Raw genomic sequence first — 144,179 nt, 5'->3', positions numbered from 1 at the left:
AAATACTCTATGATTGTGTTACTATGAACTAAATAAATTGTGTAATCTCATGAAGTTAATAACTTGGACATGGGTCACCAGAAAATAGAAGGAGTTTCGAGAGTGAAATGTTGACTGTTAACTTGTGCAGAATTGGTAAAAAAAAAAGAGGATGTGTTAATTTCTGGAAATGAATAGAAAAGATGAAAGTCCAACATAATGTTTGTAACTAGCAGTACTATTTTGTGGGTAAGAGTGGTTAAAAAGGAAAGTCTAAGATCATGTGTATTACTAAAAGGAAAGCTAAAAATTGTAACATGGAAATTTGTAGAACTGTATAGCATAGTAAAACCTTATGTGAAATATGAATATGGGTAAAACTGCATATGTAAGACTTGTTCTTTGAAGGTGAAAAAATGTATGTTAATACTGCAAGATGTTAATATCATACAAAAAACCTCATTATGCTAAGTGAAAGAAACCAGACACAAAGTACTACATATTGCATGATTCCATTTATATAAAATATAAATTAAATCAATTTATAAAGATGAAATTGGATTAGTGGTTATGCTGGGGAAGGACTGCTAAGGGGTGTAGAGTTTTCCTTTTTGAGGTAATGAAATAATTCTAAAATCTTTTGTGGTGATGAATGCACAAATTGTGATTATACTAAAAGCCATTTATTATACACTTTGGATAGATCGGATTTTATGTGAATATATATCAATAAAACTGCTTAATAAAAAAAATACCTCATAACTGACCTTTGTTCTTTATACCCCTATCCCAAATCCTTGTGACTGGTTCTGGTTTGTTACCCCACCCAGGTCTGTCTTTTTCAGTCACTTAATGTTTATTAAGGAAGGAACCTGTGTTCAGCTCCACTCCAATTATTCATTAGCACCCTGATGTTATACAGTATTAGAATTACTGCACATCAGAGAGGCAGTTTTAGGCCATGAAGCCACTGTGCTCCATTGTTTGTACAACCAATAAAACCCTTTCTTTCTTTGAAACCCTGGTGTGTCAGGGATTGACTTTAAAGACTCATGGAAAGTTCTGAGGGCAGGGAGAGGGAAAAACAGGTGTAATACAGGGATATTTTTGGGACTTGGGAATTGTTCTGAATGACATTGCAATGACAGATACAGCCATTATATATCTTTCCATCACCTACAGAATGGAGTGGGGGAAAATGTAATTTATAATGTAAACTTTAATCCTACTTAGCGGCAGTGCTCCAAAATGTGTTCATCAATTGCAATGAATGTACCACACTAATGAGGAATGTTGTTAAAGTAGGAAAATGTGAGAGGTGGGGGAGAAGGGCATATGGGAATCCCCTATGTTTCTATGTAACATTTATACAATCTAAGTATGTTTTAAAAAAATAAAAATAAAAAAATAAAGATGCATGGGGAGAAAAGAACCTGATTCTGCTTGGTATCAGTAACTGCCATCTCATTAACACATGAAGATTACGAAGGAGGATTATATTATGCAGAGAAGGGGACTGAGGCCCAGAGAGATTGGGTTACTTGTCTGAGCTCACATAGCTAAAGTATAAGACCTGGGGTTGGAATGAAGATCTGACTGATCATGGCTTTTCTTCTACACAGTACTTAAAAAAGCAAACTCTCAAGGACATGAGGAAAGTAAAGGAGAATTTTGGTAGTAGATTACTTATGAAATGTTTTTCTTTAAAAACTTTTGCCTGGAAGTGCCAGCACAGGACACAATTTGGGTTGCTTCTAGAAGCCATGCTGCCCGATTTGCAATTCAGAGACCCCCAAATCAACATCTTTTTTGCCTTGCAGCTCAGTTTGTTATTACTTAGTCGACAGTCCCTCACTGATGGGGACATGGGATGTAGGAGACAGAGTTGGAGAAGGAACAGGCACTGGAAGTGAAATTGTAAAGGCAAAGATAAACTGTACCCATCACAAGAATTTGTTAGAAGTTGGTTTAAAAATTAATATCCATTAGAGAATTAATTGGGTACCAAGAAAATAAGGTTAATTGATGCCTCACTCTCTCCTGACCCTTAACTGATAAATATTTTAATATTGCTTGAGTGTTTATATTGTTGGTCTCCAGTCATAGACCAAACTATATACATTCCAAGAAGCATGTTAATAAGAGTTGCTAGGGTTGTTTAAAGAAGCCCGTACTTCCTTAAGAAATTTGAATCCATGCTAAAAATTTCCCTCTCCCAGTAAAGGCAATTAATCGCTAGGGAGATAGACAAACCTAGTTCTGAACTCCAAACCAGTTTCTCTGTGATTTCTCTAATAGAATCTATTTTTATTTCTTTAACTGTTTCTGACTATACATATGATTTTTATATTCAACTTCTCAACAAGAAAATATTTTCATTTTTTAATGTAATTACCTTTTTTTATGACGTGAAAAGAGTAAAATACTTAAGAGCATTGTAGACAGATGATTATCATATGCTGCATGTAAGATTTTGTTCAACTGGGAATGTTAAAAATGAAAAGATTAAAAATAAAACAGGGGAACAATATAACCAATAATACTCAGAACATCAACAGAATTTGTCATATTCTTGAAACTTATTTAGAATTCATTGAACTAGAAAATGAGAAAAAAGGTAAAGTAACCCAGAAAGAAATCAAATAAAGTAGACAATTAAACTATCCATAAATGTGGCAAAGTTTGATATAAGCATAAAGAATATTGCCTGCTAATGCTCTATTTTCTGGAAAATTAAGTATAGCTTAAGAAAACTGTATGTCAATATATGCAGCACACCAGGAACCTTTTTACAGCACTTCATGTGTAAACTAACCTTTCATATTTGATAAATATTAGCATATAAGAAGGAATCTTAAATGTCCTAATTTACCTAAGTAATCACATAATAGTTTTAACTATGAATGTGTTTACATGTAACTCATTCAACTAAGTGCATAAACTTTTAAAATATTTTTAGTGTTCATTGATAGAGTCTATATGCAAAATAAAATATTGAAGGCAGATAAGGGGATAAGAGTGTGGTTCAATTATATGATTAATTTACTATAAAAATGGTCTTTTAGGTAGTATTCCACAGTCCTATGCATACACACTTATTTTAGAACTAATCGCATTATTTTGTGATTATTTCTTTAAAAGTTTGTTTTGTATAGGAGGATTAATATGAGAAAGAACATTTGTTGCAGAGAGATAACTGAGTTCTTGGACCAGGAGAAGGGATGTATTGAAAAGACGACCCCAAAGTGTATAAAAGATACAGAATTGTGGGTAAAAACAGATTGCTGTGTGTGTAGTGATAAAAATGAGAAGATATAGAAATTGTGGAAAGGATACTCTTTTAAATTCCTAAGCCAGATTCTACAGGAAGACTTTTGTTTATCTGACTTGGGAAAGTTTGAGACAGCATGGTGTATAATATTGTTTCTTAATGGAGAGAATTGATATTCTCCCAGTTACCTGTTAAATATATTTCTTTGAAACTGAATAAGAGAAGTCTTATGTGTCTATTTAGGTTTCCTCTCAACTCAAACTCCATACAGAGTAAATATAGGAGATGCCCTGCTTCTTAATAATCATTGGTTCACCTCAATTTCACTTTTCTCTACCCACTGCAAATCTGAATGCATTCATTTCTCAGGATTTAAGGATTTAAATGAGTTTAATAAAAGGAATGAAAGAAGAGATTAGAAGAAATTCTCCAAAGTTGCCATAAAAGGTACAAAATTTGTAATATAAAATTTTTCATTCTTCAAAATTCCTTCCATTACATAACATATTGTAACTACCATACACAAGTTATTATTTTTTAGTTCTATCTCTCTCTTTTCCTCTCTAGTCACTTTATTTCTTTTGGCACCATAAATACTAGTTATATAGTAGTTACATGGAAAAATACCTTGTTTTATTGCCCTTCACTATATTGCACTTCACAGATACTGCTTTTTTTTTTTTTTTTTACAAATTAAAGATTTGTGCCAATCTTGCATTGAGCAAGTCTATGAGTGCCATTTTTCCAATAGCATGTGCTTATTTTGTGTTTCTGCATCACATTTTGGTAATTCTCACAATATTTCAAAATTTTAATTATTATTATATCTGTTATGGTGATCTGCAATCTGTGACCTTTGATATTACTATTGTAATAGTTTTGAGTGCCACAATTGTGCCCATATAAGACAGTGAACTTAATTGATAGATATTGTGTGTGTCCTGAATGCTTCATTCATCATAGGTTCCCCCACTTCTCCATCTTGTTGGGACTCCCTATTTCCTGAGACACAAAAATATTGGCATCAGGCCAATTAATAACCCTACAATGGCTTCTAAATGGTCAATTGAAAGGAAGAATCACATCTCTCACTTTAAATCAAAGGTTAGAAATGATAAAGATTAGTGAAGAAGGCATGTTGAAGGCTGAGATAAGTGAAAAGCCGGGCCTCTTGTGCCAAACAGACAAGTTATGAATGCAAAAGGAAACTAAGTGCTATTACATTGAACATATGAATGATAAGAAAGTAAAACTGCCTTATTGCTGATGTGGAGAAAGTTTTAGTGGTCTGGCTAAAAGATCAAACCAACTACAGCATTCCCTTAAGCCAAAACCTAATCCAGACCAAGGCCCTAACTCTTTAATTCTATGAGAGAGAGAAGGAAGCTGACAAAGAAAAGTCTGAAGCTAGCAGTGGTTCATGAGGTTTAAGGAAAGAAGCTGTCTCCACAAGATAAAAGTGCAAGGTGAAGCAGCAAGTGCTGACGGAAGTTATCCAAAAGATCTAGCTAAAATTATTGATGAAGGTAGGTGCACTAGACAATAGATTTTCAATGCAAATGAAACAGCGTTAGATTGGAACATGTCATCTAAGAGTTTCATAGCTTGAGAGGAGATTGCCATCAGCAATGTGTGATACTTTAACCAATCAGTCGAATGCCTTAGAAGGGGAAGAAATGGACATGTCCCTGTGAAATCCAGTGCTCCAAACTAGAGGTTGTCAGCTGCTGTGTCACCACACAATGGTACGCAGAGGAGGACTGAGAGAGAGGAGGAGAGTTGAGCCAAGAAAGCATTACACGTATCCTCTCCCCCTGGGTCTGTTATCTCAGAGGTGCATAACTGAACTTCATTGACAGGGAGGAGCTCCATGTTGAACAGTAGAGTTCATGTGAGTCGCAACCTCACTCTGGCATGGACACTGCCAAAACGGACTGCAATTTAAGGATTTGCACAAAGATGCTAATGACCTTATTACTTTAATTTTCATACAATTAAATAAAATTAGTCCATTTCCTTGAACAGTGCTTGTTTCAGAAAGAATTTTAGGGAGTTTAATAAAAAATAAACTGGGGTTTCGAGTTCAAGACAAGAGGGTAAATAAGCATATTTACCTTCCTTTCATCTAAATAGATAGGCCCTTATATTAACAGAAATATTTAGCAAAAGGGAAAAATCATATAATTTCAACCAAAGTTGGAAAATAATCAGTACATTTTTAAAGACAGATCGCATCATCATTTGATGAGTAAACGAATATATATATTTTTTTTAATTTTAAAGATGCTTTAGATTATATAATGTTATATAATAAATATAGGGGATTCCCACATGCCCCACCCCTTTCTGCATCCTACACTTTCCCACATTAACATCTTTCATTAGAAGCGTAGTACATTTGCTACAATTGATGAACACGTTTTGAAGCATTGCTACTAACCATGGACTATAGTTTACTTTATAGTTCACACTCAGCCCCACACAATTTAATAGGTTATGTCAAAATTTATAATGACCTGTATCCATCACTGCAATGCCATGCAGGACAATTCCAGTGTCCTGAAAATGCCCCCATATTACACCTAATCCTCCCTCTCCCTCTCCTCAGAACCTCTGGTGGCCACTGTCTTTTATCAATGATAAAAGGTCTTCCATTGCTAGAATTATAATACATCTAAATTAGAATAATGATAAATCTACTTTAGTTCATTGTTCATTCCTCAGTCTTGAGGATTTGAGGATGGTGATGCCCCTCTGTTTCTAATTGAGAGGGGGCTTAGATCCCTTTGGGCAGATGATTGGAACTATCTTGCTTGCAGTTGCACTCTCTGTTCCTTAAAGATTGGAGGGGTGAAAGTCAATATCAGTTCTTCATAGGAGGGAAACACAGAATGTTCTGTTTTTCCAGTAAGAAATCATCCTTAAATTGGCATTCAGAGTGAGTAGGTTTCCCAGTTCATTTCCCTATCTGTTCCCCCATCTATGAACCTCAGTGTGAAGAACGCACTTGGAAATTGGGGGAAAACTATAAAATTACAAAGAAGAAAACCATATTAATAAATTAATAATGTCCTTTAGTAATAACAGAACTTTATTCACAAGTGGAGGCTCATGACGAATAAAAATAGAATCATGCCTAGGCATGTTTTGGTAAGATTTTTAGATAATAAAAATGAAGAGCGATCTAATAGATTCCAGAAAGGAAAATTTGGAACCAGGTTCTTCATCAGCATCATTGTGTGCTATAAAAACCATACAGTAAATATTGCTCTAAGTTCTGAGAAAAAATTATTTTCAAGCTAGAAATTTATATCATAAAAGTTAAGAAAGCATTTTTATACATAAAATATGAGTCTTTCAGATATTTGTTAAAAATCTACTCCAACATTTTCAGATATAAAATACATCATAGATGTTCTGAAACATTCATTAAAATACTCCAGCAATGTCATATCAGAATATCCCAGAGAAGTCATGCCAACCCTGAAAATTATAGTACTAACATCTCTATCTCCCTGTCTATACTTATATATAATCTATCTACATTATTTGTCTACAGAAACCATATATATGTATACAGAGATATTAGTACCATTGTTTGACTTTAATGGGTATTTCATTTATAATTTAATATGTAAAGTCAAGTTTTACTTTAATATGTATTTTTGGTTGGGATATCACAATAATATTATGTGAATGTGGTAAAATTCAAAGACTACAGGGTAGTTGATTAACTTATGATGAATGTCCCAATTACTACTGCTACAAAACTAATTACTGCAAAACATAGGAGCCTAAAGCAAGCATTTTATATGATGCTGGGTATATTAATTAGAATTTGTTTAAAGTCCCTTTCTATTATTAAATTACCTCTTTTTTTTTCCCTCTAGGACAAGTTTTTCTTTATCTTTCTCTGTCATGGCTAATGACTTTCCCCACATATCAAATGATTCTAATAATATCACCAAGTTATAAGTGAAGGGCTGGGAAGGACAGTGTGAGTTGGTTTCTCAGCTCTTGGAAAAATAGTTCTATATCCCAATCGGTGTCTCTCTTGAGTAGAAAGGCTGAATGATAAACAAGAACAGATCTTATGTAATAATAGTATTCAGTTTACAGTAAGTGGTCCAGGACATATTGAAATGTCTTCAAATGCCTGAAAAGTAGGGCCTTATTTTGAGGCATTAACAGCTACACTAGAATTGTTTCTATAGAAAATTCTCCTTTTTTGTTGTTGCTGTTGTTTTGTTCCTTTAGATAAGATGCATACATATTTTGACTGATAATATACCTCGGGTTGGCTCTACTCTGGGGAGGAGGGTTAGGACATCCAAGGAACACAATTATACCATAAATGGAACTTCAAGTAATCTTCCTTTTCCTAGCCATACTTTTCAATGCCACTCTTGGTTGTCCCTGCTGATGTCAGGCCAAATGACTGTGATTATGACATGCAGAAATATTGACTCTGTCTGCTACTGTAGACCCCTGTTGATGTTTTCTTGGTGTTACTTCTGCTCTGTTTCCTCTACAATAGGGCACCTGTTTGTCTTTTGCCTTTGAAGTTTGTAGAAATATCTTGCTGTTAATGATTCCTAAACCCATTATTTTGGCTATTAAAGAGTCATCCATGTCCTAATCCTTCCATACACTTTGAACCACAGCTAATTATATTAGTTATAAAGGTTACTCTAAGGGAAAATTTATATATATATATATATATATATATATATATATATTTATTTATTTATTTCAAAGTCACTTAAAAGACAAACTATTATTGTTTGATCATAAAGGTTCATATGTTAATTTAATGGCAGACTATCAACAGTATTACAGAAGCTCCTATAAACTTACTTTCTCTAATAATATACAGTCATATCTTGAAAAAATAAACACACATCCTATAGCAAGTTGCATTCTTGAACAGGTTTGGGCTCTGGGCTGGACCCAAGGGGAAGAAAAAAAAATAGCCGTCACTTCTGTAGACTTTCCTTTAGCCCCAAAGATGTCTGAAGATTTGAATCTCATTAAATCTTCCTTGAAGAGCAACTCAAGTACTTTATAAGAGTATATTTATTCTAGAGCCAGAATAAATGAAATCTGTTAGAAGTTAAGGTACATCAGAATAAGCATATTTTCCTCAAGGTTGTTTATCTAGTACAGAACAAACATATTCATGAGATACCATCGCTCTAGATAATGAAGCTGTACATGTCCCTATGAAGTGGCTACACGGCCAGCAATGTGAAAGCAGAAGGAACCCCAAGGCTGATGATGGCTACTCTCAGTTGAGACAGTCTGCAAATGTTCAGAGTGACCAAAGTTATAGGGAACTTGGGACATCAGCATCTATGCCTTTTAGTCACAAGTCTTCCATTCTACCATGTCTGTTGTTGCCTTTTAAAATTCTAAGTAAACTAGGTGTTGAATGAAAGCTATTGTATTCCATGAGATTAATTTTCAATCTGAACCTGAGACAATTGGATTGACTGAGTGGAGGATATATTTCACGAAGTAAGTTTTTTGTTTTTGTTTTTGTTTTTTTTTCCCACACAATTTAAGTCTCAGTTAGATACCTAGGATAAAACAAGCATGCATTCAAGGAATAATATGCAAAAACTCTGTCATTTTAAGTATCAAATTTTATTTTGCAAATATTAAGTATCAAATTATTTTGCAAATATTTTGCAAATAATATGCAAAAACTCTGTCATTTTAAGTATCAAATTTTTCTTTCCAGAGTTCAATAAATCATTTTGAAAAGGGCAAAATATAAGTTAAATTTACCTCCAGGAAAGAACCCAAGGTGATAGCAAGAGGTCTAAAAATCTCTAAGCAGTTTTGCTTATGGAAGTTAGTGTACTAGGTACACTTGGTGAAAGATCATTTTTTATACATTTAGTTTGCAAACTGCACCTACTGCTGTGCTTTTGCAAAGTCATCAAAAGTCTTCTGTTTACTAGGCTAGATATCATGATGTCAAAAAAAATGTGATAACTTTCAAAGAGAAAAAGTCATCAGATTAATTGGCAAAAGGGTTAATCATAAAATTGTGTGCTTTAATGAAATTGCATAATCTAAGCACTTAAATTTTTTGTATTAATCTATCCAGCTTAAAGATATTAAGTATTTTTAAATTGTCATAACATCTAAATATCAATCAAATAATGCTTATGGGCACAGATCTAAGTACAAGAGATTAAAACATGAGTTTGATATTTAAATTACTTATTTTGCATGGAAAAGACATTTAAAATTAGGACTAATTAACCACTAATTTCATCCATAATAGATATAAGAAAATTCAGCTAAAGGAATTGCAACTCCATATTAAGTTGAACGACTAAATCAAAAACAAAAACAGAAGAATCTGTAATAGGAATTTGAGTTTTTAAAAAATAAAATTCAAAATACTTGATGAATATTTGGAAATAGAATTTTTAGAGTTAGGTGGCAAACATCAGGAATTACTCTGAGTTACTCTAATTACTTTAAAAGCTATAAGTTATGCATTTAGGAACAGATGCTGTATTGAGTTATATGCTCTTGTGCATATTATAAGGATACATAATAAGATTTTCATTTTCCAGTTGATTAGGTCTGGCAGGGGCCACATGACAAAACATTTTACATTGTTAAGTTCATTCATATAAAAGAAAAACAGTTCAAAGAAATGGAAATGGAAGTACTTAATTTGTAAGGAAGAAGATTAGTTTATTTTATATATTATAATATTACAAGAAACAGCTTTTGTAATGACACAATAATTTTTTTTCCCCAATGATTTAGGAACCCCAGGAAACATATCTTAATGCCAGTAAACACCTCTAAGTTTAACCAGCATTTGAAAATCATCCTCAGATTACAAAAAAAAAAAAAAACAACACAAAGACAAAAAAAAAACAAAACCTTACTATTTCTTCTATGCTTACTTCATATAATGAATATTAGAGAGGTTTTAGAAATTCTGTATATTTCTTGGTTGTATTAGTGGAAGCCAGTCTTTGGTTGTAGCAGTGAAGTGTGAAAGTAGGCTCCTATCAGATCTTGAGAACTAATTATTAATTTTAATGAGTTTAGGAGATAGTTAATGGCACATTTATAATTTGAAATCAGCCAAAGTGGAATTTACTTGTACTAAAAACACTGAAAAATTAAGTGGTGGCTCTTCTTTGCAGGCCAGGGATGACTACACAAGAGGCAGGCACAGAGTCCGACTCATTAGTATCCAGGGGGATGATGGGGGCCTGCAGTAATAGACCAGACTGAGATACTTAACCATCAAAAGCCAGGAGGCTGAGGTTACCACAGTAAGTGGCTTGTGGGAAGCGAAACCATGGGAACTGGCCCCAGGAGAATTTTTAGGTATAGTTACTGGAACTTGTTATCCCTAAAAACAAAATACATGGGCAACAAACAGGGTATTGCTTAACATTTATATCCAGAAGAAGGCAAAAAGAGAGAGTAAGAAGCAGCCAAGGGTAGTCATTCCATTAAAAGTCAGGAATTTCTTGCTCACTTCCCAAATCTGAGCCAATTTTTAGATTTGAAACTCATTGACTAAGAAGATAGCCAAGTACTCAGGAAAAAGGACCATGTAACAACAAACTAGCTATATAAAATACTGATACCAGCAGTAAAATAAACAAACAAAAACCATAGATCTATTCCTTAAAGAGACCAAGCTGTCCAATTTCTCACTTGGTGACAAATTTACTATAATGAACCCCTTCCATCCTGGAATGCCCAGTGGTTTGTCCTCATAGGGACTGATATATATTCTGGGTATAGGTTTTCTTTCCTGCCTTCAGAGCTTTAGACAGCACTATTTTCAGGGGATTATGAATACCTGATCCATCCATAGGTATGGACATAGCATCTGAATGGACTCCACATTTTCTAGTGAAGCAGGTTTGGGAGTGAGCCCATGGCTATAGGATCTATGGGCAATACCATCCTGAAGTAGCTAGCCTCATAATGTCCCAGAATGACCTACTCAAGGCACAGCTGAGGCACCAGCTTGGACTCCGAAAGGACAAAGTGCCATTTTTAAAGATGCTTTATATGGTGATCTGCTCCCAAGAAGAATGATATATAGGCTCAAGAACCAAAAGCAGTAGCAACCTCACTTAGCTCACTTCCAATGACCTATTGGGGAAATATATGGGAAAATTCTAATCCCAACAACTTTTGGCTCTGCAGGGTTAAAGTCCCTCATCGCCAAAGAGGACAAACAATTTCCAGGGCACACAGCATCAGTCATATTGAAATGCACACTATAGATGCTTTGGATTTCTCATGATCAAAGACCCATCATTTGCCCTGAGTATTAGAAGGTGGTAGGGCTAATTTTACACAGTGGGTGCAGAAATGAATATATGTCAGGCCCAGATGATCCATTTAGATACCTTCTGGTACTTTCTTGACCCATTGTATCTGGAAAGGGCAGGTGCAGAAACTCTGGCATGAGAAGGGTATGATTGCTCAGATACCTCAGGAATCATGGTTTGGATCACATTACCAAGAAAGCCACAAGTCTTGACAAGGTGATAGCTGAGGGTGAGGGCATTTGGAATAGACAGTGGAAAAGGAAAAGGATGGCCCCAGTTGTACCCTAAGAACAACTACAGCACCAGGATTTGTAGCTCTTCCACTAAATGCTCTCTTCTGTTTCTCCTCAAGAAGACAGGCTCATGGGAAACAATGGAGAAATTATTCCTCAAATCCACAAGGAAAAGTAGATTTGTAAACTTAAGGGTGAAATATAGTGGTCATAAAAATGTGCCACTCAAATTCTATTGTGGGGAGCATAAATGACAAATTGCTCCAGCTTTCTTCCTTCTGGATCTACAAAGTGTTTTCATGTCAAAGCAGCATTTCCTTTGGGCTGCGCCCAGTTAGTGATAGAACCTAGTAGGGGCACTAGTGCTGTCCTCTTCCTGTGAAATGTGGTACTCCTCTTACAGACGATTTACATGATTACAGATCATTTTCAGGATCTTTTATCAGTTTGGGGCAATCGCTATTAAATTTCTTTTATATGTAAGCTGTTAGAGATAAACCTACTATTGTAGAAATGATTCAATTGTATGCCTTGCATATCCAGGAATCATTGTGAATTCAATATTTTCCCACCAAGAAAGAAAAAAAGATAAATACAGTATGTTTATAATTACATGAGCTATATTAACGAGTATTTTCCTGTTGGAAAAAATACATCAATTTTAACTAGGCATCAATAAGACCTGAACCTCTCCCTTAACACTTATAATTTTCTATATCCGATGAATGAAAGAACTTTCTATAATTAGCCTAAGTATCAGTGCATTTCACATCCTGTTTCTCCTCCAAGTCTCTATACTGCTAGTGCTGACAATAAAGGAAATGTTAATACAGTACAACCCCTGGGCCTTTGTTAATACAATATAACCCCTGTGACTTTGTGCCACAGTATGGGTGGATAGTAGAAATATTTGGGAAATAATTCCTGTAAGAGAATAGCTAAAAATAAGTTTATCTGAGCATGGAAATGACTGTTAGAACTTAAATAAATTCACTATAAACAAACTAACTCTATGCCCAATTTAAAATCCCCTTAGCTATTTGCCCTAAATTCTCTAGTAAAAACAGGAGAGTGACTGAGGAAAAGTTGGGAGGAAAGACATAGAATTCATAACTAATTTAGGTTAAAATAAGCAAATTTTACCAAACAATAACAATAAGATATAAACTTGTCTGCATTTTGCTAAAACCCCCTCCCAGGTTTTGGAAAGTACCTAGACAAACTAGTGACCCTGAAGTTTAAGCCTCTTTAATTCCACATCAAATTACTGGTTTGCCTCCACCAAATTTATAAATCTACTTTTAGAGTCCATAAAGCTGCCCTTGACTTCAGCCTATCATTACTTCTTTCATCCAGACTGCCAAAAATTATCTCAAATCTCTCTCAATCATTTTATATATTATCTGTTCTTCTCCACCCTTACCGTACAACACTATTCCAAGACCTTCTCTTGGTTGGACTATTATAAGGTTGCCATACTCTGGCTGATTGAACATATCCACTAGAATTATCTAGTATGAAGATAAAACAACTCACATCACTCCCACACAGCATCATCAAGGAGAATAAAGCCCTAACTCCCCTGCATGGACTGCAAAGGTCACCTCTATTTGTCTCTACTCACTTCTCTAAATTTATCTCCAGATACTTTACCAAACATGGCATGGTAGAGATTTATTTTTATTTTTCCTTCTACTATAATGTCTTTCGATCTCTTCTTCCTCTGACAAATGCCCAGGCATCCATCAAGAGCTAGATCCTATGTCATCATCTCTTTTGTAAAGACCAAGCACTTCACTTTTCCCAAGTAACAGAGTTACTTTGTACTTCCACAGTAGTCACATGATGTATCTTTTATTATAGGACTTGCCAGGTCATTTTATAATATTTTTCTTTTGGATGTGAACTCTCTGAAGTTAGAGTCTCTGCCTTGTGCTCTTTTATATAGCAAGTAGCTAGTATATCCTTCACCAGATATTTATATATATGTCACTTTGAATGTCATTTAATTTTTCCTAAATTTAAATCATCTTGTCAATCAGATTTTTGTGGAAAAGCCTCTGAAAAAGAAAATGTTGTATCTCCATAGTTTTAGACCAATGGCCATTTCTGCCTGTCTGTTTCATCACAAAAATAAACAAGTGCACAAATGACAATCATGAAAACTAGAAGTAATGTGAGTTGGACCCTCAAAAGGATAAATAATGTGTACTAAATGAACATTGCTGTTAAGTATAGATCAAGATGTGTTATGACATAACAATGTATTATTGTATAACTTATTATTGTATGGCAAATTTTTAAAAATAATAATAATTGTTATCTTTGCTACCCAAAAATAATACAGTCCTATTAGTTAAATGAGACCTAGGCAAAATGTATTGCATATTTTCAACATTGTCTGTCCAGTGATAGCATATAAGTGTTTTTGGTTGTTTGGTGGTATTTGTAATGATATCAATACAAAAAGAAATACCTATTATCTATTATGAATAATGCTATCATAAATAATAAAATATGAGCATAGGCAATAGACTTTAATGAGAGTTGGCAAATAGCGAATAAGCACAGTCAGAAAAAAGAATGACACATTTAAGAGATAAAAAAGAATAGAATAATTCAGTACTCCACTGATGATTGGATGTGGGACAATGAAGGCATATGTACAAATGTAAAGGCCACTATCAATGACAGTACTTTGGTCAAACATTACTATTTTCAGCAGAGCAGAATTTGGAACAAAACACTAATAACTTCTCAAAAAGAAGACCAAAAAATACAATGAATAATAGTATTCTCTGCTTGGAGTAGTAGTGCAGTAAGCAACTTCACCTCCTGTCCTCTTCTTTGCTCTAAGAATTCTCTTGTGTTTCACAGTCCTCATATGTTCTGTGGCTCTAGACATATCAGCATTAATTCTGTGACTGCGATATTTCTTCCTCCCTTCCTCCCTCCCTTCATGCCTTTTTCTTTCTTTCCCTCTCTCTGTCCATCTCTCTCTCTTTTTCTAGCTCTCTCTTATTTTGTATTAATTACTATTTATTTGCTTTGTTAAGATGAATTGACAAGTTTTTAAAATTTTATACCCAGTATGGTACAATCAAATCTCTACCACCCTACATGTACTTAGCACACAGATCAGCCAACCAGCGAGTAACTTAGTGACACCAAAGTGCCTAAGAGTCTTTTACATGATAACAGATGAAGATCACATTTTGAGACATGTTCACTAACCTCAATGAACTTTTTTTTTCATTTTTTCTTTATTTTCTTTTAAATGTTACATTAAAAAAAAATGAGGTCCCCAAATAGCCCCTACCTCACCCACACCACCCCTCCCCCATCAACAAATTCTTCCATCATTGTGGCACATCCACTGCACTCGGCAAATACATTCTGGATCACTGCTGCAGCACATGGACAGTGGCCCACATTGTAGTCCACACTCTCCCCCAGCCCACCCAGTGGGCCATGGCAGAACACACAATGTCCAGCATCTGGCCCTGAAGCACTACCTAGGACAACTCAAAATCCTGAAAATGCCCCCACATCATATCTCTTCTTCCCTCTCCCGACCATCAGCAGCCACCGTGGCCAACCTCTCCACATCACTACTACACTTTCTTCCCTTACTAATTACAATATTTAAATCTAAGAAGAGTGTATTTATGAAAGCACAGTCACATGCCTGCAACATGTGGGAACACTATACTATAACAGGAAATAAAAGGAAAAAAAGAAACAGAATCATACTGTATGTCCATTTAAGCAAGAAAGCCAACCAAAGAAATAATTAAAATATTAATAATCAGGTTCTACCAGTTGTTAGTAGTCTATAATAAGGAAAATGTAACATCATTCACATTTATTGAATTTGCTGTATTCTCGAAGTAGAGTTAAGTGCTGGTAGATGTAGAACACACACTTACATTCTACTTAAGGAGAAAAGAGATATTGCATGAGTCTAAATGCTAAGTGTTCTGTGATTTTCCTAAAGCTGTCTTTTTAATATATAACTAGATAGATAACAAAAAGAAGCATGTGAAACATTTCTGGTTCATAAAATCACAAATTTGAGAAATGTATTATACCTTTTATTTTTCTATCTTTAATTGTTAGTGCCTTTCTTTGGTTATGCTCATTTTACATAGAAAACCCTGCTTTACTCTTTTTTATTTTTTAACCTTTATTCACACCTATCTTATGAACATTTATTTGGTGTCTGTTAACAATGACTCTCTGTAGAACTTATTGTTTTTCTGTCACATTTGAAACCATGTAACACCACATTTTTCTCTAAGTAGATGGTAAGTCTGTGTTCTATATCTACCAGCACTTATCACAATCTCAGAATACAGAAAATACAATAAAATGAGAATTATGTAATGTTTTCCTCATTAGAGATTACTGAAAAAAAAAAGCCATAGTAAAATTTGATAATTTGTTGTTCCTTTGTTTGACTTTCTTGCTTAGTTTGCTTTTAATCAGAAAGTAATTAGGGTACTATTCTTAAATCCCTCACTCAGTACCACATACTACAGCCAATAAATATATATGCATGTCTGTACTCAGAAGCCCTCATGACTATGCATTATTATAGGTCAGATTACAATACTATTTCAGTTAACTATAATATGAGTTGCTAGCCATGAAAGAAAATAAAACAGTGCTAATTGGTTAATGCAGCTTCCATAACCAACCCTTCATTTACCCTACCAATGAAGCTGTAAGAAAAGCAGATAATTGTTTTTCGACCCTCCCTCCAAGCTAGTGCTGGCAATGTGACACTTGTATTCATAATATATAAGGAACACTTACAATCCAATAATAATACAAAAGTTCAATAAAAACAGACCAAAGGTTTGAACAAACATTACATTAAAGAAAATATATGAATGGCCAATAAAAAGTTGTGGAAATGCCCAATTTAGCCATCAGAGAAATACAAATTAAAATCAGAAAGTGATATTGATGTTCCCATGTATTGGTGAGGTTACAGAGGAACTGATGGGCTGTAAAATTGGAAAATAGTTTGGAAGTTTTTATATTATTTAACATACACATCACATGAACCAGCAATTCTACTCAGGTATTGGTCCAAAAGAAATAAAATCTGAGTCCACAAAAAGACTTGTATACAAATATTCAAGCCTCTTTATTTATGAGAACCCCAAACAAGAAACAATTCAAATGCCCATTAGCAGGCAAATGGATAAATAAATATTAGTAGAGTCATGTAATTAAAATTAAAGTTAAAAAATAATGGCCTACAAATGCATGCAACAACATGGATGAATTTAAAAGCGTTATGTTGAGGAAATGGAGCCAGGCATAAAGGAGTACCTACAATGTGATTCCATCTATGTAAAATTCTAAAATATGCAGAACTAATCTATAGTGAGTGAGAGAATGCAGAAGAGTAGTTACTCAGGGCCAGGTGGAGGTGTTTTTGACAGAGGCAAATCTAACTTTTTGCACTGACAGCAGTACTCTGTATCTTGATTTTGTTGATGGTTACAAAATTGCATTTATTGGTTGAAATAAATCAAAGTATACATTTAAATAGGTGCATGCTATTGTAGGTAAATTGTGTGGCCTAGAAAAGTTGATTTCAAAGTTTAATAATAAAACATTATTGGTCAGATTTTATGCTACATGTCACTGATACATGAATAAAATGTTAGGTTTCAGATTGTTCTTCTACAATGGAGTTTTTGTGCATATATAGATTTTTTATAATTTCTAGAGAAACACCTAAACTCCCTATAGCTAAATGGTGCCATGAAATGGTTGTATGTTTTAATTTTTATTACTTCTACTACCAAAATTTAGCCAGAGATTTTGAGGAGAAGTAGAAATTAGTTTAGCTACAGATTTTTCATATTTTAAACTGTGTTGATAAGACCATTAAAGCCCACTATGAACTTCAAGGATATTCATGCTCTCAGAAATTTTTAACCATCTTCAGGAGGTGAATACAAATGCAGTAGTAATGTGATAATAATTGTGATAGAGGAATTATGCACCCTTCCACAGCTGGCAGAAGAGTAAAATGCTTTACACTGATGCAGCTACAGTAATTGGTTTGTTCTGCTCCAAGTTCAATTTAAAATGGCAATTATTTTTTGAATGTGTGAGTTAAGTCTTTCAAGATATATTACAGTAAAAAGGAAAGAGTTTTAGAATTGAAATGTAGACTCATACAACTAGTTATGGTGAAGAAAATTAGTGCCCATGAGATAACATTTAAACTTTATGTTTTGACTTCAATCAAGAATGAATTTGAATTTTTAGAATGTATTATAAGAGTATATGAATATATAAGACTAGCCATTTAAAAATGATTTTTAAACTTACAGTTAAACTCTAATTTAAGCTGGTAAATGTGGTCTCATTCAATATGAACATCTATACTACCCTCTGAATATAAAAATATCCATCTGAGACTGTTCCTAGAGTTCACCAAAGTAGACTGATAAATGGTATGGCTTGAAGTGATTCTCCATCTCTCTTCTGTTAATCCTTTGCAATACTGGCTTCTGGTTGAAATTAACTCAAGGATTTCAATAATACCTACAGCTCTGGAGCATGGGCTAACCTGGCTGAGTTGAGACCAAGCAACCAAATGCCATCAAAAATCACTTTAAATTCCCATAGTTAATTTTGGATAGCTTATTATTTGAAATATAAAAGTTTCCTTGTTTTATTTTCTCGCTTCACCTGTTTTCCTTTTACAACAGAATGGGTTAGCAGTTTGTGTGTTTTTTTGTTCTCATCTGTTTGCTTGCCTTCTCCAGGAGGCACCAGGAACTGAAACTGGGACCTCCCACATGGGGAGCAGGTGCCCAATGGCCTGAGCCACATCTGGTCCCAGCAGTCTGCGGTGTCTGATGGCTTGTGGCATCTGCTCATTTAGGCATCTGTTCATTGTGGCAGGTGCAATGTCTAGCTCATTGCAGCAGGTGTAGTATCTAGCCTGTCTTCTTTAGGAGGCATCAGGACCTGAACCCAGGACCTCCTGTGTAGTAGGCAAGCATGCAACTGGTTGAGCCACATCTACTTCCTGGTTAACAGTTTTAAAATACAGAATAGGTGAATATCTTTTTGTTAAAATTGTGTAACAGAGAAGATACATGTACTAGCCACAACATTGTTCTTCCCTAAAAACACCAGCTGCTCTGATTCATATGTATATTTTTTATAGCCACCTACTCAAAAATTATCACTCATTAATTGAAGAATTTACAGCTAGCTCACTGATTCTTTCTCCACCACTACTCCTGTCAAAGGTTGACCTGTCCAAATCCCCAGTCTCAGTTTTTTTACTTCTGCACCTCCATCTCATCTCATCTCCCATTTTAGAGGTCAAGTCATTGGTTACATCATTACAAATAACTATGCCATTTCAAACTGTGCTTCAAATATCTAATTCTGATTGTCACCTTCTGTCTTTCTATGTCACTCACTCTGGTAACACTAATTGAACTTTGTCCATTTCTACTAGAACCTGTAATCTATAACTTAAACATATTTCCAGGTCTTTGTTTACATTATGTCCTTGCTCTTTTATTTATCTGGCTTATAATCTATGGTTATATTATGCTCACTTCTTTGCATGTCTTCTTAAATATATTTTAAAAAACAGTATATTAAACAGTATTTTAAAAGTATATTATTTCTAGTTCTTCTATAGAGAGTCAGTCACCAGTGAGATGTTGATTCATTTATGTTCCAGTTTTCTAGTCCACAACAGAATTACTGTTAACAATTTTTTTATTGTTAACAAGCAGATTCCAAGAAGAAACCTGAATCTTTGACGCCTGAACATGAATTGAGGAATGTAAGCCATAAACAAATATTTCCAGAAATTTAATACTTATAAGTTCATAAGGTAAACTGAAAATTAGAAGCCTTGCCTCCTGAAATAATACTTTCTTAAAATTAACAATATTCTAAAGTGAATAGTCACATATAATTCTAAAGTCTAATCTTTAACTCATTTTTTCTTATTGATACATAATAATAAAACAAAAATCTATCTAAAATGTACAGTGATATTCACTGTAATTGCATATTTGTGCATTAAATCTTTCTTAGAACACTCATTATTCCAATAATTTAAAAAAAAAACTCATCACCTCTCACTTTCTCTATGCCTGCTGTACATAGCTGCCAGCCTTTCTCCTTCTTTCTAGTATATTTGTATGTATATTTTGTAAAAACAGTCTTATACATGCAATATCACCTATATTCTTATTTTACATGAGGTTTTACTATCTTATAAAGTCCCATGTTATAGCTGTATTTTTTTTAAGATTTATTTTATTTATTTCCCTCCCCTTTCCCCCCTTGTCTGTTCTCTGTGTCCATTCACTGTGTGTTCTTCTCTATCTGTTTGCATTCTTGTCCCATGTTATAGTTTTTAACTTTCTTTCTTTGGACTTTCCCTTTCAACCATTGTCATACCCATACAATAATACTGCTACTTACAAAAACCATGATATGCATTTCTGTTCATTTCCAAAGATTTACAACATTTTTACCAATTCTGCAAATTAACCCTTAGCTTTCTGTTCTCTATTGTCCTATTTTCTGGTGATCTATATTCTGATTATTAACTCCATGAGTTTATACAATATATTGAGCTTATAAAAATATAATTTTTGATATAAAATATGTTATTTCAAAATATGAAACGTTTTATATTTTTAATGTAGAGCAATGGACAAAGTTTTCGTGACTTAAAAACTTCTCTCAGCCAACTTCATTTATTGTATCTATTTTCTCACCCCAGATTTTAGACTTAAAACAGTGGAACCTGGTTTCTGTTCCTGAAAGTTGATGAAATTACATGATGAACTAATTCTTAGGAACTATTTTACCTATTGCAGATCTGTGAATGATACGTCAATCAAAATCTCCAACCCAGACTCCTTCCCTGAGGTGAAAAACTGTAGTTTCCACTACTAAGTGCATATTTCCACTAACCATTCAACAGATTCCTCAGACTCAATGTATCACAAACCCATATTGTCTTCTTTCTTGAATCTGCCCATCCGCTTACATTATTTATCTTATTTGAGCAAACAACAACAAAAAAAATCAGCTGTTCACCTTTAGTTTTCTTCATACATTTAATTAAATTTATTAAATCAGATACCTGCATAAACAATGAAGTCTACCCCAGACCTCTTTGTGACTGCATCTATTCCACTGTCCAGTCTTTATTTTTTATTTTTTTATTTTTGTCTTTATTTTTTTAATATTACATTAAAAAATATGAGATCCCTATACACCCCCACCCCCCTCACCCCACTCCTCCCCCCATAACAACAATCTCCTCCATCATCATGAAACATTCTTTTACCTAAATGAGCTTCTAAAATGCATTGGATCATAAGTAATTAAAAATTAAAAAAAAAAATCTCAATGGCCCCCTATCATTCTCATCCTACTATACAAAACTATTCAATATATGGTCCCTGACTACTATTCTAGCCTTATCTTCTTTGACATTTCTTTCTAAAAACCAGCTGTCCCTTTCTATAACATAAGGTTATAAGGTTTTTCCTGTAGCCTTTATCAAAAGTTTTAGATATTGTCTAATATAGTTTTTCTAAATTAAATGTTCCCTTTTTCTTGTTGTCTTTGATTTCTCCATTCTCACATAACTCCTTTTTTAAGGGTCCTCCCCTTTGACTCCAGAAAATGGGATCATTGACCTGGAATGGGTGCATTAGAGGCCCCATTGTGGTCTTCCTTTGGCAATATCTCTCTCCATGTGGCAAGAATCTACTGGCACCAAAGAAAATTGACAATCCAGAGACTGTGCCACCCTCTTCCTTACCGTGCTTCAGGTTCCTTGATATCATGTATTCCCTGCATAAACTGCCTGATTCTACTTTCACTCCTTGCGTGGCCCACTTCCCTATATCTGCTGTCTCCAGTGTGGACCATACAAGCAATGTGCTCTCTCCTCAGGTCCAAAAGATGACCACAGGAGGGTGAGGATTTGATTTTATGGCTTGGAATGTTCTCGTCTAATGGCATATGGCCCATCAGGCTTTGGAGTGGGGTAAAACGGGAGGCCTTCATCTTAAATCTTGCTCTGGGGCCACGAATACTATGGGCCTACCTATATAAGGCTTATTGTAGTACTTAGTATTCCTTATTATAATATTGGTCTTTCCTTCCTGTATATCCTACCACTTCAATCCAGAATGTGAACTTCTCAGAAGCAGGGATTGTCTCTTTGATCCCTATGCCCCTAGGCTTAGTCCAGTATAGGAAATTTTAAGAGCTCAATAAATACTTTCTGTATAAATTAATGCCTGAATAAATAAGCAAAAACATTAAATAAACGTGTACAATCTTCAGGGAACTTTGATCTTGTCTGTGTTAGCAAATAAAGAAGGAATTAATTGAGGTAGGCAGAGAACAGAGTAGTCAAGGAACTGAAGTGGCACTAAAACTTAAGAGAAGGCTTAATAGAAGAGGTGCAAAATTAAGAGGGCAACCTAAGTAATTTATTGCAATGGGAGCACTTGACACTGGAAATGTTGCCACCACCTGATGCTAAAACTACACTTACCTGTGTCTGCTCCTATGATTTCCTTCTCTCCTGCTACAATATATTTTTTGTCTTTTTACCAGTATTCTCCATTCCACCCCTTTTGCTAACTAAGGCAATTCTGTGTTACTTTTTGTCATACCTCCGATGAATCTCCAAGTGTCTTCTAACAATAAGAACAAAGTCCAGCCATCTCCTTTACCGTCTCTAGACTAGTGAGATTGCAAATTTATAGATAAACCTCAATCTAACTACTGAAATAATTTAACTCTGATCTGGCTCCAGATCTCTCCCTCTCAAATCCCACGGACACCTCAAATTGAATTTGCCACTTTCCACTTCCAAGCTTGTTCAACTACTCTTCTTTTCCCTGTTCTGTGAATATTAACATTAACTATCCTGTTATCTAGGCTAAAATTTTGAGACTTATTCTTAATTTATCACTCTCAGTTTTCTCCTATCTACTTAATCGTGAAGTCCTCTTGATTGTACTTCCTTTCTCTAGAACCCATCTGCTTCTATCTATCTCCTTGCCATTAACTTAATCTAGGGTCACCAGTCTATCACACATGCACTACCACAAGTATATCTTCTCTTTTCTTCCTCTGCCTAGCATCTAATTCATTTCCTACCATAACACATTCTCCACAGTGCTTCCTACATTTTCTTTCTACAAAACCACACATTGAATCACATTATACTACTGTTCAGAAATTCTCCAATGGCTCTATTTATTCTTATAGTCTAAACCCTAACATACCTGTCAAAGCTCATGATAGCCTCTGCTTGTCTCATTTTTTTTCCACAATTTTTCTAATTGCCATGCATTTGGATTTTTTTAGATATAAAATCAAGGTATATCCTAGAAACATTGACTTTTCTATCTTTCATGCCCTAATCATCTTAAACTTTCACCTGGAATTCTGTAGACTGTCATCAGATCTTTCTACTTTTCATCATTCACATAGGTCGATCTCCACAAAACAGTCAGAATAAGCTTTTTCAAAAGCAAATAAGATGTCATTCCTCAATTAATACCTTATAATAAATTTATGTCACAATTAGAATAAAATGGCATACCAAAATCTAAAAGATATATCATGATTTGGCTGGCCCCTGTCAAACTCTCTAACCTTGTATTCTGTCATCCTTCTCCTTATACACCATCTTTCTGTTCTCAAAATACTCCAAGCTCTCTTCCACCTTAGGACTTTGCTCTTAATAACTTTCTAATATGAACACTCTGCATCCCAGTCTTCTCATGGTTGTTTCTATCCTATCACTCAGTTCTCCCAGCTGCCATTTCCTCAGATAGGTCTTTCATAGGGAGAAACCAAAAGTCAGGTTATGAATCTATTTTTAAATGACTTGGTTTGAAGCATTCTAATATTCACAGCTTTATATCCTACAGATTTTTTTTCCTTCAATGTCCATTCTTGAAACTGTTTGTCAATAAAATAGGGCCTACCATATGGGGTAACACTATATAGGAGGAACTGTGTTAGGCAGCAGAAATACAAAATAAGAAAGGAGCAGCCTTTATTTCAAAGATGCAGAGTTCACCACAATCACGATTACTATGTGTTACAACAGAAAGGAGACTCATATACTATGGGGGCATAGTAGGGGCAGGTACTTCACCCTTAAAAAATCAAAGGTGGGAAAAGTACTATATGAGTTGAGTTTGACAGACAAGGTTTAACCTGGAGAAAATACAGACAAACCATGTTCCAGACCATAGCATTGGCCAGTGTAAGAGTGAACAATCAAGAGAGAGCATCAGTCTTAGTCCTCCCAGAAGTTCCCTTTAGAAAATGTGTTGTTTACTTCTTTCTCTCCATCTATACAATTATTGCTCCATTAAAGCAGATACCTATCTTGTTCACACTTTTATGCTCAGCACTTAGAAAAACTTCAGGAAAATACTAAATATCCAATAAATATTGCTCCTGAATAATAACAGCAAGCACATTTATAGCATTCACTATGTTGCAAACACTGTTCAAAGTCCTTTATTCATCTTATCTAATTTAGTCATTATATGCCAATGAGGCCAATAATATGAAGCCCATTTTTCAAGTGGGGAAGCTGAAGTAAAAAGGGATCAAGAAATGCTCAAGTTCACAGTCAATAGGTGGCAGAGTTGGAATTCAAACTCTACCTGTCTGGATTTAGAGATTGCACTCTCGAAAATTACTCTCCTCCTACTCACTTAAATACATAGAATTATATAGCCCTACTTCTCTACAGCACAATACATTGTCCAAGTTTTTCACATTCATGTTTTCATAACTATGTTATATTATGTTATGTTTCATGTTATATTATGCTGTTAGGTTGTGTTTTATGTTTGATATTACATATTATATTATTTATATCATATATTGCATCATATCATATCATAATGTCTGATTGTGGATAAAACTGACTATATTAAATGGACTTATCTCACTAATTTTTTATTTCAATTCCCAAATATCCCATATTTTATTGAGAAGCTGTTTCTTGGTTAAGAGGCCTGACCCATTTGTTTAAGCTGGTGTGGTTGGAAGCCAGGGACCACAGATTGAATCTGGTGGGGGACCTGTCTTCCCAATACCATTATCTGTTTCTTTCTGTATGTGAGTTATTTGCCTTTCTTCAGCCTAATAACCTAATATCTAATTCACTTTGCTCCCTTTGCTTGACAATCCCAACTCCCATTAAATCAGCAGTAGTGGCTCAGCTGTAAATATCCAATTCCCTTTCTTTGGTCAAATCCTGGCTAAGAGAGAAAGCAAGTAAGTGGTAAATAACTGTAAGAGACACAATGCCTAGGACTTGCAAATAAGTGTCCTTGCTTTGCTGGTAGTCAGGCACATGATGTATTGATCCTATACTTCTCTTGGGAGTTGCCATTTCTTTCCATATCTCTCAAAAGCAGTTGTATTCTGGGGAAGAGGGAAAGCCCATCTTCTATCCCAGTTTGGTGATGCCAATCTTAGAGAACTGTTTTCAATAGTAAACTACCTCTTAGTATAGCATCTAGTTTAAACCTACCTCCCTGTTGACCTGATTTTGTCCTTTGTTGGGGATGGGGGTGTTTGTTTTAAGTTATCTCCACAAATTCTTTGATACTGCTTCATTAAAGAGGTAGAGTGTAATTCCACTTCCCTTGAGTATAGGCTGGGCTTAGTGGCTTGCTTCTAAGAAACTGAGTAAGGAGAAAGTGGCTGTGATTTTGGAGACTATGTCATAAAAGGCACTGCAACTTCCTCCCTGTCTTCTTGCTGGGGGATCATGTGCTCTAGGGGAAGCCAGCTGTCATGTGGTGAGGACCCTCATGCTGTCCCTTGGACAGATACGCATGGTGAGAAGCAGAGGCATCCTACCAACAGTCACAAAGAAAGCTTGAAAGCAGATCCTCCAGCCTCAGAGGACTGCAGCCTTAAAATCCTGTTCTAAAACCACCACATGAAGCTGCCCCCAAATTCTTAACTCACAGAAACCATGAAGTAATGCTTGCTGTTTTAAGATACTATGCTTTGTGGTAATTTGTTACGCAAAAATAGATGACTAATACAGGTATAAGAACAAAATTCTTCACTTGGAAAGCCAATACCTAGAAGCCAGCATCTCTAAACCTGTGCTCTCAAGAACAATATACCTATTTAATCAGAATATGAGAAAGTGGTGCCCTCCATGAACCACACTATAAAGACAACGCATGTCTCCTGCTGGAATTTGGAGGAAGAAGGTCATTTCTCATTAAGACTGATTGCCTTAGAAGCACAGAAACATGGTTTCCTTGTAAGAGAAAAGTACAAATGGTCACTAAGATATTAAGAACCTTCTTATTCAAACGATATCCTAACAGTGTTCCCCAAGAAAAAGCCAAGAAAGATAATTCATTTAGGGCTTCAATTGTGAGGTTCCTGCCAAACATCCAGAAGTAAACCGACTACTGGACTCTAGCTTGCCCTGAAAATGATTTTATGAGTCAGGACTCAAAGACATCATCTACTGGAAGTTTATCTCTTGCCTTATGGAATTAATTTTGAAACACTGATTTATGGAGGCACAAGTATCTCTAGTGTTGGTGACCTCCAGAAAAGAACTGCAGTAAGCAGTAAGAAAGTCAATGCAGAAGAGTAAAATGGGTTTGGCAGCTGCTATCTTATGTAGGTAACACTCCCAAGGATTATTAGAAAAATACGCTCTGATTAGGGGGCCATGTGCAGACATCCCCCAAGACAGGAAAGGGGAAAATGGCATCCTGATGCTATTCAGTCCCTCAGGTTTTTTTTTTTTTTTTTTTTCTTAAAGCTGTGTTGAGATTTTATTTACTTATTTATTTTTCTTTTTTTTTTTGATTTTGTAAAAATATTACATTAAAAAAAATACGAGGTCCCATTCGACCCCACCACCCCCACCACACCCCTCCCCCCCCCCAGCAACACTCACTCCCATCATCATGACACATCCATTGCATTTGGTAAGTACATCTCTGGGTATCTCTGCACCTCATGGTCATTGGTCCACATCATGGCCCACACTCTCCCCCATTCCATCCAGTGAGCCCTGGGAGGATTTACAATGTCCAGTGATTGCCCCTGAAGCACCATCCAGGGCAACTCCCTCAGGTTTTAAATCCATTCATTCCCCACTTTTCCAAGAGGAACAAAGTTTTCACTTGCAGCAATAAAGATCAAGGAAGGTACTTCTGCTCACTGGGATTGAAGTGGCTACTAGTTGAAGTCAGATTCCACAGGATGCTCAAGCCAGTGTATGAGGAATGAAAAAGTTCATTACCAAAGAATCAAGCTCTCTAAGTGCCTAATAGGTTCTGAGCAAGATTCTTATGCAAATTACAGTGCAACTTAACTTTTTCCAAGATTATGTAAAGTGAAATTTGGAGTTTAATTGAAGTCAGAGTAGGGATACATTGAACAAACAAAAATACTTTTCTATTCATCAAATTGTGAGACTCAAAGCATCCCCAAAACACTGGAGATTCAGCTTTTTCCTGAGACAACAACCATCAGAAAAGGTTTCTACTCTTTGAACTACTCACATTTTGTAGTAGAAAAAGGAACAGTTTCTCAGACATCCTTCCTCTCTTCAGTCTGAAATGTATTCACAAAAAGGTTCTTATCATAGTTAAAAGAAAAACACTTTTCTTACTCAGCCAAGTGGTCTGTTACTCTCACCCTGCAATCTGATCTCTTAGTGAGAGGGTTCAGGGCACCAAATTCAACCAGAAATTCCCAGGACACCAGTGGCTACTTCACTGGTCTTTCTTATGAGATGTATATGTCTTTTTCTAAGGGGAGTCACTCTCCTGAGATTATTGTGCCAGTCAGCAGTCACAGGAATATGGATTGGGGAAGAGGGAAAAAGCCAAGTGGTAAGAAAAGAATGAGGTTTTCAGGTACAACCCAGAGCTAGGGAGTGGTCCAGTTTTACGAATTCCCTGCTACTAACTCCAAACATGCACATCCAAAACTAGAGGGGAAGGAAAGGGCTCCTAGGGCTGGGGAAACTAAAGATAGTGACATAGAACAACAGACTCTTCCACAGTCATATCTCACTCCCTAACACTGGAAGATGTTTAATTAAAAAGTTGATGTTCAAAATTGTACAGCAAACATATCTAAAAATAAGTCTGCAGTCATTTTAAAAATAGTCACTCCTTAGATAAGGAGTGACAGATATCAAATACCAACAATTGAGATACCTTTGATATGTATCTGAAAAATGGTCTGGCAGAGAAAAGGGAAAAGGGAAGGAAGAAGGGAGGAAGGGAGAGAAGCAGAAAATTCAGAGTGCAATGAGGAAGGTAAGAAAACTAGGAAGAACGTGATTAAAAGCCCATGCTTATCCATCCCAGCAGCCAAACAAGGCAGGTACACAAAGGAAAAAAAATTCTGAAAGTCAACTTCAAACTCAAAATGTAAGGAATGGCAATCCAAGACAATAAATATCCCACGGCTCACTGGATTGTAGAACAGTGACTGCTGAGACTGGGTACTCAAATGGCTCAATGCTCTTCAGAGACCATTCTACCCAGCATACTATCATAGCATACTATGACTTGGTATAGACCTGCTCTGGAGCAGAGAAAATCACCTGGATATTTCGGAGTATAAGAGGACTCTGCATGCAACCAGATTGCAAGCAAAGAGGAAAGGGAGAAAAGAATAGCTGATTACTGAGGGCTTCCCTTTTAGAGAGTTTTTAAATTTTTGCATAAATGCACTATGTAAAGAAATGGGAAGATGAATTATAATACTAAGGATATAAGACATGTCTCCCTGAGGAAGGAGGATAAGCACACCTTGAAACAATGTCAGAAGGTAACATTACTAGAACTGCACAAACCGTGCTCTGTCCCTAAGGACAAACATCCCAAGGTCAAAGGGAAAGCAGCTCTCCTTTTGTTCACTATTACCTTCAACAGTTTTAAAGACCCCCAAACTCAAACAGACTCTTGCAGGATGAACCATAAGTGGGATACAGGGAGGCAAGAAAGAGGGTGAAGAACAAGAATAATGCTGAACCCACCAAACCTCTTTCTCCCTTCCCAAATTTCCCAGCTACAGCTCACTAATGTTAGCATTTGCAAATGTCTGAGTCAAGAAACAATGATTTAATCCTTTTTATCACAAATGTTCATCTGAAAATACATACTGTAGAAAAGAATCTTTCAAAATACAGCATATATGATTTTTCAAAATGATACAGCCTACTTACATTAATTCAATTATCATTATATTCAAAGTTCAGTAAGGTAAATGTCATGGGAATTAATAAATTATAGACAGAGTCTTGATAGAGAAATAACACTGTAGTTCAATTACTTACACACAAACCAGGAAAATGCCATTATATCATGCAAAAACATATTGGAGAATGATCACTTTTAAGTATAGAACTAGAGGTTTGGTCAGTAAGGTTCCTTACATTTATTCTACTAGAGTGATGTTTGTATTATTATTCCAATTGATTAATTCTCTTTTTCAAAGTGACACTAGATTTGTAATGTTTCTCACTTTAAACAGAGATTTGCCCATTTCACATCCAGATTAACAATACAAATGGACTAAATAAACTGACCTATGCCTGCCTTATTACTGCCAAAGTTATTTCATATTTATTATATGGAAGGGGACTGTTAAAAGTGTACTTACTACAATTTATGTTTATGTTTTATTTCCACTTCTCCATGCTTAAACCTGCCCCTTCAGAATGTGATTTTAACTAACTTAATTTATAATGCAGTATTGGCAAAGGGACAAGGGAGTGAGACCATAGCATGTTTACAGAAGCAGTGGTGTCTTAGTTTGCCAAAGGCTTCCAATGCAGAAATAACATAAATGGTAGGCTTTTGTATTGGAAATTTTATTAGTGGAAAATCTTACAGTTCTGAGTTAGGAAATGGTCAAGGCAAGACATCATCAGAGATATTTTCTTACCAAACGTCAGTGGCTAGTAGATGCTGGCCTCTTGCCCTATGGAGAGACACAATGGCGGATCTGCAGGTCTCTCTCTACTCTCTCCTCTGATTCACCTGTGGATGATCAAGCATCTTTCTCCCGGCCTTGTCAACTTGAACCCCTCGGGACTCCTCTGTCTTTCTGCAGCTGTAGGTAAACCTGGAGTCCTCTCTCACATGCCCGGTTCAAAATGGTGGAGCTCCTTTTCTCAGTGTGTTCTCAGCTTATATAAGACCCAACAAGAAGGCAGAGACCCAGCCTGGGTCATGCCTCACTAACATAGTCCAATCAAAAGCCCTAAAGTGATCTAACTGAAAGTGATTTAAATCAAAGGAGCCCTTAAATGAATCTAATGCAATCAAAGGAATGGATTAGTTCAATGACATACTCTTTTCTGGGATTCACAAAATTCGAACCTTCACAAATGGCAAATATCCTGGCTTAATAAAATTGCAGGACTCCTAGAAAGAGAACATTCTAAAAATATATTGGTCTTTTGCACCAGTTACAGTTTAATTAAGATTTAAAGCAGGGCAGTTGGGAGGCTGAGGGAGGAGGTAAAATAGTAATAGTTTATATTTAATTACTTAGTTTTATTTTCATTATTTTTCTCCTGACAAAAATATATTAGCTGTTATTATCTCCAGGTTACAGATGAAGAAATTGAGTAAGCGATATCTTAAACTATGCACTAATCTGAGTACAAAATATTTTAAGTGTGATATTTCACACCTACATGCCCACACATACTTTCCACAAAACTTGACTCAGTTTTTCAAACACGTCGTTATCTGATTTTAATTTTCTTTCTGAGTCTTTATGTCTATGCAATATTCTGTATAACAGTGAAACACATGAAATCTATCTGTGTACAACCTTGCAGAATTCTTTGTCTTAATAAAAATGTAGCCAAATTCCGGGTGAATTTGCAGTGTTCTAATTTTCATAGCTTTATCTTCTACAGCTTTTTCCCTTCAATGTTCATCCTTGAACTTGTTTGTCAATAAAATAAGTCCCATTGTATGGGGGGACACCATATAGAAGGAACATGCTGGACAGTGGAAATACAAAATTCCCTCATTATTTCTATGTGAGTATTACCTTTCCTACATCTCAAAATTGTTGTTGTATACCACCAAAAGGCAATACAATTTGTATCAAAGCAGGACAAAATTTTCCACTTAAGATAGCTCCTCTCAAAACATATTAATTTATCTTGTTAAAGTACATAAATTTTGAGGCAGGAAAAATACTTAATGATTATCATCCTTGCTTAATTTTGGAAAAATTGTGGTTTAAACACCAGTACCATCATCATCACACACAAGCTTGTGAGAAATGCAGAATATTGAATTCCATCCTAATCAAAACAAATCAGATCTGCATTTTAACTAGATTCCCTGAAGTGATTTATATGTACAATAAAGTTTGATAAACTCTGATACAGAATACAGTGATTTACCCAGCAGTCAGCATCAGTAAGTACTCAATGGAGATGGAAATGAGAACAAGATTAGGAGCAAGAGAGAAAGGTGTGAAACTGATTTTGCTTTTCTTATATCTTTTACCAAGTGTTCCCCAATTCGCATATGCACTGACAATATATTAAATAGTATTATTTAAAAATGTTTAGTAATTGCTTTATCTGTTGATTTAGAATGTGTCCCAAATCAATGCACTCCTATGATATCAGTTCTATGTATGTTATTATAGTATCAGTTCACAAAATGAATTCCTTGAATTATGATTTTCTCATACAAAAAAAATGTTTTTGAAGGAAGAAAAAGGACTGGGCTATAAGTTTGAAGAAATCTGTAAATTATACCTTTTTACATATTCACAAACCACATCACCATATCAAAGACTGAAAATTTCAATAATAAAGGCATGCCTAATATTGTTTATTTCCCTGTGTCTGTAGTGATTTGAAACTGTATGTATCCTAGAAAAATATATTCTTAAAGTTAATTCATTCCTGTGGATGTGAATCCATTGTAAGCAAGACTCTTTGATGAGGTTACTTCAGTTAAGGTATGGCCCACCTCAATCAGAATGAGTCTTACTTAATCCTATTACTAGAGCCCTTTAGAACAGAATGAAATTCAGACAAACAAAGCCATAGAGGGAGATGCCAGAAGCTGAAATCATCGGACCAGGGAAGAGTAGGGAAAGATCAGGAGACATAGCCATGTGCTTTGCTATGTGGCAAACTAAGGACCAAGGGTCACTGGTAACAGTCCCAGAATGTCACTGTCTTGGGGAGAAAGCACTGCTTCATGATGCCTTGATTTGGATGTTTTCCCAGTCTCAAAACTTTAGACTAACAAATACCTATTGTTTAATCTGAACCATTTCACGGTATGTGCTTAAGTAACTTAGGAAACTAAAACAGTATCCCAAACCAATTTTATCACAGACACCTTTTCATCTAAACTTCTGTCAATAGGTGAGAGGATGTATGTAATTGGCATGCTTGATGACAAGTTTAAGATCCAGCTCTATCACTTTGTAGGTATAACTTTGAACAAATATCACATGGAATAAAACTTAAGGAAATCTTTGCTATAACAAATGGAACATTTAAAAATATCAACAAAATTGTGGTGTATTATACAACTGTAGTATATATGTATGTGTAATTATATATAAAGTAACTAAAATTATATATTTTATATTTTATAGTCATTCTGGATTTGAAAGCTTATATAAAATTTGTACACTCCATGACTCACCAAAGTCCCAACTTAAAATATAAACATCTGCTAACTTTATCAATTAACTTGCATTTTAAGAATGTTTATTTTTATCGAGTATCAGTAATATTATTTTGTAATTCTCTTTGCTTTCAGTCTATAACCCTCCTGTCAGAATGTGTTAAATGATTGGTTTTCTATGACTCCTATTTGGTCTTATAAAGAGAAGAAGAGAAAAACATTTGAAAGTCTAAGACATATTTTGAAAAATGGGCTTCTAATTTTGCATAGAAAGGATTATAGCCTTTACATGCCAGCAGAAAAGGGGCTATGCTTGTGTTTTAAAGGGACATGGCTCAATGATTTCTTCAGCATGGTTCTAAGAAGTTTGACAAATTACTACTCCCATGCTAAAAAACAAGATTTACTATAAAACAAAACAAGAATTATAACACATAAAATTTGGTACCTCTTTCAAGTCATCAATAATAGTGATCAGAAAACAAAAATATTAATCCAGTTCAAAAAATGTTGAAGAATATATTGAGATATTATTTTAAAAAAGGATCCAAATTAGAATTTTATTTTCTGTATTCTATATGACCTTAGTTAACCTGGAATAATACAGGGCAATTCCATATACATTTTATCAAAGATCTGCATTTTTATTTTTTTGGAAGATGGGGTCAATTCCCCATAATATTTTTAATTGCTTTTATTTATATTGTGTATATATACATATACACATATATCTATACCATTATTTCTTGGTTGATGTATTATTTTTTTTTTAAGATTTATTTATTTATTTCTCTCCCTTTCCCCCCCAACCTGGTTGTCTGTTCTCTATGTCTATTTTGCTGCGTCCGCTTCTGTTGTTGTCAGCAGCACGGAAATCTGTGTTTCTTTTGGTTATGTCATCTTGTTGTGTCAGCTCTCCCTGTGTGTGGTGCCATTTCTGGGCAGGCTGCACTTTCTTTCCCGCTGGGCGGCTCTCCTTATAGGGCGCACTCCTTGCTCATGGGGCTCCCCTATTCAGGGACACCCCTGTGTGGCAGGGCACGCATCAGCACTGCGCATGGGCCAGCTCCACACGGGTTAAGGAGGCCCGGGGTTTGAACCATGGACCTCCCATATGGTAGACGGACACCCTAACCACAGGGCCAAGTTCGCCACCTGGATTGTTTTTTATTACAATAACACCCCCACAACCAAGTAACAATATATGTTCCAATTTCTCTAGCTATATGAAAAATCTCACTAAAGAATAATGGAATAATAAAATCATTTATTATGATTGCAGATTCTGTGGGTCAGAAATTTAGAAAGAACACAGTAAGGACAACTCATCTCTGTTCCACAATGTCAGGGCCTCAACTGGTATACCTGAAAGCTGGAGACTGGAATTATCTGAAGATTCATCCATTCACAGGTCTAGTATTTGGATACACAATCATAATAACTAACATAAAGACATCCCCTCATGTTCACTCCCTTGTGTTTATTAATTAGATTTAAATATCTTATTCATGTGCAAATTACCTAGGAGCAAAATGTGGGGAAAAAAATCTCATTTGATTATTTTATTTTACTTATGTTGTTTCTTGTTATCCCAGCACTACATATTACAAATAACATTTTTTCATATTCATTTGAAAAACCATCTTTATCATTTACTATTTGTCCTTATGGAATTGAGTCTTCTTCTGGATTTTTGATGATTTTTTATTGGTTTTACTGTTGGTTCATAAGTCAATATCATGGTCTAAGTACTTTTTATGCAAAAAGGACTTTCTTTGTCAGTTTCTTAGAGTTTTAAGTTTTTGCATACCAGATAGGTTTGAATTAACCTATCACCCACATTCCAGGCAAGCTTGAATTAACATATTGCCCACATTCCAGGTAAGCTTGAATTAATATATCACCCACATTCCATCTGGATGTAAGTTCGAATACACATTCAGTATACATCCTCCTTTAATATCCAAAGCCTAAAGAGCCTACATCACTTAACTGGCTTTCTGGGAGCTAGGTATACATGGATATAGAATTAGATAAGTTTGAATTCATGCACAGGCCATATTAATATGAAAAAATAAAATGAACTGTGAGTTGTCAGTGGACTGTAAAGGCTAAGGTGCAACACCTCAATTCCCAGACCCCTCTCCACAATTCTGTAACGTAAGAAAAGGAAAACTGGAAAAGACAGAAACATCAAGAGAAAATAAAGTTCGGTAAAAACTGGAGGACGTAATGTGAAACATTTAATGATCCATGGAAAACAAGATCATTTTGTATTTTAGTGTGTGGCATTTCAAGAAAAAGCAGAGAACTTCTAAGGTCTATGGGCATCACTATTTTAAACTGATTTGAAAACATAAAAATAGATGGCAGCCGCAATAGAAGAAATAAAAAGGTGAACAACTATTCATTTATTCAATGAATAATGGTTGAGTAATGAATATAACTGTTTATTACAGTACTTTTTTGCACTCTTCTAGATTCTGAGGGCAGTGATGTACAAGACAGGGTCATTGACATTTAATCCCAGTCTTGAGTTATGATTTGTATGTTGATCACAGAACCATTTGAAGAAATCACCCATGTTGAAAAATAATGCAGGACGGCGAACTTGGCCCAGTGGTTAGGGTATCCGTCTACCACATGGGAGGTCCGCGGTTCAAACCTGGGGCCTCCTTGACCCGTGTGGCGCTGGCCCACGTGCAGTGATGATGCACGCAAGGAGTGCCCTGCCACGCAGGGGTGTCCCCCACCCCACCCCACATAGGGGAGCCCCGCGCTCAAGGAGTGGGCCCTGTAAAGAGAGCCACCCAGTGCAAAAGAAAGTGCAGCCTGCCCAGGAATGGTACCGCACACATGGAGAGCTGACATAACAAGATGACACAACAAAAAGAGACATAGATTCCCATGCCACTGACAACAGAAGTAGACAAAGAAGACGCAGCAAAATAGACACAGAGAACAGACAACCGGGGTTGGGGGAGGGTGGAAAGAGGAGAGAAATAAATAAATAAATCGTAAAAAAAAATGTAGAATCACTGAACACCAAATGCTTTCTGTCTTCACTATTAACTTCACACAGTGCCCTGATAGTTCCAGAAGGGAAGATTGTGCCATAGATATTCTGGATGACCTTGTACAAACATCCTAGCATGTTTGGTCTATAGGAGACCATTTATCCTTACACTGTCCAAAAGAAAATGTCAAGAACATAGGCAATGCCTAATAAAAGAAAACAGAACAGTGTATCAAGCACTCAATATTATTGAATGTAACTATGAATCTTATTCTTGAAAAATTGAAACTTAGTGGTTACCATAGGTTCCTAGGGTAGGGGTAAGGAAGAACAGAATAGATGAAACATAGGGTATTTTTAGGGCATGGGAATTGTTCTGCATTATCTTGCAATAACAGATACAGGCCATTTTAAATTTCATCAAAACCTATATGATTATACTGCCCAAAATGTAAACCATAATGTAAACCATTGACTATGGTCAGTAACAGTAGTTCAATATTTGTACATCAATTGTAATAAATGTACCATCCACATGTAAAATATTTTTAATATTTTAATAGGAGAGAGTAGAAAAGGGGGAAGGTGTGGTATATATAGGAATCCTCTATATTTTCTATATGACTTTTCCGTAGCCTAAAGCTTCTTTGAAGATAAAATGGAAAAATAAGACACTGGGGAATATACGGAAGAAATTGTTACTGTACACACAAGACAGCAGATCTTACAGTGAGAAAAGATACAATGTCTAAACATTTTTAACATTATTCCAATTCTTTAAATATTTTGTATTTTATTATTTTTTAAATTATTAATATTTCATTTTCTTATTAATTTTATTTGGTTACTTGTTGACTCCATTTCTGGAGAGATTTTGGATCGCAAAAGGGTAACAACAAAGTGGCAGGGGAGGATCACTGGTACAGGGTTTCAGTGATGGGAACAGGCATGGGAGAGCGTTCACTTGGGGCATACAAGACAAATGAATATGTTCAAGTATTCATGGGTCATTGCCTCATTGGGTGAAGACCCATACAATAAGCAAAAGAATATTGAATTCCAATCCTGGGAAGTCCTGCTACATTCTCTAATAGAACAGAAAGAATCCCCAAGTACAAGGACAGTGCCTAATGAAGAAAGACAGACCATTATGACAGGCTATTGATATTGATGGTTGTACTTATGAACCTTTTCTTGTGAAATTAAAACTTTACCTAGTATTATATATTGCCTAAGGTCACCTAAGAGTTACCTTCTGAAAGCCTCTGTTGCTCAAATGTGCCAAACTCAGCAAATAAATGCCAAACTCAGCAAATAAATGCACTATCTCCCCAACTCCAACCAACCCCCCACTCCATCTCCCCAACCCTCCACCCATATAGTGCATTTATATACTGAGTTTGGCTTAGAGAGAGGCCACATTTGATCAACAAAGAGCCTTTCAGGAGGTAACTCTTAGGCAATCTTAAGCAATATATAATACTAGGTTAAGTTTCAATTTTGCAAGAAAAGGTTTATAGTACAATCATCAATATCAAGAGCCTAACACTATAAGCAGAACAGACAAGCTCAGAAATTTGGCACCCTGTCAGTGGGCCTTAATCTGGAATTTATGCCCACAGTGTAACAGACTCATTTATAGTAACACCTTCTTTAACTTCTCTGCCATCCAGAGGGCTAAAGCAATACCTCTCTAAAGAGGTCTGAATCTCAGCTTTGGGATGATGGGAAGGGTGGCTTTCCCAAGTGTTTTTCTTCCTTGGGTACTTCCTTGGGTACTTCCTTGGGTACTTTACCACCCCCACCCCCCCCCCCCCCCGCTTCTGTAAATCTGCCCACAATCTTGCAGCTGCTTTCTGCCTCCGCTGCTTGCAAAATTTTGCCTAGCAATGGGTTAGCAAATGAACAAAAGTTATGCTGATCCTACCTGGAATCCTATAGAAACCTATGAAACCTGAAAACGGGGCTCAGAATTTGGAGATTGACTCTCTTCTGGGCCTATGCATAATAAAACTGTTCATTCACTTTCTGGAGTGTCAGTTGTGAGTTTCTATGGTTCAGAACTCCTGGCTTTGCTGTAACAGAAGTAGTGGTTGTTCCCTGACATTTGCTATTGCTGTCTATGTTAGATTTCTTTGCATCCTTCTGAGTAGCTAATGACCATTTACTTGTTAATACATTTATATCAAACTTTTCTTGTTTCCACCTCTCACACAATGAGATGTAGATCTCTGAGTGTTCTTGCCTTGGAAGAGCTGCACCAGCACAGAAAATCTAAAATAAAAGTGGTTTATTATTCAAAGACGTTCAGTTCCCAGGGGTTTACAAAAGATTTGAGGTTTAGTTTAAAATGCCTTAGAAATATCACAAAGATGGAAAGAGTCCTCAATTTCCTACCAATGCCAACTCTCAGTCTAGGGGAAAAAAAAATTCTCTTGCATGAAGTAAAAGATATAGATAGAAAAGGATGAGAGGAGAAAAGTGAGTGGGTAGCTATGCCCTGAAACCTCCTCTATTTGAAAATGACAATATTGCCTTTATATCTGAAAGAAATCTTAACTGATTGGAAAGTTCTTGGGCTCAATATTACTTCATTCAGATCTTCCTTAATTTTTTTCTTTCTTTCTATTATTGCATTTAATTTTCATGCATGGACTATGAGGCTGATACCTTCCCTTTTATATAGGATTTGATTTTGTTCCTTTATTCTTGTTTTATGTTTAACACCAGTAGACATCTAATTAGTGCTAATGAAAGTGGATATAATTTTCATAGAGCATGTATAGTCTATTAATCTATGGATTCTGTTAATTCTTCATTCCCCATTATATCTATTTTTTATCTTATCTATTAATTCTATAAAGATGGTCTTTTCAAAGTAAAAATATTTTCTAAGTTATGTATTTTTACCTTTTCATTCTAATCTATTTCATTTTTGGTTGATTTTTATTTGGTAATTAATCACCTTTTTATTGTTTTGAGAGTTATAAGTATATAATAGTAGAAGGCAAATTTCTTTTTCTGGAAATATATCCTTTCTAGTAAAGAGTCTTTCCTTTACATGTCACAACCCTTACCACTTTACTCCCTTCTTTATTTCCTGTGTATATATAAATGTTTTCCAGATTCTGTCATTCCATACAGTATCCTCCAATTCATCTTTGATCTAAGTAGTTCAATCTTTACTCCCTGACTAAACTTATTCAAGTAGATAGTCCTTGATTGAATTTCTCCCTTAATGCTCTTTGTAGCTTCTCCTCAGAATTTGTTTATATTCTGAGTTAAATGTCTTCAAATTTTCTGTCATATATTTCCATCACTCAAAGAAAATAAATATATATATATTTATTAAGTACATTTCATATGCCAGGCTCTCTGGACTGGGAAGACACAAGTAAACAAGATAGAAATATCTTTGCTATGATAAAATTTACAATCTGAAAGATGGATTATTATGCTACTGAACATACTTTAAACTGTTGAGGAGAACTAATGATCTCTTGTTTCACAGAGAATACCAGGCACAGTTTGACTCAGAGGTTGAGTTCAAGCTTTTTTTTCCTGCCTGGGTTCAGTCTTTCTTGAAGGTAGCTGAATTCATGGTGTTAAATTAGATGCAGAGAATTATCTCTCCTCATTGCTCTCCATGGTATCTGACATTTGAATGAATAAATTTGCTCTTTTAACAAAAGGTTGGGATTTTGGTTTAAGGTGTCTTCTGTAGAAAACTCTAAGAAAATTGCAATTATTGCCTGGAGGGGATAACATTTTAAGTCCCTAACATCCATTAAAATGTTAGTATGGCTTTAATAAATCATGATGGAGCAGTGCATATATCTATTAAGCTTAGATTTTTATAAAGTGCCTTTCTAAATCACAATATAAAGTAGACTGGTTTGCTTAAAGAAATGTGCATAATCTAAATATCCTCTATAAATATACATTTAATCACATGGACAGAGATCTCACTATTGCTTGCTCAATATCATTTAACATTTATAATGCATAAATTATATGGCATCTTTCATTTCCATTAACTTCTTTCTAATAAACAATAATTTTTAGAGGTTAGGTCAAAACATGCTTTTAATAGAAAGTGGAAAACTAGAAATTATAGAACGGAAAAACAAATCAATGACAAGACAGAAGCTCTACTCACTTTATTGTATTTATTTTTATATTCCATCTTATCTCAAATTCAATGCAATATCCTGCTTTTAACTACTTAACATTATAACATAAGAGTATTCGAAATTACTACAAACTTAAAAGAATTATGTTGCTCCATCCTGCAACTTTGTCCTTGTCCATTTTGCTACTTCTGGACATTTGACTTCTTTTTATTTATTTGTATTATTGTAAATAAAACTGCAACACATACCAGGGAGTATAAAGCTTTTATTAGAATATCATTTTCAAAAAGTTAAACTATTATCATGCAAATATAAGGTAAGCACATATGAATATTTTATTCAACTCATTGTTTAGGATTAAGTTTATACAGGAAGGAAGTCAGTTTTATCGATAGTGGATGATAACTATTTGTGTTGTTATGAACAAGAATAGTTTGTATACTATCAGTATTTAGTGGCACGACATGTATAGCCACAGACTTGTAAAGTGGACTAGTCAATAAAAAGACAATCAAAGGTGCTACATGATTAGGTAACCAGATAATACCTTGTCAATCCATTAGACAAAGTATAGTAAAGGACACCCAGTAGTCTCTTTTGCCTGTTGAATGAAAAGTCTTAGAAAATGTTAACTGACACGTCCTATAAATTCTCAAAAATAAAATGAATAGTATCAAAGTTCTTAAATCACACTAAATAGAATAAAAAATTAATATATTGGCAAATTTCCAAGAGTATTGTACCAATATAACTTCTACCAATATTGGGTAACACTATGAATATTTTTTTTCTTTAGTTAGGTCTTTCGATTAAAAAAAAAAAATCCTAATTTTTCCTTAACTCCACTTTCTTAGTGCCAAGGGCCAGGGAAAAATTTGCAGCGATGAGAACTCAACATCTGCTTGTCCTGGAATCTGTAGGACTAAATAAATATCTCCCAAGAGCTCTGTCAACCAATGGGGATGATTCTTCCGGTGTGGTCTGGCTGGAACGTCTTCGGGGCCTACACCAGCAAGGGGGCTTGTTTGCAGGGCACAGGATGCGTCAGGTATCCCAGGACACCCACCGCGGGGAAGGGTTTCATTAGCGCCCACCAGGTCCACGCTGTTTCTCCCAAGCGCCACATTAAGCGCTCATCTTCCCTGGTGTTCTGTTATCCGTGAGACCCTCCACATTCAGCTTAGCTTCTCATTACACATACTTGTATGTGTCAAAAGCTGTAATGGCCTGGAGCACGGTGGCAGTAGCAGTGGCTTAGAGCAGACTTCAAAACCACACCTTCTACTGTCATTGAGAAACCCAGCAGAAAATTCCCAAGACAACCAGAACCCCCAGGTCAACCCTGGTTCCTAGCCCCTACATCAAGCAGTGTTCTCATCTAAGAAAGGAATCTCAAAGCTAAAATCCCTATAAACAACAATATACAGTGCCTGACAAAACCCAAGTACCTTGGAAAGAATATATTTATGTTTTCCTTGGCTCACACCGTATGGCTCAGGTAGTACCATATCCCTGAGGCCCGTTTCCTTAGGTTCTTTCTGTTCAAGGCAAATACATTTAGGACAGATACTGAAAAAGGATCTATGTTTAAATAACTGGGAAAATTACTAGGCAACGCTTAGAAACAGTTTTCTGAATGTAAGAGCCTAAAACTTAAAAGTGTCTATAGCCTTACATTATTGAAAAATGCAGAGGTAATGTTTTAAAATTAGAATTAAAGTAATTAAAACTTTAATAAAATAATAAAATAAGGTTATGATTTTTCATCTATATCAATGACATTTCTTCTTCATGATGCTAGAGGAAAATAAAAAGAATTGTTTTCATTTTGGGGACTTTTTAATATAGACTCAGCATTAATTATTATACCCTTGATGTGTACCACTGAGTCTGTGGTAGGAGAAGTCCAAAATATGCAAAACCTCAGAGAACATTTCTTTCATTTTTTGCCAATAACAGTTTTGTAAGCACAGAATCAGAATAGCGTTTAGCAGAAATCATACTAAAATGTTTTCAAATTAAAATGTCATATTAAAATTAGGTAATTTAAAATATTGCACTTAATCTCCTAATAAAATTTTGACATTTGGAAAAGTATACAGTGTCAAACAAAATAAAATTCCAATGATCAGAAACTGTTAACAGAGAAATTAAATGGAAATATCAAGTTTTTAAAAAGTTTCAAAGAATGTATTAATAGAGTCATAGAATGTTGGGGAAAATGGTTTAGATTATGTTTTTCAAATCTGTAAATGACAGATGATTTTCATTTTCAAAAAAAAAAATTCATGCACCTTTGCTTTAGAAATTTTCACTGACATGGAAATTATTTTCAGCCCATGAAACTTACTTAATTTTTAGATAGTCTTAATTTTACAGGTTTTATTTATTTGTTTTTTCTTTTTTCTTTAACTTTATTTTAATATTGCTCTATTGATGGTACTCTAGAATTACACAGAATAAGTCTAATTTTTAAATATGAGAAAAGTATTCTCAACTTATTCTCATTCCTCTCTGTTCCATGTCAAATATCAACTATTGTTTCATTCATTCACATGTGTTTGTCTAGTTTTGGCTATTCTGTGAAAAGTACTATGTTGATGGGTTTCCATCTCAACCAGCCTATTCATTCTCTCTCCTTCCTGTCTCCTCATATAAATAAATATACTGAAATTTTTATAAACTGCTTACAAACTACAAAATAAACTACTATAGAGGGAAAGTATTCTGAAATACATGAATGAAAATTAAATTTTCAGGTTCAGTGAAGTAAACTCATAAAAGGGACTCTATAGAATGAGATATTATTGAGCTGAACTATTAAAAATGAAGTGTGAAACTGATGTTGTACATGGAAAAAGGAAGTGATATCTGTTGTGGCAAATATTTCAAAAGAGGATTAGTGTAAAACAAGACTAGAAATATATATAAGATGTAACATCATTACATATGTCTATAAGACATTCTGAGATATTGACTGTTAATCCTGTTCAAAATGAATTAACCAGCTTGACCTGGAGCAATTGCCCTGTACCTATCGATAAAGGGGTGGAGCTAAGAAGTATTCTAAAATACAAGTGATAGGAATTAGCAAATTAAGGATAGGGAAAAATTTTTAATGAGTTTAAGGGATGGGACTCAAACTCATATCTGTGCAAAGCTACATTGGGATAAATAAATGAGTGAGGCAGGATATATACATAAAACTATTGTGAGAATCACAGGGAATGGGGAAAATTAAAACACCAGCTGCCAGCCACAACAGGCTGATTATTGACAGAAATGAAGGTGAATTAGTGTCAGACATTTTAATTATCCAAAATGAGTCAGCAATTTCCATTTTGAAGTAAAATTATCCATTTTAAACTATTGCTTAATTTTTAAAAAATCACAGATGAACCAATGAAAGATGTCAAAGCCCTAGGGTGTGGCGTACGTAATATATGGAAAGAGCCTGAGTCCCTAAGTGAGTGCATGGACTAGAGTTCCACTCCAAATGACCCACTCCAAATTGGACTGAGGAACAAATAAATGTTAGTTACCCTAAAAATGACAGAAAGATTTCAATTTGAAAAAGTGGTGCTGATGTACCGAAACCTACAATACATAGCTAAGTGATTAGACAGCAGATGAAAACACACACATGCACACACAAACCTAAGATATACAGTGTCAAAATGTTTGCTAAAGTAATGCCTGCAAAAAATTATAACGTGTACCATACATGTAATGCACCTGTAGTCCTAGAAGAAGTGGCATGAATCAGCATTTTAGGAAGAATCGTTTATGTACGTGTGTCACTAGCTAGATGTGGTAGTCAGAATCCTAAGATGGTTCCCATGACTTTCCCCTAGCCTTGTTACTCCCATGATTATATTATGTTCTGTGGAAAAAGGAATTTTGCAGATAATTACATTGACTTTGAGTTAATCATAAAGAAGATTATCCAGGTAGACCTAATCTAATAATAGGGTCCCTTTAGAAGTATAAAGTTGTCTTTGGCTGGCAAGGAGAAGAGGGACTCAGAGAGCTTCAAACCCTTAGAAGGACTTGATATACCATTGCTGACTTTGAAGATAGAGGGTACTGCAAGAAAGGACCAAAGAGCAGCCTCTAAAAGCTAAGGGGAACCCTTGATGTATAGCCAGCGAAGAAATGGGGGCTTCAGTTCTACAACAACAAATACTGAAATATTCCAACAATCTGAATGAACTTGGAAGTTCTTACCCAGAGCTTCGATGATAAAATCCCAGCCTGGCTAACACCTCAATTATGGCCTTATGAAACCTTAGGCAGAGAATCCAGGTAAGCCTGGATTTTTCACCTACATACCAAAAAAGGGTGTTGTTTTAAACTGATGATTTTTGATAATTTGTTATGCATATCATAAAATTAATACACAAAGTATTATAAGAAAGACATGAGCTTAGGAAAAAATTGACTTGCATGCATGTACAAATTAAAATGATTAGGAAGAATGCAACATTTTCTTAGATCAAAGATTTGGAAAACTCTCTAGATCAAAGGCAATAAGATTTTAAAAGATTTTGAGGTACAAAAGCTCATTAAAATTTCTCTGCTAAAATAGTGACTCAGACACAGAGCAGAAGGCAGTTTAGGGGTATGACCTTCATACTCCTAACAAATAAACAATGGCTCAAAGAAGAGAAATGGCTCAAAGAAGACAAAGAAGAACACAGATTAGAAAATCCTGCAAAATAAAGAAAAACTAAAATACAAAATACCAAAATTTATTAGATGCAGCAAAAGCAGTGCTCAAAGAGAAATTTAATGTGATAAATGCTTACTTTAAAAAAGAAGGATCTTAATTATCAACTAATTTTTTAAGAAGCTAGAGAAAGAAGAGCAAGCTAAACTACAAACTAGCCAAAAGAAGGAAATAATAAAGGTTAGAAGAGATAAGAACAAAACATAAAATAGAAAAACAATAGACAGAATCAATGATCTTTAGAAAGATCAATAAAATTGAGAATTCTTGGTTAGATTGACTAAGGAAAAAAGGAGAATACACAAATACTTAAAATCAGAAATGAAAGTGGAGACATTACTACTAAACTTTCACAAATAAAATAGATGAAAAAAGAATGCCATGATTAATTATATACCAACAAATTAGAAAAACTAGATAAAATGGATAAATAACCAAACTGGTTCAAGAAGAAACAAAAAATCTGAACAGATCTATAGCAAATAAGGAGAGTGGATCTATAATCAAAAACTCCCAATAGAGAAAAGGCCAAAAATACATGACTTCACTGTGAATTATACCAACCATTTAAATAATTAACACCAATCTTTCTCAAATTCTTCCAAAAAAATAGAAGAGGAAGTAAAACTTTCTAATCCATTCTAAGAAACCAACATTACCTGGATACTAAAGCAACACAAAGGACAACACAAAAAATAAAAGTTACACACCAATATCTCTTATGAATACAGATACAAAGATATTCAATAAAATATAGCAAGCCCAACCCAACAGCATAATAAAAGGATTATATACCATGACCAATGGAGTTTAGTCCAGAAATGCAAAAAGTGGTCAAAATATGAAAATTAATGAATACATTATACCACATTAATAGAATAAAGGAAAAAATCTTATGATCATATTAATCAAATCAGATTTTCTCAAATAAAAAATGCAAATTGGGAAACAAGAAATAAATTCATTTCTATTTGAGGATGACGTCTGTTATCCAAATATCCATATTCAAAGGAATTAAATTGGACCCTCCCTCATACCATACATAAACAACTCAAAATGGATCAAATACCTAAATATAAGATCTAAAACAAAACAATAAAACTCAGAAGAAAGGAGGAGCAAATATTCATGACCTTGCAGTTGGCAGTAGTTTCTTAAATATGGGAACAAATGCACCACCAACAAAAGGAATGTAGATAAATTGGTCTTCATCAAAATTAAAAATTTTTGTGAATCAATGGATGCAATCAAGAAAGTGAAAAGACAACACACAGAATGGGAGAAATATTTGCAGATCATATATCTAATAAAGGCCTACTATCCAGAATATATAAAGAATTAATACAACTCAACAACAAAAATTTAACAATCCAATTTAAAGTAGACAAAGGGCATGAATAGACATTGCCCCCCAAGAAGATATATAAATGGCCAATAAGCTCCTGAAAAGATGTTCAATATCACTTGTCATTAGGAAAATGCAAATCTAAACAACAATGAGATACCACATCACACTTACTAAGATGGTAATAATAATAATAATTAGAGTAAATGGAAAAGAACAGATGTTGCTGAGGATGGGGAGAAACTGGAACACTTTTGTATTGCTAGAGGACATATAAAATGGTGTAATCGCTGTTTCAAATACTTTGTCTGCTCCTCGATATGGTAAACATTGAATTACCACAGGACAAAACAATTCTACTCCTTGGTACCTAAAAGAATTGAAAAACATGTTCAAACAAAAGTTTGTACACAAATACTCATAGCAGCACTTTTCACAATAGCCAAATGATGAAACAGTCAAAATGACCATCTCCTGTTAAACAAAATGTTGCATACAATGGGATATTTTTGTGCCAAAAAAAAATATGAAGTATTGATAATATTATGACATGGATGAATTTTGGAAATATTATGCTAAGTGAAAGATGCCAGACATAAAGTATCACATGATTTATAACTCCATTTATATGAAATATCCAGGATAGGCAAATCCATAAATAAAGAAAGATGATTAGTGGTTGCCATGGCCTGAGGGAAGTAGGAAGAGGGAGTGACTGTTTAATGGATTGGATGATTTTGTTTTGGGTAATGAAAATCTTCTGGAAGTAGATAGTACTGATTGCACAATATTGTGAATGGACAGGTAAATTTTATTCATGTTTATGAATTTTTATATATTTGAAGTATTTAAATGCTTATTTATAAACTATGTGGATAGCTACTGTTGTCATAACTACTGACTACAAGATTTTAATTGTAGAGAAAAATAGCTAGAGGACAGGCTGAAAAAGTCTAGAAAAAGATCTTCTAGGGTTTAGGACACCAGGCAAAGGCTGAACACTGCCCAGAGGAGAGAGGAACAGAGGAGGGAAATCAGGACAATAGAACTGTGAGTTGAAACCAGTGGCTGCTGCTACCAGCACCATCCCCTATACTGAAGATATTTTAGAACTCTCAGGCCTCTGGGCCTGTGATTGCAGACAAAGGGGCCTCCAGGGATCTACCATCCCAAGAAAGGGGAGAGAGAGGAACACAGCCTAAGGCTGACTCAGGTTCTGACCCACAAATTTGGACTGCTGTGTCCCAGGAGACCTTCCCAGCCAGGTGGGACTGCACCATTGTTTGCCTTGGTACCCAGCAAGGGCTAAAGATATACAACCATCCCAATCAACTCCTCTACTAACAAGGACTGGTTGTTGAGGACTCAGAGGGAGTGGAAATATTTCTGACCAGGGAAAAGGTCAGAAATAATTCTGACCAGGGAGCTGCCAGAAAAGATTGGAGAACTGTCTTAGAGAAAGTTGGAATTACAAGTTTCATAGCCTCCAGATGGGAAACTCTATCACATTGATCCTGTCTGTGTTGCAACAAATACACTCTGACCAGGCATTGAAATGAGAACTGCCAAAGAGCACCATATGATGGCAGACCAAGGAAGTGCACTCAAGAAAATGAAAAATAAGTAGGAGAGAATTTTTCTGGCCTCTATATTCTCCCTCCCCAAAGCCCTAAGAAATGACACTACAGCCAATTACTGGATCCAGTGCTCAGTTTTGAGCAACCAGCAAGCAGGACAATCCTAATAATCCAAGTTGAGCCAAGAATCAAAGAGCAGTGGTAATATACAGCCTCTGGCCACTAAATCCCTACAAAAAAGAAAGCTATTGATCATCTGAGTAAACAACTCCTAGTCAGATGCCTAAATATCAGCAAAAAATCACAAGCCACACTAAGAAAACAGGATGCCCCAAGTAAAGGAATATATCAAAGCCACAGAAGAGATGCAGAATTTGAGAAAACTAATTAGTAAGATGCACACAAATTTCCAAAATCAAATTAATGAGTTAAAAGACAACATGCTTTAAGAGATAAAGGACATCAAGAAGATATTGACCAAGCACAAAAAAGAATTTGAAATCCTGAACAGAAAAGTAACAGAGCTCATGAGAATGAAAAACACAATAGGTGAGATCAAAAACACATTTGAGGCAAACAAGAGCTGACAAAAGAAAGAATAAGTGATACCAAAGACAGAACAGCTAAAATTGAAGAAAGAAAAGAACAGAAAGAGAAAAGAATGGAAAAAATTGAGCAGGGGCTCAGAGAGTTGAATGACAACACAAAAAGTAACAAATGTGTCATGGGAGTTCCAGAAGGAAAAGAGAAGGGAAAAGGGGCAGAAAGAGTATTTGAGGAAATAATAGCTGAAAATGTCCCAACTCTTATGAAAAAAATGAACTTACATGTCCAAGAAGCACACTGTACCCCAATCAGAATAATCCCAAATAGATCTACTCAAAGACATGTACTACTCAGAATGCCAGCTGTCAAAGATAAAGAGAAAATTCTCACAGCAGAGAGAAGCAAATCATCATGTACAAGGGACATCCAGTAAGACAGTGCAGATTTCTCTTCAGAAACAATGGAGGTGAGAAGACAGTGGTATGACACAATTAAGACACTGAAAGAGAAAAACCGCCTACCGAGAATTCTTTATCCAGCAAAATTGCCCTTCAAATATGAAGATGAGTATAAAATATTCACAAACAAACAGAAACTAGAGAGTTTTCAAAAAAGAATCCACATTTGCAGGAAATATTAGAGAAAGCCTTAAAACCTAACAAAAAAGGAGAGACAGGCTTGGAGGAAAGTATAAAAGGAAGAATAACCTGAAGAGTAAAAAGACAGACAAAACTAAGATATAGCATGAAAACCGAAGAATAAAATAGAGGAAGTAAACAGAGCATTTACAGTAATATCCTTGAATGTGAATGGATTAAACTCCTCAATAAAAAAATACAGGCTGACAGAGTGGATGAAAAAAAAATGAGCCATCCATAGGCTACCTACAAAGACTTACCTTAGACCCAAGGATACAAAGTGGGAAAGTGAAAGGTTGGAAAAAGATACTCCATGCAAATAGTAACCAGAAAAGAGCAGTTGTATCTATTCTAATATTATACAAAACAAACTTGAATGCCAAAAAAGTTAAAAGAGAGACAGAAAGCCATTATTTATTTTTCCACTTTTTAAAAATTTTCTTATTTTTTAAAGATACATAGATCAGAAAAAAAAAGTTACATTAAAAATTATAAGAGGTTCCTATATACCCCATCCCCCACAGTCCCACTCCTCCAACTTTGACAACTTCTTTCATCATTGTGGCATATTCATTGCATTTGGTGAATACATTTTGGAGCACTGCTGCACCACATAGATAATACTTAACATTGTAGTTTACACTCTCCCCCACTCCATTCAGTGGGTTATGGCAGCATATATAATGTCCAACATCTCTTCCTACAATATCATTTAGGGCAACTCCAAGTCCTGAAAATACTCCCACATCACATCTCTTCTTCCCTCTTCCTGCCCTCAGCAACTCGCATGGCCACTGTCTCCAAATCAATGATACAGTTTCTTCCATTGTTAGGGTCACAATAGTTCTATAGTAGAATACCAGTAAGTCCACTCTAAAACATACTTTATTCCTCTATCCTGTGGACCCTGGGATTGTGATGTCCACTCCAGCTCTAAATTGAGAGGGGGAATTAGATCTCACATGGTTGATGGATGCTTGCAGTTGTAGGCACTCTCAGTTCCCTGGTGTGGTAGTTGACTATCTTCACCTCCCTGGGTGAAGTCCAATGAACCAGAGAGTAGGAGTTGCAACTCTGCTGAGACTCAGAGCACAGCTGGCACATGGACAGTCCAGAGATTCAAGTCTCCTGAGTATACACCAACCCCAAGACCAACCACAGGTTCAATAATAGTGACAGAAGAGGCATGTATAAAACAGTCACATCTGAGTCCAACTCCATCACACTCAGGAACATAAATTCCAAAGAAAGGCCCACTGTCAAGGCACTGAAATCCAGAGCCATCTGCCATGACCATAGAACCTGTGTGTCTCCATGGCCCTCAGGAGCACCAGTACCTGGGGTTGTATCTATGTTAGCTGTTTCTGGGATCCTGCTGAGATGTGTGTAAGTGTGACCCCTCTGATGACCTCCTGACTCTTTTTTGAAGAGCTTTAGGGTGCCTAATAGTTACCTCCTGAGAGCTTCCATGTTGCTCAAATGTGGCCATTCTCTAAGCCAAACTCAGCATGTAAATGCATTATCTTCCTCCCAGCATGGGACATGACTCCTGGGGATGAGCCTCCCTGGTGCCGAGGGATTACAATCACTAGCTGGTGATGTAACTAGAAGAAGACCTTGAATAAAAGGGGGAAATGGTAAAGACAAATGAGTTTATATGGCTAAGAAAGCCATTATTTATTAATAAAAGGTACAATCCACCAGGAAGATATAACAGTCATAAATATCTATGCACCTAATCAGAATGCCAAAAAATACATGAGACAAACTCTGGGAATAATTAAGGGAGATATAAACATCTCTACAGTAACCACTGAAGACTTCAACACTCCATTCACATCATTAGATAGAACTAGACAGAAGATCAACAAGGAAACTGAGAACTTCAACAATATGATAAATGAGTTAGACCTAACAGACATATACAGAACACTGCATCCAAACTCAGCAGGTTATATATTTTTCTCAAGTGCCCTTGGATCTTTCTCCAGGATAGAACACATGTTAGGGCCCAATGCAGCTCTCATTAAATATAAAAAGATTGAAATTATACAAAAATCCTCCTCTGATCATAATGGAATGAAACTGGAAATCAATAACAGACAGGGAATAAGGACATTTATAAATGTGTGGAGGCTGAACAACACACTCCTAAATAATCCATGGGTCAAAAAAGAAATTGCAAGTGAATACATTGAGACAAATGCAAATGAGAGCACATTTTATCAAAACTTATGAGATACAGCAAAGGCAGTCTTAAGGGGGAAATTTACAGTCCTAAATGCTTATATTAAAAAAGAAGAAAGAGCTAAACTCAAGAGATTTAACTGAACAACTAGAGAAACTAGAAAAAGAGGAGCAAACCATCCCAAAGTGAGAAGAAGGAAAGAAATAATAAAGATTAGAGCAGAAATAAATGAAATTGAGAACAACAACAACAAAAAAAAAAAAACAATAAGAGAAAATCAAATAAACCAAAAGCTGGTTCTTTGAGAAGATTAATAAAATCAACAAACCCCTAGCTAAACTAACAAAGAAAAAATGAGAGAAGATGCAAATAAATACAATCAGAAAAGAAAGGAAGTTACAATTGACCCTACAGAAATCAAAAGAATCAAAAGAGGATATTATGAGAAACTGTATGCCAACACACTAGACAACATAGATGAAATGGACAATTTCCTAGAAATGCACAATCAACCTACATTGACACTACAAGAAATACAAGTATTTAACAAACCAATCACATTTAAAGAGATTGAATCTGTTGTCAAAAATCTCCCAGCAAAGAAAAATCCAGGACCAGATGGCTTCACAGATGAATTCTACCAAACATTTCAAAAAGAATTTGCACCGTTCCTGTTTAAACTCTTCCAAAAACTTGAAGAGGAGGGAAAATTACCCAACACATTTTAGGAAGCCAACATCACCCTAATACTAAAGCCAAATAAAGATACTACAAGAAAAGAAAGTTACAGATCAATCTCTCTAATGAAATGGATACAAAAATTCTCAACAAAATACCTGTAAATTGAATCCAACAACAGATCAAAAGACTTATACATCATGACCAAGTGGGATTTATTCCTGGTATGCAAGGCTGGTTCAACATAAGAAAACCAGTCAACATAATAAACAACATTAACAATTCAAAGCATCTCAATCAAAGCAGAAAAGGCATTCAACAAAATCCAGCATCCTTATTCCTATCAAAAAACAGGAATAGAAGGAAAATTCCTTAATATGATAAAAGGCATATATGAAAAACCCACAGTCAACATCATACTCAGTGCTGAAAGGTTGAAAGCTTTCCCTCTAAGATGGAGAACAAGACAAGGATGCCCACTGTCACCATTGTTATTCAATATAGTACTAGAAGTTCTAACTAGGGCAATTAGATAAGAAAAAATTAAGGGCATCCAAACAAGAAAAAAGGAAGTAAAACTCTCATTTTTTGCAGATGACATGATCCTGTACTTAGAAAATCCTGAAATATCCACAACAAAGCTACTTGATTAATAAATGAGTTAAGCAAAGTGGCAGGATACAAGATTGACATGCAAAAATCAGTAATGCTTTTGGACACTAGTACTGAACAATGTGAGGAGGAAATCAGGGAAAAATTCCATTTTCAGTAGCAACAAAAAGAATCAAATACCTAGAAATTAATTTAACCAAAGAAGTACAGGATCTATATGCAGAAAACTACAAAACAATGCTAAAAGAATTTATAAAGACCTAAACAAATGGAAAGACATTTCATGTTCATGGATTGGAAGAATAAATATTATGTAGATGTCAGTCTTACCCAAACTGGTTTATAGATTCAATGCAATACCAATCAAAAATCCCGAGGGCTTACTTTACAGAATTAGAAAGGCAATTAATTTGAAATTCCTTCCAAATTCATTTGAAAGGGAAGTGCACCCAAATAGCCAAAAGTATTCTAAAAAAGAAGAGTGATGTAGGAGGTAGTTCACTGCCTGAACTTGAAACATATTACAAAGCTACAGCGGTCAAAACAGAATAGTACTGGCATACAGACAGACACATCAATTAATGGAACAGAATTGAGAACCCAGAAATGAGCCCTCACCTATATGGTCAACTGGTTTATGACCAACTTACCAAGTCAATGTTAATGGGACAAAACAATCTTTTCAACAAATGGTGATGGGACAACTGGATATCTATAAGTGAAAGAATGAAAGAGGACACTGCCACACTCCCTATACAAGAATCAACTTGAAATAGATCAAAGACCTCAATATAAAAGCCAGGAGCAGAAAACTACTAGAAGAAAATGTAAGGAAATACCTTCAAGACCTTATAGCACATAGTAGTTTCTTGGACCTTACACTCAAAGCACATGTAACCAAAGAAAAAGAAAATAGATAAATGGGGCTTCCTCAAAATTAAACACTTTCGGACCCCCCCAGGACTTTGTCAAAGGTGAAAGGGCAGCCCCTTCAATGGGAGAAAATATTTGGAGATCACATGCCAGATAAAGGTTTCATATCCAGGATATATAAAGAGATATTACAAGTCAACAATAAAAAGAAACTGCTCAATTAAAAAATAGGCAAAAGACTTGAATAGACATTTGTCCAAAGAAGAAATACAAATGACAAAAAACACATGAAGAAATTCTCAATATCACCAATGATTAGGGAAATGCAAATCAAAACTACAATGAGATATCATTTCGCATCTATCAGAATGGCCACTATTAAAAAGAGAACTACAAGTGTTGGAGAGGATGTGGAGACATAAGAACACTTATTCACTGTTGATGGGAATGCCAGATGGTACAGCCACTGAGGAGGACTGTTTGGCAATTCCCAGGGAAGCTGAATACAGACTTGCCACGTGAGCCTACAATACCACTACTGGGTATATATACCCAGAAAAACTGAGAGCAGTGACATAAACAGACATCTGCACACCGATGTTCACAGTGACATTATTCATAATTACTAAAAGTTGGAAACAACCCAGGTGTCCATCAACAGATGAGTGGATAAATAAACTGTGATCTATTCACATGATGGAATATTATGCAGCTGTAAGAAGAAATTAAGTTGTAAAACATATGACAACATGGGTGAACCTGGAGGACATTATGTTGAGTGAAGCCAGACACAAAAGTGCAAATATTGTATGATCACATTACTATGAACCAAACATATTGTGTAACATATAGTGTGATTTAAAAAAAGTATATATATCTAGTACATTTAAATGAGAAATGTATGTTTTTATTCAACTGTGTTTTCTTTTTAGTTTTTAATTGTTTATATTTTCAATTATTAAATGTTCAAAATAAAGTTTAAAAAAATTACATGGAATATTTTAAGAAGCTGTTAAAACAAAGCTGAAATATCTGGAAGTCATGTTGCCCAGATGAATTACAGCTAGATACCATATATGTAAGAAAAAATATAATACCAAGAGTAAAATGCAATGTGTATGAATGGGCACAAATGTATTTACAGGAATGGAAAAATATGTGGAAAAGTACTTTGAAGCTAATAAGTGGTAAAATCTCAGGAATTAAGGTATATCTAAAATCAAAGGAATATAAGCTTTATTTTAATGTTAAAATTTCTTAATTTATAAGAATAACTTATGAAATAAGATTAATGTTAAAATGTAATTGGAGCTCCAAAAAGTTTTCATGAACTCAAAATTCAATTAAGAAAGAAAATGTATGAGAATATTAAAAAATGGAAACTTTGTTGCTAGTATAAGTATTAACATACACATTAATTCAATCTTTACAACAACCTGGTGTGATGATATCATTATTCCTATTGTATAGGTTAAGAAACAGAAAAGAGATTACGCACAGAGCTATGCCTAAGGTCACATAGCTTGCCAATGGTGGACTCGGTATTTAAACAGTCTAGCCCCAGCATCCATGTTCTAAATCAGAGTTCTATGTGACCTCAATGAGAGAGACCTATTCTTTTAGATTTTGAATAATTACGTAATGCTATAAAAATCTAAACCACATGATACCCAAAATAGACAAGGGGATCAGAGTATGTGACTAGAAAAATAAATATATATGTTATTTTAATTTATGATAAATGTGCCAATTCACATTTAGTGAATTAGAAAAATGCTCTTCAGTGCTATCAAAATAATCAACTATGCATTTAGGAAAAAAAAAAACACAGATGTGTATATTTCTTACCCCATCTCCAAATAAATTCCAGATATATAAAATAATCAAAAATAAACTTTGTGATATTTAGAAATATAGAGTTAGAAAAAATCATCTAAAGTCAGATATAAGATAAATCACAAAAAAATAAAGACCATTTCTTTCTTTTATAAATTCTTTAAAAATAAAATCCATCTTTAAAAGATAAAGGAGTAGTGGCACTCTTAGAAGGAAAATAATATCAATTTTTCAATAACTAGACATTTAAAATATTTTGCCTGATACTATTTCCATTAAAAGTAGAAAAAGAGAATTATGTTTCCTTATGTTTTTAGCTCTATTTCTTCAGAAACACTGTCTGAAAAGTGCTATTAAGATTGAGAGAGATTTAAATTTTCATTAATTAGTTTTGGTAACAATCATGATAGCCATCAGTCAAGAAAATTTACTAACACACTTTATGATAACTCTGCAAAGCTCTAATTTTTTTCCTATTCTATTATCTGATAAGGATTATTTTTCCTTCATGTAATGAAACAAGCCAGTGCCCATGTAAATTTAAATTCTATTCTTCAAAAGACTTCTCTGAAAACAGTAAATGATTCAGAGTTCTTCAACCTTTCAAAAATGTTAAATTTTCTCCCTTTTCTGAGGAGAGTTCCTGGTATTTAAATAGTTTAACTCTGCATGTAGGAGATGATGGACAAACAACATACCAAGGAACCAAGAGTGCCTACCACTGCAAGCAAGAAGGTCCCATCCACTGGATGTATGGGATCAAAGCCCCCCTCAATTAATGGTGGAGTGGGCATCACCATCCCAGAGTCCTCAGCACTGGGAAACAAGCTATGAACTAAGAAACTTACTAGTATTCTAGTATAGACTTATTGTGATTCTAGCAAAGGAAGTAATACCTTTGTTGTGGAGGCAGTGACCCATGGATGTTCTGGGGTTAGGGAAAGGGAAATTCAGGACTTGGGAACCATCCTGAATGATATTACAGTGACAGATACAGGTAATTATACATCCTGCCATAACATATAGAGTCAAATAGGTGGGAGTGTAAAGCACAGTGTAAACTATAATCCATGCTTAATGGCAATGCTCCAAAAGGTGTTTATCAATTGCAACGAATGAACCACACAGATGAAAGATGTTGCTAATGTGGGAAAATGTGGAATCTATGGGGAGGGAGTCATATGGAATCCCCTATATGTTCTCTGTAACATTTATGTAATCAAAGTATCTTTTAAAAAAATTTTTTTTAAAGTGAAAAAAAGAATTATTTGAAGCCATAGATTGGTTTTCTAAAAATCGGTACATTATTTTGTTCTTAGACTTTTCATGTTTTGTAGTATCAGTTAAATAGTATTCGACAATTCTACACATGCAGGTAGTACCTTACAAGAAGTACTCTAGATATTTGCTACTTGCATACATTAAAACTAATTTTAGTGCAATTCATGCAAGTTGAAGTTTTTGGATCTAAAGTTGTAATGGGTGCTCAGTCTGACATCAAGAATTAATGAATGGCTACTCAACTTAGTCAGAGAAGATAGATTATTAGGTAAGATAACACATGTTTGGTTTTGGTTTTTTTATCTTTAAAATCAGTACAGAAAATGTCTTAAGCAATTTTAATGAAAGAAATGCAAAGGGGGAAAACAGGACTAAAAGCAAAAAAGAAAGACTTAGAAAAATAGATTCGGGGAAAATTATGAATGGAAAACCTTGAGAGGAAGGAAACAAATGAATTTATCTTATTTGAAAAATACACCCTGAGAATTAGTAAATAAGAAATATTCATTTTTAATATTTTTCATGTTTGAGGATTTAGTAGTTTATAAGGCTGTAGAAAAAATAAAGTAATATCCTGAAAACCTATTTTGAATATTATATATTATATAAAGGCATTTTAGCCATAATAAGCACTGAAGAAATATATAATGTGAATTCAAAATTTAAATGCTTAGGCTACTTAAAAATGATTTTCAAAGATGTTTCCATTATATTTCGAAAAGAATATCCAATCATTTTGTCTCAGTTGAAGCTAACAAGTCTAACATGAAATGTGCCAAATGAAAGCTCTAACCTTGTTTATTATCCACATTACCTCCAAATTCAACAAATCAAGTTTCAGGTTTTTCATAAAAATAAAATAGAAATGTACATGTTAGAATAAAACTAAATGAAAAAAAAATGGCTATATAAGTGATCTGATGGCACTAACAATAAAGAGCTACTATTGAAACATTGACTGAAACACGAGTCAAAAGTAAATTAATTTCTGTGTATATAAAGAGCAAAGACTAACTTTAGCAAAGCCCTTGCCCACATACTAAAGTTTTAAGACATTTTAAAAAACATTTTTCAGGTTTCATGTCTATGGTGTCTTTTAGCAATTTTCTTCATATCATTTTCTTGACATTTGAGCTATTTTCACAAGAAAAAAAAATCTGCTTTTGCAAAATAAAAGCTGTTTTCTTTCAGGGAAAAAAAAAGAAAAATTATGCCTTAACTTGAAATAATTTGAAAATCCGGTCAAGTATGGAATATATCTGTTCTACTCCTTAAAATTTAAATCCGATATGATTCTCTCCCATAAACTTTGCTTTTCATATATTGCAAACTTTCTGGGGAAATTCCCTATTCATATATGTATCCTTCTTAATTAAGAAAAAAAAAATTTGTATATATTCAGTGCCGATTACATGAAAAACAGTGGTTATAATGTTCATTTCTGTTCCTAGTTTGTTTCTAATGTTACATTTGAACTTGTTTTATTACTTATAGTTTGTTTGACTTCAATGTGGATACACTGCAAAGCATTGTTATTTATTGTGTTCCTTGAATTGTTCAAATGTAATGTAATTTTAAAGTCTGAAATATGTAATTACTCAGAGCATTAAGGGATCATACCTTCCTTAAATAAATCTACTAGATACTATATGTTTAAATCCTCCTCATTGCTATGTTAATGAATGCATACCTAATCTATATATTACAATAATACATGCATAACTACATTAAAATAGATATTCAAGCTTCAGAATTATAGGATATATGTTTAAACTAATTCAACAAATAAACTACATCAACTGTACACCAACCTGAAAACTATGCTAGCCTCCAAAGATAAAAAGAAGGTTTTAATATGATAGCATGATCAGTTCTCTATTTCCAAACAGCGGTTCAGCCTTAGCTATTATTTTGATGTCTGGGAGTTAAAATACAAAATAACTAATCTTATCTTGATAGAAACTAGCGACTTACTAAATAACCCTGTATATTACCTAAAACAGCTCTAGGAGAAGTTTTAAAGGATGAAGTGACCATTCCTTAGACAACATGCCCCTAGAAAACAACTGAAGTAGCAACTGGGAAATTATGGTCCTTAGGCAAGTCACTTACCAATTTTGTTCTAGGTTCCATCTTGTAGGAAATGATGGGATTATTCCAGATGAACATTGCAATGAAGGGAAACGGACTTTGGCCCAGTGGTTAGGGCATCTGTCTACCACATGGGAGGCCCCCGGTTCAAGCCCGGGCCTCCTTGACCCATGTGGAGCTGGCCCATACGCAGAGCTGATGCGCGCAAGGAGTGCCGTGCCACACAGCGGTGTCCCCCGCGAAGGGGAGCCCCACGTGCAAGGAGTGCATCCATAAGGAGAGCCGCCCAGCGTGAAGGAGGGAGGAGCCTGCCTAGGAATGGTGCCGCCCACACTTCCCATGCCGCTACCGACAACAGGAGCGGACAAAGAAACAAGACGCAGCAAAAAGACACAGAGAACAGACAACCGGGGGAGGGGAGGGGAATTAAATTAAAAAAAATTAAAAAAATAAAAACATTGCAATGAAGAATGTGTGTATTGGATCATCTCTCCCTGCTAGGAGTGTGAGTAGTTTTCTTAGCACCAAACAAACTCATTCTTGCTCTAATGCTTAAGGAAGAAATACATATGTGCAATAATATTAAGCCATCTGGGACCACCAAGTAATCTTCGGTAATTTTTAGCCTTAGAAAATAGTTGTGAGCGAAAACTCAAATTTTATTTCTCATGAGTAAACATATAGTTGATCCTATAGAGAATGACACAATAATTTCTATTGTTCAAGGCCTTCTCTATCATAATGTTTTTGAATTCATATAGAAGGCTTCATCTCATATATTTTTCCCTCAAACATTGATTTCCTATAGTCATTTTTTATATACTTCTTAGATTTTCATTTCAAACAACTGATTATTGGTCGTGTATTATCATAGGACAATGTTTGCAATTAGAACATATTTTTTTATTGAATCATCTGAACTGCAACATAATATCATAAAAGGAACCAATTGTTTTTACAACAAAATTTTCTCTTTCTATAACTTTTTGTTTTTATTTTTAAATCTTGGCTATTGCTCTCAGAATGTACCCGGTCACCAAGTCCAGAAAGTTAGGAGTTATTTCTATTGTCCTCACTCCACTCTTAGTCATGGTTTATAATTTACTTATCATTCTGTTCTACTGTAATCTTGTTCTACTCCAGTCACTTGGAAATAGCCTCTTTAGTAACAGAGGGAGAGTATTTGCAAGCTCAGTTCAAAGTTAAGGTGAAATGTAATTCTACTACTTTACTCTCTCTAGTCTTAAGCATGCATATTGTAAGTCACTCACCTCTGAAATGCCCTGTAAATCATGTGCCTGGGAATGGAGTCTCCCCTGTACTCCTACTCAACTTCTGTGTACAATCTCTTATCTCTTTCCATTGATGTAATAAAATAGTTGTAATGCTCTTGGAATTTGGATGGGAAATAACTCGTAGGTTGGTTCTGATCCACCTCACATTGCAAGATTATGTGCATCTGTTACTAGAACCGAGGATCCTCTTTGTCTCCATTTTCCTCTAGTCCTTACTTCCCTGTAATATGACTTAATTCTTCTACTATGGTAAAAATGTTTTGCATGACTGTGGAAACACTTTCCTAGAACTCTGGATTTATATTCTATGATATCTAGAACAAGAAAGGAAAAGAGAGGCCCCAGAATGGGAACTTAACATTTTGTTAGTTATTGTGTGAATCTCCATTCACCAGAACAACACCCCATGCCCACATGAACACATTCATATTCCAGAGAAGCAGTCTCTCACCACACATCCCCCCAACAACGAATACCCTGTACAAGTGGTCTATCCCTGCCACAGCAGCAAACTTTCTGCAATCCAAAGCCTCCCCAAAAACAAAGCCAAAAGACTCTTTTGCATTGTGCCTTTCATCATACAAGCAAGATCTGCCATCTTTTGTGTATACTCACAATTTCCTCCATATGTTTCCTCAGGGTCTCATTCTTTATCTTTAATGAATCTCTAGATCACAGAAACATCACAACAAAAATACAAGGGAATTGTGAAAATATGGCATCGGATTACCAGATAAGGCTCAGCACTCTCACAAAAACAACAGAGGAAAAGCTTAAAGCTGCCAGAGGGACCTGATTTGGGGGTCAGCAGACCAGGACAATGCTTCACAACTCCCAGGAGATGGAACAACAGAGAGATGAAGAAGCTGAAACAACAAACTGTGAGTTACTAAACCTCCCAGCCACTGGGAAGGGCTTTCCTCCTGACCTGGAGATATTCAGTGGTAGTAAAACCTATGGTGCATTGAAGCTGACTGAGAGGGTAACAGACATCTTCCTTCCTGACAGTCATTAAAGGGAAAAGGGAGGGAGAATTGGGAAATTTTCTTCAGTGAATTTGGCCAGCAAACACCACTTTCAATCTTGGCTCTGGCTAGATGAAAATAAAGAACTACCAAGAGAGATACACGTTTGTGAAAATGTGTACCAACAAGCGTCATCTGCTGGGCAGTCTGGAAATTACATAAACAGAAACTGCTTTTAGAGCTCTCTTTACCCAAACACTGGGAGAAAGTCTGCACCCATTATCAAATCCTGGGCACAGTTTTTGGCAACTTAAGCTGGGCAGTTTTAAAGACTTAGGATAATTTGAACCAAATATCAAAGAGCTGTGAAAAAATAACAACAATAGGCAAAAGAGAGAAATTGGCCATTGGAGTAAAGTCACCAACATATCAGATGCCTAGATACCAGCAAAAAAAGTATGAGCCATATTAGGAGACAGGAAGAGATGACCCAGTCAAAGGAACAAACCAAATATCCTGAAGAGATTCAGGATTTGAGACAATTAACCAATGATAATCATACAACTCTCATAAATCATTTTAAAGAATTGAGAGAAAATATGACTAAAGGATATTAAGGATATTAAGAAGAAACTGGGTGAGCATAAAGAACAATTTGAAAGTCTGTAAAGAAAACTAACTGACCTTATGAGAATGAAAGACATGATGGATGAGATTAAAAATACATTAGAGGCACATAAGAGCAGATTTGAAATGCTTGAAGACAGAATTAATGATTTTGAAAATAAAACATCTGAACTGAAAAAGATAAGAGAACATAAAGAGAAGAGAATTGAAAAAATGGAACAGGGTCTCTGAGAATTAAATGACAATTGAAAATACAAAAATATATCTATAATTGGAATCCCAGAAGGAGAAGACAATAGAAAAGGGGCAGAAAGAATATTTGAGGAAATAATAACTGAAAACTTCCCTACCATTATGAAAGGCATAAATATCAAGACCCAAGAAGGAAAATGCATCCCAAGCAGAATAAGCATGAATAGACCTAACTGAGACACCTACTATTCAGAATGACAGCTATCAGAGATAAAGATTTTGAAATCTGCAAATAATAACCAAAAAAGAGATGGAGTAGTGATACTAATATCAGACAAAATAGATTTTAAATGCAAAACTGTTATAAGGGATGAAGAAGGTCATTATACATTAATGAAAAGGAAAATTCAACAAGAAGAAATAACTATTCTAAATATTTATGTACCAAACCTCAGTGCTCCAAGATACATGAGTCACACACTGGCAAAGTTGAAGGGAGAAATAGATGTTTCTATAATAATAGTTGGAGACTTCAATACACCACTTCTAGTATTGGATAGAACATCTGGATAGAGGATAAATAAAGAAACAGAGAACTTAAATAATATGAAAAATGAAGTAAATCTAACAGACATCTATTGAGCATTGCACCCCTAAAGAACAGGATGTACATTCTTTTCAAGTACACATAGATCCTTCTCCAAGGTAGGCCATTTTTTTTGGGTCACAAGACAAGTCTCGATAAATTGAAAGAGTTTAAAGTTATGCAAATCACTTTCTCTTAACAGAATGAAACTGAAAATCAATAAATGACATAAAAGGGAAAAATTCATAAATATATGGACATTAAACAACACACTTTTAAACAACCAATGGATCAAAGAAGAAAGTGCAAGAGATTTCAGCAAATGTCTTGAGGTGAATGAAAATGAGAACACAACATATGAAAACCTATGGGTCACTACAAAGGCAGTGCCGAAGAGGGAAATTTATAGCTCTCAAAACTTACATTAAAAAAGAAGACCTGAAATTGAAGATCTAACTGCACACCTGGAAAAACTAGAAAACAAACAGCAAACTAATCCCAAACCAAGCTGAAGGAAAGATATAGTAAAGATCGGAGCAAAAATCAATGAAATTGAGAACAAAAAAATCAATAGAGAGAATCAACGAAATAAAAAGTTGGTTCTTCGAGAAAATCAACAAAATTGACAAAGCCTTAGCTAGAGTGACAAAGAAAAAGAGAGAAGACACAAATAAATAAAATCAGAAATGAGAGGGGGATATTACCACTGACCCTGTAGAAATAAGAGAGATCATAAGAGGATAGTATGAAGAACTGTTCGTGTTAAAAAAACAAACAAACAAACAAAAAAACAAAACAGAAAATGTAGATAAGATGGACAAATTCTTGGAAAAACATGAACAACCTCTACTGACTTTAGGAAAAATAGAAGACCTCAACAAATGACTCACAAGTGAAGAGATTGAAGCAGTCATCAGAAATCTCCCAAAGATGAAAAGCCCAGGACTAGATGGTTTCACAGGTGAATTTAACCAATCATTCAAAGGTGAATTAATACCAATTTTTCTCAAGCTCTTCCAAAAAAACTGAACAGAAAAGAATGCTACCAAACTCATTCTATGAAGCCAACATCATCCTATACCAAAACCAGATAAAGATACTATAAAAAAGAAAATTGCAGACCAATATCTCTAATGAATAATGATGAAAAAATTCACAACAAAATACTTCCAAACAGAATCCAAAAGTATATTAAAAGAATTACACACCATGATGAAGTGGTGTCATCCCAGATATGCCAGGGTGGTTCAACACAAGAAAATCAATTAGCATAATAAATCACATTGATAAATTGCAGGAAAAAATCACATACTGCTCTAGATTGATGCAGAAAAAGTATTTGACAAAATGCAGCACCCTTTCTTTATAAAAATACTCCAAGAGCTAGGAATAGAAGGAAGCTTTATCAATATGGTAAAGTGCATATATGAAAAACCTACAGCTAGCGTTGTACATAATGGTCAAAGTCTGAAAGCTTCCCCACAGAGATCAGGAACATGACAAGGGTGCTGACTGTCATGATTATTATTCAATATTGTGCCTGAAGTTCTACCTAGAGCAATTAGGCTAGACAAAGCAATAAAAGGCACCCAAATAGGAAAGGAAGAAGAACTTTCACTATTCACTGTTGACATGATCTTATATATAGAAAATCCTGAAAAATCCACAACAAAGCTACTAGAATTAATAAACAAATTCAACAACATGGCGGGAAACAATTTTGATATGCAAAAGTCAGTAGGTTTCTATACACTAATATTTGCATTCTGAGGAGGAAATCAGAATAAAAATTCCATTTATAATAGTGACCAAAACAATAAAATATTTAGGAAAAACTTAACCAAGGACATAAAGAACCTGTATTCAGAAAACTACAATACATTGCTAAAAGAAACTGAAGAAGACGTAAGTAAATCGAAGAACATTCCATGTTCATGGATTGGAAGACTAAATATTGTTAAGATGCCAATTCAATCCAAACTGATTTACAGATTCAATGAAATCTCAAGATAAATCTCAGCAACATTTTTTGCAGAACTTGAAAATGCAACAATTACATTTATTTGGAAGTGTAAGGGACCCAGAATTTTTTAAAAAGTCTTAAAAAGAAGAACAAAGTTGGAAGACTCTCACTTCCTGACTTTAAAGCATATTACTTAGCTACAGTGGTTAAAAAACAAACAAACAAAAAAACCCAGCATGGTACTTGCATAAGGACAAACAGATTGACTAATGGACCTTGCATAAGGGCAGACAGATTGACCAATGGAACTGAATCAAGAACTCAGAAATTGACCTTCACATCTGCAGTCAACTAATTTTTGACAAGGCTGTTAGGCCCATCCAGCTGGGCCAGAACAATCTATTCAAAAAATGGTGTTGTAAGAACTGGATAGTCATAGCCAAAAGAAATAACAAGGCCTCTTATCTTAAACTTTATACAAATATTAACTCAAAATGGATTAAGGACTTAAAGATAAAACAACAACCATAAAACTCCTAGAAGAAATTGTAGGAAAACATCTTCAAGATCTTGTGATAGGTTGTAGTTTCTTAAACCTTATCCCCAAAACACAAGCAACAAAAGAAAAAATAGCTAAATGAGACCTCCTCCAAATTCAACATTTTTGCCACTCAAAGGACTTTGTCAAAAGGGTGAAAAGGCAGCTGACTCAATGGGAGAAATTATTTAGGAATTACATATCTGATAAGGGTTTAATATACATGATAGATAAGGACATACAACCCAACAATAAAAAGACAAAATATCTGATTAAAAAATGGGTAAATGACTTGAAAAGACAACCGTCCAAAGAAGAAATACAAACGGCCAAGAAACATGAAAAGCTGTTCAACATCACTAGCAATTAGGGAAATGCAAATAAAAACTACAATGAGTTATCATTTCCCACCTACTAGACTGGCTGCTATTAAAGTCAGAAACTATAAATGTTGGAGAGAATATGAAGAGTTAGGCATGCTTATTCACTATTGGTGTGAATGTAGAATGGTACAGCCACTGTAGAAGACTGTTTGGCATTACCTAAGGAAGTTGAATATAGACTTGCCATGGAACCCAGCAATACCAGCAATACTCAGCAATACCAGCTAGGTATTAATATATACCCAGAAGAACTGAGAACAGGGACATGAATAGTTATCTAAACACTGATGTTCATAGCAGCATTATTCACAATAGCCAAAAGCTGGAAATAACCCAGGTGTTCATCAACTGATGAATGGATAAACAAATTGTGGAGTATACACACAATTGTGCAGCAGTAAGAAGAAATGAAGTCATGAAACATATGACAACATGGATGAATCTGGAGCACAATATGTTGAGTGAAGTAAAACAGACACAAAAGAAAAAAATTATTATGAATTAAATATAATGTGAAAAATATAGTATATAATACCATTTTCCTTGAAGCTGAATAAATGCAGGTTAATACTACATAATGTTAATATCAGGGGGAAAACATTATTCTAAGTGAAGAAGACTGCATAGAGAGTACTACATATTATAGTATTCCATTTATATAAAATGTAAATATAAATCAACTCATAAAGATGAAAGATTAGTTATTGGGTAGGTCTGAGGAAGAAATGCTAAGGGGTTTGGAGTCTTTCTTCTTGAAGTAATGAAATTTTTCTAGAATTTTTAAGATTATAAATGTACGACATTGTGATAACTAAAAGTCATTGATTATACATTTTGAATAGAATAGCCAGAAACAGCAGTTATGTACAGTGGCAGAAGCATAGAGAGACTGAAAGATGAGGAACTTTCTTGTTTGTGTTTTTGTCTGTTTTATATAATATTGTTATTATTGAAATAATGGAAATGCTCCAATAATGACAGAAGTGATGAGTGTAAAACTATTTGATTATAGCAAATACCATTGATTGTACACTTTGGAAGAATTGTATGTTTTGTTAATATGTATCAATAAAATTGATTTAAAATAATACAAGGAATTCCCATATACCCCACCCCTCTGTCTCACATTCTCCCCATCAACATCTTACATGAGTATGGTATATTTGCTACAATTGATGAATACTGAATCACTGCTGCTAACTATGGCAAAGGGTTTAAGTTATGGTTTACACTTTGCATCATACACTTTTATAGGTTTTGACCTAATATACAATGACCTGTATCTGTCATTGCAAAATCATGCAGAAGAATTCCAATGCCCTAAAAATGCCCTATGTCCCACCTACTTTCTCCTCTCCCTCCCCTCAGAATGCATAGCAACCACTAAGCTTCAGTTTTTCAAGAATACAGTTCATAGTTACATGCCCTAATTTTGAGGGTTTGATATACTGGGCTGTTCTCTTTTAATAGGCACTGTCTATGTACTCAAGAGATTCCTGTACTCTGAGAATGCAGCAGGACTCCCCTGTATGGGAAATCAGTATGTTCTTGTTTATTGTATGGGTCTCCACCTGCTGAGACAACACCCCATGACAAGATGAATGTATTCATGACCCAGATGCACCACCTCCCACACATCCACCACCACCAATGACATGCCACACTTGCGAGAAGAACATTCCCACCATTGTAGTCTCAACCACAAACCCAGGACTCCCCCAGGGATCATCTGTTTCCTACTCCCACTCTCCTCCCAGTTCCATGGGTAGTCCAACCCAACTGCCCCACCCTGCTCATCTCATGTTCCAACACTATCGACCCCACTCACATCCCTGCAATGCCATCACTCCTATCCACTGCCAAACCACTCCCTTACACCTTGTCATAGGTTCTGCTATATTGACCATTGGCTCACCACCCTTTATTCCTTTATGTCTCTTGATAGCCTATCTTGCAGAGTCTAATTCTGTAAGCCTGCTCAATATCATTAAGTCATATCAATAAGATCATGCAATATTTATCCTCCATGACATGCTTACTTTCTCAACACAAGGTCTTAAAGATTCATTCATGCTGTTGAATGTGTCAGTATTTCATTCCTTTTTACAGCTAAGTAATATTCCATTGTATGTATATACCACATTTTGCTTACCCATTCATCTGTTGATGGAATTTGGGATGTTTCCAACTTTTGGCAAAAATGAATAATGCTGCTATGAACATCAGTATGCATATATCTGTTTGTTTCCGTGCTTTCAGTTCTTTTGGTACATATCCAGCAGTGGGATTGCTGGATCATATGGCAATTCCGTACTTAGCTGCCTGAGGAACTGCCAAACTTGAAGAACAAACTGCATTGTTCTTCATTCACAGAAGCAGCGGCTCTAGGTATCCATTCCTCCACATCATCTTCAACACTTGTAGTTCCATTTTTTAATAGTCCCCACTCTAATAGGTGTAAGATGATATCTTAAATTAGTTTTGATTTGCATTTCCCTAATAGCTAGTGACGTTGAGCATCTTTTCATGTGCTTTTTAGCCATTTGTATTTCCTCTTTGGAAAAGTGCCTATTCAAATCGCTTGCCATATTTTAAATGGGTTGTTTGTCTTTATTTTCAAGATGTAGGGTTTCTTTATACATTCTGGATATTATTAGACCCTTACCAGATAATTGGTTCCAAGTATTTTCTCCCATTGAGTAGACTGTATTTTCACTTTCTTGACAAACTCCTTTGAGGCGCAAAATATTTTAATTTTGAGAATGTCCAGTTTATGTAGTTGTTTCTTTCATTGCTTATGCTTTGGGTGTAAAATTTCCTACTGTGAGATTCTTTTATATGCTTCCCTACATTATATTCTCAGAGCTTTGCAGGATTGGCTTTTATATTTAGATTTTCAGATTTTAGAAGGAAAGACTTCAGCATCTCACCATTGAGTGTGATGTTAACTGTGTTTTTTTCATATATATCCTTTATCATGTTGAGGACGTTTCCTTCTATTCCTGTCTTTTGACGTGTTTTTATCAAGAAAGGTTGTTGTATTTTGTCAAATGCTCTTTTTGCATCACTAGAGATGATCATGCATGCTTTTTCTTTTGATGTCTTAATATGATATATTACATTGATTGATTTTCTTATGTTGAAACATCCTTGCATACCAGAAATAAAAGCCCACTTCATCGCGTATAATTCATTTGCTGTGTGTGGCAGTTTTGTTTTGTTGATGAATTCCAAAAACATAGGTATTGTGTTTACAAATTTGTCTATTCCTTTGGGTGTATAGATAGTATTAGACTTAGAAGTTACTTTATTAAATCAAGATTAGGGCTTTTATTTGATCACATTATTATGGAGATTCAATTTAAGTTCCTGCCTACAGCTAGCCTACAGCCATGGATTATATAAATGAATTCTCAATCAAAGACAGTAGAGTAAATATATGGAGAAAGACATACAGAAGCAGATGTACAGAAAGAGAGAGTGCTGCATAGACACAGTCCCAGGAAGAGAGATGAGCTTGATAGTTTACAGCTGACCTTGTGGAGAGACCAAAGCAGCTGAGCCTGGAAAGAAATGAGCCCCAGGGAGACTGACAAGCCTTATGCCAGCTTACATCTGAGATCAGTTGAAGCTGGGACCACGGAGTCTTAAGAGGAAGGAGGAAGGCTAAACCCTCACAGACATTGCCTGCCATCTTGCATCAACATGTGGCAATAGATTGGGTAAGAAAGTACTTCTTATGGTACCTTGAGTTGGACTCTTTAGGGCCTGGTAACTGTAAACTTCTAACCCAAATAAAGACCCTTTCTGAAAGCCAAAAGAGTTCTGCAGTACTTTGCATCAGTGCCCATTTGGTTAATACAATGTGTTGTTTAGTATGATTGGCAATTATTTTGTTGAGGATTTTAACACCCAGGTTTATTAGAGAGATTAGTCTGTAATTTTCTTGTGACATCTTTATGTAGTTTTGGTATTAGGGTGATGTTTGCATAATAGTATGAGTTAGAGAATGTTCCCTCCACTTCTATTTTTGGAAGAGTTTAAGCAGGATTGGTGTTAGTTCTTTCTGGAATGATCGGTAGAATTCACCCAGGAAGCCTTTTTCTGGGTTTTTCTTAGTTGGGATGTTTTTGATGACTAATTCAATCTCATTACTTGTGATTGGTTTGTTGAGTTCTTCTATTCCTTCTTTCATCAATGTAGGCTGCATGTGGGTTTCTAGAAATTTGTCCATTTCATCTAAGTTACCCATCTTGTTGGCATATACCTTTTTCAAAATATTCTCTTATGATACTCTTCATTTCTGTGGGATCAGTGGTGATATCCCCTCTCTCATTTTTTTTTTTTTTGTATATTCCTTCTTCTTTTCTTTGTTAGTCTAGCTAAGGGTTTGTCAAATTTATTAATCTTCTCAAAGAACCAGCTTTTGGTTTTGTTAGTTTATTCTACTGTTTTTTATTATTATTCTTAATTTCTTTTAGTTCTGCTCTAATCTTTGTTTTCCTCTTTTCTGCTTGCTCTGGGATTAGTTTGTTGTTTTCTGTTGTTGTTGTTGTTGTTGTTTTAAGATTTATTTTATTTATTTCTCTCCCCTTCCCCTGTTGTCTGTTCTCTGTGTCCATTTGCTGTGTGTTCTTCTGTGTCCACTTGCACTCTCCATGGCCCTGGGAATCTGTGTCTCTTTTCATTGTGTCATCTTGCTGTGTGAGCTCACCATGTGTGTGGTGCCACTCCAGGGCAGGTTATGCTTTTTTCACACAGGTGGCTCTCCTTATGGGGTGCACTCCTTGCACGTGGGGGACACCCCTGCACGGCATGACACTCCTTGCACACAGCAGCACGGCATGTGGGCCAGTTCACCATACAGGTCAGGAGGCCCTGGGGATTGAAACCTGGACCCTCCATATGGTAGATGCATGCTCTCTCAGTTGATCCACATCTGCTTCCCAAGTGTGCTTCTTTTCTAGTTCCTACAGGTGTACAATTAGGTATTTGATTTTAAGTTTCTTCTTTTTTAATAGAACAATTTATGGCTATAAATTTCCCTTTCAGTGCTAGTTTTGCTGCATCTCATAGGCTTTGATATGTTATTTTCTCATTTTCATTCATTTCAAGGTAGTTACTAATTTCTTTTGTAATTTCCTTGACCCACTGATTGTTTGAGTATGTTGTTTAACTTCCAATTCTTTGTGCCCATTCTGGTTCACTGTCCCTTATTAATCTCCAGCTTCATTCTGTTTTGGTCAGAGAAATTAATTTGTATAATTTCAATCTTTCCAAATTCATTGAGACTTGTTTTGTGACTTACATGTGGTCTATGCTGGAGAATGAGCCATGTGCACTCAAGAAAAATGTATATCCTGCTTTATTTGGGTGTAATGTTCTGTATATGTCTATTATATTAGGCCTAAATCCTCTAAGATATTATTCAAGGTCTGTTTCTTTATTCATCCTCTGTCAAGATATTCTGTCTAATGGTGATAATGATGTACTGAAATCCCCCACTATAATTGTAGAGGCATCTATTTCTCCTCAATGTTTCCATTTTTTGCCTCATGTATTTTGGGCACCCCTGTTTACATGCAGAAATATTTACGATTGTTCTTTCTTTTTGATAGATTACCCCTTTTATTAATATCTAGTGTCCTGTGGCAGGCATTCACTGAATCCAGGACCTCATATATGTGAAGTAGGCATTGAACCACTAAGCTATACCCACTCCACTAGTTATGTTAGTCTCAAGGCTTCTGCAGCTTTGTGGTGTTCCTCTGCCTGCCATCTTTTTCCCTCAGGCAAAGTGGGCTTTTGACATTTTGTGGGCTGCCTCTCCTGGCTTCCCTTTTTCCCAAGCTATTAGGCACCTGTCACCATCACCTCACTAACCCAGTTCCTCTCTCCCACAGGGTGGATGAGTGTGACAGCCTGCTTGTTTAGCTTCCCCCTACTCTCTCCCCAGAGGGGCTACAGCACCACCTGCCAGTTTTTTTTCCTGGTCTGCCTGCCCAATCTCCTTTCCCCTATACAGAGTTGGCTAGGTACCTGTCCCCCACATCTGTTTGTCTCGAAGCTCCCCCTCCTCAAGAATCTGCTGGGTACAAGGAGGCACCCTTGTTCCTCACTCTTGGAGCCAGGTGAGCACTGGTCTTCCAGCCAATCACTTCCCTGGCTTCCCTCTCACTCCAAGATGACTTGAGTGACCTACCTACTATAGGTTCTCTGGCTAAGTGGGTACCCCCTCTCTAGCTGCCCTGTCCAATTGCCCTTGTGGTCCCATGTCTTCCCTTCTGCCAGGTAAACTTGCTTACCTTCTTGCAGTTTCTGGAGAAGGATGGCAGCCTGCCATTCCCTACTCTGCCATCTTGGCTCTCCCACCCTGATTTTTTAAAAATTTTAATCAGTTTTATTAATACATATTAATAAAGCACACAATCTTTCCAATGTGTATTAACACTCTGATTATTTTTAAACCACATGTCACCCAGGACACTTTAGTTAAAACAAAACAAAACAAAAAACTGATAGGCTTATTAGCTAAATCACAGATATTACCAAACTGAAAAAATGTTATCTAAATTAGAAATGTTCTAAAGGAAAATGAAGAGAGAAGAAAAACTGCAAAAAACTGAAATGTGTTTTATAGATTTTCAAAAAACAGTGTCTTCTCTGCTTACCAAAAGAAGTGGACAAAAAAGCTAAGCTCTTTTTGCATATGAATTAGTTAATAAAAAAACATTTTATCCGAGTCCTATCAAACACTTGTCAATTATATGAGCTAATACATGTTTATGACAAGGTATGAGCTAAAAAATCAGATTGTAAATTCAAACTCATACAAATTAAAGACCTTAACCCACTTTTAATCTTTATTAATTATTTACTACTAATTTCAAGGGTATAAACTTTTAAGAGACATAAGTAAAGCAAAGAAGTGCTCAAGACTTTCTGTGTATCTCCCCAGGTCCTTTCATTTTCTCTCTCTCTCTTTATTTATTTATTTATTTTTGTCTTTATTTATTTTTTTAATGTTACATTCAAAAATCTGAGGTCCCCATATACCCCCCACCCCCATCACCCCACTCCTCCTCCCATAACTACAACCTCTTCCATCATCATGAGACATTCATTGCACTTGGTGAAAACATCTCTGAGCACTGCTGCACATCATGGTCAATGGTCCACACCTTAGCCCACACTCTCCCATAGTATACCCATTAGGGCATAAGAAGACATACAATGTCTGGTAACTGTCCCTGCAGCACCACCCAGGACAATTCCAACTCCCGAAAACGCCCCCACATCACATCTCTTCCTCCCATTCCCTACCCCCAGCAGCCACCATGGCCACTTTCTCCACACCAATGCCACATTTTCTTCAATTACTAATCACAATAGTTCATGAATAGAATATCAGTAAGTCCACTCTAATCCATATACTATTCCTCCATCCTGTGGACCTTAGAATGGTTGTGTCCACTCCACATCTATATCAAGAAGGGGCTTAGATTCCACATGGATGCTGGATGCAATTCTCCTGCTTTCAGTTGTAGACACAGTTGGCTCCCTGGTGTGGTGGTTGACCTTCTTCACCTCCATCATAGCTGAGTGGGGTAAGTCCAATAAACCAGAGGGTAGGAGTTGCAAGTCTGTTGAGGCTCAGGGCCTGGCTATCACATGGTCAGTCCAGACATTCAGGTCCCTTGGGTATGCACAAAACCCTAGCACCAACTACAGATCCGGTAAAAGTAACAGGAGAGGCTTGTGGACAAAGATCACATCTGAGTCCAGCTCCATCACACAGAAACACAAACTCCAAAGTAGGGCCAACTGACATGGCACTGAACTCCATCTGCCGTGACCATAGACCCTGTGGGTCTCTGTAGCCCTCAGAAGAACCAATACTAGGGTTGTATCTACTTTATCTGTCTCTGGGACTCTGCTGAGGTGTTCATAAGGGCAACCCCTCTGATAACCTCCTGGCTCTTTTTGGAGACTCATAGCCATATAAACTCATTTGTCCTTTCCATTTCCCCACTTGATTCAGGTCAAAAAGCATTTTTAACTCCTGGTATTATATGTAGACTGAGATATTCTGCTGGTCTGCGTTGACCCTTTTATTCAAGGTCATGTTCTAGTTACATCATCAGCTGGTACTTGGTAGTAATCCCTCAGTGCCGGGGAGGCTCATCCTTGGGAATCATGTCCCACACTGGGGGAAGGCAACACATTTATATGCTGAGTTTGGCTTCGGGAATGGCCATATTTGAGCAACACAGAGGCTCTCAGGAGGCAACTCTTAGGCACCCTGCAGCTCTTCTGATTTCAGGTGCACAGGCTTACAAGCATAGTCATTAGTATCAAGGGTTCATTGGTGGACCTTCCTTCTCTTGTGGTCTTTGCCGTTGCACTTTGAGGATTGTTGCTGTTCCTTTAGGGACTGTGATAGAGCTCCCCTGGTTAGGAAATCAGCACTCCCTCAGTTGTTGCTTTTAATTGTAACCACTATGAAAATATCCAGACATCTTTATGTACCCTGGATATATGCCCTGGAGAATTCCCTGCCAACCATGTGTCCCCTGTCAATAACATCCCACACCAGTATTCCTCCCCTGCCATTGTTGGAACTCTCTGTGATCCAGAACTTCTTCAAAAATGAAGCCCAATATATTGCCAGGTTCCATTAATACTAAAATGGAATATAAAGATGAGTTTAAAGGTTAGATATAGAATACATACTAATTTAGAAAAAATTAAGGTAAAAATAAATTGGGGTATCAAAAAATTAAAAAATGGAAAAGTTTTTTTTGATGTTTTTCCTTCCATCACTGCAATAAGTGTTGCCCTGTAGGCAAATTGGCAAGGCAACTTCTTCCATCTTTTCCTCAGTGTCTACATCCTTTCTCTTTTTTTCCTAATTATTGAGCTTATCTTCACAAAAGTTTTAGATCACAGTAATTCATATATACAATATACAGTACTCCCACCTATCCAACATAAAACCCTTTTCTCTTCCATAGCAATAATCTTTGTACATATTCATACTATATTTACTGATACTGGTGTACAGATATTGAGCCAATAGCTTTCAAACAAGGTAACATTTGGATTTATATTGTGATTTATATTTTAGACTATACAATTTCCTAAATTTTTAGTTATCTTATGTTTTACATTATGATTTACATTTTACCCGATCAGCCCCTATATATTTTTGGTGTAATTTTACATGTCTTATATCCATCCTTGCGTACTCTTGTGGAACACTTCTATTGCCCATACAGTTACATTGATTCCATCTATTCAATACCTCTTTCCCCATCCCCTTAGGGCCCACAGTGACAGTCAATCTTCATTGCTTGAAGGGCCACGTTCAGAGATAATTGCAACAGTGTTGAGGGCTTGACATGCTCAACTGCCCTAATGCACTGGGAGCCACAATTTCTCTTGAGAGATAAAATTCCCTCTATTTGAGTACATCAGTACTCCCAGGATGTGGGTATACCTTTACTCTCATTATATGGGTCTCTGTCCAATGATATAATCCACAATGGCAAAATGAGCACTCACACACTCCCAAGAAGCATGTCCTGCATCAGATTATCCCCTTTTAGCATCTTAAACAGGTAACCTTCCTTATTATATTTTTGAAAAGGTTTTCTCAGCATTATACTCTCAACCAAATACCGGACAATCTCCTATGTTCGTATGTTCTCCCACCCTCCCTCCAATTTCTTGGGCAATATTACCCATCCTCCCATCCCTAGCCCCCTCAAGTCCACAAAGCCCCACCCAAAGGTAACCCTATGCCCCCATTTTATCCCTTCCTTGTACAAATACCTCCAGCTTATCATAGATTTCACCCATGTAGGTGCCAGCTTGCTTCCTTCCTCTACCCCCAATTTACTTTATGTCTATCATCCAGTCTTTAGCTCTATGAGGCAGCTTGGTTTACTTATTTCATATCATTGAGATCATGTAGTATTTGTCCTTCAATGCCTGGGTTGCTTCACTCAACATAAGGTTCTCAAGATTCATCCATGTTATCACGTGTGTTTGTAGTGTATTCATTCTTAAAGCTGAGTAGTACTCCATTGTATGTATATATGTATGGATGTACCACATTTTATTTATCCATTCGTCTGTTGATGGGTTTGGGTTGATTCCAACTTTTGGAAATAATAAACAATGCTGCTATGAACATTGGTGTGCATATATCGGTTTGTTCCTTGTTTTCATTTCTACTGGGTATATACCCTGCTGTGGAATTGCTGGCTTATATGGCAAATCTATAGCTAGTTTTTTGAGAAACCGCCAAATTGGCTGGACCTTCTGCATTCCCATCGGCAGTGGATGAGTGTTCCCATTCCTCCACATCCTCTCCAGCATTTGTAGTCTTCTGTTTTTTTCATAGCTGCCAATCTTATGGGAATAAGATGGTATCTCATTGTAGTTTTTTTTTTTATTTTATTGACTTTGTAATAATATTACATTAAAAATATATATGTGAGGTCCCATTCAACCCCATCCCCCCACCCCCCCTCTCCCCCCCCCAACAACGCTCGTTCCCATCATCATGACACATCCATTGGATTTGGTAAGTACATCTTTGGGCACCTCTGCACCTCATATACATTGGTTCACATCATAGCCCATACTCTCCTCCATTCCATCCAGTGGGCCCTGTGAGGATTTACTCATTGTAGTTTTGATTTGCATTTCCCTAATAGCTAGAGATTTGGAGCATTTTTTCATGTGCTTTTTAGCCATTTGTATTTCTTCTTTGGAGAAGTGTCTGTTTAAATCATTTTCCCATTTTTTAAATGGGTTGTTTGTCTTTTTATTTTCAAGATATAGGAGTTCTTTGTATATGCAGATTATAAGTCTCCTATCAAATATATGGTTACCAAATATTTTCTCCCATTGTGTAGGCTCTCTTTTCACTTTCTTGACAAACTCCTTTGAGCTGCAGAAGGCTTTAATTTTGAGGAAGTCCCATTTATCTATTTGTTCTTTTACTGCTTTTGCTTTTGGTGTGTTCATGAAACCATTTCTTATTACAAGGTACTGCAGATCCTTCCCTACACTGCTTTCCAAAGTCTTTATGGTCTTGGCTCTTATATTTAGGTCTTTGATCCATCTTGAGTTGATTTTTGTATAAGGTGTGAGTTGGTAATCCTCTTTCATTCTTTTACATATGGATATCCAGTTCTCCAGGCACCATTTGTTGAAGAGGCCATTCTCTCCCAGTTGAGAGGGTTTGGTGGCCTTATCAAATATTATATGACTGTATATATGAGGATCTATATCAGAACTCTCAATTCAGTTCCATTGGTCAGTGTGCCTGTCCTTATGTCAATACCATGCTGTTTTCACTACCACAGCTTTGTAGTATGTTTTGAAGTCAGGTAGTGTGATTTCTCCAATTTCATTTTTCTTTTTCAATATGGTTTTGGCTATTCAAGGCCTCTTTCCTTTCCAAATAAATTTCATAGTTTTTCTAGTTCTTTAAAGAATGCTGTGCTGATTTTTATTGGGATTGCATTGAATGTGTAGATCATTTTTGGTAGGATAGACATCTTAATGATATTTAGTCTTCCTATCCATGAATAGGGAATAATCTTCCATTTATTTAGGTCTTCTTTGATTTCATTGAACGGTGTTGTGTAGTTCTCTGTGTATAAGTTTTTACATCTTTTGTTAAATTTGTTCCTAGGTATTTGATTTTTTAATTTACTATTGTAAATGGTATTTTTTAATTGATTTCCTCCTGAGCTTGCTCATTATTGGTGTACAGAAATGCTACTGATTTTTGTGCATTGATCTTATAGCCTGTGACTTTACTAAACTCATTTATGTGTTCTAGAAGCTTTGTTGTAGACCTCTCAGGATTTTCTATGTATAGGATCATGTCATCTGCAAATAATGAAATTTTGACTTCTTCCTTTCCAATTTGAATGCCTTTTATATCTGGTTCTTGCCTCAGTGCTCAAGCAAGTACTTCTAAGACAATGTTAAATAGAAGAGATGATAGTGGCATCCTTGTCTTGTTCCTGATCTTAGAGGGAAGGATTTTAGGATTTCACCATTGTAAATGATGTTGGCTGTGGGTTTTTCATATATACTCTTTATCATGTTCAGAAAACTTCCTTGTATTCCAATCTTTTGCAGTGTTTTTATCAAGAAAGGGTGCCATATTTTGTCAAATGCTTTTTCTGCATCTATAGATACAATCATGTGATTTTTTCCTTCAATCTGTTTACATGGTGTATCACATTAATTGATTTTCTTATGTTGAGCCATATTTGCATTGCTGGAATGAATCCAACTGGGTTATGGTGTATAATTCATTTAATGTGTTGTTGAATACAGTTAGCAAGTATTTTGTTGAGGATTGCTGCATCTAAGTTCATTAGAGAAATTGGTTTGTAATTTTCCTTTCTTGTGGTGTCTTTGTGTGGCTTTGCCACTAGGTAATGTTGGCATCATAGAATGAATTAGGTAATGTTCCTTCTTTTTCAATTTTTTGGAAGAGTTTCAGCAAGATTGGCGTTATTTCTTTCCAGACTATTTTGTAGAATTCACCTGTGAAGCCATCTGGCCTGGGGGTCCTCTTAGTTGGGAGGTTTTTAATGACTGATTCTTTCTCTTTACTTGTGATTGGTTTGTTGAGATCGTCAATTTCTTCTTTCATCAAAATAGGCTGCTTATGTGTTTCTAGGAATTTGTTCATTTCCTCTGAATTGTCATTTTTGTTGGAATATATTTTTTAAAGTATCCTCTTATGATAGTCTTTAATTCTAAGGGGTCAGTGGCGATATCTCCTTTCTCATTTCTTATTTTGTGTATTTGCATCTTCTCTCTTTTTTTCTCTGTTAGTCTAGCTAAGGGTTTATCAATTTTATTGTTTCTCTCAAAGAACCAGCTCTTGGTCTTGTTTATCTTTTCAAGTGCTTTCTTATTTTATATTTTATTTAGTTCCGCTCTTATCTTTGTTCTTTCTTTCTTTCTTCTTCCTGTGGGGTTACTTTGCTGTTTTTTTTTACTAATTCCTCCAAATGTGCAGTTAGTTCTTCAATTTTTGCTCTTTCTTCTTTTTTGATGTATGCATTTATGGCTATAAATTTCCCTCTCAGTACTGCTTTTGCTGCATCCCATAAGTTTTGGTATGTTGTGTTATCATTTTCATTAATTTCAAGGTAGTTATTAATTTCTTTTGAGATTTCCTCTTTGACCCACTGTTTTTCTAGGAGTTTGCTGTTTAATTTCCATATCTTGGTATGAAATCTGGGCCTCTAGCACTTACAGATTGCCAGCTTCACTTCACTGTGGTCAGAAATATTATTTTGTATAATTTTGATCTTTCTGAATTCTTTGAGCCTTTCTTTGTGGCCTAGCATATTGTCTATCTTGGAGAATGATCCATGTGCACTTGAGAAAAATGTATATCCTACTGTATTCAGGTGTAATGATCTGTATATGTCTAGTAGGTCCAGCTCCTCTAATATACTGTCCAAGTTTTTCTTTCTTTATTGATTCTCTTTTGAGATATTCTGTCCAAAGTTGACAGTGGTGTATTAAATCCCTCACTATAATTGTAGAGGCATCTATTCTTTCACTAAGTTTTTTCCAGTGCTTGCCTCACAGATTTGGAGGTGCCCTTGTTAGGATCATAAATATTTATGATTGTTCATTCTTCTTGAAAGATTGTCCCTTTCACTAATATGTAGTATCTATCTTTGTCTCTCACAATTGTTTTGCATTTAAAGTCTGTTTTGTCTGATATTAATAAAGCTACTCCTGTCTTTTTTGGTTATTGTTTGCTTGTAAGATTGTTTTCCATTCACTCAGTTTCAACCTCCTTGAATCCATGGGTCTCAGGTGTGTTTCTTGTAGACAGCATATATAGATATTTTCTTATCCAGTCTTCCAGTCTGAATATTTTGACAGCTGAGTTTAATCCATTGACATTCAGTGTTATTACTTTCAAGGAATTATTTATGTTAGCTATTTTGTTTGGACTTGTGTTTGTCATATTTTGTTTGTTTGTTTTCCTTCTTTTTTTGTCCTTTTTGTTGCTCTTACATTCTCCTCCATCTCTATCTCCCTTGTTTTTTCTTTCTTCCTGCAGAACTCCCTTTAGAATTTCTTCTAGGGGAGGTTTCTTGTTGGCATACTCTTTTAATTTCTGTTTATCTGTGAATATTTTGAGCTCTTCATCATTTTTGAATGCTAGCTTAGCTGGGTAAAGTATTCTTGGTTGGAAATTTTTTCTTTTAGTACCTTGACTATATCATACCACTGCCTTCTTGGTTCCATGGCTTCAGATGAGAAATCAGCACTTAATCTTATGGAGCCTCCCTTGTATGTGATGGTACTCTTTTCTCTTGCTGCATCAGATGAGAAATCAGCACTTAATCTTATGGAGCCTCCCTTGTATGTGATGGCTCTCTTTTCTCTTGCTGCTTTTAGAATTTTCTCTTTGTCTTGAGCATTGAATAATTTGACAAGTATATGTCTTGGGGTTGGCCTGTTGGGATTTATGGTGTTTTGGGTGTGTTGTGCTTCCTGGACATGTACATCCATCTCTCTCAGTAGATTTGGGAAGTTTTCAACCATTATTTCCTCCAACACCCCTTCTGTCCCCTTTCCCTTCTCTTCTCCTTCTGGGATTCCTATAATACATATGTTTGTGCATTTTGCATTGTCATTCAGGTCCCTAAGCCCTAGCTAGATTTTTCCTATCTTTTTATCGATCAGTTCTACTGTTTGATTTCAGATGTACTGTCTTCCACATTGCTAATTCTCTCCTCTGCCTCTTCTAATCTGCTATTTGCCGAGAGTGTATTTTTGATTTCTTGAACTATGGTGTTCATCACCATCATATCTGTTATCTTTTTGCATATGTCTGCAATTTCTTCTGTATTCTCTCCAAGTGTTTTCTTCATATTGTTAATCTCTTCCTTTACTTCATTAAGTTGGTCTCTAATATATGTTTTGAGATGTTTAATTACTTGTCCGATGTTCTGCTCTTCTTCCTGGTTTTTAGTTTGTTCACTGGATTTGGACATGTTTTCCTGATTATTGGTTTGGTTTGTAGTTTTTTGTTGCTGTCTGGTCATCATTTTATCTTGACAGGCTTAATCAGTTCTTTAGCTTCTTTGTCTAGTCTTGGGGATTAATTAGTTGTTGTTCATGCATAAGTGTTATGTCTTCTCTTTGTCACTTTGTTCTTCTTATTCTGTTTTCTTGTTGCTGGTTAAGTTCACTTTGAAGGAAAATATTAGGGCCAGGGAAAGCAAAATGAGTAAGAAACGAAAATGGATAAAGTAGTATTGTTAATAAATGTTAACAGAGCAAAAATGTGAGATCTAGGAGAATGGATATTAGACTCATGTAAGTTGTGTAGAGTTATAGCAGTAAGTAGAGTACCTCTAATGAGACAGTCAACTAAAAATGGGGAGGAATATAGTATGAATTAAAAGACCAGTGTTTTCATGAGAGAAGTAAAGAGAAAAGAAAGACAATAATATCAAGAGTGGATAAAAGACAGAAAACAGAACAAAGGTTATTAGAAATAAAAAGTCAGACAATTTGGGGGCCAAAGAAAAGGAGGTGGAATGTAAGAGAAACAGTAGATGATGGAGGATAGAAAGATGCAGGGAAATGGGATAGTGTAGGTGGCCAAAATCAAAACACACAGAAAAGAGGAAATGGAGGATGAGGAAACACAACAAATGTGGAGTGCTCTCTGCAACACCTACTACATAAAGAAAATAAAATAAAAAGGAAGAAAAAGAGAAAAAAGAAAAAAAAGAGAAGAAAAGGAGGGGCAAAGAAAAGGGGGGGAAACAAGCAAGAAAAATAAAAAGAGAAAAAAAAAACTAAATAAATGAAAAAGGACCTTGGGGGATAAAATGAGAGAAAAGACCAGGAGACAATGCAATATTAGCAACCATGACAAAAGAAAAAAAAGAAAGAAAAGCAAGAAAAGAAAAGAAAAGAAAAAAGAAGAAAAGAACCAACATTTCAAGCTAGTAATCCTCTTTGCAGTTAAATAAAACACTTAGGGATCTGACCGCCCTTTCTCCCTTCCTCACTTCTCTCTCCCAGGGCAGCAGGAAAGCTGCCTGAGAGGTCCAGTAGGAGATTCAAGTGGGTCCTTGTTGAACCAAATCAACACAGAAGACTATGACTCTTTTTTTCCAATGTGAAAGTACCTACATCTCACCAGAAACCCCAAATATGCTATTGGAAGCTTGAATAGCATGTCCTATAGTCCCTCCCCCTTGGGTGTCCTAGGGGAGGTCTAATTGATTTTCTGACTCCACCTTCTCCCAGACCAAGTTTTCTATCCCAGGACATTTAGGTTAAATTGGGCTTTCTCAGCAGATTCGCCTCTCCTTTCTTCCCAGACTCTCCCCAGGTCAGCTGGTACATTCCTCCAAGTTCAAGGAGAAAACAACAACAACAACAACAACAACAACAACAACACAAAACATGGATGGCTAGGGTAATCAAGGACCGCAGATGGACTTCAGGGCATGGTGGATTCGGGAATGGGAAGTCTGTGATATTGCAGACTCAAGGTATGTGAGCCTCTGGAGCATGAGCTACCAGGGTTTAGGGGATACAGACCTGGGAACCACGTATCCGGTTAACACTGGGTTTGGGAACACTGCAGCACAACAGAGTTTTCAGGGATCACCTCTGGCCGGGCCACCAGCCCTAGGGGGAGAGGTTCTGCCCACAACTTCTGACCTCCATGTCAGAGATCCAAAATTCCACCTCTCACAATAATCTCTTCTGTCACTGTCTAACCAAATCGACATCAAGATACCTCCTGCCCTGCAAGCCCCCGAAACAGCCCACTCAGGGTTTTGGAACACCACAGCACAACAAAGATTTCAGGGATTGCTGTGACCGGGCCCCCAGCCCTAGGGGGAGGGGTTCCACCTACAACTTCTGACCTCCATATAAGAGACCCAAAATTCTACCTCTTGCAAGAATCTCTTCTGTCACTGTCTCACTAAATCCACGTGCAGACACCTCCTGCCCTGCAAGCACCCGAAACAGCCCAGTTTAGCAGGACTCTGACCCTACTCAGCCGCTTCTTTGCAGGAGAGATAATGAGGTGTACTCACTCAGACGCCATCTTTCCCCACCTCTCCAGGTCCTTTCAATCAACACAGAATGAATATTCTTACCCAAGTTAAAAGTTGAGATTGCTATTAAAGGATATTTACATGCAGAACCAAATCTGTTATAAAATATGTGTTTTCTATTCAAATAGATAAACAGTATATGTGGCATTTTTCAGTAAGCCATTTCCCATAAAGCCAAAAATTTCAGGTTTATTTTTCTTAAGCAAACTTAGACCACAGACATCCTGTTGAAAGCATTCAATATATTTATAGGCGCACATATTCCATGTGCTGATAAAGACCCTCCCATTACACATATAGTTATTTGTTTGCCAGGAGGTAAGTTAGTACTGTGTTCAAAAAGAGATTAGGCCAGGATCATTTGTTCTATAACTTCTTTCCTCCCAATGCAAGAGATTTATCAATAAGAACTTCCTGTGCAGCAGGAAATTGCAGGATATTGATAGCAAACTGCTAATGTTAAGAAGCTAATTGCAAATATGAAAAGGTACAAATTATCTCTGATTTCATTGTGAATTCTTCAAGAATCTGGTATAGAAAAGACATATGATAAATGTTTGTTGAAACAAATTATTTTTTTATCCACAGTGATCCCTGATTTTTGAAAATCAAAATTTCAATTTAGAGATTCAAATTAGTTTTTCTATATTCTAAGATAAACCTCTGAGAAGTTTTTAATCACATAATTACAGAATAGCCAAGACAAATTCTAGCATTACTTAATCTATTTAATGAAAGTTTAGTAATGAATGGAATAGAAATGCAAAATATAAAAGTTCACCATAGGTAGTAGACAAAAAGTAAATAAAACTGGCAAAGTAACATTTTCAAGCTGTAAAAGGCATTTTACAGAAACGAATTGTAGTAGGAAAATATAAACTCTGATAAAAAAGAAAAATATTCCTAACAGGAGTTTTTCATTAACTCACATTGTCTATTAGTAAGTAGCACACTTTTTAGCTACAGTGAGTCATATTCTAAACTGTTTTGTAAAATCCTATTTAGGGTGAAGGGAACATTCTGGATACCCTCAAAAGGCCTCACCATTGGCCCCTGAAAACTGAGAAGTGAGGCAAAAAGTCAGAAGGGCAAACAGCTGGAGCCCCTCCCCCAACATTTTGAAGGGGGAGGACAAAAGACTTTAAAAAGCCCTCCCCTTGGGTCCCACATAGCCATCTCATTCTGTTTCACACCAGCAATCCACACCTCAGGCTGTGTACTTTTCTCATTTTCTTGTTTGTTTGTTTTTTTTTAAAGTCTTTATTTATTTATTATTTAATTTCTCTCTCCCCCTCCCCAGTTGTCTGTTCTCTGTGTCTATTTGCTGTGTCTTATTTCTTTGTCCGCTTCTGTTGTTGTCAGTGGCACGGGAATCTGTGTCTCTTTTTGTTGCATCATCTTGTTGTGTCAGCTCTCCGTGTGGGTGGTGCCATTCCAGGGCAGGCTGCATTTTCTTTTGTGCTGGTGGCTCTCCTTATGGGGTGCACTCCTTGCACGTGGGGCTCCCCTACATGGGGGACACCCCTGTGTGGCAGGGCACTCCTTGTGCACATCGCACTGAGCGTGGGCCAGCTTCACACAGGTCAAAGAGGCCCAGGGTTTGAACCGCGGACCTCCCATGTGGTAGACGGATGCCCTAACCACTGGGCCAAGCCCGTTTCCCTCTTGTTTCTTAATAACTGTAGTTCCTTGCTTACAAAAGGAAAAGTGTGAACATAACCATATTTGTTAAACTGTTTCCAAAGAAATTTGCATAAATGTACCAAAAATATGTATTGTCCCTTTGATAATTTAGCTGCAACTTTGTAGAAACTAAAACAACACAAAAGAGGCAATAACCCAAATACTTATTTAAAAAATAAAGATTTTTAAAAAATACCAAACTTTTATTTAAAACTAACTGTTAAAGAGCTGTAACCACAAATAAATAAAATCGGTGATAAGAATCAGGTGTTTCAAAATTAAAACCAAGGTAATTTTACAGAAAATAATCCTACTAGTTTGAGTCTCTCATAAATACAAATAGAAAAAAAGTAATAGAAAAAAATTATTATAACATCAATTTCTACTGTATCTTTGACTTTAATTTATTAAAATAGCTGATCCATCCCTACAACAGAATTTCTTATATTATATGACAATAGAAGAATGAGTAAATATATTTGGAAAGAATTTATAATGGATATATTTGGCAGGAAAGTATCTTAAATAAGGGTTTTTTTAAACCATGGTTTCATAGTATTGTTCATCCTTGGCTTTAGAGTGATCCCAGGCAAATACAGAGGAGACTATAATACAGTAGACTCTGGGCTCCCTATATCACTAATTTTGGTACCAATTTACCAATTCATATTCCCTCATCTAAGCTAACATATTATTATGAAAACCTATAAATAGTCAGAATTCATTTGTCTTTCCTAATTTAAGAGTTATTTTTAGAATGTTCGGTTTGCTGCAATTTATCACAAGTGATTGTGACCTTCTTTATATTAATATTTGTTGGCTATCTGTATTTCTTATTAAAATATCTTCTAGACATGCTACTCTCAAAGTAAGAGGATGTTTTATTGTCTCTTTAATGGCCTTGTTCCCTTTTTCTTATTTAATATGTAGTAGGCAATAATAGTAATTATTATGCATAATACAAATATGTTTATGAATAATATAAATATATACTACATGGAATTTTATTTATACAGTAGTATGTATTTTTTATACTAGTTTGATTTTCATAGTAGTATTTATATAGAGTATGTTAATGTATAGTAATCCTTAACTTTTAACTGATGTATACATGTATAGGGAGAGAAGAGATTATACACTCAGTCATAATGAAACAGTGCTTATGTTTTAAAACTTAAGTGTAAAATTTTTCTGTAATTTTTTAATTCTTAAACACAAAATGTTTATACCAACTACTATAATTATGACCAGTTATATTAGTCAGGGTTCTCTAGGAAAACAGAACCACATATATCTATGTTTTGTTGTTACATTAAAGTTCTTTAGATGATGAGGTATATGGTGATTTGGAGCTGTGTGTACCCCAGAAAAATATGTTCTTAAACTTAACCAGTTCCTGTGGGTGTGAACCCATTGTAAGATCTTGTGATGAGGGTACTTCAGTTAAGGGGTGGGTCACCTCAGTCAATGGGTCTTAATCTTATTACTGGAGTCCTTTATAAGCAGAATGAAATTTGAGAGAGAAAACCACAAAGGAAGCAACCAGAAGCTGAAATCAACAGAAACCAGAGATAAGGGAGAGGCAAGAAAAGGCCACGATTTGCCTTGCCATGTGACAAACTAAGCACCAAGGATCACCAGCAGCCAGCTCCAGAATACCAGTCTTCATGAAGAAAATGTACTTTGATGGTACCATAGTTTGGACATTTTCCCCAGTCTCAAAACCATGAGCTGTTAAATTCCCATTGTTTAAGCCATTCCTTTACTTGGTATTTGCTCAATCAGCCTAGGAAACTTTAAAAAGGTGCAAACACAGTTAGCCAGCCAAGAATCTATGAAAAGACAACTTTGTTAGAACAATGACCCTGGAGGGGGAGAAGGGAGAATGAGGATGGCAGGGGCCCCTCTGGACTTACCTATCCTAGGTACCTGTGAAGGTCCATGGAGGAGGGATGCAAGAAGTGCCTGTGAGTCCAGGTTCTTAAATTTATACTAACACAGAGGGAAGAGGGAAGACTTTCCTGTGGAAACTGGGGATTGGAAGTTTCAAACTATATGATATGAAAAGCAAAAGTGGCAATAGCTGTTAGAAGAAAAAGTGACAGCAGCAATTCAGAGAAGCTAAGCATCGTTCTTATTGTTCAAATCTTTTGAAGATTTGGGACCTGCTAGTGGCCTTTACACTCAGGGCAGGGCTAATTTTGTCTGTGTCTTAAAGGGAAAGTTATGACTAAGCTAAGCAGATGAAAAGATAACAAATATAATTTATTTTATGCCATTGCAATATATTATGTAAATTCGATTAGATTTATTATAAGAATTAGCTTATGTGACTATGGGGATTGGCAAGTCTGAAATCCATAGGCAAGCTGGAAACTCCAGTGAAGGTTTTTAATGAATTCCCCAGGAGAAGATGTCTGGCTGGAATAGAGATGTAAATTCTTCTTTCTGATTGCTAGAATGCTAAGTTCTCACTTTAAGGCCTTCAGCTAGTGGGGAGAGACTTCTCCCATTGATCCTTAGTTGATTGTATATGTAATCAGCTGCCGATATCTTCAACATAATCCACAAATTATCTCACAGTAAAAATCAGGCCAGTGCTTGCTTGACCAAACAACTGGACACCACAGCATAGCCAACATGACACATGAACGTAACCATCACAATATGTATTCAAAATTATTATTTTTACAGTTTTTTGATTTATTAAAAGACAACAAAAACATTTACCTTTAAGTTAACTGTGAGAAAGTTTTCAGTCTAAGTCTTTGATATCATAGAAAATTTTTGAGGGGAGGACTGATGATTCACACATCCAATTACATTATGATTTGTATCTGGAATTTGCTGGTAGGCTACATTTACTTTTTCAAATTTATTAAAGTATATCAGTCATACATAAACAATAAGTATGTAGTAATAGTTGTGAAGTTACAAAACAAACATGCATAGCATCATGCAGAGCTCTTATACCTCACTCTACCACTAATACTTCACATTGTTGTGAAACATTATTAGCTAATGATGACAGAGTATTCTCAAAATATTACTACTAACTGAAGTATCTTACATTTGGTGTATGTTCCCCGCAACCCACCCTATTATTTTGTTTTAATTTTTATATCATTTGTTCATGAAAATACATAAATATTAAGTATATAGTAAAAGTAGTGAACTTATAAAGCAAACATGCATGACATTATATAGGGTTCCCATACATCAACCCACCACCACACATTGCATTTTTCTGAGACATTTGTTACAAATTATGAAAAATTATCAAAATCTTACTACTAAGTATAGTCTATATCTTACAATAGGTGTATTTCCCCCAGCACACACTATTATTATTTTTAAAAATACTTTTTATTACAGAAGTTGTGAACTTACAAAACAATCGTGCACATGTGCAGAATTCTCCAGCACCCCTCTATCAACACACCACATAATGGTGGAACATTTGTAATAGATTATGAGATAAAAGTCATCAAACTATTACCACCAACCATGGTCCACAGTATACATTTGGCACACTTTTTCCATAATCCCCCATTATCAACACAGTACATCTTTGGCATAGATGCACAAATATTACAGTATTGTTATTAACCACAGTCCAATAGGTGACTCCAGTTATATTTTTCCCATGCTTCTCCATAGTCCCACCACCCTGCAATAGTGACTTACATCTGCTCTAGCTCACAAAGGACCCTTTTGCATCTGTACCAGCAACCACAATTCTCATCCAACTCTGGGTTTACTGTGTTATTCAATCCCTAGATTATTCTCTAGCTTTCTTTAAAAGGGCATTTACGTCCCTAGACTACCCTTTCCATCCACATTCCCATTTATAAACCAGCTGTTACTCACTATAATGTGTTACTATCAATTCTACATTTTGACATTTTTACAGTAAAGTTAATTGAAACTTCTACATACATTAAACATCAGTAGTCCATCTTAGTCCTCCTCTTATCTCCTGTAAGAATCCACCACTTTCCACCAGGTCTTGAAGATGTTTTCCTATATTTTCTTTGAGAAGTTTTATGTGTCTTGCTTTTATATTTAGGTTTTTGATTCATTTTGAGTGAATTTTTGTATAAGGTGTGAGCTAGGGGTCCTCTTTCCTTCTTTTGGTTATGGATATACGGTTATCCCAGCATCATTTGTTGAATGGACTGTTCTGCCTGAACTGGGTGAATTTGTCAGACTTGTCATAAATCTCTACCCTAGATATGAGGGTCTCTTTCTGAAATATCAGTTTGGTTCCATTGGACTATGTGTCTGTCTTAATGCCAGTACAATGCTGTTTTTCCCACTGTAGCTAGGTAATATTATTTAAAGTAAAAAAGTAAGAGTTCTCCAAAATTGCTTTTCCTTTAGGATGTCTCTGGCTTTGGGACCTCTTACCTTTCCAAATAAATTGGACAATTGTTTTCCATTTATTTTTTAAATGCTGGTGGAATTTTTATGAGGATTGCATTGAATATATATATAAATTTTGGTAGAATTGACATCTAAATGATATCTAATACTTCAATTCATGAGCATGGAATGTTCTACCAATTATTTCAGTCTTTCTTGATTTCTTTTAACAATGCATGTACTTCATATCCTTAGTAAAGTTTATTTCTAAATATTTGAATCTTTTACTCACTATTTTAAATGGAGTTTTCTTCCTAACTTTCTCTTCAGATTGTACCTTACTAGTGTCTTTTAAAATCTATTTCACCTGATATCAGTTTAGCTACTCTGGCCTTTTGTTGTTGTTAGAACATTTTTTTCCAGCCTTTTACTTTCACTCTGTTGGTATCCTTGGGCATAAGGTGAGTCTCTTGCAGACAGCACAAAAATGGCTCTTGTTTTTTATCCATTCTGCCAGTCAGTGTCTTTTGATTGGGGAGTTTAATCTATTAATATTCAATTTATTACAGTAAAGGCAGTTCTTATCTCCCATTTTGACATTTAGGCTTTATCTGTCATATTTTATTTTTGCCAGTCTTTTGAGATTTTGGTTACTTTTACTGATATACTCTTCATTTCTAGACTCTTTTCCAAAACCCTTTTTCCTGTTTTTTCTTTTCAGATTGTAGTACACTTTTAGTATTTCCTGTAAGGTCAGCCTCATTGTTATAAACTCTCTCAGTTTCTGTTTATCTATGAATATTCTAAACTCACCCTCATTTCTGAAAGACAATCTTGCCAAACATAGCATTCTTGACTGGTACTTTTCTCTTGTAGTATCTTAAATATATTATACTACTATCTTCTTGCCTCCATGGTTTCTGATGAGAAATCAACACTTAATCTTATTGCATATCCCTTATATATTATGCATTGCTTTTCCCTTGCTGTTTTCAGAACCTTTCTTTGTCTTTGGCATTTGACATTCTGATTTGTACATGTGTCAGGGTTGGTCTATTCAGATTTATTCAGATGGGAATATGTTGTACTTCTTGGACATGGCTATCTATGTCCTTCCATAGGGTTGGGAAATTTTCTACCATTATTTTTTCAAATATTCCTTCTGCTCCTTTTCCCCTCTCATCTCCTTCTGAGACACCCATGACATGTATGTTTGCATGTCTCTTCCTGTCATTTAGTTCCCTGAGACCTTGATCAGTTTTTTCCATTCTTTTCTTCATTTGTTTTTTTGCATATTCACTTCAGAGGCCTCATCTTCAAGCTCACCAATCCTTTCTTCTTCCTCCTTAAATCTGCTGTTAAATGATTATTGTGTATTTTTTATTTCATTTATTGTGCCTTTCATTACGCTATTTTTCTATGCAAGCTTTGAACGCTTTCAAATTCTTCTTGGTGCTCATCCAGTGTCTTCTTAATATCCTTAATCTCTTTAGCTATCTCATTGAATTAATTAAGGAGATTTGTTTGAACATCTATGATTAAGTGTCTCAATTCCTTTATGTCATCTGGAGGCTTATCTTGTTCCTTTTATTGGACCATATTTTCCTGTTTCTTGATATGGATTGTGATTTTTTATTTGTGTCTTGGCATCTGGCTTACTAGATGTATTTATTCTGGGTGTAGTTTCCCTCTTTAATTTAGAGCTTTCTAGCCTTTTCTCCCTTGCTGGTTGTGTACTGGGAGCCAAGGATGTAGTTATTGCTGTAAGCTGTATAGTCTCACACTGCTGCATTGCCTCAGAGACCCATCTTTCACCTTTGCCAGGGGTAGGGACAGGGCCACAGCCATGTGTAATAATCCAAGTCATTCAGGCCTAGGCTGCAGTTGCCTAGAGACACTAATGAAGCTTCATGCCCCTTTCTCCCCTGCCTGGGATGGGGATGGAGCTGCAGGTGTGGGCAGCAATCTAAGCTGTGCAAATCCAAAATGACTGCAGTTACCTTGGTAGACTTCCAACTATTCAATCTGTGCCAGTTGAACACATGTGCAGGTCCCACCATTCTCTTCCCTGCCAGAGGTAGGACTGAAGTCTAGATTAGGGTTGCAAACCAATCTGGGTGGAAAGAAGCTGCCCCTATTGTCACTGTGATTTTCAATCAGTCTGGCTTCTCCTCATGCTGGGGTGAAGTCAAAATGGCAGGTCCTGGCCTCTTTCCAACTTAGGTTAAAACTTTAGCTCTTTTAGGGTTATACTTTAGCCAACCCAATTTACTAATCAGGAACTAAAGTCAGTGGCCAAACTTCTCTCTTCCCCTGTTTATGGGAAGTGGAGCTTCCAATTCCAGCCACAGAATAGTTCCCACGGCAGCTTTTGCCTCCTGATTAGGATAATCACTGGCCTCTGCAGCATGGCCTGCATTTTCCCAGAGAGGCTGGAACATGTCCCTGCAGCTTCTTCCCTTGCAGAGACAGGGACTGAGGCTTAGGTTAGAGTTGCAATTCTATTGGGAGGTAAAGAAGCCTGCCCTAGCAGCACTGTAATTTTCAGTCCACTCAGGTTCACCTCATGCAAGGAGTAGAGTTAAAATGAAGGCTAGGGGCCTCTTTCTGAGTTGGACAGGTTTAAATCTTAGCTCTTCTTAGGATCACACTTTAGTCCACTGAATTTACTAATCAGTAGTGGGAGTTTGTGCCCAATTGTCTCTTCATCCCTGATTTTGTAGAGTTGAGCTTCCAATCCCAATAATTCCCAAGGCAGTTTGTGCCACCAGTGGAGGATGGGCACTGGCCTCCGCAGCATTAGGTGCTCTACTTACAAATCATCTCTGCATATGGGCAGTCTCCTCCTTCCATTCTTTCAAGGATGTTGCAGGTTGCTCTTCTGGTCTCCTGGAGCCCCAAACAGGTGCTTTAGATGTTTCTGGGTGATGACTAACTGCCCTGTAGCAGGAGCTCCTAACTCTGCCACCATCTTGTTGGTTGTTGGGCTACATTTATTTTTAATTTGCTTAGCCTTGAAAATATATAAAGTTTCAGAGGAGAGTTGCTCTAAAAGTGAAAACAAAACCACATTTCTCTTTAATATAAAAGTACTGAAAAATAAGATGGCTTTTTAGACCACAATGCATGCCAAGTTATTTATTAAAAGTAGTTCTAATATATATTAAGTATAAAAAGTATCAAGAATAATGGTTCTTTATTTTTGAGGGCATACTTCCCTGGAATCTCAACCTCCTTGAAGTTTAATAAATCATTTGAAAGTGAAGTGATAATCATTTGAAATATTTCCAAAAGTATTTGTTTTAAAAACCCTTTTGTTTTCTCACCACAGTTGGGAAACCATGTGGATAAAGGCAACTATTATGGTTTGAATGCAGGAAAGCAGATATGTAGAATAGATGACTACCTATATAATATATTTTTTAATTCTTGATATTTAATAGCTATTGTTTTCTTAATCATAAAGTTTTTGTTTGTTTTTGTGTTTTGTGTTTGTTTCTTTGTTTTTGAGGAGGTACCAGGGATTGAACATGGGACCACGTATAGGCAAAGCTGTCATTCAACCACTGAGCTATACCCACTCCTTGTTTACCAGTTTAAAAGAAAACATACCTAAAAAAATTCACACTTGAAACTTTTTATATGGTGAGTGGTTGTGGGGGAGCTTTATGGGTCTACTTCTGCATTGTAATAATAAAAGGAAGTTTCTATGGAAAGAACAAGAAAGACAGAAAATTAGGAGAAAGACATTTTTCGAAGCAGGACTAATAATTTAACTTAGGTTCTGGCTTTTTTATGAATATTAACTTGTAAATTTGATGAGGCAGAGTATTTTTTCACCATTAACAATTTGAGTCCTCCAATGAATTATGAAAGATTATATTATTTGTCTAAATTTCTTCCTCCCTTCCCCACTATTAGTTTTAGTTACCGTGATTAAATGACAGTGAAATATCATTCCCACCAGTGTTACTGAGGTTAGCCTTATGATTTGCTTTGGCCAACAGAATGTGGATAGAGGAGACAATGTGTCAGTTCAAAGCTAAGCACTTAAGTGGCATCATGTATTCTCACTTGCCTCTGTATTTCTTCTCCATTCACTGTGAAATTGAGTGTTCAGTGACACCATTGCTCTTAGGAGAACAAATAGACACCGGGAATGGGCCTGGATGCATTCTGCTGCCTGAGAGAAAGTCACACCCCTGCTCACCAACTTATGAGTGGAAAATTATCAGTGTTCCTCATTGTCATCCAGTGAGATGTTGGGGTTGTTTGTGACTGAAAATATTGCAGCAATAATTGAGCTTCAATAAAACTTTTCTTTAACTCAATTAGCCTATCATGACAATACTGCCTTCTATCTCTACTCGTAAAACAAAAACCAAACCAAACAAAACAAAACAAAAAACTACTTATACAGTGTATTCATTTTACTTTTTTTATGTAAGAGAAAATTGAGTCATGGCCTTTACAGTTTATGCTGGTTTCCCTTCAGACACTGAGAATCCACCCATATAGTTTTGGAATTTCATTCTCATGGCCTTTGCAATATATTACATGTCCTATGCATGCATTTTCCTTACTCTTACATTAGGAAGATATTTTATTTTGTTGTTTGCTACAAACCTAAGGTATCATTAATGACCCTTTAACCTAAATTTCCCTGCTTATCTTTGTTCCTTCCCATACATATAATACAGAGAAGTCAAAGATGCCCTAATGTGTCCAAAATTTCTGAAAGCTGTGCCTTTATTTACATGGTTTAATTCACCTAGAAATCCCATATTCTAGCTATTGTATTGCCCATACTTAATTTCTACCCCAGCACCAAAATACTGAAAATCTTGAATTTAACTAGTTGTAACTGTTTCTAACAGAAAAATAGAATTATATATGCATCTATCTATCTATCTATCTATATATATATATCAGGAACTATTTAACTATTTTCTCTTTTTGTTTTCTTTTTTAAACTAAATTTGAAGAAAATAGAAGATAGTTATAAGGTAGATACAGAAAGAATTAAAAGATATTGAGAAATTGTTGATTTATGAAAAAAAAAGAAAAATATCAAAACAGCTATCTTCAAAAGTCTGCTGGTGGTTCAGGAAATAGAGTAAAAAGAGAAGGTTACGTCTATGTACAGTGCTGCCCTAAAACCAAAAAAGAATACCACAACTAGTTTTTTAGATTTTACTTTGAAAGATCAGAAAGATAAAATACAAGCTATTAGATCTTAAGAAAAAATATATCTTTAATTTTCTTTTTATCTTTGGCATCATATATTTATTTACTTTTCATTGCATTAATGATCACTATGCAGAAAAAATAGTTTTAATTTCTGTGCTAAAGACAGAATGAAGAAAATTACTTAAGTTAAATCTTTCAGTTGAGTGACATTATTCATGCTTGAAGTTTATTCGAGGTTATAATAATAGTAGATGAGAACAATTTTCACATAATGCAAATAATTTATATATTTGTGATGTATGTTTCTTTATGAAAATATGGGAGCCTAAAATGCAAAATGTTTCTTTTCTGATATTGGAAAACTTATAGTTATGCCACTATAGAACCTAAATGATATTAATTATATAATTATTTATATAGAAACAATCAAAATTCCTTGAAATTTCCCTTTCTTAATCTTCTGTATATATATACTTAGCATTTTAAAATATGCAAATTAAACAGGTACCAAGATTTTGTAACACCTTTTTCAAATGAAATTCATATTAACCTTATAGTAGACTGCTATGAAGTAAACAATTGAAAGATTCTAGTAGTTTTATTTCTTGCAAACTGAAGAAACATAACATTCCGTTCAAGAGTGCATGAAGTTTATATCATGAGATTCTATTAAAGTAAACTCAAATAAAGGTAAAGGTTGACCCTAAGAAAACTTGCTAAGATTATACAGAGTAAAACATAACTTTCTGATGCATTTTATAGTCTCAAACTTCAATAAAACTAAAGATAATGCTATTTTAAAAAGATATCCATAGGGAAACTCCAGATATTTCAAATTTGAAGAAAAGTTGTTTGTTATTATACGGTTTTCAAAAGGTGACATATTTTAGATAATTAGCAGATTTCTTAATGTAGTAATCTGAAAAAAACTTAATAAAAAATGCATAAAATCAGTATAAGCATATTCGTATTATGTATATAAGGCAAATCAAAATTGCCAAAATATTGAGTACTTGCTAAAGCCTAGGAGCTATGTTAAACACATTATAGGATAACATTGCTTAGTCATAAAATAATCTTATTAGGGAAGTAATACTATTATTTTTTCACAGAAGAGTGAAGCTTAGCTAGGTCACAATTTACCTAAAATTTTAAAAATACTAAGTGATGGACATAGAATTTAAACCTACATCTATTTGGAGCCAAATTCTTAGCTATTACACTTTATAATTTATTTATTTTTATTCTATCATCCATTCTTTTATTAAGATAAACTCAAATAAATATTCATACAGCAATAATTATGTTTCAGGCATATTTCTAGGAGACAGAACAGTAGACAAAAGCAGAAAAATTCCTGCTTTCCCAGTTAAGTGTGTTAGAAAGTGCTAAGGGCAAAGTAAGAGAAAAATAAAGTGGGGAAGGAGAAAAATTACAAGGTTGGGGTATTTGTAATTTTAGAGAATTTACTAGGGAATGTACCAATGGAGAGATATTTGAGTAAAGTTTCAAGATGGTGATGGAAGTGTTAAAAGAAAAAAACAATATAGAACTACTATGGCTAAGAGGTTTAAAATGGAGTTGGGAGGTCATTCTGGAAATTTTTCTTATGCAGGTCTCAGCCAAATATCACAAACTGCCAAATCATGCAAAGCCTTAAGCAACAATATTCTTCAAAACTCTGAGGAACTCTGGGCACCATAAACAAACTGAAAGATAAAGAACTCATTAACTGTTTAACCTGAAGGACAATTAAAGTACCCCAAATATCCACAAACCACAAACAATTTGCCTAATCTTCCTTTCCTTTAAAAACCCTTTCCTGGAAATTCCAAGACAGGACATGATTTGAGTTGCTACCTGAATCTGTGCTCCCCCAATTGTAATTCTAAGACTCCAAATAACTGCTTTCATTGCCTTGAAGCTTAATTTTTATTTCTAGGTTGACATTACATGATGTCAGAAAGAAGAGCTGAAGTGACTACCAATCTGACTCTGAAGCTGTCATTGGATTCAATCTTGGAATCTGCCAGAGGTCCTTGAGCTGTTGTCTCCCTGCTGGTCCTAAGTTCCTGTCGGTTAGTCCTCTTAGCTCTGAAATTTCTCTCCTTTGGGTTGAATTCTAGTCTTACTTTGGGTGTCTTCTGGTAAAAAGCAATTTGAATTTTGGTTCTTTTGGTTTCATCTGGGACCAGAAGTCCAGTTTTGTATTTGAACTTTAGTTCTTCTGGTTTGTACTTGTGGCAGAAGTACAGTTGTGAACATCAGTTCTTTTGGTTTGCACTGGTAACCTATTCCTTTTCTGGTTTGGGCTTTAGTGGCAGAAGTCTGTTTGTGTTTGCCCTTATTGGTATATAAGGAAAATTTCCTTGACTGGTACTACTCAAATAGTAATTTAAAATTTTCCACTTTGGGGGAAGCAGGTGTGGCTCAAGTGATAGGGCTTCCACTTACCATATAGAAGGACCTAGGTTCGATCTTGGGGCCTCCTGGTAAAAAAGAAAAAGAGAAAATGTGCCTGTGTAGTGAGCCAGTGCCCATGTGGGGAGCTGAGTGCCCATGATGCAAGCTGAGTACCTGCACGAGTGTCTATGCAGTGAGTCAATGCCTGTGCAGCAAGCCGGTGCCTGCACAAGTGAATCACACAGCAAGGTGATGACGCAACAAAAAAGAGAGATGAAGGAGAGAGTCAAGGTGAAGCACAGCAGACAATGAATCTCTCTCCACATTAGAGGTCCCCAGGATCAAATCCCAGTGAATCCTAGAGGAGAAAAAAAAAAAAACAAGAAGAGAAGACACAAAAAGAAATAGATAAGGAAGATCACACAGTGAATGGACACAAACAGCAAAAATAGCAGGGGGGCATAGGGGAGGTGGGAGAGGGGAAGGGAGGGGGAGGAGAGGAGAGGGGAAAGGTCAGAAGGGAGGGGGGAGGGTTTTTTCAATGAAGGGATACCTTCCTAACAATCAATTTGACCTCTGTTATGACTGCGAGCAATCAAATAATTATTTTGTTAGGCACAAGGCAAGCATTTAAATGCTGCTAGAGTGTCTGCCACCTTTTGATGTGAATGAAGCCTTGGCTTCTGAAGAACAAGACTCAGGTTGCCTACCACCCTTAACTCAATTTCTGTGCAACCAGGGACACTTGATCATGGGTAGGACAGCTAAAACACAGGATGTCCACCAGGTAAAAGAATTATCTCATAAAAAGCACACTGCAAAGCATCACAATTGCCCCAAACTGAGAAAATTCCCCTTAGACTTAAGCTTTAGGATTGCTCACAGTCAGAACTATCTAGCAGAATGTGTCCCAATCCAACTAAAAAATCTAATGGTATACCACCATCTGGTATACCAGCTGATTTCATGTACAAAAACCAAGGTCCTGCCTTATCTAAAATTGTATCCCTAGCCTGCTGGACCTGGCACCCTAGAGAAAATCATGAATTATAATGGACACAAAGGATATCTTTGGATATGCCTAAATTAGTATATTTGTATGCTCAACTATAAAATAGAGGTTCTAAAACTAAGCAACCTGAATGAGGTACTTATTTTAATTGGTTCTTAGAAGCTTCTAAATGTATAACTTCTCAATGTATACTTCTAAAATTATCTATCTTTAAGAGATAAATACTACCTTAACAAAAACTAAAAGATTTACCTAAGCACATAATCAAACTTGAAAAATTCATCCAGAAGTCATGATTCCGACTATTCTAAACCTACTTTAAACCCCTCTTGTCCTATTCCTCTATATTCTAATTTAGACTAACTCCCCTTGTATAGGGATAAAATTTCAAAAATCCTACTGAAGACCAAGTAGGTTTTGCAAAGAAATTCAATCTTATCATTAATACTTATAAGCATGGATACTAGAGACTTTGACCAATTAATTTACATGATTACTAGTAAAGGTCACATTAAAATCTAGCTAGAAAAAGTTAACTATTGACAAATCTGAAGCATTTAAGTTAGCTAACGAACTTCATAAGCTCATAAGGTCACACATGAAGCTTTTCCCCAAATTGCTGATTGGAGAAAAATCCAATTAAAAAAAAAATGAAGAACCTGTATACGAATATTATAACAGGCTTAAAGAAAATGTTTAAACAATTCTCATACCCTCTTTAATTTTGCTTTTGTTAATGACCTTACAGAAGACCTAAGCATTACTCTAAAGCATTGTATTAGTCAGCCAGAGGAGTGCTGATGCAAAATACTAGAAATCAGTTGGTTTTCATAAAGGGTATTTATTTGGGGTAGAAGCTTACAGTTATCAGGCCATAAAGCATAATCTACTTCCCTCATCAAAGTCTTTTGCCCTGTGTTGGAGCAAGATAGCTGCTGATGTTTGCCAGGGTTTAGGCTTCCTGGGTTACTCTTCTCCTGAGGCTTGTTTCTTTCTGGGCTCAGGGTTCTTCTCTTCTCAGGGCCTACTTCTCTTTCCTCACAACTAAGTTCCTCTGTGTGCTTACTTCCCAGGGCTCCAGCTCAAGACTCCCACCTCCCTTCTCTGTGGTGAAGTTTCTCTGTGAGTCTCTGCCCATCAAGAGGGTAGGGACTGATCATTCTACTGATGTGGCCCAATCAAAGCCTTAATCATTATCTAATCAAGTAAAAGTACAACCTCTGAACCCAATACACTCTAACATGCCCAGAGGAAAATACCAGTTTACAAATATAATCCAATATTTCTTTTTGGAATACATCAGTAATATCAAACTGCTATACTCCACCCTCCGAATTCCAAAAAGACATTACACTATTCATAAAACCTTGAATCAATAACAATGCTGAGTACAAAATCTTATCATAGTCATTTTAAAGAAATACAGTTTGTCACGGGGCTAAATCCTGTCTTCTGTAGACTTCTGAAACTTACAAAACCATTTATCTGCTTCTAATACACAAATGAACAGACAAAGGATACATATTTTCATTACAATAAGGAGAATTTGGGAGAGAAAAATGAGATACAGGGTCCTCTACAGTTCAGTAAACCTGCAGGGCATCATCATTCAATCTCAAAGTCTGAGAGTCATTCTTAAGACAATGGCTACTTCTCCATGGGCCACATGGGGACCCACTCTTTCCACAGGCTTGCCCAAGGGCCATTTTCTTGGTTCCAGCTTCATCAAGCATCTGGGTGTTGACCAAGCTCCAGCCATCACCCTCCAAGAGCATTGGGGTGATTGCCACACTTTACCCACTCTAAGGGCTAGAGACTTAATCCCCCTAGTACAGTGAAGACAACATCCTCCCTAACCTTTGGCATATAGGCTCAACCCTCTCAGAGCAATGAGTTAACAACCTGGCCTTCCCTAATCCATGGGAGACAGGCCCAATGTTCTCAGACCAATGAGATGTCAACCTCAACCTCCCTAAACTTGAGGAATATACTCAACCCTCTCTGTACCCTGGGGTGGCAAACCTATCCCCAAACATCTGGTGGGAACATCCACCCTCTTCAATGCCTGGGGCAAACTCACCCTCTCTGTACACATGGGTGGGGTTCCTGTCTTGGCCCAAGGTGAGGTCTTAATTCCATATCTCAGTTTCTATGGTTTTCCTGTTAAACCTGTTTCTTCTTTAATCTCTCCTTTCCATGTCCCTTTTTGTCCAAGATGACAGTGTTCTTTTTTCATACAGCTCTCTCAAAAAGCTTGTTGGTTTAGCATGCAAGAAGCAGGGATCTAAGCTGTCAGAGAGTAAGACTTTCCAAAAGTCTTTCCTAGATAACTGCATCTTCAATCCTGATATACAAGATCCAAGTTTAGTTAAGTTCTAATATGGGACATTGTCTTCTGGGGACTTGATTTCCAGAGACTTGGAATTTCCAGAATCAGTTTCTGGTTTCTTTGTTCCCAACAATTCAGGCTTAAGCATATTTCTCTCATCTAGTATTTTTCCTGTAAGTTGCAAGGAGAAGCCAAGTCACATTCTCTGAGATTATTTTGGAAAATTCTTTAGCTAAATGCCCAGGCTCACCATTTTCAATTTCTGCCCTCCATAAAACATCAGGAGTTAATCTTGCTAAGTTCTCTGTGATTTTAAAACACAGATCGCTTTTCCTCCAGTTTCCAATAATAGTTTCATCATTTACTTCTTAGGCATTGTAAAAGTCTCTTTAGCATCCATATGGTGCTCAACAGTCTTTACAAAGCAATCTAGGCCTTTCCTATCAAGCATTTCACAATTCCTCCAAAAAACACCCCTTACCAATTTATAAAACCATTCCAGCATTTTGGTAATTGCAAAAGCACTCCCCCACTTTCTGGTACCAAATTCTATATTAGTAGGCCAAAGGGGTGCTCATGCAAAATATCAGAAATCAATTGGTTTTATAAAGGGTATTTCTTTGGAGTAGAAGCTTCCAGTTACCAGGCCATAAAGCATAAGTTACTTCCCTCACCAATGTCTTTTGCCCTGTGTTGGAGCAAGATGGCAGCTGACGTCTGCTAGGGTTCAGGCTTCCTGGGTTTCTCTCTTCCCAGGGCTTGCTTCTATCCATGATCAGTGTTCCTCTCTTCCCAGGGTTTGCTTTTCTTTCCTCACAACAAAGCTCCTCTGTATGCTTACTTCCCAGGATTCCAGCTCAAGACTCCCACCTCCCTTCTCTGTGATGCAGTTTCTCTGTGAGTCCCCACCCAATAAGAGGGCAGGGGCTGACCGTCCTACTGACATGGCCCAATCAAAGCCTTAGTTATTATATAATCAAGTGAAAGCACAACCTCTGAGTCCAATACACTCCAAAATGCCCAGAGGAAAAGACCAGTTTACAAATACATAGTCCAATATTTCTTTTTGGAATTCATTAGTAATATAAAACTGCTACAACATCCATTACAGAACTAACAGTGTAGTAAATCTTACAGATCAGTTATATAACAAGTTTAAAAAGCCTAAGTAAAAGAACCCCCAAATGAAAACAGCAGCTAAATAAGCCCCAATAAACCCCCTAGGCACCAGAGTTAAGGGCCCTGGTACTTGAAATTACTATAAGCAAATTGATCATTGGAAAAGAAACTGCCCAAAATTTCCCCAAAACAGCAGCAACCTATTTCCTAAAAAGAGGTTTTTGAAGGAAAAAGATTTGAGACAGTAGCCTGCCTGATGTGTGCAAGGAACAATAAAGAAGACAGAGTAGCTGATGCAAATCAAAGGGGGAGCAATAAGACATGTATTCAGAGAGATAATGAAAAGTCAATCACGTGGGTCCCTGTGATTCTTGGTGAGGAATTTGATGCTTTACTCAGAATGATTTCAGGACCTTTGAGCAGTTTTCTGCAGAGGAGTGACATGAACTTGCTTACATTTACTGAGATCACTATAGCTGCTATCTTGAGAATAAACGGAAGAGGAAAAAGAGCAAAAGCAAGGAGGTCAAAAACAATAATTTTTTTTTTTGTAAAATCCACACTAAAATGAAAGTGAAATATGGATTATGAGTTAGTACAAGAACAGAATTAAAGCTAAGCGAAGTCCTTACCAAAACATGCCACATACTTTTTTAAAAATTAGAGACATTTAATCAAAAGTTCTTAGTATTTATTCCCAAATCTTACTGAAATGACTTAAAGATCATAAAATATAGGACAATTTAGATTCAGTGGATGTTTTAGTTTGCCAAAAGGTTGCCAATGCAAATACCAGAAATATGTTGGCTTGTAAAATGGGGGTTTATTTGGGGTAAGAACTTCCAGTTCCAAGGCCATGAAATGTCCAAATTAAGGCATCAGCAGAGATACTTTCTTATAAAAGTCAGCTGCTACATGTTGAAGCAAGACAGTAGGTGATCTCTACCAGGTCTCTACCTTCCCCTCTGGTATGTATGATCTTCCAGAGCTCAGCTGTGGGCAACCAGTCCAGAGCTTGTCTCTTACTAGGACTCCCCTCTCAAGCTTAGCTGCTCTGCTTTCTTCCTGAGTTTAGCAGCAGGCTATCAAGCATATGGTTCATCTGTCCCTGAGTCTTAGCTCTTTGAGCCTCTCCTTTCTCTCACATGACAGGATCAAATATAGCAGAACTCTCTCTTCCTCTATGCTACAGTTTATATCATATGCAGCAAGAAGGTGAAGACTCAACCTGAATCATGTCTCACTGATGTAGTACAATTAGAAAGGGTTTCACACTCACAGGAATGTATTAGTAACCAGCAATCTTTCTCTTTGGGGAATTCACAGTAGAGCAGTTAGGAAACCATTGTAATAACATATGGGAAAGAAAATAGCTTTTCAGATAAGGGCGATGGACATAAAGAAAACTGGATGTATTTTTAAAACACCTGTCGAGATAAACAGAATATTTGTGGTGGATTACATATGAAACATCAAGAAGGAAACAAAGTGTCAAAAATGAACTTGATTCCTGGGTTTCTGATTTGATAAATAGAAATGAAAGTCAATGAAAAAGCTGGCACCTCACACTACCCATTTCCTAATATATGAGCATGAGAAGAGGACCACAGATATATTCCTAGACATAGTTAAATAGTGGTGTTATTATTTATTGAGATATATTCATATAGTAAACAATCTATCCAGAATGTACATTCAATATTCAATGTATCCTCATTCATTACCACAATCAATACTAGAACATTTTCCTTACTTCCTAAAGAACCCCCCCACTCCTAAGCCTTTACGTTTCAATCCCTCTATCCATTCTGCCATCACATCCACTAATCTAATTCCATCTTCAAACTTTATTTATATTTATATTTTATATAAATGAAATAAAAAATATGCAACAATTTATGTCTGCTTTCTGTCACTAATAATTCTCACTTTCTCATTTTTTTTTACAAATGAGGAAAAATATTAATATTTTACTATTCACCCTAGTTCATAGTTTAGTTTAGGTACATTTTAGCTGAGATACTACCCTATTATTAACATCTTGTAATATTAATGTACACTTGTTCTGCTTAATTGGAGAACATCCTTAGGTTTTCACCCAAAATTGACCAAAGAGCTAAATATAAAAGTCAAGACCATAAAATTCCTAAAAGAAAATATAGGAAAACCTCTTTGAGATCTTTTGGTAGGAGGTATTTTCTCAGACCTTATACCCAAACCTTGAGCAGAGAAAGTAAAAACAGATCATTGGAACTTCTCAAAATTAAATGCTTTTGTACTTCAGAGGACTTTATCAAAAAGGTGAAATAGCAGTTTCCCTATTCAATGGGAGAAAATATTTGGAAATCATATATCCAATAAGGGTTTGTTATCCATGATATAAAAAGTGCCCCTACCATTCAATGATAAAAACACAACTCCATGTGAAAATAGGCAAAAGATGTTTTCCTAAAGAGGAAAAAAAAATGACAAAAAAGTACATGAAAAGATGTTCAACATCACTAACTACTAGGGAAATGCAAATCAACACTACAATGAGATATTTCAGATCTATTAGAATGGCCGCTATGAAAAAAAAAATCAGAAAACTAAAAGTGTTGGAGAGGATGTGGAGTAAAATGAACGCTTATTCACTGTTTGTGGAAGTGTTAGCATGGTGCAGTCACTGTGGAAGACTATTTGGCGGTTCCTCAGAAAGCTAAATATAGAGCTTCCATTCAAACTGGCAATCCAACTCCTAGGTATATACTCAGAAGAACTGAAAGTAGGGACATTAACAGACATTTGCACACAGATGTTCAAAGCAGCTTTAGTCCCAATTGCCAAAAGATGAAAACAATCCAGGTGTAATCCAGATGTACATTAACAAATGAATGGTACATGCATACAATGTGGTACATGCATACAATGGAATATTTTTCAGCTGTAGGAAGAAATGAAGTTGTAATGTTGTGGAATTTAAGAGAAGTTCAATTATTTGAGTATAGAGAGGCCAGGACTCAGGAATGATTTTGAGAAGGAAAAATGGTTTATTGACGGCCGGCCGGACTCGGGAGCTTTCAGTTTGAATCCCGAGCCCCGAACAAGATTTTCAAACGTCTTTTATACAGAGAGGAAAGGCCAAATGGTCCCTTTGTTTCAGTTCTCAATAGGCTTCAATTAGCATATATCTTCCACATCTTAGGTAAGCTTTTAGCATGGACTCCAGACATTCTAGATAAGCCTTTAGCATATTTGGTTTTTGCATTTCCCCTAAATACTTAAAGTTTATAGCCCCCGCATTGTTAAACATTTCCTGGGACTGGAGCTGCTGCTAGTCCCCAAGGGCAGGACTGCAGCCCCCCACCGTTCCACACCCACAAGTCAAACAACTTAGTTATCTCTGAAGAGACAAAGAGCCTTCCACCCATAGCCCACATCAGTAATGCACATGAAAAATGAATGAACCTTGAGGATATTATGTTGAGTGAAACAAGCCAGATGCAAATGACAAATATTGCACGGTCTTGCTAATATGAAATACATATAATAAGCAAAGTCATGGAGTTAAGAGCTAGGACATTGGTCACCAGAATTTAGAATGAGGATAGAGAATGGAAAACACTGGTTTAATTTGTGTAGAATTGGTAATAAAATTTATTGTAAATGCTTGGAATTGGATAGAGGTGATGATAATACATTAAAGTGAATGTAAATAGCAGTGCCAATATGGGAAGTATGATTGTGGTTGAAAGTCAAAGTTTAGGGTTATTTATGTCATTAGAAGAAGAGCCAAAGGATGAAACATGGGACAGCATAGCATAGTGACCCTGCTGCAGGTGATGAGTGTGATTAATGGACCGTTATACCTTTAAAACATCTAAAAGAAAAATACCAACTCAGCAGGTCTTCACTTATAGGCAGGCTACAAATAGTAAAACCATAGATGTGGGTGAGATTACATGGGGAGAAATACAGATAAAGAGAGCCTGTTTCCAGGAGGTATTCCAATATTTACTGCTGTGGAACAGATAGGACTAGACTGGAGATATACATAGGAGAACAACTTGTAACTGCATTCTCTGAAAAAGTGGTGTGTCATCAAGGGAAGCATAGAATACTCTTACTGGATCACAGAAATCTTTCCTAATTTAAAGCAAGTACTTCTGGAGGCACAAGTAGACCTTAGGCCATGCAGAGAGCACAGCAATTGAAATTATTCTCCCTGCAGAGCATCAAAACCATTCAAAAGCAGCTGAATGGGGAAAAACCAGGGTATGCTGTAACTGACAGTGATTGGGTTTTCCCTGATGCACCAGTTGCAATGATGCTTTGTAACTGGCAAGAAAGCCAGCTCAATCATAAAGCTAAATGCAAAAACCCTGCTCCCAGGGCAACCCCCTCATCAGCACAGAGCATAAACTATGCAGAAATGAGGCTCCTGTGCTGGAACTGCCCAGAGCTATGGTTCCCTTGCTCTTAAAGTCACTCTGCTAAATTGCTGTATAGGAAATGTAAATTTATATCAACAAGCTCTCCAGCTTAAGATCTGAGAACAGTTCTAAAACAGCAACTAGGTACATGGACAAGGAACTCACCAAGAATACACCATCGCTAATTTTGAATATATACAAGATGAGGTGTATACAGTGTGAAAAGAAATAAAACAGCGTTAGTATGACTAAGAGATCTAAACTGGATTTGGAAGATCATTCTGGATGCTACTCTTACGTGAATTTCAGCCAAATATCATGAACTGCCAAAGTATGCATAAAGAAAAGCAGCAATGTTCCTCAAAATGCTAAGGACATCAGGCACCATAAACAAAACACAAGATAAGGAAACCTGTAAACTATCTAAAGTGAAGATATTTGGAGTGCCCTGAACATCCGCCAATTACAATTTGTGTAATCTTTTTCTTTAAAAACCTTTGCCTGGAAGCACCAAGACAATACTATTCAGGTTGCTACCTGAATCTGTGCTCCCTGAATTGCAATTCTAAGACCCCAAATAAATACTCTACCCTTGTTGTTTTCCAGCTCAATTTGTTATTACTCAGTGGGCAATAGAAATTCCAAAGGAAAAAAACAGAAAATAAATTAAAAAGTAAGAAAAGGTAAACATATTTTGGCCTATGAACGATTCTGTGAAATAAAAGGAAGTAAACAAAACCTGTAAACTTTTGGGTAGAATAATTACAAAACTGACCCCCAATTACTACTATCCCTATAACCACACCCTCGTGTAACTTTGAGAGTCTTCTTGATTTGACTCTGCAAAGGGTCCTGTGATTGGCCTTCCAGTGAGACATCAGCAAGAAGCATTGTGACTTGAGACTTACCCTTTCTTACAGTTCTTGGAAGCCTACCGCTGAATGAAAAGTATGGATGAGTCTGCTAGATGATGAGAAACAAGAAACCTCAATCACCTCTGTGGCCACAGACTATGGCCAACCAACTGCAAGACATTTGAGTAAGGCCAACCAGGTCTAGATAGCTGAGGAACAGCAGCCTAGATTACTTGGGCATAAGTCAGTCCCAAAGAAATGTCCATCAGAATCATAAGCCAAATAGTTATAAGTCACTAAGTGATTTATGATGAAATAAAAACTAAATGACTCAGATATTTGCATGTCAAAAAAGGATATTTACAAATAAAGCCTCTAAAAGAATGTTTCCTACTTAACCTCTTAGGATAAAAAAAAATTACCTACGATTATAATACAGTTGATAGAGATCTGAGACCAATGACTTATAAAAAAGGGTAACAGATTCTTTTAAATCACTAAACTCCAAACCGAATAATTTTTAAATATATTGAACATTTAATAAATAACTTTTTTTTCCCAAGAGGTACCAGGGATTGAACCCAGATCCTTGTACATGAGAAGCAGGCACTCAACCACTGAGCTTCATCTGCTCCACAATGAGAGTTGGTTTTTTCATTTGTTTGGTTTTTTAGGAACTACCGGCGACCAAACCTGGGCCCTTTTTCATGGGAAGCAGGTGCTCAACCACTTGAGCTACATCTCCTCCCCATAAATAACTCTGTAGGAAAAATCAACTGAACAATATGAATATAAAAGCAGTAAAAATAAGGGTCAGAACTCCAAAATCATATCAGTAAAAACTGACAAATAGAAAGAAGAAATAGCATGTTTTATACTTCAGGTTATACGATAGAGATGCAAAAGATATTGTTTGTTTTAATGTTAATTACAAAAAAATATAGAACCAATTATGTATTAATTAAATATTACTAGTGGACAGAAAATAGGATGTATATCTGAGGATTTTAATTAAAAAGTACAGAGTATATGTAACTATATAAAAAAGGAATAAAATTATAACATGAGATATAAATGTGATATAAAAGGCATCCATTTTTACAAAACATACAAAAAGACTAACCTCAACATTCAAAGGCAAAGCTCACAGATTAGTTACAACAAATCCATATATTATTATCTACCAGAGACCCACTTAGAACAAAATGACAGCGAATAATTAAATACACAATAATAGAAAATGCATACCAAGCAAATGCACCAGAAGAAAACTGTTACTCCATTAAAGTCAGAAGAAAAATAAAACTGAAAACATAGCTCATTAAAAGCAGTAGTCATTTGATTTTTACAGAGGGCATAATGTATAATGTAGATATAATACTGAAGCGTTTGCAGCAGGACTCATTAACCTAACTCATCTGTAACTGGATACTTCCTTTGGCGTCCCTTGGACCTCCCTGTAACTTCGGTCCCTTGCGAAAAATCTAACCCAGCCCCAACTACCTCTAACTGATGTGGGCTATGGGTGGAAGGCTCTGTCTCTTCAGAGATAACTAAGTTGTTTGACTTGTGGGTGTGGAATGGTGGGGGGCTGCAGTCCTGCCCTTGGGGACTAGCAGCAGCTCCAGTCCCAGGAAATGTTTAACAATGCGGGGGGCTATAAACTTTAAGTATTTAAGGGAAATGCAAAAACCAAATATGCTAAAAGCTTATCTAGAATGTCTAGAGTCCATGCTAAAAGCTTACCTAAGATGTGGAAGATATATGCTAATTGAAGCCTATTGAGAACTGAAACAAAGGGACCATTTGGCCTTTCCTCTCTGTATAAAAGACGTTTGAAAATCTTGTTCGGGGCTCGGGATTCAAACTGAAAGCTCCCGAGTCCGGCCGGCCGTCAATAAACCATTTTTCCTTCTCAAAATCATTCCTGAGTCCTGGCCTCTCTATACTCAAATAATTGAACTTCTCTTAAATTCCACAACATAACCAGTTCTTGAGTATTCCCTGAGACTGCACTTGCCCTCTCCCCACTAACTGTGACTACAAGTAACCAAGCTAAGGAAACTCCCGCCTCCCTATTTCACATGCTGGTGATGCAATGTATGACTTCTTAAGTAGAGCTTCTGTGCCTGCCCCATAAACCTGGGCTTAGCATTTGCACTTTGAGACTCCTTCACTCCTCCTGACACCATAAAAACCTCACCTGAACATGCTGAAGGGAGACAGATTTGAGCTTTGCTCCTGTGTCCTTGCCAGTTGATTTCACAACAAAAGCCGTTTCTTTTCTCAATATGAAGATATCATAGTATCAGGGTCTGTGTGCATCAGGTAGTGAGATTTGCTTTGTAACAATACCACGAACACTTACAAGTGGAATAAGTAACTGATAGAATGAAAACAAAAAAAACAAAATATATTCCTAAAAATATAAGAAATTAACATAAATTCCGTAGGAATATGAGACTTCTTCCCTATGGTGTTCCAAGGATAAATTAATAACTACAATTATTAATAAAGAAATCACATAATTGAATTATTTAAATAAAAATAAATAAATTTCTATATCAAATTCCAAGGTCTGCAAAAAAGAATATAACTGCCTGTAAAGTATCTTTGGCCCGTTTACAGACATAATATACACTTTAGACTGAACCACTTCAAACAGCAGAAAATGTACAAGCCATTTTTATAATCAAAATGTGTTAACATTAAAACTATTATTAATTAAATAGATTAACAAAAAGAACCCAACAACCTGAAAATATTTTAACTCTTTTAAATACTATTTGTGAAAACTGTTATTGGAGCAGGTGTCTAAGTTCTTGGCTTCATCACGAGAAAGAATTGAAGGATAAATCACAAATTAATCAGGCAAGCAAACAAAGAATTTATTGCAGAGTAAAAAACACCTTTAGGGATGAAGGCGGGCATTCTTAAGGAAGAGAAATGCGAAGTTCTACCCTGGCGTCCCTGCTTTATGGGGGTATAGGATTCCAGAATCTGTGCTGATCGGCATATTTGAAACAAAGCAGGGAAATTCTACCAGGTGATATGATTCACTTAGGGGTTAAGGGTTGCTGTTCAGTGGGTGATTGACTCCTGGTTATTGCTCTTGAACCCTGCTGGAGATTGCTACCCAAGGAGCTTATGAAAATAGGTGCGTAGTATGGGAACTTCCTGTTTTTCTCCTTTTTCTATTGGGCGAATGTTGCAAACTGTGTTCCCATGATTTGTTTGTGCACTTCAGCAGGCATGAACTGCCAGAGCTGTTGACACAGCTGATGAGTGAAGGCTGCAAGCTGCCTTTCCATAACTTATCATGCTAATAATTTATTAGGGTGAGTCCAGTAGGATGCTGCTTCGGTTTTTTTGTATTGGTGGTGTTTGTTTGGAAATTAATTAGGTTTTCTGCCTGTCTTCCTTAGGTAACTATTTTATCATGCCACAAAACAAAAACACAAAATTGAAAGCAAGGTAAAATTTCTGGAATAAATCCAAAGCTTCATTCAAACAAATATCCTTGGTAAAAAGGTTTTCATCCCTCAATTAGGAAGAATATATACATTAGAATTAAGCAAACAACTCAGTATTTAAGAAAATTAACAAGTCAAAAAATGTTTATTAAACATATTAAACATCTACCACCAAGAATAGATGTCTCTTCAGACCATAGAGAGTAAATAAAAAGAGCAAATGGAAGCCTCTCCCTTCTCAAAACCTTCCTTCAGGTCAGAGCACTTTCACTGTAGTCTCTTTTACATGGTGGATTTTGCCATAGGATTTCATTTGAACGAAGAATTCAGTGGCTAAAAAGTATTAGAAAAGACTGTTTTAAAGCAATGTTGCTTGTGAATATTGATGTAAACATTTTAAATAAATGTCAATCAAATACAAAAATAAAATAATAATACATGAACTATATATTATGGTAATTAATTACAATGTCTTATTGTAAAATCTATCATAGAATGCATCACTTGTATTAGTCAATTGGCAAAATATGGAAACATAATTGTCTTCATGAACATGAAAATTAATTTTAAAAACTTAATTATCCATTACTGGTTAGAAAAGGGTTACGTAAATTAGATTAAAAAATAGCTTTAAAGTCAGAAATAAGACAAAACTTTTCTACCATTGCTGTTATTTAAAATAATTCTGGCAATTCTAGCTAATACAACAGGAAAATAAAAAGTAGCAGTCAACATAACTGCTGAAGAAAAGGAAGTAAAATAATCATTCTTCGCATATTTTTAAATTGTCTCAAAAAAATAACAAGAATGTCAACTATAAAACTGAGCAACAAACAAAAGACTTCAGTAAATGGATAGTTGTAAAATAGATTTTAAACAATTGATAGCTATAGCTACCCTAAATAAAAGTCATAAATAGTTTTAAAACACTTTTAGAAAAATATGGAGCTTACACAACAGAAATAAAATTCTTAACAATATATTTAAAAAGAAATATTAGAACCCATATGAAGAAAAACACAAAATTTTACTAGGGGCAATAAAATAAATTTTAAATAAATATCAGAAGTTCATGGTTCTTCTTAGGAAGACAAAATATCATACAGATGTCAACTCTCTTCAAATTAAGCTACAAATGAAATGCATTTCCAATCAGGTCCTTTTATTTTTGATCCTCATAATAAGAAAGTAAATTTCAAATATATATATATTAAGGACATATATTTATATACACACGTATGAAATATAACATTTTAATTACCTTTTTAAAAAAAGACTAAATTGTATTAGCACTTTTGCTTAACTTCTTGAAATTATGCTTTTATTAGATTACCTCCTTATCACCATACCAACAATACAGACTGTCTATGAGGCATATGTGAAAACTTTAAATAACAGAATACAGAGAAGTTGTGGAGTGGGGAGGACGTCTCAAGTAAAAAAGTAGAAAGGAACTATAAGGGCAGACAAGATTATATAAAAGTATAAAATGCTTGTGTCTTAAAAAAAACTGTATAAAGGCATACCTGTGTCCAAAGTGATACCACTTGACATTGTAGTTAAATGAGGTAACAAATGATCTTTTTAATATTAAAATAAAGTTTATTTTCCCTAGTAATCAAATAAACACAGATTGTGATGATGATGATGAACAAAGTTAGGGATGCAGAGGACAAATAAGTAATTAAATAATCTGTAATTACCTAATAACCTAATTAACATAGCAATGTAAATTAGTGATTGTTTTTGGAGGGTATTTGACAATATTTACCAAAACCTTCCAAAAATTCTTTGACCAAGTAACTCCTGCCCCTTTAAATGCATCCATGCAAATAATCAGGTATGCATACAATGATTTAATATATGGATCTTAAAAACAGAATTATTTATAGTAGAAATAAGAAACTTTCTTCATGCTAATAGTAGAGTTTGCTCTAATATACTATGGTAAATTCCTTTGATGATAAGAAAATGTTTAGAAAAATATTTAATAAACGTGAAAAATTTCCTGATATTCTCTTAATCGAAAAATATCCATTCCACTTAGAATTATACATGTATAAAGTAAAGCAATACTGATATATATATACACATACATATATATGTCTATTTCAAATAGTAATAATGTCCATGTGGTGAAAATATAAGTGATTTTAATATTTTCCTATTTGCTTGCATATATTTACCAAATATCAATAAGTATCTGTAAGCTTTTTTAATAACTTTATTCCAAATTCAAAAAAATAAAATAACAGAAAAGGCAGCTCAACAAGTTATAGAAAGATTACTCCTAAAAAGTTATGTCTAAGCACTTTTATCTCATTTAATTCCAGCAACTAACACAATTGTTCCTCTACTGTTTAGAAAGTTATACAGATGAGCACAGATTAGTTAAATGACATGGTTAAGATCTCCTTATTAATGAAAAAAAAGCTTAATCATATTCACATCTCAAAAAACGAAACTCCGTATTCTTTTTTTACTTTGAGTGTTAATATAGTACATACCTTAGTTTTGCTACAGAAACATTGCAATATTGTTGTTATAGTCTATAAATTACATTCATTATATTTCCCCATTTATCAACACATTCTTAACACCTTGTTATCGAAGAATATTCCTGTGTTTATATTATTAGCCACAATCTGTTTAATCAGAATAAAAACAATGCATTTTATTATAAGGATGGGTGGAAGAAAGGAATTAAAAATAGGAAGAAAAGGAGAAAGGGAATACAAGATTATCATTTTAAAATAGCAAGTTAAATATATTTCTGGGTCTGAATAGCTTGAATAGCTCTTAATTTCTTAAAAGAAAAGCAATGAAAGAGAGAAAATATGCAAAAGCCTGGGAATCTTGCCCTTCCATAAGACTGGAAGAAGAAAATCGAAATGCTGTTCTTGAGTGTGTATTAAATTTATTTACACATATGTTTCAAATATTTTCAATAGTTTCCCTAATTCATGAATGAATTTTCTACTAGTAGCCTATCTCTAATGACCACTGCTAAATCACTTATAAAATTTTTAAAGTAGTTATTATTTGGCATTAATAATATAAGACTAGATTTGTGTGTTATTTGCAATTTACACAATTTGCAAAATAGTGATATTCAATTAGTTGCCTCTTATGAAGTTTCCACTCAAGAGCATTCTTATCTCTTTCTTATTCTTTTCTTTTATGATCACCCAGTATCACACATACATTTATGTTTCATAAAACAAAAATCCAAGATCACCTCAGTAAACTCTCAGAGTTAGATGAAAACAAACACTGGATAACAACAAAAATCCTGGTCTTGGAACATGATTAAAGTTGAGGTCAACATTAGAAGTCAAAATTAAGAATGTTATTGTTTAATATAAAAGCAATTCTTACAGGTTCAAAGAAGATTAATAATAATCTTAATAGAATCTATAGATTTCCAAGTGCAGAAATCCATCTGATAAGGACAATAATCTTTTCATTCTCTTAATGATTAGCTAACCTTTTTACCACAATATTTCACTATTTTCTAGCTGTACCAATTCAAAGCAACTTATCTAGCTCTTGAATACAGTCTGAGGAAGGAAGATCAGTGTAGATTACTGAGATAATGAGAATGATGCTGTCACAACAGTAGTTAAACAATCTGGTTGTTGGAAGACAGTAAATTTACTCTAGCTTTGGGAACCTCCACATACAAAATTGACTATGAGATATGTATGGAATCTTAAGTGCAATTTGAAATTGAAAGTTGTGACTCTGAGAATACACATAGCACTGTAGGCTTACTGATCTTGCCTTGTGGGAACTGGGTATCTTTCCACAGTTCTCAATGAGCCTTAAGCAATTTAAGAAATCTAATCAAATGAAATGAGCTCCATAATGAAGTGGCTAAATAAATCTTTCCACACTGAAGGTCAGAAACTCAAATGACTGGCTCCACCAGAAACATAACTGGTTGTGAATAGGCATCACAGGCTTTCTCCAGGTTACTGTTGCCTTGGGTGGGTGTGGCCTTTCTTTCTTTTTTTTTTAGGAGAAGCCAGAAATCTGGCTGTTTGTATGAAATCTCCCCATATGTACAAATTTATTAAAACAGTCAAGTGCACAAAATTTTGTTTGAGAATTGTTTTTTTTTTTTTTTTTTTTTTTTAATTTTTTTATTTTTTATTGAATTTGTAATAATATTACATTAAAAATATATATGTGAGGTCCCATTCAACCCCACCCCCCCACCCCCCCTCTCCCCCCCCCCCAAGAGAATTGTTTTAATCTCACTTTTATCCATATAAATATCAGTAAAATTTAGGTATTTTTGGTTTAGTAACAAAGCCGTAGAACTTGGGATGTAACTCTGAAAATCTCTAAGATAGGGAACAAGCATTGAAAGATACAACACGTAATACGACAAACAATAAAAATGTCAACAGGATGAAGAACAAGCAGAGGTTCCAGGAAAAGGAGCTAAAGTAAAGATGACAATCATGCTGAGTTCTCATGTTAATTGAATCAAACTACAGATAATGCTGAGGTTACACACACTCTAAGGTGGGAAGGAAAAGGGAAGGAGCCAGGTTGATAACATCTTATGGTAATAGCTTGCTTCAAGCCTATCTTTCTGTTAGGATTGTAAGAAGAATTTTACATATACAAGTGCTTAGATTTTATGTGTACAAGTACCTGAAGCAAGCCCCCAAAACTAAAAATTCCTTTGTATCCTTTTGCTGGAGAAAAATCAGAAAGAATGCTGCAGAGCTAAAGTAAAGGTGCTTAATGGCCTAGAGAGGACCAAATAGTATTCTGCTATATTCTAGGTGCTTTACCTATACTTCTTTGTTTAATCATAGCAACAACCAATACAATGAGTATTATTATCCATATTTTTTGTATTAAAAAACTGATGCTCAGAGAATGCAATTAACTTACCAAAGGACACACAGCTTGCAAGGAAGTAGATCTCAGAATGAAATGTAGTTACATCTAGTTCCCTCAATACACCGCCCTGAATCAAACCCAAAACACTTTCTTAGCCAAATATGGAGGAAAGGAGAGGCAAACATTAAATTCTACTACTGGCTCTCACCTATCAATCTTCTTGTCTGTCTTGATTGTGAAGATGAACATGAAGTTTCTACAAAGGGTCAGCTAGGAAATTCAAAAAAAGTCCCTTCTGCTTCCACAGTACTTAGAAGAGTCTGGTTTTTCTTTTCCTTTTTTGAGAATTTTTTTTGAATTTTGAATCATTAAGAATTAATGGCAATCTCATTAAATATCAAAAAACTTTATTTTATTTTAAAATAATATATTTGCATGTAGTATACTATGTAAAATACAAACATTAAATATTGAGAAATGCACATGATGAAAATTCTGTTCTTCTGTGAAATCTATCCTTCTACCTAGAACTAATCATGTTTAATAGTTACTTATATGATCTTCCTGAAATGTTACAAATAATGCATGTATGTGTGCATGTGTGTGTATTTCTATAACCACATAAACCATATTTCATCCTATGTGCATATGTGTGCATATATGCAAGTGAAAATATAAATTTAGTGATTTACTAAAATAATTTCCAAATAACACAAATTCTCTTTAAGCATAAGATTATCATAATCTTATATCTGTATATTGCAGCAAAGATATTTCATTGTAATTGCAAATGTATATAAGTAAAATGTAAAAAAAAAATCATATCTACAAGAAGGTTAGCAATTTTTTTGATCAGAGAATTAAAACCTCCTGCATCAAGACAAACAAAATAATTAGGATTTTCGGAGATATCCTTTTTCTCTTATAAGTAGAGAAGGATATAGTTATATACATCAAGACCATAGAATTTTCAATAAAAATAATGTTAAAAATCAAGGAGAAAATTCCAAGTCAGTATCTCAATGGTATTTGCCATCCCTAATAGTGTTCAATCTATAAATGCTTATTTTGGGATTTGTTTCATCTCTGTCATTGTATACCTACTTTTAAGAGAGTGTCCATGAAATAATGGTGCTCTGTCATAGACTACAGGAAAATAAACTTTCTAAGTATAAAGCATCAGTAAATCAGAGACAAAATATTTTTTCTAATAGTACTAGACTATTGGTATGTGATTACTAAGAATTCTTCCAGAGATTTATAAAAATTAAATAGACTACTAAAAGATATTTTTAAAATTTATCCATTCAACAATGTTTGAGGCTTTGGGTAGATTATTATTTAAAAAGAAAAAAAATGTAGTCCATTATGTAATTTTTTTTCCAGTTTGAAGTCCCTAATATCACAAACTAAGGTTTCTAAAACTTAAAAAATGAAACAAAGCAAAAAATTCAGCTCTGGGCATTGGCCTATGTGTGGCATCCTACAAGCTGTTTACAGCTTGGTCATTATAAACTCTCAAGCTGTTTTGGCTCTTAGAAGCTTGGAATGAGTCATATTTTTTGTGCTTGCAGCAACTTCACTGAAAAAAATTGTAGCTTTATGTTGGTCCAAGTAACAGGGTTTTAGTTTTTCTGAACTTTAGCTGGTTCTCTTTGTAAAAGTGTCCACCATTTAATTATGAGCTTGTCTTAAAACCTTCTCTATGACACTTATGCTAGACTTCTATCCTCCATAAATCACCAGGTAAAATGCAACTGAAAAACCTTTTATACTATATCTTCTAGCTACAGTCAGTGAACAAAAATAGAGATAAAACATCAGTTAAGATCATTCCCTTAAAGGAAAAACTTAAATGTCTTCAAACAAGCTCTTCCTTCTACCTGGAATGCACTTACTCCTTGTAGCCTCACTAATGCTTATCAGGAATACAGTTGTTTAAATTTGATTCCTCAGAAAGGTAAGATTATGTTACCCCTCTATCCAATCTGTCCAATTCTGTCCCACCTAGCTAAAGCTGATTGTTATACTCACAAGGCTCCACTGGATAGACCTATATGCCCTCACTAGCTTTCTGACATCACTACCTCACTATTTCTCTCTCTCATGCCACCCTTGGTGACCTCTTTGTGTTCCTCCAACATACCAAACATGCTCTTTTCTCAGGCACCTGACAATTGCTGCTAAGTCACCCACATGCTCTGCTCCAGTCACCATTGAGTCTACCTCCCACACCTCATTCTGGTCCTTGCTTATGTGGCTATTTGTCAGTTTTACTTTCCCTGACCATTTGATTTAACACTGAATCCCCTAATCATGCATTAAAATCTGTTACTGCTTTATTTTCTTCCTTAGTGCTCATCATCTCCTGATATACCATACTATATATTTCATTTTTTTATTTTCTAATCTTCCTTAGACTGTAAACTTCATGAAGTAGGAAATTGTTGTCCATTTCATTACTTCTTTACCCCTCATACTTGGAAAAATGTTTGGGATATAGTAGGTGCTCAATGAGTGTTTCTGAGTAAGCAAATGATTGGATGAGTTATTTATATCAGAGACTTTTAACCTGGAATCTCTTGACCATCACTGTACACATGATAGGGTTTAGTTATATGGTTCTCTTGAATTCATTTATAAAATTTGCATAAGTCTGCCTGTGTGATTCTAGAAAGTGTGTGCCTTGCTTTCTTCATAAGAAAGTACAAACATAATATACCTTTTAATGCTTAATATATCTCATACTCAAAGCTATAGTTAATATACACACTATATGGAATGACAAATACCTTTTTATGCATGTTTTTTGGACTAGACTATAAACTTCTTAAAGAATTTTGAACTCATATTATCTAACAATTTTTGAACTCCTCTTATCTCATATTTGAAATCATTTTTGACCTTATATTATCGAGCATAAAGCAAGATATTCTTACTTAATAAATATGTTAATTATGGTAAAGAAGTCCATAAAGAATAAAATAGAACTTCTAGTTGAAATTGGCAGATTGAGAGAGCATATATATTCATTTCCTCTCTTTTGCAAGACCCCACTAAAAGAAGATTAAGGAAAAAGAGTATAAGGCAACAACAAAAAGAGAATATGGTATGGCCATCATTGAACATGTAATTTTATTAAATTTTTGGAAGATAGTGAATTGAAGAGCAGTTACTGGTGAAGATGAGTTTAGAAATTTTGAGCTTCTAACCTCGAGAAGGGCTGCCACTAAGGAATACCAGTAAGAACGGGTACTGAAAGCGGAAAACGAATTGAAAATCCATTGCTAAACAGTCAATTCTCTATTTTTACACAAATGCAAACAACTCCCCATCCCTATCTTATAACCTTTCTTTGAAAGAAACTCTAGGATGTACTCTCACAATAAATAAATAATCTAACTAACTAACTAAAAACGAGGAAGATAAGCAATCCAAAAAATTATGCGTACAGTCAGGAAGTCAAGAGATGATGATGAAGCAGCAGTCCTAGGGGGCTCCAAATTCTAGACTGGAGCAGGAATCTGGAGCCTCTGGGAGGTAGGGCTAGAAAGAAAAATTGTGACATGATTGTGTATCTGGAGGATAAATTAAGCCTACAGTATAGGAAAATAATTCAAAACAATGAAAATGTAATTAGAGATTCCAGAGAAAAGACAAACTAGCAATACATAAAAATACCATCTCCAAATCTGAAGCAAATCAAAGCATGATAAAGATTACTTGTAATGGATTACAGATATGAAAATTTAATTTTTGGAACTTAATGCTAGGCTATTCTTCAAGTTGACAATGGGTTTCAACATTGGAACTAAAGAAAATAGAAATAATTTTAACACACCTTATAGCCAACTTCTGTCATAATAATATGAACTGAGGTTATCAGTTTTCAAAATAAGAGGTAAATTTTGGACAAATCTGAGAAGAGTTGGTTGAAGTTTGGCTATACAATTGTAAATATTAACAACCTTATCAATGTGAAATGTAGTTTACAGAAGATAGAATGGAAGAAGGAACAAAGTTAGGAGAACTTCTAATATGTATATCTAATATATAGGAAAAGTAGAACAAACAGTGAAAGCACTGAAGAGTAAAGAGACTACTCTGAAGGAGTTAAATCTCTTTCTAAACAGGTGTTAAGATAGTGCTTAAAATTAATTTTAAAATATAAAGCTTTAAGTAAATTATTTAGCATTTTGGAGATATAATTCACAAGAATTAATTTCAGAAACATGCCAAAGTTTTTACTTCTGGAGAGTGAGATTAGGCAAGATGATGGGATGAGAGAAGAGGAAAGCAGGGCAGGAGGGTCTTAGGTTTCAACAGAAGGGTTTCCATTTAATATTATTTAGTTTGTTAGCATATACATGTAATACATAGATAGAACATACAAATTATTTTTAAGATAAAAATGGCTAGGTTCCAGGCCAGGATGGTTGCAGCTAGAAAGGGGATCTGAGGAGAAAATTTCTACAATGTAAATATTCTCTTCTTGGCTCAGAGAAATATAAAAGAGAGTAGGGATCAACCCATTGCATCATGTGACATTTTTATGTGCATTTATTCCTGGAAATACACATATAACATTCTAAATGAGCTAACTAATGATGAATTGAGAAGAAAAGAGGCCCAACCATGATCCTTTTGTTTCAATTTTTAAAGAAAAGATGCAGAAAATAACTTTGAATACTGTCCAGGACAGAGCAGAGCAAAGAATCTTGATGTGTCTTTTATTTAAGAGATATAAAACAATTTAGGGCAATTAAACTTAGCTTTAGGCCCTAGCCTCCACAGAGCCTTTAAAGTAGAGGACTCTGCAAGAATGTATTCACTCACTTCCTAGTAATACATTAATATAAATTCAACAATTGCCAATGAGCAATGAATATTTAAACAAACAGAAGAAGACCTATACTTTCTTGCAATCCTTGTACCTAAGTGTCCTATCTCCTTTAGAAATTTAACTACATAATTTATGGACCTTTTTAAAAATAAAAAAATAAATCACTTTTGTTTGGATACTTATAATAGACTATTTTGCATAGTTGCATTTTTCTTTCTGGACCATCTGCCTATAAAGCAAGAATTCAACTATAAGGTTGGCCTCAAAATATCACCACTGCCACTGAGATTTTTCTTTCACCTTTAAATCATAATGTCTAAAATTAAATGCTTCATCCTGCCACAGTTCCCACCTCTAATCTCACCACCAGACTTGTACACACTGCCTTCCCTGGAGTCATCCTAAAACAAAACCCTTCTCCCACCTCTATCTCCAGTTTCTAAACCCCTGCCATCTCCATTCTGTCACCATCTCTACTGCAACTGTTCTCCCAGTTTAGTTCTATCCTCTGGCATCGAAAAAATTACAGCAGGTTGTAACTGGTCTCTTTTACTCAAGCTGTGCCCTTCTCAATTCCATGCTCACAATGCTGCCCAAATAATCTAATTATAAACAAACTATGTTCATGTCACTTCACTGTATGAAATGACTTCTTGTCAGCTTTGGGATGAAAGCTAAGCAATTAGCATGATTTTGAAGTTCTCCATACTCTTATCTTGGTAACCTGTTCTACCTCTGTTACCTTCTGTCTCATTCTGCCATTGAAATGTGAAGCCCAGTCATAACCACCCCCCAGTCCCCATGATTAGAATTCACCCATAGAATGTGGCAGAAATGATTCTGTTTAACATCTGAGATCCAATTGTTAACATAAATTAAACCTCACAACAGCTCCGTGAAGTAAAGTTACTAGCCTCAGTCTATAGATAAGGAATATGAGGTTCACAGAGTTTACAGAGATAGTTGTATTCAAACTCAACAACATGCCCAAAAAGATCTGATTCTACTTTCACCTTTTTTGGAACACTAACTTGGAATCCAGCTGTGAAGTAACCCAAGCAGCCATATGCAGATGTCCAAATGGGGAAGAACCACAACGCCAGGTCCACAACCCCAGTTTAGCTCACAGCCAATGGCTAACTCCAACTATCAGCCTTGTAAGTGATGCTTTCAGAGCAAAGATAAGCCATACCTGTGAAAACCTGCCCAAATTGCATAATTATGAACACATAAATGATTGTTGTTATTTGAAGCATCTAATTTATCAAGTGGTTTTTTATAAAATTGATAGAAATTCAAAACATGTATGTTTAACAAGCTGTCTGTAAAACTAAGAATAATTTCTTGAGTTCCAAAGCCACAAAATTCATGCCTCTGTTCTTTTAATTCTGCTCTTATTACTTTCTGAAAGACCTTCCTTCTCTAACGTACTCAACTTATTTTAAAGACAAGCTGACACAGGATTCTCTATGATGCACTCTTTGACACTGTCATCTCACCCTTTCCCATTTTGCAAAGTTGGGCTTTGTAACCTCCCTTTGTGCTTCCATAGTATCTATTAGAAAGAAGCTTTCTGGGGACATGTGGTTTGTATTTTGTTGTGTTTTGAGGCTAGGAGAAGTCCAAAATCAAGGTGTCAACAAGGCGAAGCTTTCTCCCTAAAGTCTTTAACATTTTGGTGCTGGTTGAAGGTGATCTGTGGGATTTCTTGGGTAGCATCTTTGCTTCTCAAGAATATATCTTAACCTCTCTTTTCCAGTTCTCATGGACTTGGGGTTACCAACTCCTCACTGTGGCATTCTATCTCTTTGTATGGATTTCTTCTGTTTATAAAGGACTTCAGTAATCCAGGTTAAGGTCCAAACTCATTCAGCTGTGCCACACCTTAAGTAAATTAACACCTTCTGGATACCTATTTACAATGGGTTCACACCCATAGGAATATGGATCAAGACTAAAAGTGTGTCTAAACTGGGTGCATAATTCAATCCACCACAGGCATCTAGTAAATACTGAAGAAATAAACTTTCTTCTTTTGTTAGCTCCTTGAATATTACGCAATGGTCTTCATAGTAGAAGGAGGAAATGTGAAAGTAATGCATGTACTGACATATTTTACCCTTATATTTTAGAAGAATATATTATTAGTTCTCACATTTTAGAGATGAAGAAATTGAGGGTCAAAAAATTTACGGACATAAGTAAGATTCAATCCTAATCATAAGTAACCCCGAAATCTGTACTCTCATGATGATATTGTATGTTTTATGTGTTCAGGTATGCCCTCTTGTCGAATATCAGAGTCATATAGAACCAGGAGATGCTCCTCAGTATATTATGCAAAATTGAACAAAGGTAGTTGGTTGCTTTCCTAAAATGTTTCATAGGGTATTTGATGGAAAACCATCAACATTACCTGGAAGCTTGTCAGAAATGCAAATTCATGTTTTTCATCCCAGAACTACTAAATCAAATCTCTGGGGTTGGGGCCCAGCAATCAGTGTTTTAACAAGCCCTACATGCAGTTTCGATTCATTTTCAATTTGAAAATCACTGCCTTTGCAAAGCACAGATTTTCAAAAGTAAGAGAGACATTTCACCAGCCATTTGGTATGATTTCCTCTTTTCACAGTGAAGAAACTTTGGATAAGTATGGTCAACCTTTGAAATTCTTATAGTTAATAAGGACCTGACAAAAACAAAAAGGTACACATTGCATCTCTTGAGATGTTTTTACTTGTAAAACATGTCAAATTTTAAATGTCAAACACATAAAAGCTTTGCTTCAGGCAAATTATCAAAAATTTAAATACATATATAAGCATGTCTATTATAAGCAAAAGTTTTGCTTCAGACAAATTATCAAAAATTTTAATACATATATAAGCACTGAAATGACAATTGTTCTTGGAAAGACATGTGCAGAGAATAGAATCTCAGCAGGATACCAAATCTAGCTGGAGTCTAGCTACAAGTGAGGTTCACAAAAGAAAAACATTAAGGATACATTGAACCAGTATGAATTTGTGAGGCATGATTATAGTGTGCTGAGGTATTATCATAGAATAAAGAATAGATCGGAACACCAAAATCAGAAATGTGAGCATGTCTCTGCAAACATCTGCTTTAACCCAACCCAAGATTATTCTTCATATTTGCCCAGGGTTAGACAATCTGCTGGTCACACTTCATCAAACTTAGACGACAATTCTGAAATATGAAGATTCAGAGAAAATATATGCTTGAAAATATGCTCAAATGTACAGAAATATCCAGACACATGCTTAGCTGCTCTCTCCCAGCCCTTGCCTACCCTCTGCTTCCTATTCTCTCATGCAATCATGTTTTAGTCTGTTCCTATTCCATAAACCAAGGGAGATGTTAGGTCTAGTGAAAAGTTCCTACCAGACCTTAAACCCAGAAGCCAGAAGCTGGCAACTGCAGCAGATGCTTATCAGGGTGGGATATCTTAGTGGCAGTACCACTTGCAGAGAGACCATCCACCGCCCCTGACCTGAACAGTTTGTCCTTCCCAGGAGAACAGACACAGTGGGATTTCTTCACCCATTCCTTATGGACCCTTTGCTTTCTGCAAATAATAAAGCGGTCATTTGCTGAAAGTTTCTGTTGTACCTGGACTTTGTTCCCATGATGCACTGTGTAACAACCCACACCACAGCATTCTGTAGTAAATAAAACCTTTCATAAGCGAACAATTCTTATTTGAACAAGAATTTTTGTTATTTTCAACAAGTATAGTCTGCCATTAGGGACACATACCCAGTCTATCCTTTTGCTCTCCTTTTACCTCTATGTCACTGCCGCCTATTCTATCTTTGGCAGAGAAGTAGGACTACAGATCCCAAATAGCATCAATAATCCTGTAGGAAAGAAGTCATAGACTGGAGAGATTTTATATAAAAATCTTAGTTTTTGCCTTCTCTTGAAAAATAAGAATCGGAAAGACCGTACTTACCTGCCTGCAAGGCAACAATTGACTCTAGCCTAGTAGTGGCTACAATTTTGCAGCACCAAGGGCACTTTTGTGTGCCACAGTCTTCACCACAGTCTATTCCACTCATTTATTTTATCTGTTTGTCCCTATAAGTTCTTGAAATTTTGTCCTTGCTATCAGACTTAGAGGGAAAAGAGTCTTCATTTCAGATGAAAAGAAATTGCCAATGATTTAGGTGGAGATTTGTCATTAATTACTCCATAATTTAGCAAATTTTACTTTTGCTTAAATTATCTGCTGTTGATTATGACAGATCAGAATCCAAATATTCTTATTATTCTTCTCATACATATCCACTCCCATTCTCTCTGATTTTAAATTGAAAATAGTGAAGTAAAGGATCTATTGAAAACTTGTAGTTCAAAATATACATATAAAATAAAATCCTTGTCCCCTATGATCTAATAAGATAATATAAAATTATATCATCTCTGTCCTTTGAAAATTTGTCTTTTATTAATTAATATTACAGGCAATGTTATTCCAATCATCTCCCTGTACATGAGGGAATCAGATTGCCATTTACTTTATTCTGTTTAAACATCTATGAGGAACATGATTAAAATGATAAATATGCTGAACTTCTTGTTTTAATTGCTCTTTAATACAATGCTTAGATTTTATAGCATTGGAGATTAGTCCTTTGGCAGTAAAATAATTATTTTTAAAAAGAAATAAAGTGTGGGAGTAATGTATATTATTCAGATTTTCTCTCTTCTGGTTTCTAAGAGTGGTCTTTTTTCTTTCTTTTGGGCATGAAAAGAAGATAAGCCACTCTCACTTTCTCCGTCTGCTAATTTTTTTTTTACTTCTGGCTACAACTATTTCTGAAGGGAATGGAGAGTGTCAGGAAGCTTAGAAAGCAGCTTATCTGTTATCTGGACCCAGTTTTTCAATCTCTGCCTGCTCAATAAGGAGCTCTGCAATCTCTGTCACCCTCCCCAAATACTGTTAAGGGCTCTTTTAGACAAAGCTTAGAAAGGCAGCAGGGGTCAAATGTTGAAATCATTTTAAACTTGAAGAAGAGTTGCAAAAATAATATAGGGAGTTTCTATAGACATTGCAACCAGTTTTCCTTTAACCATTTACATAACCATAGAATATTTAACAAAACTAAGCACTGATGCAATGCTCCGAACTAAAGTACAGACTTTATTTAAATGTCACCAGTTTTTCTACTATTTTTTCTGCTTCTGGATGCAATTTAGGATCCCACATTACATGTTGTCATCATGTCTCCTTAGTATTCTCCAATCTATGAGATTGGCTACGGTCTCTCCATTTCTTTCATAACTTTGACACTTTTAAAAGTACTAGTTAGTTATTTTGCACAGTCCTGCTCAATCTGGGTTTAACTGGTGTTTTATTTGAATTAGACTGAAGTTAAGCATTATTAGGAGGTCTGTGTAAGAAGTCACATTCTTTTCTCATTGCATCACATTTGGGGCTATACTATGTCTTAATACTGGTGATACTAATCTTGGTCACTCTTTTCCATAAATTCCAGGTAGCAAATATTTTAGTCTCGTGGGCTGAGTGGTCTTTGTCATAACTATTAAACTCTGCTGTTGTTGCACAAAAGCAGCCACAGGCAACATGTAAAGGAAAAAGTGTAGTTGTGCTCCTATAAAAATTTATGTATGGACACTGAATATTGAATTTCACATGTTATAGAATATTATTCTGTTTTCATTTATTTCAGATGTTTAAAATGTAGAAACCATCCTTAGTTCATACATTGTACAAAAACAGGCAGTATATTAGATGTGGCCCATAGGCTCTACTTTCATGATCCTTGTCTAAATAATAAACTTATCCACTTTCAAAACACCTGATAGAAAAATGTGGAAGAAAACTAGAATAAAACAGCAAAAAAAATCTGTCCAGGAAAAGAGATATGCCTTAAGCATTGAGCACTGGCCCCCAAAATGGGATAATGAACAGCCTCCAAAACAGAAAGAGTAAAGCTAACTGGTATCCATTTGTTAACATTCTGAATAGATTGTTTCCACTGGAAGGCGTTGCTTTATAGAGTCCATGAAGATCATCTTCTAAGAGTGGAATTGAAGAAGTTTTGTTTTTGTTTTCAGTTGTGATCTATTGATTTTTTTCAACAAATCTTCAACAACACCTATCTCTCTAGCAACTCTTATGTGCCAAGAACTCTTCTAGAAATTTGGGAAATAACATTGCACAAAAGAAACAAAAATGTCTCCATGAAACTTACTGTTGGGGACTGACTCATGTCCCCACAAAAGGCATGTTCTGGTCCCAAAGGTGGTCCTGTAGTGTGAGTTCATTTGTAAATAGGATGTTTGAAGATGTTTTGAGTTAAATGTATGTCCAAACTGAATGAGGGTGGAATTTAATCTAATATTACTTAAGTCTGTATTAGCAAAGGAAACTGGACACAGAGGAGCCACAGGAAGAGCATCCAGAAGCTTGACGGCAACAGAACCCAGAAGAGAAAGAAGATGCCACTCATATGCATTGCCATGTGATGAGAAAACCAGAACCAAGGATTGTGGGCGCTTAGCTCCAGAATGCCACAGTCTTCAGGAAGAAAGCATCACTTACTGACGGCTTGATTATGGATTTCACCTAGTATCAAAACTGTGAGCCAAAAATTCCCATTTTTTTATGCCAACCTATTATATACTATTTGTTTTAGCAACTGGGAAAGTAAGATACATATTCTCAAGTGTCATTTGTGGGGAAGTGTAGAGAGACCTGCATAGCAATATAAACTGTATCTGTGAAGGTGTTAAATGCTACCGATAAAAAAAAAAAAAAAAAAAAAACAAGGCAAGAGAGACCAGGAAAAATGGAATTGGGGAAGATTTACATTTTAAATCAAGTAAACAGAATAGATCTTACTGAGAAATTGACATAGAAAAAAGATTTGAAGGAGGTAAGGGAATTACAGTTGGGAAGATATGGGGGTGCTGACAATTATCAGCAGAGATAACAGCTAGTGATAAGTCCCAGTGTGAGATAGGGCAAGAGTAGCAGGAAATGAAATAAAAGGGTTGAAGTGGACTTGTATTGCCTTAAGAGTTCATTTCCTTTTAGTGCAGGTGAGTGGCCTATGGGATCAATTTAGACAGTTGAGCAAGTACAGCATGGTTTATAGTTTGGAAATTTATGGCACTAAAACATCCTTAAAATTTTGTTGATTAACAATTTCTTTTGAAGGAGTCCCATTGGTTGGTAACCAAAATCCAGAAATCCTGTGAAATCTTGCTATTTAATATAGACATCATTATTTTGGATCTGTTTCTTAATAACAAGCCAGGGAACTCAGTCTTTCTGTCTTTAGATATATTCTCCTTTACTTTTTGGCAAGTGTTCACAGCAATGGTACTGGGTTACAGGGCCTACAACTTCCCTCCCTCTGCCCTTATGTCCTGGAATGATTTCACAGGTAATTGCAGTCTTAAGTTTCTGGTTTTTTTTAATGTATGTTTGAAGGCAGGCAAAAAAGATTTCGTTTATAAAAGTTAGCTTGTATTATACGTCCTTAATTACTTTCTGGCAGGCCATATCAAGAGAACAAAGCTTTACCAAGGGCAGTCTCCCGACCAAAACATAAGCTCTTTGTGACAAGAGAGACTTTTGTCAGTTTATTTCACTAATTTTTCCCAAACACAAGGAACAGAGTTTATACATATTGGACACTTGATTTTTATTTTTCTACCAATTGCCTTGAATTTCCAGTTTCTATGAGCACTTAGTGTGCTCCTTGGAGACAATAAAAAACAGGAATTCTGTTAATGAATAACAAAGACTGGTGTCCGCCTACCCAGTGTGAAGGAATCCTTACTTGAATCCACTGTAATTACGTTCAGCCAGCTATATATTTTGGGGTATGTTAAAGTTGAAATCCTCTAACTTCATGTATTTTGGGTTGCATTAAAAATAACCAAACAACACAATAATGTAAATAAACTTACTTAAGATAGCAAATTTATAATAATGATTCTAGGCTGTCAAACGGAACTCAAGGACAAGATCTGAGCTAGACCTCTGTAAAAACTGGAACATGGATTTGAACAATGTCGAAACTCTCTCTACATTTTGACTTCTATTACTCTGTGCATCTACCACCTTATCTTTCTCTTTCTGTGGACCCTACTACTCCATTTTTTGACCCACAGAAGTATTCATGGTCAACAATAATTCCAGAATCCTTTATCTTACAGTTTTAGCCAGTTGAGAGTTTCTCTTGTTGCTCTAGGTTCATCAGGATATCTCATTTAAATTGTCAAAGTACAATTTTCAAAGAGTTTAAGCATAACTCCCATAGAAATAAAAGGTAAATACATGTTAATATATATTTGACTTTTTAATGAGAATACCAGCAGGATGGTAAATTGGTTTCAAAAGTTTAGAGAGACCAATATGTTTCTCTTCACAGAAAGAATGCTGGAATGGGATTGCTCAATCCCATACAAAACTGTTTGAAACCCTACTGTTCAATTTTTAAAAATCTTTAGGGTGAAAAATTTCCATTCATATCTCAATTTTCATTTGCATTGCTAAATGAAGAGAAACATTGGAATTGCTATGTTTTATACAAATCAACATCTATTTAAAGAATTGTTGTAAAACTCCTTAACAAACAGTAAATAGAATTTATAAAATGAAATACATATCCCTAGAAAATTAGAGAATTATTGAATTGTCTTATTAGTAAATGCTCTAGTATGACATTGAAAGGATATGTACTTATCCTTTACCTATTTCCAATTTAAGGATATTTGCAAACAATAAAATGAAGATCATTTTCTTACATGTGAATATGAAATGAGAACATACATAGAAAATGCTTAATACAGTAGTTGGCCCAGAATAAACTCACAATAAAGAGTAGCTATTATTAATACCATTTTATTAACATTCTTTTACAAAAATACAATCTCCAAATCTCTCCTACTCAGAGGGTCTTGAGTTATCTTGGCCGACATTAAATGACACAGTAGACATTACTGTTTATTTACTAGTGTGCAGATTTCTTCTTATTCTGATTACACAGAGGGCTAATTTTCTCATCCACTAAATATGGGTATAGCCAGCCCACACATCTAATTCTGGAAATTGCTTGGATCATTTCTGGGAATAAGCATTTATCTGACAGTGGCCAACTCTCCAGCACTCTGTCTTCCACTGCTATGGAAATTTATGCTGCAACATGTTGAGATGAAAGCATCAGCCTTAAATAACCATTGATGAGTAGAGAGTCCCACGTAGTATGAGAGAAAGACAGGGGGAAAAAAGTACTTTTGTGCTAAAATTTTGGGTTTATTTGTTACTGATTCATAGTCAACTTACTCTGATCTAAAAAATGTCATGTGAAACTTTGTCCTAAAATGCCACTGAATTCTAAATTATTCTATGAATAAAATGTCCAATGGTTAAATAAGTGTGGTAAAACCCACAAAAAAGTCCATATGATTTACAATTTGTTATCATACTAAAAGCTCTAAAATCTTCTGTAATTCAGAAATATGCTTAGCATTGTTTAATAAAATAATTTCTCAATTTATTTGAGAAGAAAATATATTGCAATATATTTATTGACATTTTACAGAAGAGCAATTTATGGATCATGGGTTTGGAAATTCTTACCTCAGGCAGGAGTAAGTATTCCTAATTGAAAATAAATACTCAAAAAGTGGTATGCATAGAAATGGTATAGAATTAAAATATTCCATTGAGAAATGTTTTATTAATATACCCTGAATATGCATATTAATATAATCCTGTTTTAAAATTGAAAAATTACAAACTATGATTGGTTTTATTGTTTCTATGAAACTTAATTATTTGTTGGTTTTGAAGAAATATTTACAAGGAAGTAATAAGATTGAACTTTTGTTGCATTCAAGATTGAGGAAAGAAACAAAGAAATCAGATATATTCTCCATGGGTCACCTGGCTGTTTCCTTCCTTCCTTTTTTCTTTCTTTCTTTTCTTTCTTGTTTTTATAATTCCAAATACAAACTAAAGAAGTTTACTACTGTGATTACATGTAAAGTCATAATGACCAACCAGATTTCAATGATCCTCATTGCAATACTTAGAAGAGGTTCTCCTACTTTGATGGGAAAACACTGAATTTGTCAAATGTCACTGAGTAAAAGCTACTATACTAAGATAATCTTTTTCCTTAGACAGCAATATTCTGAATAAGCAATTTATGTTTTAAAGAGTCTCTATGAAGGAAAAATAATAACTCTAAGATATTATACATATTCCACTACATTTTATATCATGGTATACAAAGAAGCAGAAGAGAATTTGTTTTACAATATTGTCAAGGTTTTTGGATTATTCTGAAATTATGAGAAAAATTTTTTTTGCAATTGCATCTAACATGTCTTTAAACAAAGACATAAATAAGACAAACTTTAGATTTTCAAGTGTTTTCAGATTAAACATGCATTTCTATGAGGAGTTGTAACAAGTGAGTATAAAACAGTTTATAGTCAATATGGAGAGCATATTATTTGAGTTTATGAGATGTGACTTGGGGCTGTTTAATATATAGAAAATTTATTTTGAGTAATATAGTCTTGTCTTTTCCCCTCCCTCCCTCCCTCCATCCCTCCCTCCCTCTCCTTTCCTTCCTCCCTTCCTTCCTTCCTTCCTTCCTTCCTTCCTTCTTTCCTTCCTTCCTTCCTTATAATTCTGGTCTGTATCTGCTTAATTTATATGTCTCCATAGAATTAAAACTAAATGCAAATCATTTAAAAATGAGAACAAACATAAAATAGTCCCATAGCTTATTCATGGTTTTGGACAGTTTAAAATTAATTGATACCGTTCATATTATTTTGAATCATTGCTGTTCTATAGAAGCATCCCCAATTTACTGAAAGCTTTAATTAGAATATGGGCATGATTCATATTTTTGAGGAACTCATAATTAGGCTATGCAAAGCTGTGAAGAAAGAAATAACAGTGCAGGGAATACTGAAGAAAAAATTTCCAGAGGGATGCAGAAAGTCAGATAGTGCAACTGCCAAAGGGCCCAGATTTACTATAAGCCTGAATCTATATACTTGACATTCAGAGTAAAGTCAAATCCCATTTTAATGAGACTATTTTATCATCAGCTTCTGCCTTTCCTCATTCAAGCAGCTAGCCAGTAATAGCAGTATGTTAATAATCTACTTTCAAAGCAAACTTTGAAATAAAGAGCCCTAAAAAATTTACCTTATTCATTTAGCATTACATTTATTTAGCAGAATACTTTTTTCTTTATCACTCCTTCTGTTTTCTACTATAACTGTATTTGTAGGATAGTGCCTCAGTGTATTGCAGAAAGGAGAAGCACATCCAAGAAGAAGAGCAACAGCAACAACAAAAAACAATACAAAAGGAAGAGAATAAAATAAGGGAACTAATCAATGGAATTTCACATTTTAGAGCTAGATGGGAATTTAGAGATTGTTTAAATCATTGCCTTGCATTTTGACAGTAAGAAAAGTAAATCCCATTGAGGTTAAATTCATGTGTAGAGTCAAGATGTATGCATGTTATCTAATAAGAGTAGAAGACAACTCAGGAGTCAGAGAGCCCAATACAATCTTACAGAAAAAAGATACACACACACATACATTCTCTGCAAAGCCCCACTCAGGTATTCTTTGTTCTCATTCATCTTTAATGCCTAAATAAAGCAAATGTCATTGATTCAGTAAATAAGTATTAAACATGTAGCATGAGCTAGGTACTCTGTTAAGTGTTAGCAAATGCATTGCCTGCTGAAGCATTTGTCTTCTGAAACAAATAAAACCAGAAGGATCATATGTTGAAAAAAAGGTTATGTTAAATCAAATTTTACCTATACCATGAGACTTTCACTTCTGATTTTCACTGTCTAATTTTGAAGGCATAAAATATTTCCTGAAATAATGTTTTCAGGAATTTCCAGTTCTTATGATGTAATAAATAAACAACATGCATGCTAGAAAAGGGCAGATTGTTATGATTGTCACAAGATGGGAATCAGAGAAACTAAGAGACAGGTACAAATCTCTTGCAGACTGAGGTCACCAGTTCAGGAGGAAGGCATAGAGAATTCAAATGCCATCCTGGCTAGCACCAGTGGCCAAGAACAATCAGTCTGAGAAAGTGGAAAGTAACATGGGTGAAGAGAAAGCAATTTTTCACATCAGTAATTATTTCAAGTTATAGGTTGGGAGGTTTATCTGGTATAATTAGAGGAACATCAGAATATGGAAGCAATCACAAGAAAGGTACTAAACTGCAGAAGTAATATATAAGGAAATCAGGGTTTCTAGATAAAATTTGACTCAGGGCCAATTCTAAATCCTTTCCAGAATTGAACACGAATTTGGGAACCACTACTCAGGCAAGAACCAATTCCTGTGACACAGAATTTGTCAAATTCATAAATTTGTTGAAGGAATGAATGTTGCCATTCTTAACCACTGAAAAAGAGCAAATAGCACATTACATTCAATTCTTGATTCAGTTCATGTTGCTTTGGTACCTATAATATTCACAGTATTCTGATAGATTTTATCATCAATACAAAGTAAAATGTTCACAGCTTTGTCCTCAAAGAATATAGAGTTTAGGTAGGGAATTATGATATGTATATAACTCCCTAATTATTATAAGACACAATAAACACAACTGATAGACATATATAAAATCAAAGCAGGGAGAAGTCACTTGTGGTGACTTCTTCCTTTGAAAGAGTGGAAGCTAAAATTTGACTTTGAGCAAGAGAAGAGTTGAGATAGAGGGACCAGGCATGTATTAGCATCTCTGAGAAAAAGTAAATACTTATGGTTGGGTCAGACCATAAGTTTCAGAAATAATGAGTAGAGTAGGAAGAAAAATATTTGGGAAGTGAAAAGAGTCAAATCCTGAAGGACCTTGGATGTTCTTCTAAATTTTTATTTTACTGTTTTGGTGTAAAGGATCTGAAGGGCTGTAATCAGTAGATTTAAAATCTACATGGTTTTAAAATGCTCAATCTGGCAGCAGCCTCTGGGATAAATCATAAAGGAAGAAACTTGAGGCACATAAACCAATTTGATAGCTACTGCACTGGTCCACATTAATGATTTTTTTCATTATTTCCCATATGTTTCAATGCAGAAGAATGTAGTTTCATATAAAATAATGCCCTGGTTCATATAAATTGGATATTTTATCATGAACTCTCAATAGTCAAATATTTAGTGTTTTAGGAATGTCAGAACAAGTAATAAAAATCAATGCAACATTAGTTATCCTATTTTACATTATAGCAAACTCATAACTACTATTGACTAAATGCTTTGAAAGTTCTTTAAGGAACATAATAACAGAGACTTTAATGGAAAAAAAGGTCAATTTCATAGCAAAAGAAGTCTCAATCAAATGATAGGAGAAATTCACAGTTGACTGCCTTTTCTAAAGTGCATCTTTAGCTTCTGTTTGTTGCTTGAGTTTGAGACTGATAACAATGGTAGGTGGAGGTGGTAAAGGTCAAATTGCTGCGGAGGTTATGAACTAAATCGTTACAGAGAATAAATGATAGAAAAGTCAAGAACAATACTCTCCAAAGAGAGAAAATGTTAAATAAAAACAATCTGAAGCTGTCCACCAAAAAAAAAAAAAATTACTATTCTCATAATGTTGTAATCAATTCTTGATTATCTACAGTAATTGGGGAAGTAGTGGCACATTAATCTCAAATTCATTTGTATGTGATGACTGACTCAAGGACGCTTGATAATATTCCGAGCCTGTTGAGATTCTCAGAGCACTAGGAATCTCAGTTTAATACCAGTTCTTAGAACTCTTAGCATGCCCTTGAGAAAATTGTAAAAAGAAGTGAATAAAATAGAAAAATGAGTATTCTATTTTACTTCATTAAACTTGAGAGAAAAGGACAGGCATGGCAATAACAACTAAAATACAATTACACAGGGCTGTCCTGGGATATACTACTTAGGAAAAGTTGAGGATTAAGTTTTCTCATGCAAGCAGATGCTCTTATGAAAGGTTACAGAAAATAATATAAAATCTACTTCAACCTACTGCATGATGAAGGCTTGCAAAACTATGACAATTCCAAAACTGACTTCAGAGACCCACAAACTCTGCCTTTATAATTGTTAAAATGAGTTTAATTTTTAGGAAATAATCTAAGAGTAGTGTTTTTCTGCTTCTCTCTCTCTCATTATATGAATGTGTGTGCATGCATGTGATTCATAGATCAAGTTGCAAATCTGATGAAAACTATGTTTCTTAATTTCATTAAAAATATCTAACATTAATCTAATAATTTTTATACAGTTTCAGGAATTTCACATATTCCCTAAAGCCCTCTCCAGTTAAACAATGAGGTGTTCATTCCAGGCATTGGCCTTCAATTTCAGCAAACGCTGCCTAGCAGTTTATGAGGCCTTGTATTATGCATAGCAAAATTGTTTCCTAACCTTGTCTATTCTCCACTGCGGATGAGTGAGAAATATCTGGGAAACCTAAGGGGGTGGAAAATGTGGATGTTTGACCTATAACTTAAAAGCCTTCTAGCACCTGTGTGTTGTAAACACTGACTTGCACATGTCGGCCAGCAGAGCATTAGAAAGGCAAAGTCCCCAAAGCAGCTGGAAATACCTCCAGAAACCCCACCGTGAGAGTGGCAATGGCAACTTCTTGTAGGCCTGGCAGGATCCCTACCCCAGTATCAGTAGCAGCAGCGTTCCTTCATGGGAACTGAAGACTTCTGTCGCTTTATCTGGGGACACTAATGAGTCCTATAACCTACCTGGATAATTGTGTGAAGTACCTAGAGCCTTTCCCAGATATAGTTTTCCTGGTCTTTCAATTTTTTTTTAATCATTGTCATGGCCAATTACATATTTACTTTAATGTGAATTAGAACAATAGGAATATTCTAATCATAGTCATGATATAAAGTTTATTTTTTAGGTATGTACATTTAGAGATAATATAAAGAACAACATTAAGTAAAAAAAGTACAGATAGTATGGTTATATGGTAAGATGTAGTTGTTATACCTAAGGGTCTGAAATTTGGGGAAGTGATAACAGCAGTTATCCAACTGAGATAGGTCTTCTGCTTCATCTCATCACCCATAGAAGAAATCCTCCCTCAGTTTTCAATTCCCCATAGTCAGGGTTCTCCAGGGAAGCACATCTGACTGGAATGTATATGTATGTACATATATGAAATATAATATGAAATTAATATAATAATATGCATAATATATAAATATTGTGAGGTTTATTATAGGAATTGGTTCACACAATTGTGGGAATGGGCAAGTCTAAATTCAATAAGGCAGGCCACAATTCCTCCAGAGAAGCTGGCTGACTGAAGCAGAAAGGGAACTCTTCCTCCTGACTGCTGAAATCATCAGTTTTCCCTTTAAGGTCTTCAAGTGATTGGATAAAACTTCTCTCATTGTTTTTTTTTTTTAAAAGATTTATTTATTTATTTAATTTCCTGCCCCCCTCCCCCGTTATCTGTTCTCTGTGTCTATTTGCTGCCTCTTGTTTCTTTGTCCGCTTCTGTTGTCGTCAGCGGCACAGGAAGTGTGGGCGGCGCCATTCCTGGGCAGGCTGTACATTTCTTTCACGCTGGGCGGCTGTCCTTAGGGGTGCACTCCTTGCGCGTGGGGTTCCCCTCCGCGGGGGACACCCCTGCGTGGCGCGGCACTCCTTGCACGCATCAGCGCTGCACATGGGCCAGCTCCACACGGATCAAGGAGGCCCGGGGTTTGAGCCGGGGACCTCCCATGTGGTAGACAGATGCCCTAACCACTGGGCCAAGTCCGTTTCCCATCTCTCATTGTTGAAGGCAATAATCTCCTCAGTTGATTATAGACATAATCAGCCATAGATGTTGTTTTGGTTTGCTAAGGCTGTCAATTTAAAAATACCAGAAATGCATTGGCTTTTATAATGGGCATTTATTAGGATAAAAGTTTACAGTTCTGAGACTGTGAAACTGCCCATGTCAAAGCATCATTAGATATGCTTTCTCACCAAAGATTGGCTCCTGGTCAGATCCACATGGCAAGGCAAAATGGTAGCTCTCCATCTGGGTCTCTGACTTGTCCTCCAGGCTACTTTCTCTTGGAGTTCAGCTGTGGGTGATCAAGCACATGGTAGGGCTTGTCTCTTCAGCTTTGAGCTTCTCTGTGGGCCTAGTCTCTTAGGGGTCTCTTTCCATGCCTCTGTATTCTACTGATTTATAGTATACACATCCTCTGGCCTCCAGGACCTCCCTCAGCCTCTTGGGGCTTCTTTGTTTTCCTGTGACTGCTGATGATCCTTTCTCACACATGGCAGAGTCAAAATGGCAACTGTCTTTCTCTGTGTGTTTTTGCTTCCAGTTCTAAGTTTATATAAGACTCCAGAAGGGGCCAGAGACCCACCTGGGTCATGCCTCATTGATATAGTCTAGTCAAAGGCCCTAAAGTGGTCCAATTAAGTTATCTAATCAAAAGATCCCTTAAATGAAATCAGAGGGCACATATCACAGGAATGCATTAATTCAAAGAACATGATCTTTTCTGAGAGTCAGAAAAGAATTTCAAAACTTCAAAAATGCCATTAACTTACTGATCATTTAAAGTCCTGAATTAACCTCACAGCAATCATCAGGCCAGTACATGCTTGACCAAACCACTGGATACCATAAACTAGTCAAGTTAGCACATGAATTTATCAAAGGACACTTCCTCCATTTACACATTGTGATGGTTAGGCTAATGTGTCAGCTGGGCCAGGTAGTAGTACCCAGTTGCTTGGTCAAGCAAGCCCTGGGCTAACTATAATAAAAGGACACTTCATGGACTTTAGCCATCAGTGAGTTGATTATGTAGATGGCCTATTACATCTACAATCAAGCAAGTAGATTGCCATCAGCAGTAAGTGATATCTTATCCAATGAGCTGAAGACTTTAAAAGGGGAAGTGATTTCAGCATTAAGATAGAGAATTCCCAGCTCTTCTTTAGACAACCAACTTGTCCTGAGAAGTCATCAAGGACCCTCATTTGAACCCCAGGTTTGCCGCCTGCTCTGTGCAATTTGGACTTGTGCAATTTGGACTTGTGCATCCTCACAGTAGTGAGAGAGAATTTTATAAAATCTCATACTATTTACAGATATCTCTTTATGGATATCTCCTGTCAGTTCTGTTTCCCTAGAGAATGCTGATCAATTCATCGTGGTACCAAGAGTGGTTCTTGAGAAACAGAATCTTAGAAATGGGATTTCTGAAATGTTCTGGCATTTTTGCATTTGGTTCACTTCTCTGATTGGATTCAAGGGCACTAATGACTCTCTTTCAAGCAATCAAGAGGCCACTGACAGTCCATGGTGTGAATTGGCAATGGAGATATGTAAATTATCACCACTGGATTTGACTACTTCCATGTTTATAAGAGGGAATGATCTGGGTGAGAGTGTTTTCAACACCTTGAGGAAGTTTTGTGGAGTTAAAAGGTACATTGATGTTGGCTGGCTGTTGCTAAATACTCTAGATACAGTTACAAAAGAAAGAGATGAACTAAAGGCTTCAAATTTGCAAGATAAACATGCTATGAATGATGTAAAGTTTCTATGTGTGCTCCAAAAGAAAATCTTGTTTTTTTCAACAACAGACTTGAGATCTCTGAAAACCAGACTCAGATTCTCATTGTACAAGGAGCACAGTTACAACAGAAACTATAATCTCAACCCAGCAGGGTGTCTACTTTCCATTGACTGGGAAGGAGTGGAACCCTGAGGATGGGGATGGAGACATATGTGTTATTGATGATATCCGTGGGGACAGGGAAACCCCAAGTTCTGCTAAGACTTTGCTACATAAACTTGTACTGGTCTGCCCTGTAGAGCCCACACAGCCAGCCTCCAGCCTGCCCCAGGGAGTCCAGAGCTCCTCCCAGCCCTGATGCAGTTAGCAACCAAACTCCAGACAAACAGTCCATCCTCCACCCTGCCCTTGGGAGTCTGCCAACCAACCTCTGCACAGGTTAATCCTGTAACACCAAACAGAAATGCAAAGGAGTACCCTGAGGTCTTTAGCTTGCAAGACATTTCTAATCCTTCTCCTTAAGCTCCTTATGTGGTTCCATCACCCCTCTTCACTCTGAGACCTATTACTAGATTAAAACTTAGTCTCCAAAAGTGAAGTACAAAGTGTGACCCATGAAGAAATACACTATACTTTAAAAGATCTGCACAGAGTCTTCCAGTTTTTATAGACATAAATCAGGGGAATATATATGGGAATGGATGTTAAGGGTATGGGGTAATGATGGAAGGAATATAAATTTGGATCAGGCTGAATTTATAGATATGGGTCCACTAAGCAGAAATTCTGGATTTATTGCTAAAGTTCAAGGGCCTAGAAGGGGTCTATCAGTTTGCTTGTGTAGTTGTCTGAAACATGGACCAAAATATGGCCTAGAATATCAGAGGTTGAGATGCCCGATTTACCTTGGCATAGTGTAAAAGAGGGAATTCAAATGCTTAGAGAGATTGTAATGTTAGAACGGAATTACCATTTAAGCCCTGCCCGCCAACCCCAGGAATGTCCAGAGGACATACCTTTAATCAGGACTGTGAGGAATAAATTTGTAAGACTAACTCCATCTTTGCTGAAAAGCTTTGTGGTTGCTCTTCTCCGGAGACCACATATTACTCTGAGAACTGCTGTTATGGAACTAGAATCCTTAAACATTATGGGGATGATTGGATCTCCCACTGGTAGAAGCTGAGCATCAGCAGTTAATCACCAAAGACAAGGTGGGTGGGGCTAACACAATGAAAGGCACATTCAAAGCGGCAATAAAAAGTCTGAGTTGCATAGAGCTATGGCTTTGGCTTGTAGATCATTAGGTACCTAGAAGTGAAAGACATAGGTAGTTGACTAAATTCCTACTTGATTCGAAGAAGTAGAAGAGTTCTAGGTCGAGTGAACAAAATCCTAACTTGAACTAGAGACACAGAGAATCACAACCTCTTAGTCAATTCCCAGACTTCAAGCAGTTTAGAGACCCAGAGGCTCTTGAATGAAGAGAAGGCCAGGTCCCCTAGGGGAAGGATGCTGTTACATGCCCCAAAATTTACAGTTAATATTCCTCCCAGCATTCCCCAAAGAGACTTACAACCTTTTACCACAGTAACTGCATTGGGGAAAAGGAAATGATCAGACATTTCAGGGATTATTAGACAATAGCTCAGAAATGAAATTAATTCCAGGAGACCCAAAACGTCACTATGGTCCACCAGTCAGAGTAGCTCAGGTCCATCTCACAGTGGGTCTATTTTCAAGGTCATTTCCCCAGTTCCAGAATGCATAATCGGAATAGACATACTCAGTAAATGGCAGATTCCCGACATTAGATCTCTGACTTACAGAGTGAGGGATATTACAGTAGGAAAGCTCAAGTGGAAGCCACTAGAACTACCCCTACCTAGCAAAACAGTAAATTAAAAGCAGTGCTGGATTCCTGTAGGAATTGCAGAGATTAGTGCCTGCATCAACCATTTGAAGGAATCAGGGGTGGTGATTCCCACCACATCCTTATTCATCTTTCCTATTTGGCCTGTGCAGTAAACAGATGGAGCTAGGAGGATGACAGTAGATTATCATAAACTTAACCAGGTAGTGACTCCAATTGCAGCTGCTGTCCCAGATGTGGTATCATTGCTTGAGCAAATCAACAAATCCCCTGGTAACTAGTATGCAGCTATTGATCTGGGAAAATTTTTTTTTGAATTACCATTAGTAAGGTCCACCAGAAACAGTTTGCATTCAGCTGGAAAGGCCAGCAATGTACCTTTACTGTTCTGCCTTAGGGGTATATCAACTCTCTAGCCTTATGTCACAATATTGTCTGCAGGTAGCTTGATCATCTCTCCTTCCCACAAGATATCATACTGCTCCATTATATTGATGATATCATATTGATTGAACCTAATGAGCAAGAGGTAGCAATGACTCTGGACTTCTTGGTAAGGAATTTGTGTGAGGGAAAACGGGAGATAAATCCAATTGAAATACAGGGGCCTTCCACCTCTGTGAAATTTCTACATGTCCAGTGGTTCTAAAGTGAAGGGCAAGCTGTTGTATCTGGCCCCTCCTACAGACAAAAAGGAGGCACAACACTTAGTAGGTCTTTTCAGATTTTAGAGACAACACAGTCCTCATTTGGGTGTGCTACTCTGGCCCATTTACCAGAGCAATGGGAGACTCTGTGATGGGTCCAGACTGCTGTGCAAGCAGCACTTCCACTCAAGCCATATGATCATCAGATCCAACAGTGCTGGAAGTGTCAATGGCAAATAAAGATGCTGTCTGGAGTTTTGGTAGGCCCTTATAAGAGAATCACAATACAAATGGATTTTAAAGCAAAGCCCTGCCATCCTCTGCAGGTAACCAATCTCCTTTTGAGGAACAGCTTTTGGCCTGCTATTGGGCTATAGTAGAGATTGAACACTTAACTATGGGCCACCAAGTTACCATGAAGACTGTGTTGCCTATCATGAGCTGGGTATTGTCTGACCCACCATACCATGAAGTTTGGCATGCACAGCAGCAGTCCATCATAAAGTGGAAGTGGTATATACAAGATAAAGGTCGAGCCAGTTCTGAAGGCACAAGTAAGTTATATGAGGAAGTGACGCAAATGCCCATCATCACCATTCCTGTTACATTACATTCTCTTTCCCAGCCCACAGCTACAGCCTATTGGGGAGTTCCTTACAATCAGTTTTCTGAGGAAGAGAAAACTCAGGGCTGATTCACAGATGGATCTGCATGAAATGCAGGTACCATCCAAAAGTGGACAGCTGCAGCACTGCAGCCCCTCTCTGGGACATCCCTGAAGGACAATGGTGAGGGCAAATCCTCCCAGTGGGCAGAACTTCGAGCATGTACCTGATTACTCATTTTGCTTGGAAGGATAAATGGCTGGAGGTGCATTTGTACACTGATTCAAGGGCTGTTGCTGATGGTTTGTCTGGATGGTCAGGAAATTGGAAGGAACATGATTAGAAAATTGGTGACAAATAGGTGTGGGAAAGAGGTATGTGGATAGACCTATCAGAGTGGGCAAAAAACTTGAAAATATTTGTGTCCCATGTGAGTGATCACCAGAGGGTGACTTCAGCAGAGGAAGATTTTAATAATCAAGTGGATAAGATGACCCATTCTGTGGCTAGCACTCAGCCTCTTTTCCCAGACTCCTGTCAATACCTAATGGGCTCATGAACAAAGTAACCATAGTGGTAAGGATGGAGGCTTGCATGGCTCAGCAACATGGACCTCCCCTCATCAAGGCTAACTTGTCTACAGCCACTGTTGAGTGTTCAATCTGCCAGCAGCAGCATGGTGGCAGGTTGATTACATAGGACCAATTCCATCATGGACAGGGCAATAACTTGTTCTAACTGAAATGGAATGGCCTTTAGAAGACTCAATTACAGTGCCAACTAGCAATACCTTGCAGGGCTGGGAAAATTTTCTCCAACGGGCTGTGTATGCTCTAAATCAGCATCCACTCTTTGGTGCTTTCTCCCATAGCTGGGATTCATGGGTCCAGGAATCTAGGGGTGGAAATATCCTAGGAAAACATGTTCTTAATCTGTTCCTGTGTGCATGAGCACATTTTGATGAAGTTACTTCACTTAAAGTGTGTTCCAATTAAATCAGGATGGGTCTTAATCCTATTACTGAAGGCCTTATAAAGAAGACCACAAAATTGGGAAAAGTGGACATGGTGGCTGATGGGTATGGGGAAAGGCAGGAAGAGATGAGAGGTGGAAGCGTCTTTGGGACATGGAGCTGCCCTGGATGGTGCTTCAGGGGCAATCACCGGACATTGTAAATCCTCACAGGGCCCACTGGATGGAATGGGGGAGAGTATGGGCCATGATGTGGACCATTGACCATGAGGTGCAGAGGTGCCCAAAGATGTACTTACCAAATGCAATGGATATGTCATGATGATGGGAATGAGTGTTGCTGGGGGGGGGGGGGGGGGGGAGAGGTGGGGTGGGGGTGGTGGGGTTGAATGGGACCTCATATATATATATTTTTTTAATGTAATATTATTACAAAGTCAATAAAAAAATAAAATAAAATAAAACAGCAAAAAAAAAGAAGTATATTAAAAAGACACTGGGTGAAACAAAAAGACTTTGAAATCATACATATAAAAATAGCAGATCTTAAGGAAATGAAATGCAAAATAAATTAAAAAAAAAAAAAAAAAAAAAAGAAGACCACAAAGAAAGAAGCCTGGGAGCCAGAAATTAGAAGTAAGTCAACAGGACCCAGAAGAGAAAAGAGAAGACATTATATCATTGCCAGCATTGTCTTCCTGATGCTTTGATTTTGTTCTCCTCATCTCAAAACTATGAAGAGAAGAAACTTCAAGGAAAGATCAGTGATGAGGACAAAGAAAAGATTCTTGACAATGTAATGAAACCATCAACTGGCTCAGTAAGAATCAGACTGCCAAGAAGAAGGAATTTGACCTTCTGCAGAAAGAGTTGGAGGAAGTCTGCAACCCCATCATACCAAGATGTACCAGAGTGCAGGAGGCATGCCAGTGGGAATGCCTGGGGCCTTCCCTGGTGGTGGAGCTCCTCCATCTGGTATTGCCTCTTCGGAACCCACCATTGAAGAGGTTGATTAAATCAATCAGAATATATACCTTAGCATTATTACACAGTAAAAAATTGAAGGACTTGAATTTGTAGAACATACTGGAGCAGTTTAAAGTTTGGCCACTTAACAAAATTCCTGGGCATTCTCAATACTTGACTACAGAATATGTGTACAGGGAATGAATGTACCATTGCACTTTATAGCACTGTATTATAAGTGGAAAATGCAATGTCTTAAAACTATATAAAATTGTCAAAAAAAAAGTAAAAGAAATGAAAGAAATTCCTGTTGTTTAAGCTAACCCATTGTATGGTTATTTATTTTAGCAGCAAGGAAACTAAAACAATATTAAATAAAAATTGCAGTGTAATAGAAATGTGCCTACTTTGGGGTGGACCATTGGGGAGAGAGGCTCATTATGACTTCATAGAGCAAGCAGTGTTGAAGCTGAGTCTTGAATTACAAGTAGGAATTAGACAAAAGGGCCAAGAAGGGAAGAAAATTCTAAAATCTTTTAAAAATTCTCTTAGTAGAAGAATTTTAATTATAGTTACTTTGTTTCTTAGAGCATTTTCACTTTACTATAAGAGATTTTGTCATTAAATAATCCAGGTTGATTAAGGAAATGGGTGGAATGGAGGTAGGAAGAGACCAAATAAATTTGGTCAAGCTATACTGAAATTCAGTGCAAGTTTAAAATCATTGTCAGCAGAAATGCACATTCTATAACTCAGAATAATCCTTACTTAGCAAAAAGAGTAATAGGACAGAGGTACAACAAATTTCATCTAAAAATTTATCACAGTATTTATTGTTGAACCCTTCCAATGCCCCCATTGGCACTTGGCATCCAGATTTACTTTTGCCTGGTCAGTACTAGCTGAGATAGGCTATAAATCAGATTCCATTCCCTGACCTCTAGTGGTGCCACTGGGAGAATAATTAGCACCTGTACCACAAGCTCAGATTCCAACTCTGTTGCTTGTTTGTACATCATTCCAAGCAAAAAACAAAGTACTTCTACTGCTTGCTCTGACAACCTGCTGCCCTTTCCCTTTATCATGTCTCTAAATATCATCTTCAAAAGTAGTCTAAGATGTGACGGATAACCTAACAGTTTTTTTGAAAAGGACAACTCATGTCTGTTCATTTGAATTTTAAGTGCCAATTATGTACTCCTTTGTGCTAGTGCCTACCTGCTAAATTGTTGCTGCTGATTCCCATATTCTGGCTAACAATTCCTGGCTCTGCCAAGTCACCACTTAAGTATCTGAGGTGACTATACAGTTCAAATACACTTGTGACAAATAGAAAAAATGCTTAATTTGTCCACATGATTCAAGCACTGAAGTAAATAATATCTGCATTGCTCCTATCTGACACCTGCAGGGAACATTCAAATCTTTCACCTGCTACTGTTTCTAATTCCAATTCTCTGAAACATTTAACCTGTCTGTATTTACCAAGCTGTTTTCATTATTAATCTCAACCTAACCTCAAGTACTTTATGATATATGAAAAAAATATATATACATAATATGCCTTTTTGAAATGCATACAATATATAAAGTAATTTTTTGGCTTATACATTAAAAACTAAATTAAATACAGAATCAAACAAACAATGGACTTTAAAAACATTTTGGATATAACCTAGTCCTAATTTAGACATTAGGAAACAAAAACACAATAATACATAGATTTTATTTTCTGATTTGATATTGAGGAATCTTTTCAATAAACATAATTTTCTCCATGTTTCTTAATAAAGCTGTCTAACAATAGAAAGGCTAATATATAGAAGCCAACTAAAATTATGTATTATTAAGTTAAAACATAAGCTTTTAAAAAATTGAAGTTATAGTTATACAAAATCAGAAAATTATACTTTAGTTGTTCTCTATGTTTATTTGTTAAAGATACTCTTACAGGGCTATCTTAATTTATTCATTCTGCTTTAATGATGCCATTTTCTACATTTCTAATTTGACAACAGTATTCACTTGTCTCTTTGGAGCATCACTAACAGCTGCAGAAGAGAGATCCAATGGCATATTGGCAGGATCCCACAGATATATAAGGCTGTTTGGGGTACAATTGCAGTTTAATTTAGGTTGATGAGAAAACACACCAGAGTTTGCTTGTCAGGAATTTGGCTACATTTTCTGCTGAATATTTATATGCTACCCATTTCTACCATTCTAAAGAAATACATGTTTTGTCTATTTAACATTTGCCATATTAAAGAACTGAGAATTTCCTCACAGCTCTTATAAATTTCAGATGTGAAGGTATGTAGTCCAAACCCTAATTTTACAGATAAGGAAACATATCCTTAGAACAGGGGTTCTTAACCAAGGATCTCTGAGCGTGAACTGAAATTAAAAAAAAAAAAACGTTATTCTTGTGGGGAGGTATTGGTGCAAGTGTGATATATTTATTAATTAATACATAGTATAGTGTGGATTTAGTAAGGGGTCCATGGTTAACCTTTGAGGTTAACATAACAGCTAGTATCAAAATCACAAGGCTAGCTCCTTGTAAGACTAAATTTCAGGATTGTCAGTTCATTCTAATTATCACCAGAAAATAATGGCTTTCTAGTGGACATTACTAAGTAAATATGTTTGAAAATTGTTTTCTTAATACAATTCCTAGCTAAAATAACGAAAAAGTCATGACTCCCTTAACCCATTTACCTAGCCCCAATACCACAATGTCCTCACAAAAACCTATTTTGAGCTAAAGTCATTGAATAATTGTTTTCTGCTCTACTTTCTTCAACTGTAGTTAGCTTTTCTTTACTTATCAAAATCCTAGAATTACAGTGGTCTGAGAGTTCATTTGGTCCTATCTCCTTCCAACTTCATTAACATTATGTATTATTACATTGTGTGAATTAGCCAGTCTCTCTTAGAACAAAATTATGTGCTAAGTACAGGGATATCAAAGAGAAATATGTAAAATTGATGATGTCACTATCTGACAGTGTGGCAGTTTGAAAGTATTTTATGAATCCAAAAGGAGAAAGACTATGTTTGTGGGTTGGTCCACTCCTGTGGGTGCAAGCAACCTTTTCAATTGGCCTATGTCAGTCAGGCATGACTCAGGTT

The sequence above is a fragment of the Dasypus novemcinctus genome, chromosome 11 (assembly GCF_030445035.2).
Source record: "Dasypus novemcinctus isolate mDasNov1 chromosome 11, mDasNov1.1.hap2, whole genome shotgun sequence".
Taxonomy (NCBI): Eukaryota; Metazoa; Chordata; class Mammalia; order Cingulata; family Dasypodidae; genus Dasypus; species Dasypus novemcinctus.
The sequence above is the reverse complement of the archived record's forward strand: the minus strand, read 5'-3'. Positions refer to the sequence as shown.